At 43.6% G+C, this 121,896-nt stretch overlaps 1 protein-coding gene across 6 annotated transcripts; it reads left to right on the top strand.

Moving 5' to 3' along the window:
- The first annotated feature begins 349 nt into the window (after positions 1-349).
- On the top strand, positions 350-110,050 carry fbxw7 (F-box and WD repeat domain containing 7). Of its 6 annotated transcripts, none has more exons than XM_061770438.1 (13): positions 350-849; positions 32,788-33,036; positions 35,330-35,842; positions 80,561-80,643; positions 84,987-85,128; positions 92,343-92,477; positions 94,917-95,040; positions 95,154-95,290; positions 96,016-96,129; positions 100,757-100,938; positions 103,665-103,890; positions 103,976-104,186; positions 107,340-110,050. In XM_061770438.1, exons 2-13 carry the CDS (start codon positions 32,854-32,856, stop codon positions 107,606-107,608), a joined length of 2,319 nt encoding a protein of 772 aa, XP_061626422.1. In that variant the 5' UTR covers positions 350-849; positions 32,788-32,853; the 3' UTR covers positions 107,609-110,050. The 6 variants fall into 6 exon arrangements, with proteins under 6 accessions (XP_061626422.1, XP_061626421.1, XP_061626420.1 ...); XM_061770437.1 differs by lacking the exon at positions 350-849 and adding an exon at positions 23,878-24,045; XM_061770436.1 differs by lacking the exon at positions 350-849 and adding an exon at positions 26,803-26,982.
- Positions 110,051-121,896: the final 11,846 nt, after the last annotated feature.

The raw sequence follows: 121,896 nt of genomic DNA, 5'->3' as shown, positions 1-121,896 counted from the left end.
AGTCATTAATTTTAATATTATCATTTTAATACTAAAAAGGTTTTTATAGTTGAAATATCATTTTAATATTAAATAATGAAAAATATCATTTTAAAAGTAAAGAAAAAAACCCTCACTTTATCATTTTAACCCACTTTAATAACCAAGAATATTTTGCAATTAAAAGAATAAAAAGTAATTTTAGCAGTTTAAAAAAGCTGTTTTAAAACTTATTTTGGATTTAAAATGTTTCTCATGAGTTCCCTCACGCATTGTGTTGTTGTTGTTGTTTTTTTAATCACTTGTCTAAAAATATATATATATACATAATTTTTCTTAACTTCTTTGCGCCGCCACACCATCGTCCTGCGTCATTTCCGAGCGCCTGGTTAAAACCAAATCAACGTCATATCCGTGCGACGGCCATCAGTCAAGCGAGAGGAGCCGACAGCTAGCGTTAGCCGTACGATATCTACAGCGGGAGCGCGTAGCGACACTCAAAACCAAATTACTCCCGTTTGACAAGCCGTTTGCTCCCGCCAAGACGCGGCCCTTCCCCGTCACAAACACACGCCGTGACGGAGTCGAAGCAACCGTCCGAGCCGCATATTCCTCCCGACTGCTCTGAGCCAAGCGGCGTTTTTTCACCAGCACCCCCGCGCGGACTGATGCTAAGTTAGCCGGTGCCGCTAACGTGGTCGCCCGCTGCCGTACCAGTGGGCTACACACTGGGTAGGGAAGACACGAAAGCAGGACATCGACCCAGCGGAGGCTCCGGCGTTTGCTCCCCGTGGCCCATGAGGATACCTCGCTCCGAATACACCGCCGCGAGGAGTTACCGGAGGGGCCCGCCGTCCTCGCACTTGTGAGGTAAACACAGTTGGGCATTTTCCACACACACGAGCCGGGGAGCGAGGCACCACTTCTCGGGCCTAGCATCTTAGCATTAGCGTGTTAGCCTGCTAACTCGAGTGCGCCTAACGTGATTGTTCTCCCTAAAAGATTCGGCCTTTTATTTGCATTTCTTTCCGCAAAGCTCAACCAACTGGGTTGCGTCCAATGTGTTTACATGGTTGGCGTAGATGCTTATGAGAAGCTGCTAAGGCTTAACTCAAAAGAAGCGAGTTCACTCCTCATTCCAACTCGTTGACAAACTTTGTTCAGAGTCCATTTAAAGAAGTTTAACTTTATCCCCACACTTCCACATATTCTCCGGGCGCTTTGATCCACGACCCTCTCAAGCTTAAAACATTTGTTTCTTATTTCAAGATGGTAAGCTTGCTGAATGATTACAACAGGAGCCAACCAGCGTGCTTTGAAGTCCCAAAATTGACCGATGTAGTAGGTCACACTCCAGTCAACCCTTGGCCACCACTTGATAGTCGACTTGCTTGTCAGCGAACAGCAGCGTGATGCAAGATCCGGCAGAAGTCAGACAAGCAGGCGAGGCTCCTAGGAGACAGCAGCGTGGTAAACCTCTCATGATGATGCAGAGAAAGGTCTGGATCGCTATTAGCAGGGGTCGAAGGTAACAGCTGATCAGCTGCTAACAGCTAGCTGCGCATCGTTAGCAACAGTAAGTCCTAAGTAGATAGTTGTTTACAGTGCCTTAGTGCCTCAACTGAAGAGTTCTTCAAGATACGAGCCGTCGTCTGGCCGACTTTCTAGTGCATAAACCACGAGTGGTGTCTGCTGGCAGTGAACTCACAAAGTAGCACTTTTGCAAATGGTAATTTTTTGGGAAAAAAAAGAAGAGGTTTCAAGCTGTTTATTGCCACTCACAGTTGAAGTTCACTCTCACATGAAACATAAAATGAGAATTACACCTTGTGTATTTACATCGACTAAATAGCTTAGCCGTCCAGTCCGCTCATTAGCATTTATGTTGCAGTGGCATATCCCTTTAATGGGTCAAAGAGAAACAGTGTAGCAATGCATGTGAACAGACAATATAACATTAGTCACTCGTATATTCTTTATCCTCTGCGAAGGACTATATTAGCGCTGTACTGATGAGCTCCCACTTCCATGATATTTTTGCCGAAAACAAATTAGGTGCTGTAAAATGAATTTGAAATGATATCAAAGGTTTTGGGGGTTAACGTGTGGGGACTACTTATGGTATAAAATATGAATATAAGCAATCACTGACATTTTTGGGGGTGCTGCCTACTATTCACAAATTTTTACTTTTGGCTGCGGCTCTTGGTCCGTAACCTTGGCAAATAGCGAGGGTTCACTGTATAAGAGAAGAGGCAGTCACATGTTGACAGATTAGGACACTCGGGTTTAACCTAGTCTAACACACAGCTCAGAGTTCCTCCACTGCTTATAGATCTGTGTCCATTTAAAGGAGACATGCATCATTTTTTCTTTTTTGGTAACCATGCAAACCGTGTTCCGGCAGCAAACCGGACTAGTGGTTAGAATGTCTGTCTCACACGCCTGAGCTTTGGGGTTTAAATCTCACCTCTTGTGTGGAGTTTGCATGTTCACTTTATGCTTGCATACATTTTCACCGGGTACTCCGTCTTCCTCCCGCATTCCAAAAACATGCACGTTAGGTTCATTGAAGACTAAATCGTCCGTTGGTGTTAATGTGAGTGCGAATATTTGTCCATATGTGCTTTGCGATTAGCTGGTGACCGGGTTCAGTCCGAACCAGACCGGTCCCCATCTCTCGCCCAATGTCAGCTGGGATTAGGGATGAGTACATTTCACATTTGATCCGGTGCCCAGGTACTGGGAATTGGTACCGGTACTCAACGATACCAATTATTGGTACTTTTGTGTGTGCGTTTGTAGTAGACCAGCCATCGTCCGCCTATCCTGGTTAGCGTCGCGGGGTGCTGGAGCCTATCCCATCTGACTGTGGGGCGAAAGCCGGACTACACCCTGAACTGGTCGCCAGTCAGTCGCAGGGCACATATAGACACGGACAACCATTCACACTCACATTCACACTGTCACTGAGTGAGAGCTGATCCCAGGGTGCCCGCACCAAATTCAGGCGAGTGTACCACGACACCATCAGTGGTGTTTGTAGTAATAAATGGTAATTTATTTAACAATAAAAAATGTTTTTTAATATATAAACTTTGACAAATATAACATAACATAACAACATAACATTCTAAGTTGAACAAGATGATCACAAGAGGATAGAGTAAAAATAAATAAAGGTGTAATATTGTGCAAATAATAAAGTATAAGTGATACAAAGTATTGCAAAATTGTGTGACACTCATCTGCCTTCTGACGGGGAAAGGCTGCCTCCTTGCCTTTTGGCAGGCCTCGCTTTAATTTTAGGGCGCGTTGACAATGGGTCAGATGGACCCGTAAATTAAAACAATCATTTACATTAATGTTCGAAGTAGGAGGTACCAAGTTTATCATCATTACTAATGCAAGTTTAAAAAGCCATGGTAACTATATTTTAAACATTAGGCTTAATTACCTGGGACTGATGAAGGTACCCCCGTCTTTCGTGTCAGCTAGTTAGCAATCGCCCTAAAACACACAAGGAATTTGTCTACGGTAGTTGCAGCTACTCTAGTACTACAGCGAACAAGCCACTATAACAAAATATACATTTAGGACATAAACACAAAAGTATAGCCAGGTCATTGTTAAGCAAAAAGTATCCAGTAGTGTGGTAATACTGATATAACGACAGTTGTGCAAAAGACATTTTGCAATATAAAGTGTTGATAGTCAACAGTAAAACCTAATGACAAAACCCAAAACGTCTCAACCATGTTTGTTTTTTTACAGAAATGTAAAAAGTTAACAGCCATCAAAGCAATAAAATACGACAAGCTTAACCTGGATAAGTGACAAAATGTATGGTGACACTGTGCATGTCCTCCTATTAACTATCATGATATGGGGATGTTTAATACTTTAAAAAATAATGAAAACATTGTCTACCATTAAAAAATATATAACAAAAATCGAATTTTAGGTGTTGCAAAAAAGCCAAAAGAAATACCACAAACAAGGTTAAAGTTGATTTCATTGGCGTCATAAGTTGGTCAGAAGACACGCGTCTTTGCATTTGTCTTGTAAAAGACATTACAGAGCACGCAGTCATCAGAATTTAATCGAAAAATTCTTTTTTAATTTAAAGCCATAATATTTGTTTTCATTAAAAGCCAAGAATTGCTTTGGTTCCCCATGATCTGCCGGGTCAGGATCAGGATTGATAACTCTTTGAAATATTGCATATAGAGAACAAAAGAGTTTCTGCGTAAATATCTTGTCTTTGGCTGATCAAAGACGCTGTCTGCATCCGTGGAAACGTTTATCAGATGTTCTCCCTGCTCACTTAATCACTGGAGCTTTTGTAGACCAACAACTGGCTCCTGAAAATAACTGTTGGCAGGCATCTTAAAAAGAACTGTAAAATGACAAAACAAGGTCACAATGTTAGCTCACCTTTTAACATTGTCAATAATTAGGCTAGTCCGTTGTTGAAAACAAAAGCAGGTGACGATGGATGCGAGTCTTACTGATTTTGAAATCTGCTTCAGAAGACTTGTGGTTATTTTCTTCTTTTGTCGAGGCTGCGCCTTCTTTTGGAAATAAGTGATATGCTAGTAATAACAACAACAATACAGTGGTGCCTTGACTTACAGATTTAATTTGCTACCTGACCATGTTCATAACTCTAAACATTTGTAGCTTAAATCATCTTTCCCCAAAAGTGAATGGATATGCCATGAATCTGTTCTAGCTTCCCGTAAAACACCAACAAAAAAATTAGAAACTTAAACTAAACAGTTTGATGATTTGATGGTGTATGTTCCGTGATGACTAGGGGGCAGTATAATACCTACCTACATACATACATGAAGACGGAAACAACTGCTCAGTAAGCTGCAGTACTATTAGTCGTTTTTTTGTGTGCAGAGGATAAAGAATATAAGACTGTGGTGTTGTATTGCCTGTCGACACATTTGTCCGTTCAAAGTACCATAACCCTGCGATGCTAGTTTCGTTAGCCTGTGTGCTGATGCCATCTAGCGCGCATATCTCAAATTTTGCTTACAACTCAAGATAAAAAAATTGGCGGAGGGACTGCTCGTATCTTTAAAAAGTCGAGGTAACTCTAAATCTATGATAATAAAAGTAAATATTTTTTGCTTTCCTGATAGTGTTGGTGAAAATCTTTTTTTTTTCCTCTCGAAATGTATCCAAACAGGATCCTTAACATATCCTTTTAAATGTTCAACAATTGAACATAAAATGAATCGTCCAACTGCATAGCTTGGCTGGTCCATATGTAAGCGTAAACTCCCTGGCAAAATATTGGTCACTTGGAAGCACATACCTCGGGTCAAACGTTTCCGATGTGTGTGGATGATTCACTGCTATTGCAACGTATACATGGGCACCATGTCCCTTGCAGTGTTCAACACGATTGACTCAGTGATTGCCTTCCGCTGGGCTTCTTTGTTTTATGCGAAGCAGTTAGAAAATGGTTCGCTTATTAAACTCACTAGTCGCTTTTTTGAAAAATAGTTGCTAGAAGGGTCAGAAAAGATGCTAAGCACAGCGTCCAAATCACTAAGTTGGCAACACTGACTGCTGTTGCGCGAGTGCACGTCAACGGGAAGGCGCTTTCAGCTATGAAAGCCGCTAAAGAAATAATCAATTAAAAAGAATCACCTTGACAAATAGTCGAATTAATCGCTCAGCCCTAGCCTAATGCTGGTATTTTTTATTGTTTAATATATATTGACAGACTAAGTTACTGTACTGTAATGTACTCAATCATGAGTCATAGTGAGTTTTGAAACGTCTTTAAAGCACATATCCCCGAACCACATTTTCAGAATAGCGGACGACTGTGCTTAAAACAGACCCTCAGACCTCTTGACTTGTAAATAAATAAAAAGAGCGTAACTAGTGAGAGTCTCACAGGTGGCGACGCATTCCTGAAGCATGAGAAGCTTCAGTAGTTGGAATGCCTTATCGCCTCTGTGTTTGTCTAAGATTAAAGGCTTGTTTTGCGGGAGCACGGCGATAAGAGAGCAGAGCACGAATAACATCACGTCATGGACATCAGGAGGAAAGGGCGGAAGTGCATCAGGCCTTCAACGTGGTCTTTGGGCAGTGTGAGATTTAGGAAAGAGGAAATTAAAGGGCTTTTCTGTCTTTTCCTGCTAACGCACGTTAGCATGGCTCTGATTCAGCGTGTGCGGCCATCAAGTGCGAGCGCTATTATTTCATGCTTTACCTCGTCATCGTTTGCTTTCATACTTTGGTGCTTAACAACCACTCAACCGATCACCTGTCAATCACAGCACTGACACATGTGGCGTTTACATGAGGCTTTACACAACCAGGGTTTTTGGGGCCTATCACCGATCAGCGAGTTTAAAAAAACGATCACCGATCCCATCACAGGATGGAGCAATGTGTCTATTTCAATGACTTGTTCATCTACTGTATATGCTTGTGTACTGAGTAGCTTCAAAAATATCTTGTCAGATCATGTATTCTAATTAGTCAGCTCAAACCAACATTACGACATGACAGAAATAATGGGTGCTAACTTACTGTAATTAAATTACTTTATTGTAATTAAATTGCTTCACACACACACACACACACACCGAAACTTTAGCGCATGATTAGACATACGTGAACATACCTCAAGCAGTCCTTGAATTAAAGTCCTTTCCCGAGCACCGGTGACCACCAGCACACGTTTTCCCCAATTTTGTTCTTATTATACACACAATGCAATCCATTGTTGTTGTCATCGCCGTGATAACAAGTGTATCCGGTCGCGTTAGAGTTAACAAGATAAAGCCCAGTGATTGTAAAAGACGGGATGCGGTGGTATCGGAATACAAGATTTTATTGCAGTAGTCTGACATAGTGCAATTGTGAAAGACCAAATTTGTCTTGTAGTCTGATCCGGGCATTACGTGTTGTCTGTCCCATACTGCTGACATGTTTTTTTTTTTTTTTAAGATAACTTTTGACTGTCAGATATTTACAGTACTACGTCAAAAGACGCGCGACAAGGCTAAAAATAAACCAGTTTTTGGATTCAAATTTACTGTACACGATGGTGACACGAAGTGAATCTTTGCGGAGTGAACGGATTGACGAATACTACATTAAAGCCAATCAGCCGATCAGCATAAAATGCTAATTATCGGCCGATACCGATCAAGCCGATCAGATCGGTGTAAAGTCTAGTTTACATTTACACCAGGACTATAATTTCGAGTATAATCCAAAGTGGCGTTAGGTCTTTTTAAGAGATGTTAAATGCATGGTTTTGTCTTCCTCAGTGTGCAAAGCGTAGCAAGCAGCATATCATGCACTGAAGGAGCATATTTTTGTGACAACCACATCAAAGTCGATGTCGTCTTTTTTTCAATGAGTTTGGCAAGGGTCGTGAAGAAGCGTTTCATGCACTGTCTTGATATTCTTAGAAATTTTGGTCCAAAAGAACTTCCATTTTTTTCTTTTTTAAATACAAACAAGATGACACGACACAAACATAGTTACGATCATGTGAGTGTAGCAATGCTATTTGTCCAGACTTTTTTCAATCCAATGCCACCTTTTTCCTCTTCCTTTGTTCAGCCATATTTTAGCAATCAGCGTATCGAGTACTAGCTTGACTAATGAACCATGTTTTTGTGACATCATCATCAAAGTATGCCCAGCTGCCTCTATTTGTTCCCAAATTTTCCCAAATCCTTGGTCCGACGTTTTATTCCTTTGTCGAGCGAAGCTCAGGAAAAAGCACATCATGCACTGTCTTGATATTTTTGGACATTTTGGCTCACAATAAAGCCCGTTTTTCTATTTGTTTAAAAAAAAAAATAATAGTAATAATTGGCGCCAATTTTTCTTTCTCTTCCCAAATTCGGTCAGGCTCATCAAGCAGTTTATCATTCATTAGCTTGACTAAAATTTATTGCCCACCTTTATTTTTCTTCAGATTAGCCCAAATCGATGCTTAAATGTTGCCTTTTTTAAGTTTAGTGAGGCTAAGCAACCATCACATCATGCACTGTCTTAACTAAAAAAAACATATCACTCCCACGCCTTGTCCGTGGATTCAGGCAAATTTTCATTTGGATATGGCTCGTTTCTTCTTCCTGAGTGCAGCGGCGCTCAACAGCCAGCATGCCATTACTGTCTTGACTTAAGAAGCTGAGTACTGCCTCTGTTTGGCCACAGTGCAAATATTGACATGGTCTTGATATTTTTGCACATTTCTGCTTGTGTGATTCCAACGTAAAGACACTTTGTCCAGAGATTCACAAAAAAAAAAAATCCTTCTGACGTCGCCCTCTTTTACCCCCGAGTTCAGCGGCGCTCGGAAATCAGCATACCACGCACCCCCCCTCTCCTGACTAAAGTGTGTTATTGTGTTGACATCAAAATACAACCATCCGCCTCCATTTGCCTGAAGATATGCCCAAATTTTCAGCCTGACATCTTTTTCTTAATCCTGAAATCAGAGAGGCTCGACAAACATCATATCATGCACTGCTTTGACTAAAGAAACTTATTTGTCATCTGATATTGGCACACGGCACTGTCTTTTTCCTTCTTCTTGAGTTTGGCAAAGCTTAGCAGCAAGCAGCATATCATGCTGTTTTGACTGAAGATGTTCACTCCCGTGCCTACGACATCAGAGTATGCCTATCCACATGCCAAACAAGGTATACAGAGCTGTGAACTCATGGCACAATTAATGCAGACCATTGTAAAGAACGCCAGCACTCCTTGTATACTTCAACTAGCATGATGCTAAACCTGCAGTGCAGTTCTTCATGATGTGGGCTTAAGGTCTGCTTACTTGGAAATGTATGCAGATGAGCTCTCTGACCCACATTCCTTCTCACTCTGTGGATGAATTATTTACTGTAGATCAAAACTGAGGTAAGACGCATGCTGTTGCTCCTAAATATTGACATCAGTATTGGGATGTCTCTGTGTATTTGTGGGATTTTCTCTGTTCAGGCGGGTTAGAACAGTCTCAAGCCACTTTGTAGTTCACTCCAATGGTGTTTGTGTATGTTGGGGTCTTGGGGTTCACGAGTGAGGGAAGAACGGGACCTGAGATCGACAGGCGGATCGGTGCAGCGTCTGCAGTGATGCGGACTTTACAGTGATGCGGACTTTACCGGTCGATCTACGTTGCTACCCTCACCTGTGGTCACGAGCTGTGGGTCGTCACCGAAAGAACCAGATCCCGGATACAGGCGGCCGAAATGAGTTTCCTCCGCAGGGTGTCCAGGCTCTCCCTTAGAGACAGGGTGAGAAGCTCGGTCATCTGGGAGGGGCTCAAGAGTCGAGCCGCTGCTGCTCCGCATGTAGAGGAGCCAGATGAGGTGGCTCGGGCATCTGTTTAGGATGCCATGGATGTTCATGAAAAAGGTGATTATTCTTCTTCTCCCGGACGCCCCCCTGATGAGGTGTTCCGGGCACGTCCCACCGGGAGGAGACCCTGGGGACGACCCAGGATACGATGGAGAGACTACGTCTCTCGGCTTGCCTGGGAACACCTCGGGATCCCCACGGAAGGGCTGGAGGAAGTGGCTGTGTAGAGGGAAGTCTGGGCTTCCCTACTGAAGCTACTGCCCCCGCGACCCGACCTCGGCTAAGTGGAAGACAATGGATGGGTGTTTGCTTTGTGTACTTAAAACATAAAATGGTCTTCCCCAAAGTGTTTCCAAAAAGTTGGAAGCATCTGCTTATCCAAAATGTCTCGACTAATGCCCCTTTTTGCTACATGTACCCTACTTGCTATTGCTGCTTTTCCATTGGCAAAAGCAGGTTCTACGAGATACTGTAGTACCTAGTCTACTCAAGTCAGGCTGATTCATCGTTGTTCTAACAGGACACATGGCTAGATAACAACCAAAAATAAACATGCGCTAACATGAGCTCCCCCCCAGACGGATTTAGCTCCACAGGCACCACTTTGCTGCTGCCGTACCCTCAGTCTCCTCTCGGACAAAATGAGTCCGTGTGACAGACGCTTGTTCTCCATTGTTGGTGTTTGTCTCCCTCCGACTGACTGTTTTTTGTAGTTATTTCTGCTGTTAAGACTGCACTAAGTGGGAAAACGATTGCCCAAACGGACCCATAAGGGTTCTAGTTCTAACTAGTGAGAAATTTGAAGCTCTCTCTAATCTGGGTGTTAAAATGCATCTAGAATTCTGTAAATCAATCCATATTTTGCACTTGAGGCACTTGTGGTATGTGTGTAGGATGTGTTTCCTGGTTTCTGACCTGGATCGGAAGGCTTCCCTGTGGCAACGCAGACAGCTGGGAGATCAGTTGAAGTGCCTTTAAGTTTATTAAGAGGGGATTATCCCTTTGTACAGTCGAAGTGAACTAAGCGGTGCAGGAAAACAAGTCTGTCACTTTCTTCAGTTTTTGCCATCCGATTATGTCCCTACGCCCCATCCATGTAGAAACGGCAACAAATGGACGTCCATCCCAACCATTTGGTTTCCAAGACACAATGTACACCAGACACTGGCTTTGCAGTTAATAAAAAGGCCCAACACATTTTTTTTGGGTGCCTCTCCCTCTCCCACCAGCCATCCAGACCGGCAGCATTGCAATTTCAAGGTCAGGAAATTACCGCTGCATGCTCCTGCCAGGCCATTTGGCTTATGGGAGTTTCCATGGCAGCAGCATGTTGCAGGCAGCACAGGTCTGCCGCTGCGCTTCCTTTCCCTCGAGGGTGAAAAACCAACCTCCGCCCCTCCGCCCCTCCGCCCTCTCATTTGGCACGTCTTCAAGACAGCATTTGTGGCTAGTCTGGTGATGCAAGACCACCACGCGAGCAGCTTGTCAGTACAGTTATGAAATCCAAACAGCTTGATGAACAGCTTCAGTCTGGACATTTCTCTCTTGTGTGTGTTGTTTGCGTGCATACAAGGAAGTGGAGTCACATGACACACGGTGAAACCCCGTTTATTGTGGGGGGAATGTTCCTGACCCAAGCCATAATAGGTGAAAAAAACGCAAAATTGTGAGATCCTAGTATCCGTCCAACCATCTATCCCCTCCACACCCTCCCTTCCTCCCAGCTGCCGTTGGGCGAGAGGTGGTAAAACCCTGGACTGGTCGCCAGCCATTCAGAGACCATAGTATTGCTAACTAGAAAAGTGCTTATATTTTATTTTGTTTGAAAGGGGAACATTTTTAATAACATTTTAAATTAGACATACTGCTTTTTTTTTTTTTTTTTTATTTGAAAACAATACTTATGTGTCGTAACAGGTCTGTGACAAGCTTTGGTTAAAATACCCCAAAGGGTCAAGAATTAGAGTAAACCTGACTTTACACACCCTGTTTCTTCTCTCTGAAAATAGGTTGTTTGGGGGCAGGGGTATTAATCCTGCCCTATTTACTCCTTACTGGACCAATGGAGAGTACGGCTTTCGTTACAACGATAGGGCAGAGCAAGGGCGTTGGGACTAGGCGAGCAGCTTCTACTTGCGGAAGCAGAGCCTAGAGTGTGGGGAAAAAGTGAGCGCCCGTAAAGACAATAAAAATGTTCCCTTTTGCAGGAAGCACTTTATACCTGATACGTCATACCCAATGAATCTGTGCAGCCGTCAAAACTCACTGTAGAATGCCCTTACACTCAGGTGGCTTTTCCATTCAGTCTAAAAGTAGGTCCTTCACTTTATTGCAAATAAAGTTGAAATACTTCAGATTTCTCATCGCCCTAACCCCCATTTCGCCCTTGTGTCCCACAGTTATCAAGTGTCGCACCACAGCTGGATTGGCTTTATGCACATCTGTTCTTTTCCCAGACCTCGATGTCCAAAATCCACTTTTTGTTGACGTCAACTCTGAAATAGCCTGCGCTCAATACAAAAAGCAACTTTTTTTGGGCTTTGTATTGTTGTCGGACAGCTGCTCCATTCTTCACGTGGAAAAGACTGGCTGAGGAATTGCAATGGAACCTCGAAAAGCGGACCAGACATTGGTGGACTTCCATGCTGTTCAAAATAAATCAATTTTGCCGTCATTAACCCTTTAATTGAGCAGTCAAAGACAAGTTAACCACCGTACTGTAAAGCTAAATAAAACTAAGATACAGTGGGTCCTTGAGATAAGAATGACTAGATATTTTTTTTCTTTTGACTTGCGAGCGAAAACTTGTACGTTTTTTCCCCCCCATAGGATAAAGAATATAACGTTGTTTCACGTGTGTGTTAGCATTAAGCTAGCGGGCTTTCACAAGACGAAATCATTAGGTGATTTGGTTGAATACACACGTAATTCTCTTTATTTTGTTTAGTTTTACAGTCAATGTCACCTGGGAGTGACAATCAACAGCTTGAAGCAAGAACCTGGCCTCTTTTTAAAAAATGGTTCACTATATGCTGGTTGCTGTGAAGTTTGCTGACACCATAGCTAGTGCTGATATTGCAAATGTTTGCTCATAACCCAAAACAAAACCTCGACTGAGCGAGGTCACTGGTAAGTCGAGGCACCACTGTACTGTACTGAAGAAATAGCAACGATGTCGTCAGCAACTAGTCAACATCAACTCTACTTTTATCACATTAGTGTCGACTTGGGAAAAAAATCTGAAGTCCTGCAACCCGTAGCGCTGACACATCTGCGGGGCTGATTCCCTCCAGGTGTTCACCACTTACCCCACGGTCCTTTTCGCTTTTATTTGTAGGATCATCAACAAAACTCTTGCCCGCTCGCCTTTATCCTGTCTCCCTGAGGAGCTTATGCTTCTTCTCTCTTCCTTCCAGGCGGCAACACGGCACCGTGACCTCTCTCTCTCTCTCTCTCTCTCTCTCTCTCTCTCTCTCTCTCTCTCTCTCTCTCTCTCTCTCTCTCCCTGTGTGTTTTCTTCTCGATACAGAAAGAAAAGCCAACAAAAGACAGGATACTAGCTGTAAGAAAGATAAGCAAAATAAATCATATGCATTAAACAATATCACATTTGATTTGAGTGTTGTAACTATTGTACTGTAGTGCTACACTCTGTGAGGGAAGCACGGGACAGGAGGGGGAGCGAGCAGCACGTGTAGTGGACCCTGTTTGTTTATATGTAGAAATATATATACTATATAGGCTTTTGCTAGAAAGCAAAATATCAGGAAAAGCCTACAAGAACATCAGAATTTTATTTCGTGCTAATCAGCGGCAGGTGTGTGTTGACTCCCACATAAAAGTTTCATGTTATCGGTTAATTTTGAGCACAACTCCAACCCAATTTATAAGTCCCCTAACTAATGAAAAATCATTAATGGAGGAAAAAGTTTTGAAATGGTCTTGGTCTTATTTTTTTCATATCACAAAAACCTGGCTTTTTTTATATCCACAGCATATTTTTATTGGTATGCAAGGGCTCCTCTGTTTACGATGGTCCCGACATTTGTGGTACGAACGGTGTACAATGAACAAGTTTGGTGGGCCGTGTGATATGTGATCAAGTGGTACACGGAAACACGCTCAAGTACCGCTGCACATACTGCTTTTTTACTAAATGTTTATATTTATGGCCTGTAGTATATTGTGATATGCAACGCTTGGTCAGTTGTTTCGCAGTCTATAAGGCATTGAGTGCCACCCAAAAAGCCGTGTGTGTGTGTGTCAGAGTGAGCGTTGAATAATTCATCCCAGCATGCACCGCCGGTGTGGAGGTAAAGTGATAGCATCGTCTCGCTGCACATCTTGCCCTTAAAAGGTGTTGATGGCTTACTCCTGGTGGACCAGACAACAGGTATTTGATTATTTCGTTTTAGTTCTATTTCGTTTCATTGTACAGTGGTTAACTTCTGTTTACAACTGTATGAAGTAAATCAAATAAAATGTATCAAATATTTACAAATAAAATAAAATTGAAACAAATTCTAAAGTTATGTATATCAAATGTGAAGTAAATTGAAAACAAATGTACAAATATTTAAATATGTAAAAATTAATGTTTAACAATATGAGGCTATAAAAGTACAAATTAAATATACTAATAAAAAATTCTAAAATGTGAAATGTAAAAAATGAATATATCTAAAATGTAAAAATACAAGTCAAAATCTAAAAATAAAATTGAAACATATCTAAATACGGTGGTGCCTTGAGATATGAGTTTAATTTGTTCCGTGATGACTGACCACACTCGTAACCCAAAACACTTTCCCCACTGAAATGAAAGGAAATGCCATTAGTCCATTGCAGCAGCCCCCAATAAACATTTTTTTAATGGAAAAATAGCACTCTATAATATTGTACTTAAAACAGAGTAATAACATAATAATAACCGAGGAGCTGTATAATAGTCATGCAGACACAATGAAGAAGAATAGTACTTCTATTGTAAGTGACTCAGTAAGATGCCGTAATATTAGTCATTTTTCCTAGAGGATGGAGAATATATGCCTGTGAGTATTGTTTTAGCTGCATTGCGTGTTTGTGTTCCGATATCCGTTGCCTCTGAAACTGCGACTATCGATGCTACCCTGTAGCTGAAGCATCTCAATGCCGTTTTGCATTGGTTGTTAGCATGAAACTAAGCGGACGTTTTCATAAAAGAAGCTGTTTTAAATGCACGTCTAATTCTTTGTTATATGTTTAGTGTGACAGTAAACTTCAACTGAGAGTGGCATTAAAAACAGTGTGAAGCTTCTTTTTTTTTAATTTTTTTAATGCGTTTTCATTATGTGCCAAACTGCTGCAGAGCCGCTTATTAAGAAGTGAGTTGAATTGAGTTCACTTATTTAACGTCACCATATAGTGCTCGTATTTCAAGTTTGCGCTCACAAGTCAAAACGAAAAATTGTCCAAATGATGGCTTGTATTGCGTAAGTCGGGTCACTCGTATCTCACACCACTGCATCATAAATCCGTTTAATAATATAAACAAAAATGGAAAAAAATGCATGATGATGTATATAAAAAAATGATATACAAAAGTAAATGTAGAAAAAGAAGTTACTCATTGTTCAAGTACCTGTCCACGTAGTTGCTACACGCCCACTCATCTCAGGAAAAATGGCGGTCACAAGGCGGCTACGTCATGTGCAAAGCTTTGCGTTTACCTGCCAAACACAGACAATTTGAGGAATAAATGGCCTAATTCATATTCCCAAGTATTTTGGAACCAGAGTTAAGATGTGTTTGGGCCCATTTCGTGGAAGATGGCTTCAGAAACATAAGCTTTCACACACTGCTGGAAGTGTATTGGAATGAGAGAGCCTTCTGGGCAGCCGCCACCAAGCCATGCAAATACAGTATGTAAAACCATACGTCTTGTTTTGCAACAATACTTACAGTTAACAAGATTTATAATGTAATTGTGGATTTAACAGTGAAGCTTGCCTTGAGCCGGCCGGTTATGTTGAAGTGATCGAATGGGACCTGCGCTGCGCCTATGAAAATAGCCCCCTCTCTTTTATTTCACCAATGTCCACTCCTCTGTGGTGTTGTGGGTAGTGGGCCAACAATCCATCGCTTGGTGAATTCTGCTGCACAATGATGTTAAGATGGAATGATCCAAACACAAGGTCGCTATAAACAAGAGTGTGATATATATAGCGAAGCTGTTTTACATATTTACATTGATAAGAACAATCCAATCAGAGCAAACATTATTTACATGTTGCATATTAATGAGAAATCCGCCCGTCTCAACTGCCAGGTGAAAAAGAGCAACTTTGGAAACTTGAAAAAGGACTTCCTTGGCATTTTCAACCCAAATTATCTTGAAAACCTGATAAAAGGACATCAAAGTTTGTTAAAACAAATGTTGGGAGGGCACCTTTAATTGAGTGTCATGAGAAAGTCAAGCACTGTCCAATGAAACTAAAGTAAAACTGCCCACACTTTAAAGACGACTGATGCTGTACTGATATGTCAATATAGTGAATTGTCAAGGACGGTACGTTTCCGTTGTTCTGCTTGACCGTGGGTGAGTCGTGCACTGTCGCAAACTCCAAAGAACTCAGCAGTTATGAATTCCCTCTCTATTTACTCACGGCATTTGTCTCCGCCAACGTGCTGAGAGGTCCAATTTCAAAATAAAAGCGTAATATATTACTGCATTGGACCTCAATGCCATTTTCGGATTTTATTTTGAAGCTGGCACCGGAGCGCAGTGCCGGAGCTTAATGAAGCCTTAACCATAGGTTTGCCCCCTGGTGGCTGGCTGACTAGGTTGCAGGCACTGCTACAAATGAAGCACTTTTCACATGCAGCAGCGCTCACATTTTAAATGTAAAAAATCGCCGACGATCAGGGTCATTTAATCATGGCAACCAAAATCGCGAACTCAATTAAAATGCGATTAACTGTGCAGCTTTGATGTGAAGCAACAGAAAGACATCAGTCCGTGGCTTATTTCTACACGACGACGCGTGTGGACTCAGGCGTTTTGACACTTCGTCACTCGTGCTTTTGGAGACCCTTCCGAAAACAGGAAATCCCCAACAAACACGCTGGGGCAGGAAGCTGCCACTGCAAGATGAGAGAGAGAGGTCAAGTCTGCTTTTGTCGTGAGCCAGGCTCACTGAGCATAACAAATTGAATGAGATGCTGTAGCAAAAATTGTGCCCTTACAAAGTTAATTCATTTTAATGCTCACTTTTGTCAAAGTGGTACTCATTTAACAATGTTTTATTGTGGTGGTACTTGGCAGTAGTGTACTACCCGTGTGTGGCTAAATAAGGTCACCCAAATATTAGAAACGGCAAACCGCATTTTGACTAATTTGCAAAATAGTTTCTCCACCAATGACTTGGAGACAAGGCAGCGCGTATATCTGCCACGACACTGTCTGAAATACTATCATGAAAGCCAAGAATTTTGTCGGATTCACAAATTAGCGTAAAGCAGGGTAGAGTGAACCCCACGTTTTGTGGCGGATAGGGAGGGACCTTGCAAAAACGGAGATGATCGTGACGCACCGATACAATGCATCTAGAATGTACGCAATCATGAGCCCATGTTACATAGATGACTGTATTCTGTAGTTAAATTCTACAACACAAAGCACCTTCACATAAGGCTCACCGATAGTTCAAATAACAAGCTAGCACAAACAGGCAAACAAATAAGCAAAGCAGAAACTTACTTACAAGGACCAACAGAAATATCTCAAACACAGATGAAAAACATTACACCAAGATTAACTAACGTTCTGTTTATGTCACAGAGTTTCTGGCTCCACCGCAGTGTTGACCACACACACACACACACAAATTTGCAAGCGGAAATATTGTTTAACGTTGACGATTATCTGCCCAAACATTTTCTGAGCAGATTGGCGAGTAAAAATCACCCTATATTAACACACTCCACACCACAGGAAAATCACTTAGCAGTGTCTTTGTTTTGCTGACTCTGATTGCTATGGAAAACGCTCAAATTTGGCCCGATTGTGAGTATGTCTACTCCTACAAACCAGCTAATTTCAGCAAGACAAAAAACAGGATGGGGAAGCGAGAGACTTGTTCGTTGAAGATAATAAATAGTCCATAGTTGTAAATGTGAGGGTGCAAAAATATGGCCTTATTCTTGTAAGGGTGACTTTTTTTATACTGACAAAATACTTCTGTGTTCTTGGAAAAAAATTGACTGAGAATGTTCAATTTTTCTTATTGTAACTGACTTTTTTTCTAAAATAGGAAACTTTAAATTCCTATCGCATTTCGGGGTACACATGGTAGGTTTAATTGCAGATGCAATTAGGATTATGAGGGTGTCCGTAAAAAAACTGTAGCTGGTCCTTAAACACAAAATGAATTATCCATAAGTGTGAATGCTTGTCTATGTGTGCGTTTGACTGGTGACCAGTCTTCTTTTTCCAAAATCCTTCTCATGAGAGAACAAGCGCTATAGAAAGTGGATGGATGGATTGAAAACAGAGTGCGTAACGTAGAAGTGCATCCCTCATGAGGTATTTGGGACCTCCTTTAAATGGAAAAACAAAAAAAGTCTCTCTTATGGCATCGGAGACTTTTGGAAGCTCTTATTTTGGTTCTCGGTATACTCTATAACATGTCCTGGCCGCCACAGGTATCTTCTCATGTTGAGCAAATGTGACTTTTTAGTGACAAAGTCATCACGCAGCACGGGGCGTTTTTAACAAGTGCTGACTCTGATGCCACCTGCAGAAACACCAAATTAATGATGGCACTTTACCACCTTTGGCGGGTAGAGTGCAGCCAAGCCAGAGGAGGAAGTAGTCTGCAGTTGATGTCAAATTTCATCACCTGTAATGAGAAATAATTAAGATGATTTGAAAAGATAGGCTTCAATTGTCTGCTGGAGTGAAAACGTTATGATGACTCGTGTTTGCGAGCCTGTTGTCGTGGCCTCTTCGATTCAGTGACCACTCTGCTGTTTTGGATCAATATGCGGAGGCAGCGAGCTGACACTGTGAAAAGCCACATTCATAAATCATGAACCCTCTTTTCCTGTATTTGCTAGGAAAAGACCGTAACGGTAAATAGGATTTTTGCCCCCTTCCCCCACTCGGAGATGACGCTCAAACTGGACTCGTTCAGCTTCGTCTTTAAGACGCGCTGTTATTGTCAAAGCAAAAAAAGAGGCAGTGTGTGGGCAGCTTTTTCGTGTGAGAGTGTGTCCATGCGGCTGACGGTGACATCGGTGCATTGACTATTGTCTTTTGGTCAGCACATACCCGAAAAGACACTTCCCTAGTATCTTCTTACCTTGTTCTGTTTAGCTGAGGTGACAGCCTTTAGTTGGCCCTCTTGAGTCTCCTTTATGACAGTAACACTGCCATTTTTAATAGCTTGTGTTTGTGTACAAATAGTCTCTGCAGTGCCTGCCCCCCCCCATCAAGTGTCAAATTACACAACCACGTAATCTTTTGTGAGCTGCCTGTCATAAAATGTGTCTATGAACAAGCTGTTGAGATTGTGATGTCACTATTGCGCTCCTTTACGTCCTCCCGCCTCCACACCGTTCATCTGCCCATGACTTGGAAGCTGGAATGGGCGAGGGGCTGCCGTTTCTTTGATTGCCAAGATGATACTGCACTAACCTGTCAGAGCCAACAACTAAGCCGCACGCGGTGTTGTTGGATGCTGAGATTACCGTTATCTTCTGATATGGACACGTACCAAGTTCTCGACGGGGGGAAAAAGTGTCCCCTGTATGCAGCACATGAAGAATTGTCAATTTCTTTGAGCCACTGAGAACTAGTGGGCTAATGAATTTGTTTGTCTTTTTGCAGGTATTTATATTTTGGCAATTTTTCATGAAAGTTGAAAAATAATATTCACTCATACTAATATGCAGACGCACTAGCACCCAAGCATGCTTAGTTTGTAACTCTTCCATCAATCTCTGAGCCTCACTTTCTGGGATGTTTTTGCAGGAAGTTTCATGGGTGCCGTCATGTTGGCAATGGAAGTTGTCCCAGTATTGCACCGATGAATCAGGAAAAGTGCTTCGTGCAACCATCGACTGCTCCCTATATGTCAAAGTTGCACAGCATGACCAATTGACCCACGCTTAAGCAAACTGTTACACAAGTAGTGTTCTTTGTTGATGTGTTAATTTATCCATTATTTTATAACGCATGATCAGTTCAGTAGTCAAGGAATAAAAGGCAGTGTACTATTCAAAAGAGTTGTTTGAGTCCCAGTGAACTGGAAATATGTTATTCAGTACAGTACAAAATGCAGTTTTAGAGGTCATTTTGAGAGAGGACAAAAAGTTGCTCTTTTTATGCACAAAACGCATCTTGAAACTGCGCCGAACCGTGGCACCGACCTTACCGTGGGTTACCTGTACCGTGCCACCCTAAGCATCATACAACCACGGGATCCGCGAATACAAAAATAAGCTGCTGGTGGATGAGAATAGCTCTGACTTCTTCTGGTCTTCAAAATATTCACACCAGAGCGACCATGGGACGAGTAGCGAGGAATGAGGGCAGCAGCGTAACGTGCCATTTTGCCGGACATTTTTTTTATGACTAATGATGCGCGGCAAACACTTCATGTCTTCGTATTACCCACCACACTTGTCGCAGTACAGCATATGGTCGTACTATGCTACAAGCATGTGGAAATACTTTACCAAAAATAAGACTGGTACCACAGTCACTTGCAAAATATGCAAGTCTATTCTCGAATACATATGAAAGCCTAAGCCTAAGTTGAATGTTTTTGGAGGCTGGCTGTGATGTGGCGCCTTCCAGCACACTCGCTATGCCATGACACACGAGACGTGACTTAGTCAGCCTCCAATTCTGCAAGTTCTCCCACTGAAGATAAGAGAGGGCCTGTCATTTTCATCATATGTATACCTCACCTATGAGAGACAAGATGAGAAAAGAAATCCAGGAAATTGATGAGCAAATTATGGTGGAAAATAAATATTTGGTCAATAACAAAAGTTCATCTCAATACTTTTTTTATATACCCTTTGTTGGCAATGACAGGGGTCAAACGTTTTCTGTAAGTCTTGACAAGGTTTTCACACACTGTTGCTGGTATTTTGGCCCATTCCTCCATCCAGATCTCCTCTCGAGCAGCGATGTTTTGGGGCTGTCGCTGGGCAACACAGACTTTCAACTCCCTCCAGAGATTTTCTGTGGGCTTGAGATCTTGAGACTGGCTAGGCCACTCCTGGACCCTTACGAAGCCACTCCTTCGTTGCCCGGGCGGTGCGTTTGGGATCATTGTCATGCTGAAAGACCCAGCCACGTTTCACCTTCAATGCCCTTGGTGATGCAGGGAGGTTTTCAATCAAAATCTCCCGATACATGGCCCCGTTCATTCTTTCCTTTCCACGGATCAGTGGTCTTGGTCCCTTTGCATTAAAGACAGCCCCAAAGCATGATGTTGCCACCCCCATGCTTCACAGTAGGTATGGTGTACTTTGGATGCAACTCCGCATTCTTTCTCCTCCAAACACAACAAGTTGAGTTTTATTTTGGTTTCATCTGACCCTAATGACATTGTCCCAATCGTCTTCTGGATCATCCAAACGATCTCTCGCGAACTTCAGACTGGCCTGGACTTGTGCTGGCTTAAGCAGGGGGACACCTCTAGCACTCCCTGGCGGCGTAGGGTGTTACTGCTGGTAGCCTTGGTTACTTCGGTCCCAGCTCTCCGCAGGTCTTTCACTAGGTCCCCCCGTGTGGTTCTGGGATTTTTGCTCACCGTTCTTGTGATCATTTTGACCCCACGAGGTGAGAGCTTGCGTGGAGCCCCAGATCGAGGGAGATTATCAGTGGTCATGCACGTCTTCCATTTTCGAATAATTGATTTCTTCACACCAAGTTGCAGATTCAGTCTACAATTTTGTTTCTGGTGTCCTTTGTGACAGCTCTTTGGTCTTGGCCATAGTGAAGTTTGGAGTGTGACTGTTTGAGGTTGTGGACAGGTGTCTTTTGCACTGATAACGAGTTCAAACAGGTTCCATTAATACGAGGTAGGTAACGAGTGGAGGACAGAGGAGCCTCTTAAAGAAGTTGTTACAGGTCTGTCTTCCTTGTTTGTAGGTGACCAAATACTTACTTTCCACCATAATTCCTGAAAAATCCGACAGGGATTTTCTTAAGGTTTGTTTTTCTTCTCATTTTGTCTCTCCTAGGTGAGGTATCCCTATGTTCAAAATAACAGGCCACTCTCATCTCCAGTGGGACAACTTGCACAATTGGTTGCTGATGAAATACTTTTTGCCCAACTGTATATCAGAGTGGGGAAAAGAAGCCTTTCTGCAAATCACGTTTGTGCTTATAGCTTATGCGCTTTCATTGTTTTAGGGCCCATCAGTATTTAGGTCAAACAGCTTTTGAGTTTATTTTCGAGGACTGCTCTTGCCAGATGTACATTTTAATCAACTTTGCACGCTGTGTAATGTTGGTACTTTCCCCCGGTACACACAATATTTCTACAGATTATCATCATCATTTGGTTCTGTTGACTAAATATGCCAAGCATCACCTTGTCTGACTCGTTGCATTCATTGGTGTGGCGTCTAATCGAAAAACGTAATCTCGTTCTCGTGGGTTGTTTCATTACTTGCCGTGCCTTTCTCCTGACACAATGCCGGCAATAGGGAGGACAGGGAATCGATCAGCGTAATGCCTGAGCTATTAATATCACACTGATGCTGCGCATCCTTTTCATAGAGAGTCAACCTATCTCCCCCGTACCCCACCACCCCAACCTTCAATGGCATCCGGTTACTATCGGGGTCTCGTCATCGGCCGGTGTCGCAAAGGCAGGAGGAAGCGGTATTAATACTTGTCTATTATTGCGTTGCTGCCAAGACAACTTTTAAAAACGGCTATCAAAATGATACAATTTGGCTGACTTTTGAATGTTTGTGTCCGAGTGAGACAATTTAACCACCCGGTTTTGACCAACATTGTCAGTCTGCTCAAAGCATTGCTTAAATTGCCCTTTGTTGCTGTCACTTGGTTTGTTACAACAAAGTGCAGACCATTGACTCTTGTCTTGACCAGAATGTTTCACGCCCCAACATTAAAGTAGGAGTCATACCTCAAACCATTACGTACATTAGCCAAGGCTGTTGTCACTTGGTTTATTAAAAATCAAGTGACAACCATCAATTCTTGCCCTGACTGCGTTTAGTCTTCACTTGTATTCAAAATCAACCGAAAAGGCAAGCGTTGGTCTGAACCAGAACTACATCTCATTTTGTTTTTCTAAAAACACTTTTATGACACTATCCAAGGTGTCGTCACACGGTTTGTTAAAACGAAGTAATTGCAATCAACTTATGTCCTGGCCACCTCGTCATCCAAACAGCGTGAAGGGGGGAGGTTTGATCTGAAGCAAAAGTAGGTCTTATTTCACATTTCTGTTTTAAAAAATATAAATGAAGTGCTGTTTTAGCATATACGTTATCGAATCGCGTCATCATTTGGTTTATTAGAAGACTGATGGTGGTTTGTCTAAGCTCGTCTTCAAAACTAAGTAGTTATTTGGGGAGATTTTGTCTGAAGTGGAAGTATGTGCTCGTCTGTCACACTGTTTTTAACAATATCAATACACTTGTCTTCGGGTGTAGGAGAGCAAAGTGACAACAATCAACCGTTCGCAGGATCTCCTTTTGCCACTGAGAAATGAGATTGAGACGAGTTCCCGAGATCCAACCACTCAATGGGCCTCTTCCCTCCATATTTTGTAGGCTCTCTGTGTGGAATGGCTCAGATAACCTCCAGTGAGCACATTTCTACATTTTCATACAAATAAAAGCGGTCATCTGCTGCATCGTGACAGATAACCAGGGTAATCTCGTGTGCCCCGTTGTCGTCGGCTTCCTAACTACTTTACCCCCCCCCCCACCCGCGCCACCCTCCTCCTCCACAAGCGTACCAGCGCATGCAAAGTGGCTTTGGATTTCTCATATGATTCTGCCAGCCCGCCTGCCCACACTCCCGATTAAAGGAAGCGTCTGGAGCTCAAATGTCATTCGGATGAAAGCACTTTTATCGGCAACTTGGAGGAGCTCAGTCTGAGTGTAGCCGGTTGTGGTGGTGGTAGGGTGCGTGTGCGTACGCGTATGTGTGTGTATACAGTGGTGGACGAGGATCGCGTCCTCAGTGCACGGCGACCGTAGTCGGGAGAGGAGCCAGACATCGTCTTTTGTTGTCTTTGCAACATCAGGTGAAGGTGTTTTGTGGATGAAAGTGGATTCGATGGGGAAACAATCACAAGGGATTTGCAGCAAGAAACTACTTCTAATGTTAGTGTGCGGATATAAGTGGCAATCTGTGGCTGGGGGAGAACCTAATCAATGCCACGGCGTACCCAAGAAACCTGCGCCATGCGGAATACAACGCAGAAAAGGAGTCGGAAGTGAGGACAACTAAAGTGGTTACACAAACGACAGGAAGGGGTGGTCTTTATTTTTACATTTTTTGGAGCTCCCCTAATGAGCAGGTGGATGTGCGGCTGTGGTTGCAGCATCATCTCCTCTCTGATGAAGAGGCTGGGCCGCACGGCGTGCTGCTCGGACCTGCTCTCCTGCAGCCGCACTTCGGAGCAGCTGCAGCAGCTTGCAACCGGTGGCCGGCCCAAATGCAAGGTAACGGCGCTCACATTTGCGTCTTGCCCGTGAGTAGTCAAAAAGTCTTCAGTGGCATACACACATACTTGGGTATATGTTGAACAGATGCATCTCGCCTGTTCGAAGCTAATTTTGCTGAGGTTGTTCGTGGAGGAAGTTGTTACAGTCTTCGCCACTGGTGTATGTTTTTCTCTGCTGAGTGGCTATTCAAATCGAAATTTGAATCACTTAAGATAACCGTTATTAAGTATAATGTTGCAAGATAAGTTTAAAATCATCAATGTAGGCAAGTCTCAATATCTTTTGCGGAGCCTCAATTGCACACTCTTGGTTGGCCACAGTATGGCTCTCGGGCTCTGTCCCTGTACTCCAAATGACACACAACGTTATATCAAAAATTGCAATTCTTCACCCCAAAGCAGATGTCGGTCACGGTACCAAGACTTCCCTCTGGGAGGCAGTGTGGTGCCACGGGGCATCCAGATTCCATAACTTTCGCTAACACCGCCATATTGCTTTGGGCTGTACGTGAATATTTGTGCAGCCCTGGGAAAAAAACACAAACACAACTTTCATTTAAACATCTTTCTTGATTCAAAGGATTTTTAGCTTTACTCACTTTTTTTTTTTTTTTTTTTTTTTGGAACGTACCGCTGTGATTCTGAACACAACTGTCCATGTCATTTGCGATCTTGTATCAGTATGACATGGCGTAGCCCTTCCAGGCCTTGACTTCAAATTGCACAAAGCACAGTGGCCTTGTGCATCTGCTTCGGTGCTTTGAAACAATTCTTCCACTCGAGCAAGTGTTGCATCAGCGAGCAGGACAGTAATTGATTATTTAATGGAAGCGGCAGCCTTGACAACAGTGGGCTAGAACTCAGTCTTTTAAAATGGATTACTTCAGACATCCAGCAGTGATTGCTGCTCCTCCTAAAGTGGGCAAACTAATTCTTTTTCCCCCGAAAGGAACAAGTAACAAAAATTGCACGTTTGCGTAGCTGTGGACGGAGTTTCTTGTATTTCCTCTGTCTGTCCGACAGGTTGGGAGGGTACCCAGAAGCTCATTTCGCGTCAGCCAGATTGCTTCAGGGTAAAGGCCTCTTTCACAATAGAAGTTACAAATTCTCAGAGTTTCGAAGGCAATTTATGCTCTCACAATTAACAATGGAAATGCTCAAAGGAAAATTGGCATACCACGATTGCATTGGTATCTATGTAAATGTGAAGAGAGAACACTATCAATGATTTTGAGGACATCACACTTGTTTTTGAAAGACATTTGCAATTTCTTTTCACAATTTAAAAGCATTCCCATGCGTGACATGAGTTTGTCAAAATACCCCAAGCATCCATAATGTATTACACTTTACACACCCGAGCATTTGTGTGTTTGCTGAAATTAGCCTCTTTTGTTCTCGTTTCATGCAGGCGAGCAACTGTATGCGCCACCCTATGTACTCCTTGGCCAATGGTGTGTCCAGCCTTTGTCACCATGACGACCGAGGGCAGGGCTACGGCATTGACATTTGAGTGGCTTCTACTTGCCAAAGCAAAGTGTGGAGGGGAAAAATAGCAAGCACTTCATGCACTAAACTTTGTGTATGCAGCACATGGACACTTTTTTGGTGCATCCTGTTTTGCCTTTTTTTCCCCCCTATATAAATGTTTCTTAACTTAAAGATGAAATGTCAATGTTTTGAACTTAGTAGTTAAATACAACTGAACTGGACTTGGCCAGAGATACCACTGGAGGGAGCCCGCGTGCCACACTGGTCAAAAGCCTCCTCCCTGTTTATTGAAGTGGTTTGCATTTGGTCAAGTGGCCAGCATCGTTACTGGCTATGAGTACTTGGGTGCCTTTGTGGAAAGTCAATCTTTTCGATTCTCTGAAGGACACACACTTGTGCCATTTCTTGCCTAGCGTCCCACACATTTCATCCATTTCTTGAAGTTTCAACATATAGTTGTTTTTAAGATTATTGTGGCCATTTTCTCACAATAAATTTTGTCAGTAACATCGATGATTTGAAGATTTTGTCTTTTTTTTTTAACCGCACAGATAAACACGTCAAGTATGGTACCCTTTCTATTTTATTTGTCTTCATTTAGAAAACCTGTAAGGGAGGAAAAATGGCACCTGCCGCATTTGCCGTTAGGTTAATTGTGCGGAAAGCGCTAACGTGAGCGCTAATGGTCGCTAGACCGTCTCTAAAAGCCCTGTGATTGAACGTCGACCAGAATTACTTCCAGGTCCTTGATCAAACTCTACAGAATAAATCTTGGTTGGGTGTGCGTCATGATCAAACATTTAGACAAGGACATTGTTCTTTGCTGACTTGAAGGTTCTTTTACTGTTTTTTTTTTTTTTTTGTTTTTTTTAAATGTCTCAATGGCCTTGGGCTTTCCTATCACTCGGAAGCCCTTTTACCATATGAAACCTCACAAGCACTGAGGTCCTCCGATTGTGGCCTTTTAGTCATCCCCGAAAACATGCACTTACGGTGAGCCCGCGTTTCAGTTGGAGAACCTCAGGGCTGCAGTTTTTAGGTACGGGCTCGAGGCCCACCTTTTTAATTTCGCTTTGAACTCCAATGTATTTGCTTGACATACTTTTACTTATCTTGGCGTTCATTTCATCTCCATTCTTTCATCGGTATTTACCGCATCTTAACTGATCCTGCGTTTAGATTTTATTATATACAATTTTAGGTTTCATTCATAGATTTTAGTAATATTGAACTGTTTCCAGTGTTTCCTCACAGGGAGCCCTCTGCACTGGGAGCTGTGATGGGTCGTGGTCCTACCTCTTGGGGTCCCCAGTTGCCACGTGCGCAGGCTCTTGCTTCACGGGTGCACCGGGGGCTCCATCCCGGTGGCCTATGGTCCGGTCCTCGTGTAGACGGCTCCCTGAGATGGTCTTTCCTCAATTGGATGCTTTGTCCTCAGCCTCAGGTTATTAGGTCATTACAGTTTCATGTTTAATCTGTCTGTGTCCCCGTGGTATGATTTATTTTATTTACATTGATGAAAAGCGTTTACAAGTAAAGTTTGTTTGATTTGATTAGGGAGGGTCCTTGTCCAAATCAAGCCAGCATGCTGCCGCCCAAGTGCACCATTATCAGTCTGTGCACAACACCCAAGTCATGGCGTGTGCAACAGCTCTGGCCTGTTGCGTATGTGCAAGTGCTATTCTGGCACAGATAAACTGTATATCAAGACTATCGTCACTTTGCGCCAGGAGTTAGCTCTACAGTAATCCCTCACCTGCTATTCGGATTTTTGGAGGGGGAACCTATTCTCACTTGCAAACTCACGCTCGTGCACTATGCAATTCTATCCTTAAATACAGTCAATCAATGAATCTATATTTTTTCATTTTTCTCATTAGTAGTGTGCTGAAAAATAGCAACGAGGTCATCAACGAATTGACTTTGACACGACTGCAAAGTCTTGTCCTGCAACCAGTAGTACATGTGCAATTCAGGTGCATTTTTTCAAAATTCAATGATCTTTTAGCCATTTGTTTGCAAGGGTAATGTTGTAAGATCAGTTTGAAAGTAAACTGTTTCGGGGTCATACTTTGTGATGTGAAATTGTATTCTCACAACGAACACACTGTGCCTGCGCAGTGCATATTCTCCTTGTGCTTGTGTGGGTTTTCTACATGGACACTCCAGTGTGCGCTTTGCAGTTAGCGTTGGCTTTTTTTAGAGCTCGGAGCTGAAGTAACCATCACCTAGCAGCGCAACCCCTCGACGTTATGGTAACAAGCCATATTTGCCGTTGGCCCCACGGTAGAAGGGGAATGGCTCATTTCCTTGAGGCAGTACTAGAGCTGCAGCTATTGGCTATTTTAGTATTTGATGAGTATCATACTAAAAATATTGAATATCTACTGAATAATTGAGTACCGTATTTTCACGACCATAAGGCGCTCCGTATTAAAAGGCGCAGTCTCAGTTACGGATGGGGGCTATTTCTGTATAAGGCGCACCGCATTATTGGGCGCAGGCATGGTAAAACATATGCTAGCATGCATGCACGCTAAAACAATGTAAAACTGAGTTCGGTTGTACTTTATTGAAGTATTTAACAATGTACTCGTGTTATTTTTGGATCCATCCTCCTCCACAAATCCATCAAAGTCCTCTTCTTCTGTATCCGAAATGAAAAGCTGGGCAAGTTCTCCATCCAACACGCCGGGTTCCCTCTCGTCATTGTCGGAGTCAGTCTCGTTGCCGTGCGGCTCCTCAGAAACGATGCCCGCTTTTTCCGGAAGCTCGAACGACAGTGCGGCCCGAGCATCCGCAATCCATTCGCAAATTGTGGCGTAAAGCTGTGTTCGCCATCTGTCATCCATGGCTCCCACGCCGCTCGCAGCTTCACTTTGAGCGAGCGCCCTGTTTCCACCGATGTCCGGCGGTCGGAGTCTCCCGGAATGACGGCAAAGCTCCGAGTTATTGCACTCAGTGGAACGGTGACTCTAGAGACGCTTCTCCCGGCTGTTCTTTGCTCATGAATCCATTGCTCGGGCCACCTCGCCTTGTTTCCGCCGAAACTCAGCTTCGTCTTCTTGACTTGGCGAAGCTCGTTTTCCTGCTTCCTCCACTTGCGAACCGTGGATTCGTTGATCTTGAATTGTCTCGCGGCTGCTCGATTCCCACGTTCCTCCGCGGAATTTATAGCTTGCAGTTTAAACTGTGCTTTGTAAGCGTATCTCTTCGTAGGTGCAGTTTTTGGGGTTCCTTAGCCAAACCGATGTTGTTTTGCACAATGCACATACTCGATATAGCTCCTGGGGGCGTGCCTTTAGCCTCCTCCTTCACGCGCACCCTTCCCCCTTTAACGTCCGCACGCTGTCCTCAGCCACGTCCGCTTTTCTCTCTATACGAGCAGCGCGTCGGCAGGAAATGCTCCCAGTCAGTCGAGCGGAGCGCTCATCAAAGTCACACAACAACATTTACACATTTTGGAATTATAAGGCGCCCCGGGCGTCCATTTTGGAAAAAATGTACGACTTTTAAGTGCGCCTTATGGTCGTGGAAATACGGTATTTGGATAAACTATATTTATGCTTGGTTAAAGGGCAGTTATGAATACACACACCCAAAAAATCCCCTTCACTCAATAATGGAAGACCAATTGGTTTCCTTTTTTATTTATTAAATACACATTGTTCATAGCAGCACACTGTATTTTCTTGTGGAGAAAATATTTTCAGTTTGGAAATTTCAAACACAAAAATGAATAAAACATCCTTTTTAGTTTAAATTTCGGATTCCTTGTAAGTATAAAAGACATAAGGTATTAATAAAAAAAAAGGCATAACCAGCCTTTACGTTGTGCAGCTTGCATTTTAATATGCGGCGTGTCGGACCTCAAATGGTCAGGACCCCTTGACAGCATCACGATCGTACCCCCTTTTCAACGCCCCTGTTCACCATCGTAATAAACTAGCCGCAAAGTCGGAAGTAGTCATAATTAACAAAGCTACCCGTCGGCAGCGTTAATGTTATCTTGGTAAGGTACATAAAAGTTAATCTCACTGATTTGCACCACGTCAATTTGACCTCGTCTTCCGCAGCAGTTTTATCTTTGGCCAAAATTCTGCAAGATTGACTTGCTTGAGCGACGTTACTATTGTAATATGCAAGGTCTGTGTTACGATTCCGCAGCACCGGTGTTTGCCTTGCTGCTCATTCTGAAATGCTCCCAAACTTACTTCTCACATTGGTCTTCTCCTCCATCATCGCCATCTCCCTGCTCCTTGAATCAAATACTGCAGGTGCCAAGTGCGCTTCTGCCTCCTTCCCTCGTACATCACAATGCAATAAGCAGAGAAAATTCCTCAATCATGTTTTGTACTTGAGGTACTCGTTTCACCCCTAAACAGGACCACCCTCTCATACAGGCTCATTCCGGCAAGACAAAAATGTTCCGACCGTTTTAAAGTGTGAAAATGAAAATGCATGCGATCTCCTTCAAGTTACGGCTTGGCTCTACATTCTTGGCTACTGGTGAGTTGGCAAGTATGTGTCACTTCCTGTGCGCCCCATTTTGTAAGCCACGTGTCCACTGGTAAACAATACGTTGAGTGGCAACGGCAGCAGAAGCAAAAAAGAAAAAATGTCACCGCCAAATTGCATGAACTTAGCAAATTTTAACTATTCCTAGCCCTTCCTCCTCGGTGCTCCCGGTCATGGAACGGGGCTCCCGAGAGGGCCGTGCAATCTGAGATGTATCTGTTTCCCACCGCAGCGCCGAGACCATGTGCGCAAAAAGAGACTGCTGACATTGTCCGCTAAGTCAAAGGAGTGGTCTTTCTAAAGCACATGGAAAAAGGGTGCCAGCTTCCCAGAAATATTTTCTCATCTCTTACGACTTGAGAGCATTTTGGAAGTGTGTCTTCTTTGTCCCCAATGAAAGTGAGCTTAAAGACCCCATGTGGACCTTGAAATGCTTTTTAAAACCTGAATTTCTATTTCTTTTTGTAAACCAACCAGTTCAAGTTCTCTATATGAAAGACTATTTTTGACCTTCTGCAGTGGTTATTTTCCACACCTCGTCTGAACAAACGCATTGGTTTAGTAACCCAAATTTGTTCACTAACTGACACCAATGCACTAGTAAAGTCCTAATTACAGTAAATATTTGGATGAGAGAGAGTTTTTTTCTTTTGTGGCACAACATAAGGGACCGACTCTAAATAGAAAAATCAATGAATAGCTTCTGTGTGGAATTGGAGAGGCCAAGGAAACGAATCCAGATGGACTGTATTCAAGGTATGAATAGAGGAAGACACTTGCATTTCATCCTTTAAAACCATTACAATTGTCTGAAGCAGTGGATCGCAAACCTTTTATACCAAGTACCGCCTGTAAAAAAAAAAAATAAAAAATACTAATCGCTCCAAGTACCACCCTCGTGACCAACATTCAAATTCAGTACTCTAGTAGGCTTAAGTGTTCATCAAAAACGGGTTTATTTTTATAAAGTACATTTAATATACTGTGGTGGTCTGATTTGTTTTACCTTGATTTTACAGTTTGTTTGTGCATTGCAAATGCATTATTATCATTGTAACCCACTGTAACATGCAGTTTTAACATTAACACTAGGCTTAAATAGAAAACAATAAAAAAATCTATACTTAAATAATGATTCAATTCATTTAACAGCCAGCACACTCTCCACTTCTTCTTCTTCTCCTCTTCGCTGATATCAATGTCACTCACCAGGCCAGGCCCCCCCCCTTTTAAAGCCATACACATGCACAGATACTACAGTAGAACATGAGGATGTGACCCCAAGTGGACATCTGGAAGAAGTGCACCTCACATGCACGTTATGTTTAACAGTACAAAATAAAATTTTGGTAGAATGCTCGATTCTTGAAAAAAAAGAAAAAAGTATTCGATAGCTGCGGCCCTGGTAGCAATTCAATGATTTCATAAGTGTGACACACTATAGGCTTATATATATATATATATATATATATATATATATATATATATATATATATATATATATATATATATATTTTACACACACACACACAGAGATCATGCACATTTTAAAACATAGTCCTGTATGCAACTTAATTTTTGTTTTTGTGTGACTACTGTTGTTTTTTTTGTGTGTTTTTTTTTTTTACTGTGGGAAATGGGTCCAAATGGCTCTTGGAGTATTTTTGGTTGCCGACCCCTAGTCTAGAAGAATTCTGGACATGCTTCACGTGATATTTCGAAATATCTTAATCCAACTGTGTGAGCCGCATGTCCAATCAATGGATTTCTTGTAAATGCTTGAAAACACTGTGGAGACTGTGACAGAGACAAATAATGTGCCCTTGTATTTGTATTTATTCATTTAGTTTTTCACAAACTAAATCTCAAGACTGGTTGATTCCTGTTTTTCGGTGTTACTGGATGTTCGAAGCGTGCTGTTGCTCAAGGTGACCCTTTCGCACGCCTCCAATGCTGTGCAAAACCACATGCTGCTGCATGACATTCATTCTTATCTGAATTGTTCTTGTCCCTTTCAAGAGTGTTTATTGGGGGGTGTAATGGTGCACTAAACAAAGTGAGTGTTGGGTACATACATTGGTTTGAAGGTGACAATTTGGTTCTCATTTTCTCAGTAAGGCAAAAAAAAAAATCAATCATTTTGGGAAACTCCAAACCAGTGGTGGTAAATTCATATCAAATATTAAACCTGTCTCAATTATGTTATAAATACACAATCTGAAGAGCCCGGTTGAGGTTATTTAAATGTTGCTAGTTTTCTAACATATCAAACCATCCTTATAACATCATTACGTTTTCTAAATACACATAAACAATAAAAACAAATACAACCCCAATTCCAATGATGTTGGGAAGTTGTGTTAAACATAAATAAATAGAGAATACAATGATTTGAAAATCATGTATTTAATTGAATACACTACAAAGACAATATGTTTAATGTTCACACTGATAAACTTGATTGTTTTTAGCAAATAATCATTAACTTAGAATTTGATGGCTGCAAAAAGTTGTCGACATCCTTGCAAACTTTAATAATCAAATATTGGTTGCCAGCCAAAAGCTGCTTTGATTGTGATCTTATGTGGAGACTGCGTCTTTTGTGGCAATCCTTTTAATTGTGTGCTCCGCAATGTTGTGTCCATGTTTATGTGCCAGGTAGCTACACCATTTATGAGCTTCTCTTATTCGAATTCTGACTTGATTGTCACTTTTCTTTGGTCTCCTGCAGCATGTCAAGACCTTCTCCTCAGACAGCTTAGCGAAGGTGCAGGAGGTAGCAAGCTGGCTTTTGGAAATGAACCAGGATCTGCTGTCGGGGGGCAGCAGCAGCAGGCGGAGTCGAGGGTCGGGGGGTCCGGCGGCGAGAGGTAACGCCTCCTCCTCCGCCGTCCGGACACCCCGGCAGCCGGCCGAGGAGGGTGACGAGGATGAGCACATGAACCGGGTGCTCGAGGACGAGGAGCGGCCACAGCAACAGGTGAGGATGACGACATTTTTACAAACTTATAACAATAACACATAACACACACACACGCCGAACACCTCTACCTTTTGATCAGAGGTGATAAGCATCTGGCAGCTAGCCAGTCGGTGGCTAATTTTTTTTCGAAACCGTGGCGGGCCCCACACACACACACACAAAAAAAAACAAAAAAATCAATCAATCAGTTTAACACTTTTGATCGTACTGTGTGTAATGTGTTTCGATAATCTTAACACAGAACACCAAACACACAAAGATTTAGTTCCGTTGCCGATCTAAATATGATTAGATCAGATGATTACACACGTGGTTTCACAAAATCAAAGACACACTTGTGGATACGTGTGAATCTTTGTCGAGTGTTTCCTAAGGAATCTTGTAAAAGGGCGATGGGTATCCAAGAAAAGCTATTGACTTTGGAAAATACACACTTTTATGCAAAAAAACATTAGCTTTAGCGAAGACGTGCTTGTTTTCAGTTATGGCTGCGGCGTCGTTGCTGAGTAAGCGCAGTTTTATGACATTCCGTTTCACAAGTCGGCTTTCTCCGCAACTAGTTTTGGTCGTAAATATTGAACGTGTTCATTGTTTAAGATTGTCTGCCCCGACTTGTTTCAGAGCCTAACGTCGGGACAAATCCGCTCTTAACACACCTCAGACCTAAGAATAATCTTAGAATAACACATTTCACAATAATAACCTCTTTGTGCATATGGAGTCCAAATGTAAAAAAACGGACAGTTCTGTATGAACACAAAAAAATTAAAAGTGCATGTGAAGTAATACTAAAAGGATTTAACTTTCCTCCTGGAAGTTGTGAAAATAACAAATCTGCCTCGCACAAGAGCTTATTTTGTCTATTTCTTGGGTTCCGGATTTACAAGGGAATCCAAAATTCCCTCAAGCGCTAGTATCACGCTTCTGTTGCTTGCTTTGGTCGCCATATTGTTGTTGTTGGTCAATTGTGGCTTACGTGCATCCTGTGTGCATTCAACGTAAATCGTATGCACGGGGCCCCCCGCTGGCCAGGAGGTCATTGATTCAGAGGATGTGCGGAATGGATATTGAATTGGGGTATATATGGGAACGCTTTAGTTCAAACACTGATAATACGGAATGTATTTTGTTTTGTATTATAAGAATAGATCAATTATTTTGTCAATATAGTCAGCCAAAGCTGCAAGGAATGTTTATCAGTTTATTTTTGAAAGGGGACAATGCAATTTCAATTTCAACACATGAAGTACACATGGTTAAAAAAGCCAGAATTAGCCAGAAGGCTAGTTTTCATCTGTAGTAAAGTTATCAGTCATTTCACCATCGTTCCTGTCATACTCTGTTGCGTCTTTTTGTTTGCACATTTAGGCCCAAAGTCCTGTTTTTGTTTTATTTCCTCTTTTTAAAAGTTTTTCCTCGTGTTTTTGAGATTGCAGGGTGAAAGCTGCAGCTGGCTACTAGTGTGGACTGAAGGCGTGGCAACAATGGGGGAATGAAATGCCACTATTTTGAGGGTAATAAGCCCTGAGAACGCATTGAGAAAATCAAAAAAGAACTTCAAACTAGTTTTTTGTTTTTTTTTTGACTGGTAAATTCAGTTCAATATTTTGAATTATGAACTGAACTATAGTTCATTTTGGAATTATTAATTGAACTTTGATTTAGTTCACGTAGAAAAGGAACTTTCCCAACACTGAACCTGTATTATTTCACATTGCTATATATTTTGAAAAAAATGGCAATGCCATTTATTCAATTCTTTTATTTTTGCACAAAATCGCTCAGCCCTACTACTCTCAATGCTTCTAGCCAAGTGTCACAAAGAGAGAAACTCAAATGTTAGCGGCTAACAAAGGAAAGTCTACATCTTTGCTCGGCGTTCCTTCTTGTCAAACAGATTCAAATGCGAGCAGTTAACGTAGCAGTCTCTAGCTTCACTCTGTGGACCTTCTTGTCAAAAAAGGCTTGAAACCACCTTTTTAGAAATGCCTTTAGTTGGAATTCTTTCTTGTGGAAATCGTTTTTTTTTTTAGCTTTGTTTCTTTTAATGTTGCCCGGCTGCCGTTAGATGTACATCAGTGTTATGTCAATGTTGGACTCTTGCACTTGAGATAGTTTGTTTGATGTAAAGTGTGTTATAAATAAAATGTATGTAGGCTTGTGGCTAACGTAGCAGCCTGCATCTTTATTTGCTCAAACTCTGAGGTGCCACAGTTTTTTTAATTTATTTATTCCCCCCCCCGGCATGTTTAAATATGTAAAAATGTTATTGCTTTGTACGACTGTCCAGCCCGAGGCCTCACATGTGGACGTGGACAGAGGACCACCATGGGCACCTGGCGACCCTGCGCCAAGCAACGGCCCCCGGGGGGACAGTGGGGGAGGCGAGGAGGGTCCCCCCGGCAAGGTGAACCGGGGCGAGAAAGGACCCCGCTGGACGTGGAGGGCCGAGCAGAGGGAGCGGACGCAGGAGGACGACGAGGAGGAGGACGATGAGGAGGAGGAGGAGGAGGAGGAGGAAGAGGAGGAGACCAACAACAACAGCGGCAGTCACCGGGAAGAGGAGGAGGAGAGGACAGAGGGAGGGCAGGAACAGAGGAGGACGAGGGACGAGGAAGAGGGGGATGAGGAGGAGGAGATGGACCAGGACAGCGACGACTTTGAGCACTCGGCGGAGAGCGGGCGCGAAGAGGAAGAGGAGGATGAGGAAGCAGAGGAAGGGTTGATGTCTCCCTCCATCAGGAACAATGTGACGGTCGCCAGCAACAACGTGGGCTCGCACCAAAGCTCCTCCAACAAGAAGGTAAACTTGGCTCTCCTTGCATCTGGGCCAGTTTTCTTCACATAACCCAGCTGCATCTTATTTTCTAAAGCTTTGGCGCCCTCTTTAGACCACAGTGTGTTGCTGCGCCTGTGGCTTTTGATTGGCTCCTTCAAAATGTAATCTAGTTTTTTTGGTTTTTTTTAATAAGACAGATATCACAGTATAGTATTGTACCACATATAAACACTATTCCCTTTTTTCACCACACTTTCCTCCTTTTTCAGCGTTTTCTCCATCTTTTCATGGGCAGAGGTCTGCAGCTTATAAAGGATTTTGCCCTCAAACGGCAGGATAGCCTTTCGACTCCTTTTGCATCAGTATAGTACATATCGTAGAAGTACTACATTCGTACTGTTACGCCAAGTCAACTCCATGCGCACCCCATTCATGTTTTTGTATGATTTCAAGCTTTTATTCAATGGACATCATCCGCTTCTTCTCAGCACGCACTTTCCGAGGACCCAGTGTTAGAAAATAGAAATTTCGCAAAATACCGGCCCAAAAAACATAAAACAAACAAACTGTACACCTCCACTTTCACTGTGAGGTAACCCTGTCAACTAATGCTGGCCTGTAAAGTTTGTTGCCACCATCTACTGGCAGAGTGCCTGAGGCATTTTTGCTAGCAACACAAAGCCAAAAATCGACCGAGCGTCAGCTCGTGAGTCGAAAACGCTCTTAATTTATGGTACTTTGTCATGTTGCCACTGTAATTATTGTGGGGGAGTTTTAGGACTTTGGACTTGCTTGGCTAAAACTTATTAAAGACTCGACATAGACTTGAACTACGTGACATGACAATTCTTGCCTGTTTACATTTCAAAATACGTATTTTCAAGATAATGTGGCATTTGTTTTTTGTTTTTGAAAGAAGTTATTTTTGTGTAGCACGCACCAATCTGGCAACCGAACAGTCTGCAGTGATTCAGAGGGCAAGGGTTAGTTACCTCATGAAGCAAGTATCATGGAGGGAGCGCCCAAGATTATTAAATATGAATTCAAGGCTCGTATTTGATTAAATCAGGAAAATAGAATGACAACGTGCGAGATTTGCAACTCGGACACACGAAAATTAGGATGTCTAACTTCATCTGTTACTATAAAAGCCACAAAGGCAGGTAGCTATGTTAACTGGTCAAACATGAACTAAGCAGCATGTTAGTTATGCATTCAATTGAGAAGTAAAAGTTCTAGACTATACAGAGACTGGTTTGGGACCGTATTTTGAGTATTTAAACCTCCATGGAATGAGTCTCTTAGGTGAACTAAGTATGGAAGGGAAAAAACAACACATCGGTTTTTGTCAAATGACAGAAAAGGGCCCTCGGACAGCTACTTCTGTTTGACCCAGTTTTGTATCAGCTTTGTCCATATTTGGCTAAGACTTCTGATTTGTTGCCTCCGTGTAGAAGACCCACTTGTGAGAGCACACGCATTTATGTTGACAGTGCGAGCTCGGGAGCTGAAACGGAAGGCGGAGAGCTTCCCGAGTAACGTAGATAAGATCGAGAAATTCAAATGACCTGATTTCAGGCCTCTAGGCAGAAAACAGTCTGGAACTCAGGGGTGCGTGTAAGAATTTGATTCATATTTCACGTTTCCCGAGGTACCCTTGCGACAATATTACATCCCAAATACTAGAAAAAGTTGCTTTGGCAAAGCTGTGATTGTGTTAGTCCAGTGGTCCCTCATCATACTGTGGTTCACTTTTCGCAGCATTACTGTATCACAGATTTTTAAATCCTACATATCACATTTGCTATCACGGATTTTTCGCTATGTCGCAGAATCTTGCAGTGGTAATTTTTCAACATGGACTAATAATGCTAAAAGGAGAGACTAAAATAATGTTACTGCAGACTTGCGTAGCAATGAAATCGAACCAGGAGAAAAGAGAATATCCAAAGTTTGGGATCATTTCACACACAGCCACCGGTGCACTTCCAATTGCTTTATTGAACAAGCGGTAACAAAATAAACACGTAACAAGCGCACATTCATACACTTCCAGCACGGCCGAAACTGACGCCCAGGGGCATTCGACGTGTAGACGTGCTAATGGCTAATTAACGACCAACCGATATTCTGAGCCAACAACAGCCGACCCTCCACTCTCATTCGCTGACTACCACATCACTCAACAGGCCGGAACCCCCCCCCCCCCCCTTTTTTTTTTTTTTTTTTTTTGGAAGTATGCAAAATAAATTTTTTTTGCGATTACTTCACTAATCGCTGGAATGGTCGGTAGGATAATGGAATTGCTCGCCCCATCTCTAGCAAACTTACATCAGTTGTTGTTTGTGAATTCATACATTTATTCTTATACTTTTTAAAAAATAATTGAAAAACGTAACAAAAAATGTTGGTCTTTATTTTGTGGCTGAAACATACTGATGGTATTTTAATGGATTTAATTGGGGCATTGATTGATTTGATCAAATGAGTTAGGAGCTTGGTGACGTGGGGGAATATTGATTCGGAATGAATGAATCCCGTAAACCAAGGTGACGCTATTCAGGCTAGAAATCTCTTAATATTGAAAGCTGCATGTCTGGTATGCGAAGTGTGTTTTAAGAGGACTTGCATCTAAACCATGTGGGTACTTATGTAGATGTTTTGCTTCTACTTTACAAATGGCCTAAACGCTGCTCCAACACACATCGAATGAACCAATTGTGAACACTTGCCACTCATCGCTCAAGGTTGAAATTACACGGACGCTCATTACATTTAGGCTCTTGAATAGAGAAATATGCGACGTGCACTGAAATTGTTCCTCAGCAATATTTAATTGTAATGAATATTTTTTTTTCTTTTCCGGCGGGGGGGGGGGGGGGGGGGGGGGGGCAAATGAAAAGTTTGTTGTCGTAGGTGGCAGCTTTTGCGCGTCAGCCTTGTCAGCTACAAAGGAGAAGTGTCGTCATCCTCCGCTCTGATCCAAATCTGTTTTTGTTCTAGTTTGAGTCTCATTTTGCACGCAATCCAGTGGACCATTTCCCAGCACAGCAGCCTTCCTTTCTTAGGTATTATATGGTTTCTCAAGGGTGATTAGTAGAACACCTCAGTGGTGCTCAAACTTGGAGTTCCACCAACATTTTAGAGCGTTTTAAACATTATCACACGTTTATTTTTTTCTCTGGCTTTTTTGGTGTTTGTTTTGGTGACGTCGGCACAAAAACGGTGATGGTACTGTGTAATGATAAGACCAGGAAATGTAACTTTGGAAAGGGCAATTTGAGCAGTACTACAGTGCGCTACCTTGACTTACTAGTGACCTGTCTTACGAGTCGAGATACGAGCCGTCGCTCAGATTGTTTGTTTGTTTTTTGTTTTTGTTTTGGTTTGGTTTGACTTAAGAGCAAAATTGAATGATGCGCGCTAGATGGTGGCGCTGTGTCGGTCCACCGTGTACCTTTACTGACGCTGGGCTGACCAGGCCAATACAAATTTCAGAAATAAATAGGATGAAATCAACACAAATCTGATCACTTGTGTCACAATTAATAATCAAATCACTGGGTTCGATCCTCCATCCTGCGAGTTTTACAGTATTAGTGGCTGGAATGTCAAATGTTACATATGCAATGAGACTGTACACTGCCCGGAAAAACATTTACATGCAAAACAAGTAACCACAGAAATGTTTTCTTAGTTTTAAAGAATACATTATAAATATACTAGGTATGAAATAATGAAACTTATATCATGAATATACGGGACCAGTACCGGTTCTGACAGGGCCAAAATAATTAGGCTCGTGGTGGTCTCATTGGGCCACCACTCAAAAAGTCCTGCCTGACCTTAACAAACTTCACAGCAAGCAACAGCTTGGCGCATAGTGAAATATTCTTCCAAAAGAGGCTTTAAGGTGTTTATTGTCACACCCAGTTGAAGGTCGCTGTCAAACCTTAGCGGCGACCACAATCAGGACACGGGCTATCGATGCAACAAAATGGATGGATGATGTGACTTGCAGAACGCCGCTGCTTTCCAACAGGGGGAGGCATTTATCCAAAAGGCTTCGCTTGAAAGTAACCCACTGCTTTACTACCGCCTCGGTGAGCTGTTACCTGTTTTGGGTCAGCCACATTTCTGCATTTCTATTCTAAGGGTTATGCCTCCGGTGTTTGGCTGGGTTTCCAGCTTCCCTGTTAGCTTCTTTTTCTGTGCAATGCTCATTTGAAGGCCATAAACGAGCGAGCGGGGAGGGAATGGGCAATTTGTTGGTGCAAATGACAAGCCGCGCTCGCAGTAAAGCATCTCTCGCTTTGCGTTATGTTGGCTATTTAGTAGGCATAATATTCTGGACAAGATACACAGCATCATCATCCTTTAGTGTTCTGTAAATTGACTGTCTGTTGTACTAGAGCGGCTCCAACTACCGGAGACAAATTCCTTGTGTGTTTTGGACATACTTGGCAAATAAAGATGATTCTGATTCTGATTCTGAGTTAATAGGGTGAGCCAAGGCTGTTATGTATCTGTTAACGAATTACTGCATACAACAGTATGCTTTACAAAATGCTAGTTAGGGGTAGGGTTGGGCATCGTTTGAATTTGAGCGATTCCGATTCCTCCGATTCTTTTAGTGGGCTGGGTCAAAACAGTTTGCATGGTTTAAATAATGGGTGTCCAAAGTATGAACAACCATTTTCTTAGCAGCATAGACAAAAATGAACATTTGCCTCTGGGTTCTGTATAACCAGTATCACTGTCAAACCTAGGAACTAAAAGGCAGTGTGTGTGGAACTAACCCAATTGACTTGAATGTTTCAGCTAAAAGTTAAATATAGCATTGTTATAATAGAAAAGAATTTCCACACAACGTTCATACTGAAATTCCTCTGAGAGACTTTACGTTCCGGCCTAGGGGCTCCTGTTTTGGTGAGCAACAGATTACGATGATGGGCTCACCGGTTACCTCCTCAATGTCCACATATGAGCAATTTGAACTGTGAGATGACAACATCCACCAATTGTGCTGAACATACTTTTACAAATTGACTGTGGGGGGTTGAGCTGCAGGGGTGTCCAATGGCGCGAGCTAATGCGTCGTGCCTGTATGGTCGGCTCCGATAGATGTTTTGGTGCGCTAATCCTCCTCAAACAATGATGGCTGTGAGAACAGAAGAGAGGTTAGGCCAGCTAATTCTTTCTCTGATCACTGCATGTTAGAGGTTTAAATGCACACAGGGAAAGTCTGTTGATGTTTGACCCCGCCCCAGTTGTTATCGCACAGCCACCATTTGGATGTCATGTACAGGTATATCTCAATTCATAAGAATAGTCTGAAAAACTTAATTTAGTTGGGTAGTTCAATTCAAAAAGTGGAAATCCTTATAGGGATGCATTACACACACTCAGAGAGAGAGTTCATGATTGTTTTCAATTAATATGTATGTACCTATATTACATATTTCATTAGGGCTGCACGCTATTGGAAAAAAATGACATTACAATGTGTTTAACCCTGCGATATAGACAGTGCAAAGTCTCCAACTTTAAAAATTCTTGCAATTTTGCAACTCTATCAACTGTGGGGTTAATCAATTTGTGATAATTATTTTGAAATCTCATGTGTTCTGAGCCAGTTTTGCAATAGTGGAGCACTACATTGGCTGTATCTAAACATCACGTTGTCTTCTTAAGACCGCAAACTCGTTGAGACGACCTGGTTGTGGTGAAGCCACATTTAAAGGGACAATACATTTTCTTGGCATCTTGTCACCAAAAGAACTGCTCAATGGTAGCTTAGGCTCCTTTACAAATTATTACCAAGGTTAAAGCATTTCATTTACTGTTATGTCCTGAATCAGTCAGTCCCCTCATGATCATGTTAACGATTGTTAACGATTGAATTTCCACTACTACAATTTTTGAATCAACGTACCTGTCAAATCGTAAATTGCGCCCGGCATTGGGTCTGCCTTTCAAGTAGTTTACATCATGTAACATCTTTTTGACTGGCACTTCACACATTCAAACTATAGCAGCAGAAAAGCCTCAAATCCTCATTCGAGCCATTTCCCCTTTTTTCTCAATCACTCTGCCGTAGTCAAATGTCAGGTAAGGGATTCTTTACTCTTACTGGTGGTGCCATTGGAGAAATGTCAGCCTTTCCACCCAGAAGAACGCAACATCATAGACCAATGTCCTATGCAAGCAATTAAAAAGCACATTTCAGAAATAAGATGATTCAACAGAATTTTTCCACATCCCTAGTACAACACTAGCCTGTAGGTTGTTTCCTTTTTTTTTTTTTTCAACCGTATTTGTATTATTTCAAATATTAACCTTTGACTACGATGTAATGATGTCCTCGGCCTCTTTGCTGACTCATATGTATTGATATTCCTGGAATGACCGTTGCCGTTAAGTTGTAAGGTCCCCAAGAAGGGGGGCGGGGGCGGGGGTCCGATGAGGATGTTCCTCGGACACGTGTGCTGCGGTGGGACGCATTCCGCAGCCGGAGGGTCACGGGAGCAGATTCCACAGCGCCTCCGGGTGGGCGGGGTCGGCGGAGGCCACGCGTCCGAACGGCAGCTGCTCGGCAGTGACGTCGCAGGCCAGCCACTTTTAAAGGGTGCCCGTCAGCAGGGGCGTTTGGACTCGACCGGTGCGAGGTGTTGGTGCCGCTTCTTCAAGCCATTAGAAGTGCTTGCTGACTTCTTCCTGGAACATGACTTGTTAGTTTCGGTTTCCTCTGCTATTGCAATGCTGCGGCATTGCCCTATCCCCCGTTTCTCTTCCGGCGGAGCCCGGAGAAAGACTGCAAATAATGGCAAAGACAGGACTTCCGCCAAAGCTCCACCGGAAAGCAAAACCCTCGATGTTGCCGACCCCGTACCCCCTCAGAAAATCCTCAGAATATTTAGTATTAACATCATCGCTCAGGGTTTGCCCTTCTGCCGCCGACGGGTGAGTGTTGAATGTTTTATGGTTCTGGCAAATGTTGTACGAGCTCCCAAAAACCCAGTGACAAATGACACATCTCGGACGTTTTGAACAACTCTTTAGCAGCTTTTAGTTTCAACAATTTCTGAGCTCTTTTGGAGCAAAACGATTGAGTTGGTCAGTCCCAATGTTGCCTATGCTGCGACAAATTCCAAAGTTATTTATACAATGACAATCATTGACGATGATACGATAAAGTGGTATTAAGTGAATATTGGCACGGTGTGGCCATTTTTCCGCTGTAGCTCCACCCATAGAAAAGCGACACAACATATGGCCTTAAAAAGTCTGTCGGCGATCAGCCTAATTTTAGGGTTGATGTTAAACTGTTGCAAGAGAAATGATGCGTCATATTTAAAATGGGAATATACAATGTACCACATCTGTCAGAATCATATGCTGTATTTGCACTGGTGTGGATTTATATCAAACCAGTAACAATAATGATCTGAATCAAGCCACAATCAAATAATCCACTTAAAATCTCCCAGTTCAGACAAATTGTATTGAAATGTTTTTTCAAGTAAACATAGTACTTGGCTAATAGTTACGCTGTCATTATATTTTAGTGTGCTCCGGACCAGGCACGGCGTCATAATAATTGGAACTTATAATAGTACCCAGGGCCGGCACTGGGTCGTGAAACGTCTTGGCCGATGTGGCTAAACGGTATAAAAATCTCCTAGCCACACTTGTGCGCCGTTAGCCGCAATGTCGTATGTTTATGTTTCGAAACCTTTTGCCGCACGAAGCCGATAAGCTTTAATGATGTGGGTCCAATGAGTAGAGCTGAACAATATGCGAAAATAATTGTCAGGTTTTGCGTGTGTTTCTTTCCAAACAAATATTGTGATTGTTATTTAGCGTACGATTGTTTGGGAGCAACTTTATCTTCGGCATTATTCACTAATCACAAGAAATAAATGATTTTTATAGTATGACCGACAGAACATCGGATATAGCAAACAAATCAACAACTATTTCCTGTAGGCCAAGCCTACATGTTATGGATATGAAGAAAAAACATCTTATTTTACGATTGAATTGTAAGAAGAAAAACCCTCAATCACAGTCGAGTATTGACTTATTGATTTAACTTCCTGCCTTGTAAAAATGGAATAATACTCTATGATGTTGCTCTCGTCAGTGGCAGTAGCACTTGTGTCAGTGGCAGTCGAGTATAGAGTTCGAGGGGAGAGTGACGCTTTTCATCACGTGCGTATAAAAGCGGTTCCAATGGTAAACTATATTCAATGTTGATTATCAATATAACGGTAAGAGTGTTACATTGATTCACTTATTTGATCTTAAGGAGTTGATAGAATTTCCTCAAATTCAAACTTTTTAGTTAAAGCTAAACGATATTGTAAAACTTTGCTAAATATTCGTAGGCTAAATTGTCAGCTAATTGATTTCAAAAGCAGAACGAAGTGGTCTAAATGACATGGGGGAGGGGAGAGAGGCTGGTTGGCCCCGTTAAACCCTGGTTCGAGCCAGCGCCGCCGACCAAAGTGGGATGAGAGGCTCTCGGATTGAGGATTGATGAAGCAGGCAGCTACTCGCTGTGAGAACTCATGTGCATTGAAGGACAATATGGGCTTCACCACATCCATGGGCGAGGTGGCGAATGGATAGCGGGAACCCTGTGTACAAAGATTAACTAACCATCTTTATGTGGAATTCTTGTTTTATAGTATTCTGGGATTTTTGCTTAGAAAAAAAAAAAGTGTTCCATTTGACAATTTACGTTAAAAATACCATTCCAGGTGATAATATAGCTAAAACCTTATTATCCATTCCTCATAATACCCAACAAAAATATTGAAGTAGTATCACGTGTCGCTTGCTATGACTTGTACTATAATGTATGTGAAATGGATTAAATTACTGTTTAAAAATATATTTTAATGAAAATTAAATTGATTAAAATAAGTCAGTTCATTGAAAAAAAAAAAATCGATCTTTTTTTATCAGCCCTCGTGATGGTCTTTAATTGCAACAAAGGTCATGCCCAAAATAGTCATGTTCTTTGAACTCGCCTTCATTGGTGCGCATTATTAATATCGGAATAATTCACAAAAGCCTCATTAACAATCTGCATGGTGCTCGCGGGATGAATACAACGATTTGCCTTGAATTACCAACAATACAAATCCAATTAGGTTGTAATTCATAACATCATGAATTTTCACTTAGTAATTGGCCTGCATGTTATTTCCCAAATGATCACATCTAATAACACCATTTAATCGGTCTAGATTAAATCGACAAGTCATTTGTTGATTATAGAAATGGAAATTGGAACGGTTGACTTTCATTAAAAAAAAAAAAAGGATTTGAATGACATGATTGAACTCGATGAGGAAAAACAAAAAACATTCTCCTGTTAATTACTCCTCGTCTTCCCTTCGTGATAACGATACTCCTCCGAAGTGTAGCTTATTCGCGGCCATGGAGGCGATGATTAGTGACTTGAAAACGGACGCGAAGCGAACGTTCGCCTCCGTGGCTCGGCATCCTATTTAGCAAGGTTAGCTGTAGCTCGTAGGTAGCCGAGGCGGCGCATAATAGCTTTCAATGAGCACTCGTCAGTAGTACCCGAACAGCAGAAAGCAGCGGCGATGGCCGACTTTTCTTTTCCATTTATTTTCCAATAGTGTACCCGACCACGTGCTGGCTGCAGTTTTTGCTTGTGTCATAACAACGTCCTGTTTCGGCTTTTTTATTTCTGTGACAAAAGTCTTTCAGCCGGAAACCAAAACTGCACTTTTGGGCCATTTTCAGCCAAAACATTTCGGTGGTTGAATTTTGGGGTGCATCAAGTAAAATACACAGATTGAAAATTTTCCAGTGAGAAGTTGACCCGTTCCTTCCAAACAGGAAATCCGGTCGGTCATTCGCCATTTTTCCTTGAAGATGCTGTTTTTCCGAGGGGTTGGCTTTAGGCTTCAGTAACCTTCGTATACAATTTCCACAAAATCTGACGTGTTTTTCATGACAGGACAGGACAGGACGGGGGAAATTCATGAAGAACCTACTCCCTGAAAGGCTTAGCTAGTAGGCTGTCTTGGGTTGAAGCTGCCGTTTTTGGGGGAATTTTTGGTACGAGGTTTCAGTACAGTGAAGCCCTGCATATTTGCGGATTTTGGGGGTGCTGAAATATCACCTATTTGCTGTTTTATGATCAGGCCTAAGCCATGTTTAATGCAGTGTTGCTTTGAGATAAGAGTTGAATTCGTTCCTTGACCGCGCTCGTAACTCGCTTATCTCAAATCACCTTTCCCCATTGAAATGAATGGAAATGCCATTCATCGCAAACAAAATTTGCAATGTTTTGTAATGTGAATAACCACTCTATATTATTAAAAAAAACATTAAGTAATAGCATTGCTTAATAATATTGACTTGATAAGCATTATACAGTTTTTGTTCCACTTCAATACACATTGTGCTGCTCCGACTGCCTTCGCCACCTGGGGGCAGTATAAGACAGACATACGGATACTGTACTGGAAAATCGGCTCCCCTCGACTTCTCAGTACAGCAGTAATATTAGTTATTCGTCGCAGAGGATAAAGAATCAGTCGTCATTTAGTGAGGCCAGGGCCTTGTGTAATCGGCCAAAAAATGCTTTGACGCCCCCTTTTGTCTTCCCCCTCCGACGTGGGTCTTCCTCGTGACAGGACTCAGAAAAATGAACAATCCTACGTTGTGAAACACACAGGCAGTCGGCCATTTTGCTTTGAAGGTGGATTTATTTTTTATTTTTTTCCGGTATTTTACCAGCAGGTACTTTTTTCTGTACTTTAGTGTGAATGAAGACCCAATTAAAAGGTCATCAGAGAGTCCTTCCTTCCCTTTGTACGCACATGATTAGGCATCCAGCTGTAGCAGTAAAAGTATAAATATACCAAATGATCAAGTAATCGGTACTATTACTTTTTCCTCGCCCAGCCCCACGCCTTGAAGTGCTGGCGTGCGCTGTAAGGTGATCTTGATGTTCCCACAGCAGCTATGTCCACGTCAACAACGCCAGGAGTGTGGGCTGAAGTGCTCAGAGTGCTTGGTTTCTGACTAAAGACCCTGTTTTTTAACTTTTTGCTTGGGCTGTGCCATGAATTGTGATTTGAGGGGACCAGTCTGAGAATATCGTCCTCCTTTATTCTGACAAGAATGACAGCAGAATGAATAGGAGAAAGTTGAGCAGCATCCAACACACTGTGGCAGTGGCAGTTAAGAAAGAGCGAGGTTGCTCGAAAGGAGGCAGCTGGTCCCGGCTAACGATGACTGCAAAACCAACCCGGGTTCTACCTTTGGCCACAGTATGGCGAGAGATCCTGCTTAAAGTAAGCCATTTTAAACGAAAAAGAAACACTTTTCCAGAGCTTTCAAATCATCCAATTATTTGTTGTTTCTTTCGGAAAAATAGTACAAGGAGTAATGATCCAATTCTGATTCAGAGGACATTCGTTACTGTCCACACGAATAACGAATCGGGATTTCGAGGGCGAGTCTGAGCCCTAGTTTCTCATTTTATATACCTCTCAGAAATGACCACAAGTCACATGATACCACCTTATCCAAGCCACGATGAAAGTCTTTGGCCACGATTAGATTTCGATTGGCCAGTTCAGACTATTTCTTTCTCTCTTTTGTAGGAAAAAAATGGCTCTTCTTGGCAATAGTAAAGGTAATTCCAATGTAGCCCTGCTTAATGTAATGATCAATGCTTGTATGTGGCCCACCATTTGTTGTAAGCAACCCAAAAATGTAGTTTATACATAAATGCAAATGCATGCATGCAATGTCGTACGTTTCAACTTTCATTTAGCCAACGATGTTATTTGTCATGTAAATATGCACGCTGCAAGCAAAAATGAGGCGGAAATGCATTTCTGTCGAGGTAAGCGAGTAAGGAGAGTGCGGCGGAATACTGCAGGCTTGAATTCTATCGCCCCTGGGCTTCAAATAACACAAGAGGGGACCGTCGGGGGGCATCGGCCATTGGCTATTCTGAGAAGCACACCCCATTCCCGGGCATATGGAGCCGCTCGGTCAGCTAGCCGATGCTTCTCGCCGCGGAGTCGCTCACTTCGTGTTTCCCCCAAATTTAGACACTACGCATGACACTACTGTATTGACTGTTGTTTTTGTATTTTTGGATTTTCTGGTCAAGTCTGAAAAGTAGTTTTTGTGGCGCAAAAATCCTTTCTAACCCAGCCAGTCCCAATGATGTCCTCATTTTTTCCAATTTAGTCCTCGTAAAGCTGTCCTGTATCTCCACATTTTAGGAGTTTTAAAAACTAGGCATAATCCTCCAATGTTTGATTTATTCATTGATTGCTCAGAATTCTGTCACATGGAATTGATTGTTGATCAAACTTCCGTTTTGAACAATTGAAGGGAGTGCAACACTCCGACAGAGTCATAGGTATGAGCCGCACAAATTGCTTTGCCAATGTCCCGGGGAGTATTTAAAAAAGAAAATATATATATATATTATTCTGCCCCCAAAAAAGCCAGTTTCATTTAGCGACATAAAAGTTGGTTCATGTGTCTGTCATGAGTAGACCCACAAAAAAGTCATTGTACAGACTTTTTTGTCTGAAAATACACAGGAAGTCTGTCATTTCAGTTTCAATCGACCATTTTATAGTCATTTTCACCATTTGCAGGGTTATTCGAAGAATTGGAATTGGCCAAGCCACAAGCCAATCTCTCCAATCGTTAGCAAATTTGAACGTTCCTCAGTCGACGGGCAGGCAACTTTGACATTTCACGAACCTCCAGCTTTCATCATTGTGTGTCGGTGTGATGATTCATCGTAAACTCTGAAACTCCACAAGGTCAGAGCTTTACTAAGCATCTTTCCTAGGCGCTACAGTTACTCCAGTCGACGCAATTTCCAGACTTTCCAGGATATGTATCCCTCCATATGGCGCAACCCAGATTGGCTGTGGCTTCGAGGCTTTCTTCATCTTCCTTTAATCAGTTTTGTCAACTTATTCCGCCTTCAGCAATGTTGAAGTTTCATCTTCTGCAAGTTTGGTCTTCTCGCAGCGACCTGACCGCCTCATCCGGTGTCTGTGTCGTTTTCCCATTAATGGCCTTCAGCAAGGTGGTCTTACGCACGCTGTACTCTGGTCATCAGCAAAGATGGCCTCTTAATCTATCTTGAACAGGCTGTTACCAATACAGTTTGCCTGATGGGGTGGCTATGGACCCGGCTGACTGCACTCATGGTGAACTGCACTGCGGTTTGGACATTTGCTGCAGTCCTTGACCTCTCCGGATGTTATTCCGCCCTACCCCTTTTTTCTCCTCTGCTGCGAGATATCTTGTTTAGCATCTTTTCTACAATCAAAAAAGAGCAGCGTGAGGGCTTTCCTCTCTGTTCAAACCGCACATCCTGCGGAGGCTGAAGAAGAAGGAAAAAAAAGCTCGAGCCATGCCTCTTCCCGGTATTCGTACTCAGCCGGTGCAGTATCAAGTGCATCTATATTTAACAGCAGTAAGGGAACGGTGTGTGTGTGTGTGTGTGTGTGTATGTAAATATGCATACCTCAGCGGGTGTGCCAGATGGCGAGGCGGAAATAAAAAAAAAAAAAAGTTTTGTAACAAAAGGATTCTTCCATTTAAAATAAATAAACAAATTGTACTAAATAAATAAGTTAAAAAACCTTAGTTTAGATCGACCTTTCATATAGCGTAATCCCTTGTTTACGCACATTGAATCGTGTGAAACACCAACAGCATTGCTGTAGTGATAAGGAAGAGTTTGGGGGCAAATATTTGTGCATAGTTTAGGCATGTAAACACCGCCATATACCTAAAGATTGGCACGCCCTTTACGCTGTTAATCCATCCTATGCAACGTAAATTAAACGCTAATGTCTCCTACGCTCTACTCCTTGAGACACTAGCATAGAAAGAGGAGTCCAGAACATTCAGAGGTTCACACATCACTCAATGCCAAACCGATATACCCATGCAAAGTAACTATTAGAATTGTATGCAGGCAAGCCAAATTAGCACGTGACTTTGGGAATTTGGACACGTCAGAAATTCATCTGATTGTTGAAGTTGTGTGAATAACAATCTTGCTTTATTTCATATTATATTTCCCCAGATTTTACAGCATGAGGTATAGTTCAAATATGCTGCAGAGTCCATGGAATGAAGGTCTAGAATGATCCTTAAAAATGACCACTGAATCCTTCAATCTGTCCAAAAGGTCTTAATAATGCCACACAAATATTGCTGAATTTTCTTTGGAAATCTTTGTGACTGGAATTAATGAGCATTTTAGCAGAACACATATACCAGAAATATAATTACAATTATAATTTTCCATATCATCCCACTTTCTATTATACCTCTACCGAAGTTTATGACTTGCATTTGCCTACCTCGAACTTGAAAGATAAGTCAATCAAAATCTTGACTAAACACCTCAATGATCCCTCATGACTCAGAATCAGGCTTCATTTGCACACCGTATAGCCTCGCTTTTGGCCTCTTCAATTAAATACTCCCGCAGTCTGGGGGGGTACTTCACTGGAACTTCTACCTTGGATGACATTGATAACAATTACTGCCAAGTGAACAAGTGATGATATTTAGTGTACATGAGATACGTGCCTCTTCATCTGACTCCGGGTTGAAGCATGTACAGTGATGTGAGTCCTTGTGTTTGGTAGGGCACGCAGAAGGTTGCCAAGTTCCTGCCGTCGTCATCTGTATTCTTTACTTGCGCCATTTTATTACTTTGTCAGATTTGAAAAATGTCAGTTTAAAATGGCAACATGCCATCAGTAGACTCCAAAAAGTCTCAAGAACCTCGGTCTTCAAATACACAAGTCTGCCATTTTGCTTTAAAGAGGTCATTTTGCTCATTTCCAGGTGTCCTTCAAAGACTAACTTGTCTTGTAGGTTTTTTCTCTCATTATTACTAAATTTGAACGCGCTAAACAAGACCGATAGACGCCGCTAAAATGCAAAGTGAGTTTTCATCATTGCATGTCATGTCGCTTAATTCAAAGAACTCATTCAGTCAACTCCACAAATTCCGAACTTGTTTTACTCCTTGCCCACAATGGGACCGTTCACCAATAAATGCCTAGAAATGTTTTTACTCTGTGCACAAGTTGACAGTATAAGCAAAATGATGGTACGTGCGTACTGGCCAATTTTCGTTTGTGAGCCCCGCCCTCGAGCTGGAATCTCCATAAACCGCGCCACCGTTTCCCTATAAAAGGGTCTGAAGGTCACAAGAGACGTTAGCATTCTTCGTCTTGATCCTATTTTTAAAAGGTTGGCATCATCGTACGGCTTGTCAAACAGAGAAACCACCAACAACATATAATGATATTCATCATTATATCGAGCACTGGCTGCTAGATGCATTCCACACGTCCACCATCCACACGCAGACGTAATTGTGAAGATTACTCCACGGCGGACTAATATGGGGGCGCATTGGCCCGATGTTCCGCCTGTCGCAGAAGTTGACGAGACCAGAAAAAACACTTCTGTCGCTTCTGCTGTTAAGAAGTCACGGTACTTTTACTCCGTGACAATGATCTAAATGTCACTCGTTACTTTTATTCATCAGCTATTGCTTATCGACCATTTGGTGCGTGAGACGACGACTTCAGTGTGCGCCAATCCAGTTTAAGTGCTAGTGACGTTTAAGTCTAGTTCACCAATCAAACGACACAAGAAAGTCACATGACCTCACCCAAGGTCTTCTATTGGGTCTTCCCGGGCATAGGTATTAACACTAGATTAGCCAATCCGGCTGACTGTGGTGCCAACGTGGCGGCCATGTTGGGAAGGTTGTCGACACCGCGCTACTCTTCTTCGCAACAGCTTTCATGGATTGCAGCATTTGTCTGGCACCGTCTGCCCAAACGGGGATATTTCAGCTGTAGAAAACACCGTGCAGTAGATTTCAGATGTTTTGACACACGCATACATACACACGGCAACAACAGAATTTGCACATTGACATTTTATTTTGTAATATATCTTTTTTTTATGTTAAAAAAAACCCAATCCGAAGTTACTCAGTACTTATTTCACTGTGTACCTTTTACCCTCAAGTAATTTTTTGGAGGACAACTTTTACTTTAGTCACATTATTGCCAAGTAACAGTACTCATACTTGAGTACAAGAGTTGGCTACTCTCCCCACCTCTGGAGTGGACATCCTCGATTGCAATATTTTTGCTCATCAGATCAGGCAGTGGTCTTTTGTATTTTCGTGTTGAGGTGCTGCGGGTCGTGGCCCCTCGTTGCGGTCCCAGCGGAACCGCGAAGCACACGTAACATCGGCGACAAGAGTTGATCCACTAGTACGTTTTGTATTCATTGGGAGACGCGCCTACAGTTATCTAATTAGTTCACGCATGTTAATGTTCAATGTATGAAGCAACAGAGCGATGTTAGGGACGATGTCACAACACAGAATGAACTCACTTCAAATTCAGAAATGGACAAACCAAACTGAAAAATATTGTACTTATTAATATTTTCTTGGAGGATGCATTTGAGATTAGCCTTTGCAGTTGGTAATAGTGAAACAGACAATGATTTGAGTTCATTCTTTTCCAGAATGAGCGTGCTTAAAGAGGCGGATGCTATTCATGTGGCACAGCTCGAAGCAGGTGGAGGTGGAGGTGGAGGTGGAGGTGGAGGTGGAGGTGGAGGTGGGGGTGGAGGTGGAGGTGGAGGTGGAGGTGGGCCTGGCTCAAGTTGGAGGCCAAAACGGAAAATGGACAAAAGAAAGAGGCAAATTGAATTTGAATCTTAAATTTGTACATCAACATGTGCTTGAGCGGTGTAAAGGAGTTTCTCCGCGTGAAGAAGCCTTTTTTGTTTTCATTTTATGTTTTGGCCTTATTGTACTCTTCAGTCTTCCTGATTGCTTAATTTATGTTAATATAAAAAAAAAAAACATTCTCTGCAGGGGCCCGGGGGATTGTGGAAGGGTCTTACCTAGTCCTGCTGTACCACAGGAGGGGGTACCTTGGTTTTGAAGGTCATCGTTAGGTTCGTGCTTGGTACAGTAAGGGAATTGTTTCGTCTTTTTTTTTTTTTTTTCTCCGCCATGATGCCAAAAGCTAGCCAAGGCCTAGCTGCACCGTGTTGGTTTATAGTGTGTGTGGCTAGAGCCTGAGGCATTTACACTTTCCGTGTTCTGTGTGGGAAGTTGGCCCACTTCTGAAAAATGGGGATACATGTACTGTTACACCCCTGCTGCCCAACAAAGTTACCAAACCAAAACCTATGCAATGACAATTTGCGTTTGAGCTCAAAGCAATAAGGCAAGAAAGGACACACAGTTTGCATTTCCTTTCCACCCTATAAAGCAGTTCCTGTGTCTTAGCATAAGGTATGATTTTGTTCTGTCAAAATACGCACAGAATAAAGAATGATAGCACACTTGTCACACTGGCTGGAATCGCTCTTTTATAGGCAAATGCAGAATAAATCTTACTTACTTACTGTGACAACCTGGGGTGTGGCTTGGGCATGCGACAAAGCAAGTCACTACTCACTACTCATTAGCAATGTATTTATTTTTGAGGCGATGTACAACAAATTATTGGATTTGAAGACTCCAAATGAAAGGCGCTCGCCGAACTCTAAGATTGATGACTTTTTCTATGTACAATCCAGGCTTATTTGTCTCAAATCCATCAATCTGTGTTGTTGAGCACCTCCTCCCAAGTGTGGCCTATCAAGACGCTGATGAGACAGCAGGATTATTGCACAGGTGTGCCTTTGGCTGCACAGCCCACAATAAAAGGCCACTCGAAACTGTGCACCGGTCGGTGTTCCCGAAAACAAGCGAGTTTTGGGTGCGATCGCCATTTGCCTCATACAGTGCAACGCATCTCCGCAGTTGATCAGGCTGTTGATTGGCCTCTGTAATGTCGGTCCACTCCCCTTCAAAGGCTTTGTGAACGGGTTGGATATTTGCAGGAGGCGGAACACCCCGTCGGACGGAATACGCCCATCCTGAGCATCCGAGCAAATAACCTTTTGTTTGGGTTGTTGGTTTGAACCTTTCATGAAAAGTGGGAGCAAGAACAAATGGTTGAATGTATAGTGTCTATTCACTTTGTAAGACATGTAGAGGCCACTTGAATATTTTGCATTTGGAACCTCCTAAACCTCGCAGACTAAAATGTCTTTTCAGTTGCACTTCTCTTCTGCTCCTAAAGCCAAAACACTGAAATTGCAGTAAAAGCCCTCAGCGGATACCGATCTCGACCTGAAATGGATTTCTGTGAGCCAAAAGCGAGTTGGCCTCACAAACATCACATCACATCACACGGGCCACAATAAAGACCTTCATTACACCTCTTCTGCCCCACAGTCACACAAAGGTCCTTTAATAGAATCATTAAATCACCCGAGTCGCTCCGTAACGTTGCCCAATCAACAGTTTGGTGTTGTTGGCGCACACATTTTCTCTTTTCTACCTGCAGGCCAGTGAGAGAGTGCTTTTGCGCCATGCGTCAAATTTGATAAGATCGCACTTTTTATTCTGCGCCAATGGTGTGTGTGAAAAGGTAAAAGCTGGAAGAACTGCGCCAATTTGGAGATGGGACCACAAACACTTCAATGCCATTATGACCTCATTTTCCATTTTCCGCCGCCCATCTTGGAAGGCAGGAGTTCATCCCGAATCTCACTTTGATCGAATGCCAAGGGGCTCTGCTGGTGTTGTTTTTTTTGTAATGACAAAGGCATGCGCCGCACCTAACTTTCAACCTTTCGAGCTATTCTACCTTCTCCGATGAGGGAATGCGGTCCATTTTGCAGGCGACTGACGGTTTTTGCTGCAAACCAGACCCAATTCCGAACGACTGACAAAACTGACTCTTGAGTAAACCAGCGCCTCTCCGTATGCCACCGTGTCAGTGTAACACATCATCAAAAGGGGACGAAAAGCCCCTAAGGGAAAATCATACCACCGATTTTTGCAAAAACAACAATTACAGTAATAATCAAAATCCAAATCAACAGTGTTTCGGCTAATATTTTCTGCTCATATTTAGCCAAATGCTTCAGAATTCATTGTTTGGTGCGTCACAGTACAGATGGACAATGACCCGGAGCATACTGCGAAAACACTTTTTAAGGCAAAGAAGCGGAATGCTATGCAACGGCCAAATCCATCACCTGACCTGAAGCCAATTGAGCATTTCACTTGCTGAAGGGAACGAGACAGAAGCAGGCCTGGTGTTATCTCGGCATTCAAGGCTTCATTCAGGCTGTAATTGACTTCAACTTTGTGATTTGCAACCAAGTGTTCAAAAGTAAAGTTTTATTTATGAGTGTTAAATTGTCCCATTACATTTAGTCCCTTTTAAAAAGAAAGTGAATTCTTATATCGGTCGCCAGATTTGGATGTAAATCCCCTCAAAAGAAAGCTTCAAGTCTGCAGCTAAAGGATAGATAGCTTCTTTGTTTCATTGAAAATCCATTGTGGTGGTGTTTAGAGTCAAAAAGATAGACATTGTGTTGATGTATGGACCTGACTGTACATTTGCCAGCTTGACATTGCCGCAAGCCCCTCACTAACAAGAAATCTGTTCCCTTTTCTCCCCGGTTGTCCTGCCACCAACCACCCTTCTGCTGTGAAACCACATGAACACACAGGTAAGCAAAACTTGACTTGTTTCACTGCTTTTTCCCCCCATGTGCATGTATGAAGGGGGAAAAAAGGGTCTTTTGGCATGAAGTTTTGATTTACGATGACAGATTCCACAGGTATTCTAAATGTTTGATTGTCGCCTCCAGGGGGCAGCATGGCCTCAAAATTCGAGTGCTCTGTTCTTGTCCGTCCTGTTTCAAGGGGGGGGGGGGACTCTTCACTGTCAAATGTCGGCTGTGCTTATCGACTTGAATGGTCTTCCCACCTATGTAGCTAATTTGTGAAATTGCAGCCACTTAACACACACTCGTCAGACCAGTCTCCTATTTTTGAGTATGCGTAAGTAACATTTGTGCTGATTAGATGCGCCAAGCAGTCTCCCCCCGCATGCAGATGCTAAAAGCTTGGGTAAATATTCCGCTTGTACTGTGAGTGCACTCGCGGTAGCAACACTGCATTCATAAGTGAGTTTGAAGGAGTCCTTCGCGCGTTAAAATGAAGCTGCCAACAACCTTGGATGACTCATCACAAGGGCGTTGTTGATCAATCAAAGGAAATGGTTGAAAAGTTTGAAAAATATTCTTCACTGATGCTCCGACCAAAACTCGTACTTACCTCATAAAGGTTTTCTGAGAGACATATCTGAAAGCAGTGGCATGTTTTTACAAGTTAACGTCGTCGCTACCAGAAGACAACCTCGTCCACTTCATGACGAGTTTGACTTTTAGCATAATAAGCAAAACAACCAATGAAAACATGTCTTCTAAGGCCGTTATTACAACAAGTACAGTAATATATATTCCTTATTCACTCGTGAATTTTTCTGTGGAACCTTTCCCCAGCTATTTGCTCAATAACTCAACAATTTGTGGCTTTTGTGCTCATTTTGAAACCTCCATAAGATGCTGGCTTTTACAGGCAGTGGACATTGCTGCTGCTACTTTGTTTCAATAACCCAACAGCCTTTGATAATAATGCGTTGAACAGATGAACAAAGGTATCTTTTAGGGTTTGCTTTCACACAGCCACGTGGCGTCCCAGAGTCACATCGTGATATATACGTCAGTCAGATGGCGTCAGTGTCTGGTTGGCGTGTCGGAGAAAATCGGACAGTTGCTTTTGACACACAAAGGGTGGGAGAAAATAGCGCTTGATTACACTCACTCACTTCAGTCCCAATCTGTTGCGTCCTGGCCCAGATGTTCTTAGTGGAATTCCTTTGGTTTTTTTTTTGTTGTTATATTATTTATTTATGTATTTATTGGGGGGGGGGGGAGGGGGGGAATTGTTCCGTTATTAGCTTCGCTTGTGCCAGAGTTTTAGCGGGTTTGCCTTGAGAGTCCGGCAGTGCCTTACTTAGCTGGATGAAGTCGTGTGGGGAATAGTCAAGGAGCTGGCACAAGCTTGTGTCAAAAAGCTTGTTTTCTCCATGCAGCAGTACCTTGACTTAGGAGTGCCCCAATTTACGTCTTTGATTACGAGCGCGCTTCAAATATGCCGATACTCAAGTGAAAAAAAACCGGAGCAATGCCCAGGGATGCACGGTAACTTTGCCACCGATACGATAACCGATAACTTGCTACTTCTCCAACCTGACACCAATAACCCATGTATTTTTTTAATGGTTTTAATGGTTCAGGGGTCTTAAACGATTTCCTGGTAAAGTGATGGAAGACGAGCGTGGGGACCCCTTACCCCTTATGTGTATTGTATTTAATGGGGTTTTATATCAAACCGGTCATAGAATAGAATGCCTTTTTATTCATCCATACATCCCTTTTCCACACTGCTTATTCTCCCTGGGGCGCGCGAGGCTGTGCTGGCACCTATCTCGGCAGACTTTGGGTGGGAGGTGGGGTACGCCCTAAACTGGTCGCCGAGCGCACATGGACAAGCAAGCATTCACATTCCCACCTACGTACAATTGAATCTTCAGTTAGCCTACCATGCATGTTTTTGAAATGTGGGAGGAAAGCGGAGTGCCCGGAGAAAAGCCACGCAGGCACGGGGACAACACGCAAACTCCACACAGGCGGGGCCGGGGATTGAACCCGGGTCCTCAGAACTGTGAGGCGGACGCTCTGACCAGTGGCAGGCGATGATCTTAACCACCAGTGTTATACAGTGAGCTTGAGATGTGACGTATAATTTACTTTATTGTGCAATCAACATAACTTTTTTTTTTTCTTTTCTAACTTGAATAATACACTTGTTCAAACGTTCGAAGGAGGGCTGTTGTGTGTTGTGATATTAGTTCTATTAGTAGATTATCTAATTTAGTGTCCATTCAGCAAACACTGGAGAGGAAGCTGAATAGGAGCGGCGATGTGTGTTGCGTTACATTTGAGCTTAGTTGTTAGTCCGCCCAGACAGCCGCATTGGAACTGATAAAGCCTCCGCTTGCTCCTCTGTCGGCTGATGCTGCTACGCGAGTTCGCTGCTTCGTAGGCCAAAGCCCTTAAATGTGCACGTACAACGAGCAAACTCGGAGTGACCGGATCATCGTCATTTCAGCAAGTGCTGGCGATCATACGCTAATGTACTTATAGTGACTATTTTGGGTTTCATAGGTCCGCCCCGACAACCGCATTTCCACGGCCGATTAAGCCGACTACGCTTGCTCCTCTGTTGGCTTGAGCTGGTACGAGAGTCCGCTGCTTTGTAGGACTCCGGGTCTTGCCGAGCGCTGCGCGCCACCTGGTCGCAAGGGGTGTTGTTACGATCTAAAAAATTTCATTTTTAGCTAGTGCTGGCGTTCATATGCTAAATTACTTTGGATATTGACTACTTTTGGTGTTGTGGGCAAATAATTTGGATGAAAATATTCATGCCTCTCACAAGCTAATGTAACGACAGTTGCTGCCGACTAGCACACCGCTGCATCGTACGTCTTTTATCAGTAGAGTTTTTTCAATATCGGACCAATGAGCGGGACTTCATTCCCCCCGAATATCGGTCCGAATATCGGCAAACTGCCACTTGTTGTCAAGTGAGTTGAGTCACCTGCCACTGTACAGCGGTCGTATCTCAAGTTCGGGCGCGCAAGTCAAAGCATCTTACGATCGACTCTTATCTCAAACAACTCGGAAGGCAGGTCACTCATATCTCAAGGCAACGCTGTAAAAGTGCATTGAGTTAAGAACTTGGTCACGGAAAGAATTAAACACAAGTCAAGGCGCCATTGTATCAGTCGGTCATAAGGCTACGAAAAAGAAGACTCCATTCTACATAGTTCATACTTTTACTATTTTGTCAATGAGAAATAGCAAACGGCTCGTTAGCCCTGTTGTAAATTGTTTTATTATGGCGACGACAGCTTAACAGTCCCGGCTTTTATGATGTTATACTGGGCCTCGTTATTCCTGATGTTTAGTTAGGAAGAAAAAGAAAAAGAAAAAAAAAAAAAAACCTTGTTGGAGAAAGAGGGTGCAAACGGTTAGTCGGTAGTGTGGGGAAAAAAGGGCGGGATGCTCTCTGAATGTCGTCGGTTTCATTCAAGAAGCATCCCTAATCACCTTCCGCTTTGCTGTGTCCATTAGCCTCCAGTGGCAGCCCCCCACCCTGCCAGCTCTTTATCGCTATATTTAGTAGTATGACTCAGGCCAGTTTTCACCTCCTGCTGAATGCACGTATTTGTCCTCAAAGAAATATTGCCTCCTGGGTTTTCCCAGCCTAGAGTAGAATTCACAGAACCCTTATCTTGCTTTGGGCATACCAGCTGGCCAAAGGGGCTCAAAATGTACAGGGTTCCTTAGTCTATCACTAAAAACTATGCTGACGCTGTAGTAGAGTCATAATTACAGGAAATATATCAGTGAAAAACACTTCGAGGGCTGCCCTCGTAATCAGAAATCCCCCACATATTCATGGTTCGGGATTCACAAATTACCCTATTTGCGCATTTTCTCTTGGAATATATCCTCCTTTCTCTCTCTCTCTCTCTCTCTCTCTCTCTCTCTCTCTGAAAAACGTGCCTATTTGCTGTCAATTACTGGAGACAGGGCTCTGTCCCTATCCTTTGTTAATAGAATTGTCTCTTAAAGCTGGGCATGGCATTTTGCAGCATCTCCTTTAGACTTCAGTTTTACTGGTAAGATGATATGATTTATTAGTCAGGAAATGTACTTGAAATACAGCCTTCCCCCCCCCTTCACCGTACACATCTCCCACCCATCTGCAGTTGAGTAAATATATCTCACCAACCAGTGTAAGTAGCCATGCCCGAAAAATGTGGGTGCTTTTTGTGTTCAACTCGCACTTTAAACTCAAAAGAAGAGATGTATTCTATTCTTAGAATTAGGATATCTGCGTTCACTTGATGACTGTCAGTGTCAGTTTTATCACTTGTCTAAAAGTTGACTAAAACCATCTTGCTTTGACAGGATTACCAATGAAAACGAATTATACCAGGTCATCACTTCTGACTCAGCCTTTAGTTTTGTTCATTTGCACTCCACGCAGCTAGTAGAAGTTGCAAATTGATCCAATAGTAGAAAGTGGGGATTCGTTAGCGAACCGTGGCATCCTTAATGCCTCATTAGTGGATACTTTTTTATTTGATTTTAAAGGAGACTTTAAAGTTGGACTTTTTTTAAACCGTCTGTGAATCAGTGAACATGCTTGTGAAATGTCAAGAATCCAGAATTATGGAACAAATTAAACCAGGGCCGGCCGGGCAAACATTTATGCACAAATTGTCCGTTGGTACGAATGTGAGTGCGCATGGTTGTTTGTTTCTATGTGCCCTGCGATTGGCTGGCAACCAGTTCAGGGTGGACCCCGCGGGCCTCCTGCCCGCAGTTGGCTGGGATAGGCTCTAGTGAGGATAAGCGGTGTAGAAAATGGATGGATAATTGAATTTCTATCATTTTGAGTTACATAACTATAGGAAATCATTTTAAAAAATTATGTGCATTTAATTATATTTTACAACATAAAATACCGTAATTACAATTCTAAATTTAACAACAAATATAGATTGTAACCTATTATATATCGTAAACAGTTTGTACAAAAGTCATTTTATATATATATATATATATATATATATATTATTTATATAATGTGAGTGCGAATGGTTGTTTGTTTGTATGTGCGCTGGGATTGGCTGGCAACCGGTTCAGGGTGTGCCCCGCCTCCTGCCCGATGACTGACAGCTGGGATGGGCTCCGGCACGCCCGCGACCCGCGTGAGGAGAAGCGCGACAGAAAATGGATGGATGGATGGATAACCAATCTTTAAGAATGCGTTTGTAATGAATCATAATGGCCGAACCAATTTGTCAAAATATGTATTTTGAAATGTACAGTGGTGCCTTGAGATCTGAGTGACCCAACTCACAAGGTTTTTTGAGAGAGGAGCCGTCATTCGGCTGATTTCTTCTTTTTTTGTTTATTTTTTTTAAATTAATTTGTTTTAACTTGCTAGCGTAAACTATGCTAGCGTTGTATGGTGGCAGTGAGCTCAATTCAACTCTCATCACAATAAGCAGCAGTTTGGCCAATATTGAACAATTCATCAAAAAATAGTCCTCAAGCTCTTGAATGCAACTCCTAGTTGAAGTTTCCTCTAAAAATAAACCCCACAAAAAAAGAAAATTACACTGTATTTTTAAAACACAGCTTCGGCAGTCTGCTTTGCTTAATGCTAACAACCAATGCAAAACACCATTGACATGCTAACGGTTAGCATAGATAGTTGCAGTTTTAAAAGCAACGCATATTTGAACACAGATGGTGGAGAAACACATTTAGACAGATAATTTTACAATACTTACACGGATATAGTCCTCTTTAACCTCTATGAAAAATGACTAATATTACAGTATCTTACAGTCACTTAAGAGTAGTAGTACAAGTCTATTCTTTGTATGTGTCACTCTGCATGACTGTACTGTATTACACTGCCTCCTGGTGGCCAAGGTGGGTAGACAAGAAGCGGCACAATGAATTAAATTGCAGCATTAAATCATGATGCACATACTATTTCATTCTTTAAATTCTATGCAATTGTTATTACCTTTTTTTTTTAAAATAAAGTACAATATAAACAAACATTTTGTATTTGTCGGGATGATGGGACGGATCGATGGTATTCCCATTAATTTGAATGGGGAAAGATGATTTGAGAGGTTTTGAGTTACGAGCATGGTCACAGAATGAGTTCAACTCTTATCTCAAGGCACCACTGTCGTCAGCTGGGCTAGGTAGCGGCCCACTTGTCCTCATGAGGACACGCGCTATAGAAAGTGAATGGATGGTATTTACGCATAATACAATCATCGATACGCGACATGGTGATATGAGCCCTAGTGAGCGTACCAACACAGCTGATAAAGCTTTTTCCAATCGCTTGTTACCAAAGGCCGTGTTGTGTTGCACCGCATAACAATCAAGTAGTTTTGCCGTTTGATTCGCAGGCAGATGCGTTGGCCAATACTCTAAAGACACGCTTGCTGTTTCCTTCAAAGATTGTTTCCACTCTGCCGGGGCATGAAATTTCCACGTGAGATCTTATCTTTGTTCTTTGGAAGGTGGGGATTGGCATCATCCCCATGAAATTGAATCCTTAATCAGCACGATCTGCTGAACGTCTTCACTAAATTGCCAGCCGCGCGCGCCTCGCCATAAACAGCGAGCCGGAGCGTTATCCCCGGACGAGGCCAGCGGCGCTCACTGCAGCCTGGAGGCCAGCATGGAGAGAATCCTGTTGCCAGGCAACAAGTTTACGGATGAAGGGGTAGGGGGGGTATGTGGCTAGTAGCAGAGCAGAGTCCTCCTCTGTTGCCCACGCCCCTGCCTGTCCTCTGTCGTCCGGACGTCGTGATTGGATCTGCAGCTCGCCTGGCCTGTTCATGTATTGATTTGATTTGAGTCTGCTTGGTGCTTCCAGCCAGCGCCTCCTTCCATCCGCAAATGTCTGACATCAGTCAGGCTGACTGCTCTCGGGCTGCCAGAGGGAAATAAAAGCTGCAGCACTCGTCACGTACAAAAAAAATAAAAAAATATTCCAGTTAGGCAAAAACTAACAAGACGCCAGAGAAGAGACTGCAGTGCAACTGAGGTTCTCATGAGGTGAACTGACATCCGGCCCAATACGATGGCATCTCGTGACATGGTGCATGATGGCTTTGCTTCATTTGGAATAAACCTCCTATGAAAAAAAAGAAAGCAAAAGAAAAAGGTCCACTCCAAATTGTTTGATGCCTGCTGAACTGAGCTCTCATGGGGCAGAGTGATGTCTGGCACGATATGCTGACGTCTCAGATCAGGTCACGTATGATACAGGTGCATCTTTTGGAATGGGTGTTGCAAAGAAATGCACTAATCCTCATGTCTCATGAGGTCTGCTGAAGTCAGTTGGGTACGACGTCAGGACGCGATGACTATGCATCTTCTCGTATGAGTGGTGTGACAAAAGTCAAAGACAAATCAAACTCCTGGCACAATATGCTGGCGTCTAGTGAAATCATGCACGACGGCTGGTTATATTTTGGAATAAGAATCGCAAAAAAAGCCCAAGTAAAAGAAAAAACACGGAGCTCATTCTTAAGAACTCACTAAACTGAGCTCTTGTGGGGTGTACCCACATTTGGCACAATATGATGATCTGCTGGCATAATGGTGGTGCATTTTTGTCAAACGAGTGTTGCAATAAAAAAAAATTTTTTAAAAGTGCCCAGCAGACCCTGAGGTACTTTTAGAGTATTCTTCCCTCGCCGGAGTGTCTTCTCGTGAGGTGTTCTGGCCGTCCGGCACGATATGAGGTGTGACGTCGTGCATCTTTTGGAATGGAAGTGTTGCAAAAGTAGACACAAATAGCCAAAGAAAAAGTGAAACGCACACCATCAGCCTTTGATGGTTGCTGAACTGACCTCGAGCGTGGTGAAGCAAAATATACCCAGTCTTTTGACATGCCAGCCCTGCTGACATGACGATTGTACATATTTGGGGATGTGCGTTGCAAAAAAAAAAAAAAGCCAAAGAAAAAGCACCAGCGCGCGTCATTTGACAGTTTCTCTGCCTGGCGACTGCGTCTTTGTGGAGTTCTGCACATCTACGGTGTCTGCTGCCTTTTATTTGTTTCCTGAATGTGTAATCTGCCAAGTCGCCCCGCTGTGAAGGGGGCCCCTTGTTCGTGTCGTCTGCCCGGCAATCCTTTGGCCTCTCGTGCACATTACCATACAGCTGTCCTGCCGGATGTGGTTTGAGACGTAGCCACAGCAGATGGAGCGGCCCAGATTAAAAGCACCATGCGCATGGTCACCTTTTGTCAAAAGCCGCAGGTCATTTATAGTGTCGTGTCTTGGATTGGCGTAAATGGGCCACACCTCCCCTCTGTGCGAATTCAATGGGCAACCCTTAGGCTAACGATCATTTTTGTGCTCGTATAGTCATTTAAAGCAGGGCAAATAAACCCGTTAAATGTCTATTTAGAAGGCTTTCCCCATACTAAAAAAAAAATTGCATTCCTTAGGGGATGAAACCCAAAATTCAGCAGGTATGTCTATCTATCATGAGTCGAGTCTCAAGAACCCAAACAAACTCAAGAAGTCAGCCATTTTGCTTTAAAGTGGCAATCTTCAAAGAGGAACTTGTCTGGAAGCTACCGAATTTGAACCGCGTTCTACAGGACAAATGGGTAACGCTAAATTACGGAAAATGATAGTTTTTGTAGTTGTGACGTCACTCGCCGTAGCGTTAAACATTTTAGTCTGACACAGGAAGTCTGCAATTTTGGTTCAAAGCGGCCATTTTAGGGTGATTTCCAGGGGTCCTTCGGAGGTGAACTGGTTTTTTATCACTGTGTAAACACGCTAAATTCCAGCAATTTCTTGTTTTGGTCAACACGAAAGTCTTAATCTCAAAAAGACCTCCCTGAAAAGACACAGGAAGTCCAGCATTTTGGGTTGAAATAGCCATTTTAGGCTCAGGTCGGCAAGGCTCCTTCAAAGATAAACGCAGTTTATCGCTGTTCATAACCGCATCGAAGGCCGGAGGCTGCCCATCCCTGATTTAAAGGCACAGTGAATGCGTTGTGTCTGCACCGTTCCAATAGAAGGGCATGTTTCCCTTTTTCCGTGCCATCTGCTGCCTCAGTGTTGTAGACACTCCATAAATCCTGCTTAGCTCGCCTCAGCCCAGGGATTCCCAAACTGCGCTTCGCCGAGATTAAGTGTCATGGCGGTCTGGTATAATAACTACACGTTTTGTCCCCCTTTGAGTGTTTTTATTCTGGCCATAACTAAAATAATAGTCGTGAACAAAAGGCCATTAAAAATCAACCCATGCCTGGGAGTTGGTGGTGCATTATTAAACAGTGCATTCATTCTTCTATTGTTTGTGGTCTCCGAGCAAACAATTCAATCAACAGCACCTCCTACAAGCCTTTTTCAAAATGGCCCACAAGACTTTTGACCTCACTTTTGTTTTCTGTACCAGGCAGAGGACGTTGCCTATGTGTACTTTTAGTGTGTAGGCGTACACTACTGTAGGAACACTGTTTGCGTCACACACACAAAACCTATTGAGGATGGAAAGACTGCAGAAAAGCCTGACACAAAGCGCCGCATCCGGCCGTTTCCTCCTTTTTTTTTTTTTTTGCAGTGTAAGCTCCCTCACCGCTATCGCAAATGCAAGCTAAACAATTGGCGTTCATTGATGTAATCCATGTCTGTCCTGTGGTAATATAACATGTTTGTACCCTCGTTTTGACGAGCTTGTTGCACATGCTGTCCGGTGACAAACGTGTGTTACAAAACTGTATTATGAGCAAATATTTCATTTCATTGTCTGTAAACAGTGGTGCCTTGGGATAGTGACCCGACTTTTTAATTGATTTTAATCTCGAGTTTTGGGAGATGTGAACTGTCATTCATGAGCAGCACTTTGGCAAATAATGAACGTTACACCAAAAAAGAGCTTTCAAGCTGTGTAATGCCACTCCCAGTTGACGTTTACTGTCAAAAAAAGATAATTGAAAGATAATTACATGTATATTTAACACAACCAAACTACGTTGCCTTAAGAATGGCCCTCTAGCTTAATGCTAACATCCTTTCCACTCATCCTCACTATGATCGTGACGCCTATCTCAGATGACTTGGGGCGAGAGGCGGAGTACACCCGAAACTGGTCGCCAGCCAATCGCAGGGCACATATAGAGGTTCAGGGTGTACCCCGCCTCTTGCCTGAAGTCAGCTGGGATGGGTGCCGGCATACCCGCGACCCAAGCGAGGATGAGCGGTTCAGAAATGCGAACGTATAATGCTCAATTGCCCTTCCATGCTAACGGTTTAGTATCAATAGTTGCAGTTTTACCACCCTTTAAGAAACTGATATTTGAACACAAATGGTGGAACAACACCCAAACAATACTCACAGGCATATATTCTCAATCATCTATGAAAAATGACTAATTCATTCATTTTCCGTACCGCAAGCACGGAGAAACCATGCAAACTCCACACAGGCGAAGCCGGTTTTGAACCTGGGTCCTCAGAACTGTGATGTGGACGTGCTAACCAGTCGTCCACCGTGCCACCAAAATGACTAATAAAGACATGGAACAAGTCTATTCTTGGTTTGTGTCTGCATGTTAGAATAATACAGGACATGTATGTGGGCAGCGGAACAGTGGTGCGGTGTGACAGGGGAGTTTAAGGTGGAGGTGGGACTGCATCGGGGATCAGCCCTGAGCCCCTTCCTGTTTGCAGTGGTGATGGATAGTTTGACAGATGAGGTCAGACTGGAATCCCCGTGCACCATGATGTTTGCAGATGACATTGTGATCTGCAGTGAAGGCAGGGAGCAGGTAAAGGAACAGTTGGAAAGATGGAGGCCTGCACTGGAAAGGAGAGGAATGAAGATTAGAATGATTTGTGCCTGAATGAGAGGAAGGATGGAGGACTTGAAATACTTGGGGTCAACAGTCCAGAGCAATGGTGAGTGTGGTAAGGAAGTGAAGATACGGGTCCAAGCAGGTTGGAAAGGGTGGAGGAGCGTGTCAGGTGGGTTATGTGACAGAAGAGTCTCTGCTGGGATGAAGGGGAAAGTTTAGAAGACAGTGGCGAGGCCAGCCATGATGGACGGCTTTGAGACGGTGGCACTGAAGAGACAACGGGAAGCAGAGCTGGAGGTGGCGGAAATGAAGATGTTGAGGTTCGCTCCCGGAGTGACCGGGTTGGGTCAAATTAGAAATGAGCTCATCGGAGCAAAGTTAGAGAGAGCAGACTTGGATGGTTTGGACACGTCCAGAGGAGAGAGAGCGAGTTCATTGGTCGAAGGGTGATGAGGATGGAGCCGCCAGGCAAGAGAGCGAGAGGAAGACCAAAGAGAAGGTTGATAGATGTACTGAGGGAAGACATGAGGGCAGTTGGTGTTCGAGAGGAGGATGCGGGAGATTACAGGCTTACATGGAAAACGATGACGAGCGGTGGCGACCCCTCAAGGGACAAACCGAAAGGAAAAGAAATAGTTTGTCTTCTTTCTAGGAAACAAAGCGCAACAGTCTGAATTGTTGTGCTGGTTCGGTTGTTTCAAGTTAAATGAGTTGACCAGTTTGTATTTCCCAAAATGTATTGCTAGCCATGACATCCGCTAGCTCAAGGCCGAGCTGCGCCGTTTGTTCACACACTAGACGTGTGGCTCTAGCGTGAGCCAGTCACACTTCCTGTCTTTTAGTATGTTCAAAATATAGTGGAAATAAGCAGTTTCTCATCAGACAGCCACAATTACCAACACTAAGTGTAATCTCCAAAACGTGTCTGTTGGTCTTGCATCATTCCATTGATCGTCTCTGTGATACTTGCGGCAAGTTACATCATTCTCATTCAAGCCCCAAAAAGATATTCTCGTTTTCCCAAGCTTCATCTTGCTTGAATCACGCTCTACAGTTCGCCTGTGCAGTCTCCGGTGGCCAGATGCTGTCAGGCCCTCTGCTGGTGTGGTGGCCCATCAGAGCTAGCACTACTCTCAAACGGGACACCTTTGCTCTGCAAGCAAATCCGAACGAGATCAAACGCACCCTTCGATGGCTGGAATTGGGGAATGGGGCGCCCGTCCGTCCCCTTCACTCTGATACATTTGTGGCCGCAAATACCTGCTCTTTGCATTTAGCGAAGCTTGCTAAATGTACTATTTCCTGACACACCTTAGTTTCACAAACACAGAGGGCCGTCACCCATAACACCGAGAGGCCCCTTTTTCTCGAAATTTGCTGCTCAAATGCCCAGCCGCTTCAAAACAAAATGAGACTTTCTGATCAATTGTTTGCATGGATTCTTGACTTTTTTGTGCATCCTGTTACGATAGACTTTTGTGTCTACAGGTGAAACGTTTTTTTTTTTTTTTTTTCTTGCTTATCCCTCCAAACCTTCCTGTTAAACTTTGGGCATGGCTCCATGAGACTTTTCCATGTTGTTAGTCACGTCCACCCACTTTTGTAGTGATCGGTGAAACTGTTGTCAGGGGATTTGGATTTCTTTATTTCTTTATTTTTTTCTCCTCGCTTTCTAAGGGGCTTTCCTAGTCTAGTGGGCTTTGGGGTGGTCGTGTTGGGGACCCCTCAAATACATGAAAAGATACACCAGAAAAATGACATCTTCTGTCGTACTTTACAATACATTCCTCTGGCGTTGAGACTCATAACAGGGATAAAGTACCTTTTGTTATCTTAGTTACGTTATCGCCTCACATCAAAGGATACTGGAGGCGTTTCCAAATGTCACTGTAAGGTGCAATAAAAATGATGGCAGTTGTGCGGATGAGATAAGTGAAACTCTTCAAAGCTAGCGAGATGAAGTTGAGGTCAAGGCACGACTGTGTCAGAACATCCCTAAATGGATTTTCTCAAATGTTTTTGGTTCCTCATTTTGAGAGTCAACACCCAGCGGGCGCGACAAAGTGTGTCATTTGTGATGATTCGAGAGGTTTATGCATGCGTGTGTCCAGTACATGTTGATGGCGCAGCCAGGAATCACATTCCCGTAACTCCCCCGCTCTTAAATACCACAATGGGCTACTATGAACCGATCAGACTGTATCCACATGCAAAAGCCTCTCGTCATTACGGGATTAATTCAACTTGGAGGAACATTTATTATTATTTATTTATTTATTTATTATTTTTTTTTTTTTTGAGGACCTGGACTTAAGGGTGCCCCACCAACTTAAGGGTTTTTCGAGTTATGAACCGTCGCTTGGTCGATCTGCTTTTTTTTTTTTTTTTTTTTTGGACTTTGTGTTACTAAAAGCTGTGGAAAACAAAATAGAGAAATGAAAGTACGGTCATGCCCTCACGTGTGGCGCTGGGCGAGGAGAGCCACAGTCACCGATGCGCTTTCGCAGTTTGTTAAACAGGGCATACAAAATGAGAGCACTTGCAAGGAGATGTTGTAAGCCACAACTCACACTAACTGGCCAGGTCGACTCCAGCTCCTGACGTCACTCAATCGGCCACTCCCCTTAAAGGCACACATCCAGCGTGCGAATACGCCGGTGCAGTAATTTAACTTTCTAAAATGAATAATGTAAAGATTGCCCCATGTCTGGGCCTTCTACGACTATGTTGTGTCGTAAACTAATTCTATAATAAACTGTGAATTAATCCTAATTTATATTTGAGGGTGAGGGACAGACGAGTGGTCAACGCTTGAGTTCGGGGGTTTGAATCTCAGCTCCATTCTTCCTGTATGCAGTTAGCATGTTGTCGCTGTGCTTGCATAGGCTTTCTCCCACCTTCCGGAAACATGCACGTTAGGTTGGTTGAAGACTCTAAATTGTCCTCCGGTGTGAGTGTGTTGGGACACTCGCAACCAGTCTGGGTTGTAGCCTGCCTCTCAGAGTCACCGGGGATAGGCTCCAGCTCATCTGTGTCGCTAATGAGGATATTTTAAACAGGAAATACAAATCCTATTCCAGCAATCTTTGGGAAGGTGACATTTTTTTGTCAGACAGGACAAATAAGCGAGTATATTTTCCTTAAAATATATTTAGAGGACCTCTCAAGGTTTTAAGAAAATGTGATTTATTCCAATAACACGAACACTATACTTTTGGGAGTGTCTAATATCAGAGGATTAGCTGCAGGCTGTGTGTATTAAAGCTAAAACGTTAGCATTTGTCATTTCCCTGAAGCCGTCCGGCTGCACTACAGTGTTAATGAAAATAATTTCCTTACTTCCCCCTCCCCCTCCCCAACAAAACCAACTTGCTCTATTTGAGTTTTTGTAGGCGTGACCAGCGCGATTTAGGTTTTGATGAGCAGTAGGTCAGTATCGGGGGTGTGTTGATGGAGGCTTCACAAAAGGGCCAGAAGGAGAGCGACAAAGGAGAGGCCGACCCGTTGAAAGGCCTCTCCCGCATGCCAGGCATTCCAATGCACTGTGTAAAGGTTGGGCGACGAGATGGCCTTTTCGCACCGCGGTCTCGTCAAAGCCGTTCTGCGCGCACCTGAATTGCTCCGACGACACCTAACGACACTTGGCTTCAACTATTTGGGCAGTTTGTGGGTCACTTACCTTGCAAAAAAGTTTCTGAGAAAGAGAGAAATATGGTGTTAGAATACGGCCCAAGATTATACACAATATATGATCATGTGGAACAAGAATCCAGTTAACGCCGTACATGTCCATTTGATGGTTTATTTTTTGCCTACAAATGGTTTGAATGCAAATATTTACTGTATTATATTTGTGACTTAACTATTACGCTAGCGCAGTTTAGTGATAGTATGGCGAATTCCAACTTTGGGTTACGTAGCTGAACTGAAGGATCCATCCGAAGCGGAGACCCCCTGTAAAAGGTGTGACATTTTGCTGCATGCTTTTTACGGGATAGAGTAGCGCTACCTAAATAGGTCTTTTAAATCAGTGGTTCCCAGCCGCTGTGCTGCGGCACATCAGTTTGAAGTCATCATGAGAAGTCATCCCGTTTCACTGGAAAGGATTTAGGACAAATAATGGATCTTCTCTCTCCGCCGGTGACATTTGGTTAAAGACAGAACAATTCAATGCTTTTCCACTAGATGGCAGAAGGTACACGACTCCCATTTGTGAGTACATTAAGAAAAGATCCTAATATTTTAGGATACATATTTATTGTGACATTAGTGTTCGTTTGGTGGTCTGCTGTGAGATTTTTGAAAGGTGCCTTGGCTCAATACAGGTTGGGAAAGGCTGCTTTCACTCCAGTAAGCCCTCACTCTATCACAATTCACCACTATGTTGGAGAGTGTTTGGTTGTTACTGTTTTTGCAATATTTTTGTGTGATCCCTCGCTCTTGCAATATATTGTTAGTATTTTTTTGGGAGTCTTTTGAAAGACCTTAAAGTGCTGTACATGCTATAAAACATACCAAGGGTGTATTAAAAAGCTATTTCTATATCGAGGATTTCACTTATTGCAGGGGTGCTCTTGAATGTAACCCCCACAATGGAGGGGGGGAATACGGTATTCGCATTCGTCCCTAATAATAACAAGTAACAAAATTTGCTGTAGAAATGATACACCCTTTTCTTTTTACGTACACAGTAGTGAGACGCTTACCATTTAAGAAGCAAGGCATTCTGCATGCTTTGAATTGAAAGGAAAAAATAGTCCACAGTATCGTTGTAATATCGTACGTCTTATTCTGTCTGCGGGCTGCGTAAAATCAAATTGAAGAATACTCTTTTAGTTATTTTTTCATATTTATGGCCTTTAAGTGTTTTTCATACAAATATGTAGGATAGTCTTAATCTGTTGTAAACCGCGAACCGCCTGCAAAAGATTTTGCTCAATGCTTTGAATAAGGAGGGGGGGATACTCTTTCACCTCTTGGCGCAGGAAGTGAATGATATTCCGAAACAGCTGTCGAGCAAGAGTCCCAAATCCTGCTGGTGGGAATCCTTCCAAGCTCGGGGAGAAGAATGGGCCTTTCTCCAGCTAATGTTTAATGCCAGGCGGTGAACTTGAGGCCGGAATACCTCTCAGGCAGCGATGCGTCACTAAACGTGGAGTGCATCATTGTGCAATTGTCCTCTTTCGGTATAGAGTTTTGAATAGGTCCCCAATAAAAAAGCTGAAGTGTGAGCCTCATTCCATAGCTTGACCGATGCAAAAGGCGTGGGGGGGGGGGGGGGGGGGGGGGTTGATGGATAAGGAAATGACGAATCATGGCAACGGGCGAAGGATAATGGAGCATCGTATGCGTGGAATCGAATTAACATCTCCTACAGCCACCCACGCGACTGCAACGTTCACGTTTGAAGGGGTTGGGTCAAAAAGTAAATGAAGGCAAGAACCACCGCTATCTCCCGTGTGACATCAGTGCGCTGCGGAGAAAATAAACACGCGTCCAGAGGTCAGCGTTTGCAATTATCGCCGGTCGTTTGGAGGGACAAAAGTCGTACAGCTCGCTACCACTTACCTCAGAACTTGAGCTGCAAAAATTCATCGACTCATCGATTATCAAATGAATCGTCAAGCGTTGTGATAATTGATTCATATTTTAGAGACATTCATTTGAAATTGTCCAAATCTTTGCAATGCCAGCCTGTCAACAGAAACTAATCTCAAATTGATGCAGTCCTCCCTCCATGAAAGCAGATTGCTTTGTGTTTCATCAAAATACGATGTTTTCGAACATCTGCTTTTACTTTGGAAAAGAATGATCAGCATTTTTTTTTTGTTTTTTTCTGACGTTACATACAGACCTAACCGTTACCTTTTCGGCACTGTCAATTTGAAGTAATATCCTGTTTTTGAATAAAGGGATGGGAATTCAAAATGTTTTTTTTTTTTTTTTTTATCGGATTCATTGAGTAATTGAAAAGTAAATGTTAATCAATGATTCAAATAATCATTAGTTGCAGCCCTCGTCAGAACCTATACATATGTAAGAAGACATGTGATTCTGTACGTACTGAGAAATAACAATGCTGGGAAAATTTGGACTATCACAATCATAGTGACCGAAATAATCATAGCAACGTTAAATCAACACCGTAGGAAAGTGAAATTTTGCTGCGTGTTTTGAACAGGGAAATGGTAGCACCATCTTACGAAAGATCTCCTTGAAATACCCGAATGACAAGAAAAATGTCCACATTTCTGTCTGTCTGAGAAAAGGTTGCACCTCAATACTGTTTAAATGGAGATGCTTGGACAGCTTTTAGTAACACAAAGAAAAGATGTTCCATAAATGCACCTTTGTCCACAAGGGTTATATCTATTTGCCTGAAGAAATTTGAGTCTGATTTTGAAAAATAAAATGTCTAAAAAAAAAAACATTCAACCATATAATCCTTAGATTAGGACTTCCCGTCTAAATAATACATTTTAAAATGATTCTTATGTGATTTTATTTTTGTCATATTGCAACATTTTATTTCCAAGTAATCTCAATTCATCTTCATCTCTTTTTAGAGAAATATGACTGTATTCTCCTACCACAACTTTATTCTTGTATGAGTTTGTTTCTTCAGTATGTCCAAAATAATCTATTAAGATAATAATACTTTAAAAAGAATAATAAAAAAAAAATAAAATACTTTGTATAAAAGACGAATTGCTGTAGCAGTCCCGGTATGTCGTCTACCTGAATGCTCGATTCCCCACCATTTCGTTGTCGACGTCTGTCCAGTATGGATGTTTCGGCTCCCCACAGAGGGTAAAGCATATACTGCACGAGTGAGTAGTTATTTGTGGATGTCTACGTGCGTTGCTGCACCGTTTGTGTTCAAATTTCAGTCGCTTAAAGGGCTGTTTGCCATTATGGGATAGCAGACTAAATGCTAGTCTCTGTGGATGTTTGAGGTTTAGTTTAACAGTCATAGAGTGGCCTCTTTTTGGAATAGTAGTTCAGTTTGCCAAAGTGCTGCTTATTGTGCAGTGAGTGGAAATGAAGTCACTCACTCACTTCCACCATACGTCGCTCGTATCTCAAGTTGGCACTCGCAGGTCGAAGCAAAGCATGAACCGAATGACGACTAGCATATTAAAGAAAGTATTCGGGCCGCTCTCTTGTTATTGGTGTCTTCCGAAGTGATCGATTCCCCACCATTTCCTTTCCGATGGAAAGAGCAATGATGGAAGGGAGAATTGGTTTTAGGGCGTGGCGCATTGGTCAAATGTTGTTGCTTGTGCAACAAGTGGCGGTTAGGGTAGGAGTTCGCCTTGCGTGCAAATCCTGGGAGAGGGCGCTGAACGCCGGACTGCACCATTCCTCTCCACTGGGGAGGCTCTAATGCGATCCATGCGGAGGAGTGGTCTTTTTGCAGTGTGCGCAGAGGAAGACTGGGACGCACACTCTGCTCTCTGCTCCTCCTCCGAATGTCACTCCCTGCTCGGCGGTGCACGAGCCTCCAGTTGAACGCCGCATCGCGTCGTTAGCGCGGATACGAGTCTGGCTTCGAGCCGGGCATCGGAGTGCAGCTCATCGTCGCCATCGCTCGGGGTGGTTGGGTGGGGGGGGCGGGTGGGGGTGGGGGGGGGGGGGTCGGTTTGCTTCCACTAAAAGCAACGCGGGTAGAGGGGTGACGTGCCCGAGCATGTTCACACCCGAGGCGGCGTCGGATCTACCTGCGAGTCGGCCGCCGGCCTCACGCCGTCGCAGCCCCGCCACCGCCACACTCCAGTAAGCGTCACTGAGCAGGCAGGCAGGAAGGAAGGAAGCGCTCGCCGGCTCCCAAACAGCTTGCACCATGGGGTTCTACGGAACTTTGAAGATGATTTTCTACAAAGTGAGTCACTGCGTCGCCTTGCTGTTTTCATTTAAAAAAAACAAATTTGGGGGGGGCGCGCGCGCCACTTTCCGGTCAGGTTGCTCGGTCACTGCGGAGGACTTGAAGCGGAGTAGCGCGGCGTAGCGCGGAGGTCCAGCATCCGCGGGAGGCCTCGCTGTGGCGTTCATGTGGATATTCTCCGAGCCGATTTGTCGTGCTCGCCTCGCTAAACGCGCACATTGGTCTCATCCCGCTGACGGTTGGCTGCTTCGACACTGAAGTGGAGGGGTTTTGTTTTTGTTTTTGTTTGTTTTTAAATTGATTGCGAAAATACGCACCGACTTGTTCATTGATTTGACGCCCCGTACTGTAAACTATGATACACTTGATTGATTAGCAACTGGTGGGAGGCGTTCCAAAAGTGCACCCGCTTTGGGGTTGACTTGTGGACAATGATTGATTGAATGTTGGGCTTGGAAAATTATTTGAGATTCAAAAGCATGCACTATATCTGATTCAATACATTACTTTTACATCAAATGCGCACATTTTATAATATGTAATAATAAAATAAGGCAAGCAGAAATGGTTTTGTCCTTTGTTTTTCATTTGAAAAATATTTAAGATTTAACTTTAATATGGGTGCATTTACCCGCTATGTAACAGGTTATTTAGAAATGTATCTTAAATGGAAGAAAAGAAAAAAAGTAAATGTAAAAACTATATTTTGGATGTGTAATATTTCAAGCAGATCAATTTGCCCCACAATATCACAGGTTAAATGTTGCTTAAAAATGTAGCGTGACAAAAAGAAAAGAACAAATGAGGATCACGAGAGTTTTTGTCCCTAAATTTTGTATAGATCTTTTTTAAATTTAGATTTGTAAATTATATAATTGGTCAATCTTTTAAATGTGATTCTTCCAACATAAAAAAAAAAAAAAAGGACACCTAATACAATGACATTGCTCAGTCTTTGGCCATCTTTGTCAAGTGATTTGTATTTGTAATTAGCATTTTAACCTACTGGAGCTCGAAATGAGCCAAACCGCTGACATTGATTTGATTAAATTGAATTTGTTTGATAAGATATAGATTGCCGACTCCTTTTTATGATAATATTTAATGATGGAAAGGTCTAAAATTGAATGAAAATGGCCTGAAAAGGTTTTTCGTGTATATATATATATATATATATATATATATATATATATATAAATATCCTTTCTGCATTACAAAGTTCAGATTGAGCTGAACCGTTGACAACCATTTGGTTCATAAATGTATGGAAAAAATGTCCAAAACATGTTGATCATAATACATAGTCTGTATTGGCCACTCCTTAGTCATGTTTAGTGAAGGAAAGGTCTTAAGTTTGCCTTTTAAAACAAGTCTTAAGCCTCGGCTCCAGTCTCGAAGCCGGGATAACGGCTCGCCGTGTCAGCTTGCGTGAGGTGGAGCATACTCCGAGTACACTGCTGGGCGGGAGCGCTTGGACCATGCACCGCGCATGCCGTATGCACACTTGGGTTGTGATTGTACTATTTCATACTGATACATGCATGATTGCACGACAGTGGTACTGTGACTTAGGAGTTTCATTTGTTTACTTTTCAAAAGTTGGTTTCGATCTCAAATCGACTCTACTTATTGACATGAACGGCTAGGTCGTTAATCCGTTCCAGCCCCCCAAAACATCAACAAATGTTTCTAACATGGTTTCAATAATTAAAACGGCACTATATAGTTTGACACTATGTGAAACGTACAGTAATAAAGTAACTAAATACAATGTAAATAAGCAGTTTTTGCAACATTCCTTGCTTAGTTTAGCCCAATGGACATAGAGTACATGCTATACAATGCATACAAAACACACATTTGATCATGAAACAAATACAATACACGTGTCTGTGTACGTTGATGTTGTGTTCAGTGTTTAAAGGTTTATAGCTACCGTAATATCAGTGCTAGTTTTGTTAGTCTGTCTATGGCGAGGATTCATATTATGGATCAGCATTAAGCTAACAAACTTGAGACAAAGTTATGTGGTTTGCTTAAATACACATGCAATTCTCTGTTTTAGTTTTAGTTTTCCAGTAAACTTCAACTGGGTGTGGCATGAAACATCTTGCAGCAAGCACACTCGGCTTCTTTTTTTGAAAAAATTGTACGATATCTGTCAAAATACTCAGCCAAGGCAGGATAGACATCATGGTTAGAAACAAATCTGACACATAAGTCACATTTTCACCCGTAACATAGAGCAAAAAAATCGACCCGGCAACGCCTCGTAACTCAGAAGTTGTAAAGTCAAGGTACCACTATGTTTTTATTTTATTGTAAGAAAATGCACGACGCGCGAGTTAGCGTCTGAAGCTTTCGGGTGTTTGCGACGCCGCAGGATTTTGCCGGTCTGTCCGAGCACATCAAAATACCGCCAACTTTCCCTCTGCCAGGTACAGTGAAAAAAGGGCGGTAGAAGCGCTCATTAGTTCAAATTCCCTTCACGCACAAGAGGAGGCTTGTTGCATGCTCCACACCTTTATTTTCACGCGCACAACACGCACATCTACTGAACTGCCATTGCAGTGAGATCACTACTTGGTGAGTTGCTTACGGAGCCCTGGTCTTCACCAACACAAATGACCTCTAACCCTTACGCACGCAGATTACGTCTACATCGGTTCTAACTGCTTTCACACCCATTGTTGGCTTTCTCTGCTCCATTTCCTGCCCTCGCCAACCAAAATGCGTCACCCAATACCGAATGACTGCACCCTTTTGCTAATTGATCGCAAGAATGTAAACAGGAAGAAGGTTAGCTGTCCAGAATAGTCCGTGATATGGCTAAAAATGTTTGTCTATTGTGGATAGCTTGCCAAGATGGACAATCTGGCAGGTTACAGATCGCCGGCAAATAGTCGGCATTCAAATAAAACAGGGATTGTATGATTTTTAGAAGCGTTAAGTTTTCAAATTCTAGTTGTAACGGTACGATGATTCAGGTGCACTTCCACTTCCGTCCGGTCGGTGTCTGTAGCACAAGTTTAAACTGTTAAACTTGTTTTGGTCATCTGTGGGCATACAAAAATTGAGCCCCAAAACAACAAATATAGGCATTGTGCACCGCATGCCCAATTTAAGCGGGGTCTTGATCAAATTATTGAAATTGAAATTCGGAAAGTTCAGGTCCCTTTCTTCCACTCAAGCGCTATAGGTGCAGATAGTGTGTCTGAAACAGGCAAATGCGGAATCATGTCGATCCGGAACAGTCGCTAGCGTGCCACCATGAAAACGCTTCGGGGCAGTGTTGAACCAAAGTTCAGCAAAGTCAACGTTTCATCTGTTTTGGCGACCATTTTAGTTTTTAGTCAAATCTGATGAGTTCCTGAGTCAGTCGGATCAAGCACTGATCGCGTTCTCATGAAGACTAAATTGCAGCAGATTTTTTTCAAAGCGATATTTTACTAGAATATCTGTAGTACTATATCTATAGTAGTAGTAGTCGTCGTCGTCGTCGTATATCTATCCGTATTCCTTCAGATCAGGGCCATTTTGAAATGACACTAAAACTCAAAGTGATTGTCAATTGCTCTCGTTGTAACACCAATGGAACACGAGCCTCACCATGGACACAGCTTGGGGTATTTAAGGGCCGCCGTCACGGATCACTGCCCCCCCCTCTACGTTGCCTTCGTTTTCAACATTCTTAATCCCTCCTCAACCGTCGCCATGTTTGTTGTCAAAAGGTTACTCTGAATGAGTAACGTGCAGCTTTTAGAGGCTCTAAAGTGCAAAGTGCCGTTTCGCATGCGAGCGGGAGGAGGAAATCATCAGTTGTGCTTTAGATCACAGTCTTGATGCGCTGAGGGGGAGTTCGGGCGGCTGCGGTGACACATTAGCGTGCTAGTCATGTACACGTGCTTCTCCTTCCGCCAGTCGCTTCAGCACATTGATTCGCTAGTATGTTTATGACTGGGCGCAGTCACTGATAGGCAGCGTTGCTGAAACCGGCCAAATTATAGAGACCGACAAAAGAAATGGCCAATCTGGAGGAGAGACGTCTTATCGAGCCTCTGCAGAGCCGGCCATCAAATATTGCGTTTTTTTTTTTTTTTGTTCAAACAAAAAGCAGAAAAGCCAATGTGGGACAGTCCTGTTTTACTTCAAGCTCACGTTTTGATGACAGGCAAATATAGTGTTTGATGCCCAAAAATGCTCTCATCTTGCTTTCAGTTGTAAGTTTGAACATGCTCCATATGCAGGTGCATCATACTCAATTGGAGCAGGGGTTCTCAAACTCCTTGCATCCGGTGACCCTGACAGGGGCAGATATTTTCCCACATTCTCCCTCATAATTCCAACACTAAACACGACTACCCTATGAAGCCCTGAATGCCACAGCAGTGTTATAGTGTTGACATCAATTCATAATTGTATTGGAACAAGAAGTAATGTTCTTACATTTCAAAGAAAATAAGTTGTAATCTTACAAGAACAGATGTCATTTTTCAGGTTGAAAAGTCATAATCCAAGAATAGTCCTATTTTCCGGAGAAAGTCGTAATGCAGCGGCGCCTTGAGATACAAGTTGAATGTTCCGTGACCACACTGGTCCGGAACTCAAAACGCATCTTTCCCCGTAGAAATGAATGGAAATGCCTTTAATCCGTTCGAGTTTCCCCCACCCCCACAAAGATCTTTGAGGGTAAATTTACAACATATTTTTTTAGTAAGGAAAATAGCACACGATAATATAGTGTGCTTTATTAAACACGGAGAAATCACAATTCAGAATCCGAATCACCTTTATTTGCCAAGGAATTTGTCTGCGGTCGTCGGAGCCGCTCCGGTACGGCAACAGACGGTCAATTGACGGAGAACACACAAAGAATTCAATCGAACGTTAAGAGTGAAACCGTTTGTACATTGTGATTGAATGATTCCATTCATTTTACTGCCTCCCTCGGCCACCATGGGCCAGTATAAGAGTCTTGCAGTCCAAGGAGGAAGAGCCACCGCTCTTCTCCGTCACTCACTAAATGGCGATATAGTGCTTTTTTTCCCACAGAGGAGAAAGAAAGAATATATGCCTATGACTATTGTGATAATTGTCTTTCTGCGTGTTGCTCCCTCTTTTTTGGAAGAAGGGTTCACGAATGCTATCTGCCAAAGTGCTGCTTATTTCGATAGGAGTTGAGTTCCGTGCCACCGTACAGCGCTTGTTCTCGAGTGTGCGCTCAGTTGAAGTCGAAGCGAAAAGTCGGGACGCTCGTGTCTCAAGGCTCCAGTGTATTAGGATCTTCAAATCAAAGTTGAATGAGTCCTATTTGCAAAATACATTTTATTCGCATAGTAGTATGCCTTCTATTTATATATTTTGAATTCAATGTGATGCCTTCTTGGGTGGGGGAGCGCAGGGATGTCATATTTGTGATGTCAAATCGTATCAGAGCTTTTGATCGGGGCAACGTTAAGGTAGATAGGAAGAATTGGTTTACGATGTTTGTTTTATTGGCGTGCTGTGTTAAATGATACAAGATAATTTAGCGAAAATGTAAAATCTTAATCGAATGTTCTACGCACAGTGGAAGATATACCTCAAAAAAAAAAATAGCAATCTTCAAGCGCACACAGCTCTCGTCTAACAAGCAACATTGAGGAACGTGGCCATTCGTCCACCATTCAGGCCAGAGCCGCTCAATGTGCTTTCGAGGCAGTGTTGATGAGAGGGGGATCACTTGCGTGTGTGTGTGGCAGAAATGGAACAGATCATCTTCAAGCACACACGTCTTTGTTTGACTGACTTGAGAATATTATCAACCGCAGACGGCACGGTGTCGTAGTGGCCGAGAGGTTCTGGGTTCGCCTCACGCTCGGGTGGGTTTTCTCTCGGTAATCGGACCCGTGCCCGAGTCCCCGTAGAAAGCCAACGCGGAGATTCCAACCCGCAACCTCTTGACTGTGAGGCAGACAAGCTCACCAGTACACCAACAGGCTTCTGACTCCAAAGGAAGATTTTTGATGCCGCTCTCGCATTGGATCTCATTCGCTTGTATACAGCGCATTGCTTCATGTATTGATCCTCTGTTGTTCGGCTCCCCATTAGCATGAATGTGACGTTAGCAGATTTATAATATGCTGAGTAGCAGACACAATGTTAACAACGTCTGAGGGGGAAAAAAAAAAAAGGGAAGGTAGGGGGGGGGGGGGGGGACACATCACGACCTGCTTTTTACCCGCCTGTAGAACTTTGCTTTGTTGGAGTTGAAAGCAAAGGTATTCATATAAATTGTCTTCCTATCTCTTCCACAAAGGCTTAATTCATGTTAGTGTGCCTAACGGTATCCTTTTGTTTTTATTCTTAGATGAAGAGAAAGTTGGACCATGGTCCAGAGGTCCGATCTTTCCCTTCAGGAAAAAAGCCCTGCAAAGGTCCCGAGTATCCGAGGTGAGCTTCATCCACACAAAAAAAGCCCCAAAAAGGAATTTGATGCAAGTTACTTGGTAAGGTTTCGTCTGGAGTAAGTGTCGCAAAAAAGAGAAAATGGGTCATTTGACTAAGGTCTCATTTGCAATCAGTGTTTCGTAAAAGCAAAACACGGCACTTTGACGCTGCAACGAATGGTCGAATGTCGAACAAATATTTGAAGCGAGTTGGGGCTATGGTCCGATTGGAATCAGTGCAGCAGAATAGCCAAAGGAAAATGGAAAGGAGCCAGTTAGTGTTGCAAAAAGCCAAGAAAAAGTCAGAAATGCTACTTCAACCTTGGCTGTGATGAATAGTCAAGCCTCTTAAAATAAGTGTCACACAAAAAGCAAAAGACACAGTCGTGAAAGGTTTGTTTGGAATAAGTGTCATTCAAAAAAAACAAAAAAATAGCCCAAGACAGAAAAGTAATTTTGGCTAAAGTCTCGAAGTATCCGAGGCAAGCTTCATCCACTTGGTTCCAACTAGGCATTACACGATCAGGATTTTTGGGTGAGTTTAAAAAAAAAAAAACAACAACCGATCACAAGATGGAGGAATGTCGATTTAAATGACCTGTTCATTTATACTTGAGTACTTAATTGCTCCAAACATGACTGTATGTTCACGACCGTAGGGCGCACCGCATTAAAAGGCGCGGTCTCCGTTACGGATGGGGTCCATTTCTGTATAAGGCGCACCGTATTATTGGGCGCAGGCCTGGTAAAACGTACGCTAAAGCAATGTGTTGAAAAAGGCCGCGGTAGTCCTTGCCAGGATGGATAGATGGCGCCGTTTCATAAAACGAAAGACGACCTTGAAAATGTTGGATTTGAATTTCTTCTGCAAGCGTTGTTGCCCTCGGTCGAACGGTGAGTGTAGAGACGCTTCTCCCGGCTGTTCTTTGCTCATGAATCCCTTGCCCACCAACTCGGGCCACCTCGCCTTGTTTCCGCGTAGCTCGTTTTCCTGCTTCCTCCACTGGCGAACCGTGGATTCGTTGATCTTGAATTCTCTCACGTCTGCTCAATTCCCACGTTCCTCCGCGTAACTGACAGCTTGCAGTTTCAACTGTGCTTCGTAAGCGTGTCTCTTTGTAGGTGCAGTCAGTCATTTACTGGGGTCCTTAGCCAAAGCGAGTGTGCATTGTTTTGCCCAGGCGCTGTATACCTACTGGGCGCCTGCCTTTAGCGTCCTTCACACGCACCCTTCTCCCTTTACGTCCGCATGCTGTCAGTCACGTCCGCCTTTTCTCTCTATACGAGCAGCGTGTCGGCAGGAAATGCTCCCAGTCAGTCGAGCGGAGGGAGGGGAGGGCTCATCACACAACAACATTTATAGATTTTGGAACTCGGTGCACACATAAGGCGGCGGCGCCGCATTATAAGGCGCCCCGTCCATTTTGGAGAAGATTTAAGACCAAGAGTGTCTTATGGTCGTGAAAAAAACGGTATATTTACAATCCATAATGTATCTTTGTTCCTCTATTTATGCCAGTGAGGCATAGTGACGGACAGAACAAATGAATTGGCTTCTATTACAAGCCCAATTCCAATGAAATTGGGACAGAAATCAAAACAGAATACAATGATTTGCAAATCAGGTTCGACCTAGATTTGTAATTGAATACACGACAAAGACAAGATATTTCATGTTCAAACTGATCAACTTGATTGTTTTGAGCAAATAAGCATGAACTTAGAATTTGACGGCTGCAACACGTTCCCAAAAAGCTGGGACAGGCTCACGTTTACCACTGTGTTACTTCACCTTTTCTTTGAACAACATTCAATCAACCTTTGGGAACTGAGGACACTCATTGTTGAAGCTTTGGAGGTGGAATTCTTTCCCATTCTTGCATTGTAGAGTTTCAAGTTGCACTTCCGGATGGAGCGCCGAACTTTTCTGAAGTGTTCCTGAGCCCACGCGGTGATATCCTTGACACACCGATGTCGGTTTTTGATGCAGTGCCTGCCGCCTGAGGGATCCAAGGTCACGGGCATTCAATGTGGGTTTTGGGCCTCGCCGCTTCCATGCAGTGATTTCTCCCGATTCTCGGAACCTTTTGATGATATTATGGACCGTAGATGATGAAATCCCTACATTCCTTGCAATTGTACATTGAGGAACCTTAAACTGTTGGACTATGTTCTCACGCACTCGCTCACAAAGAGTTGAACCTCACCCCATCTTTGCTTGTGAATGACTGAGCAATTCTGGGAAGCCATCCCGGCCCCCACCTGTTCCCGATGAGCCTGTTCACCTGTGGGATGTTTCAAACAGATGTTTGATGAGCTTTCCTCAACTTTTTTGCCACCTGTCCCAGCTTTTTTGGAACGTGTTGCCGAAATAAAACTCTTAAGGTGATGATTATTTGCGAAAAACAATCAAGTTTTTGTTTGAACATGAAGTATCTTGTCTTTGTAGTGTGTTCAATGAAATATAGGTTGAACCTGATTTGCAAATCATTGTATTCTGTTTTGATTTCTGTCGAACACAACGTCCCAACTTCATTGGAATTGGGCTTGTAGATGGCAAGAAGTAACTGCAGTCATGAATGCAGCCACTTTTTGTGACATTTTTGTTTGTTGACGTGCTGTGAGATTTTCCAATTGTAAAATATGTTCCTTACCTCCATAAGGTTGGAAATCACTGCTCTAGTCAGATCATGTTTTCTAATCAGTCAGGTCAAACCAACATTACAACTTGACAGAAATAATGGGTGCTAACTTACTGTCATCAAATGAAATGACTTCACCCACACCGAATTCGACAGAACGGCGGCATGTTTACGTCCAACCGCTAGCTTGCTAGTCTACATAACTTTTATTGCCTGCTTGCGAGCCGTATCGCATTAAAACTACGTGAACACACCTCAAGCGAGCCTTAAACCAACCTCCTCACCTCTCCTGTCCTGAGCACCGGTGACGACCAGCACACGTTTTCCCCCATTTTGTTCTTATAATACAAAGTCGGCGCACTCCACTCTTGTTGTCGTCGCCACGGTAACGAGTCTATCCGGTCGCATTTGAGTTCATAAGATAAAGCCCAATGATCGTAAAAAACGGGATGCGGTAGTATTGGAATACAATATTTGATTGCAGTCGTCTGACATAGTGGAATCGTGAAAGAGCAAATTGGTCTTGTAGTCTGATCCAGGCATTACATGTTGTCTGTCTCGGACGTTTTTTTATAAATAACTTCATTGGCCGTCAGATATTTACAGTACGACGTCAAAAGACACGCGACAAGGCTATAAATAAACTAGCCTTTGGATTAAAATATACTGTGAACGCGGCGACGCGCAGTTAATGTCTTTTGCGGCGTCATCGATCGGATCGGCGAATTATGACATTAAAGCCGATCAGCATAAAATGGTAAATATCGGTGATAATTGTAAAAATCGGTGTCGAGTCGAATTCCAACATTGTCACATGCCTTTCACGCCATCCAACATCAAAAGAAATTCAATATTTATCAGGCGCTAGTTTTAGCCGCAACGCGTATTCAAGGCTGTGAAAGGCAAGCAAATCTGAGATGTTCAAATGGAATGACGCTTTCCCGCCAGCCGTCCCAGCCGTTTCCCATGAATACTTGATGTGAGTGTTGCCACATTACAAATGCACACACAACAGGCACTTAAATGTGAACGTGACCATGTAACCAGCAATGTATCGGCATCCTGGCCCATTAAATATGAATGAATGAATGAAATAGACCCTGGGCTTCCCCCCTCCGCTGCACTCTGTTTCCAGCGCACAGAGGTTTCCTTCTGCATCGATGTTCTCACAATAGGCTGTAAAAAGACTGTACCAAAGGACATGGAACAAAAATACACTTTGGGGGATATATTGTACATTCATGTGACATGTCAATTCAACCATTTCTGCTTTTACGCTGAGAAATGTTTTCAAAGTCAAATTGTACATTTAAAGCAGGCAATGGAAATAGGCAGTAAGTCATTTGACTCAGGTCTTGTTTTTGAATATCGCTCACCAAAAAAAGCCAAAGAAAAAGCAAACACACTAGTCACACCACACCTTTGACTCTTTGAATACGTGTAGGAAAAGCCTTCAAACAATCAAAACAGGCACCTGGAATGAATCCTTCTGACGCTCGTGTGGTGAAATAAATACCATAAAAAGTGAGCGATTGGGTCCCATTCAGGCGTCCCTAATATTGTGCGTTTTGTGCCATTTCATATCATACGCCACTAACTCAGGATACCAGGGAATCTCGGAATAACAATCAAGAAAGCTATTTACATTGGCGGTGGTGACCTTTTCCGGAATAATTGCTCTCATGAATATTGTATATCGTTCCAGCCCGACGGGAATGGTGCCGTGCCCGGCCACGCCCACCACATTTGGACACATCCGGGCAGCCAACGGTCAGGGCCAGCAGAGGCGCCGTATCACCTCCATCCAGCCGCCGTCGGGGCTCCAGGAATGGCTGCGGACGTTTCAGGTAGGCGGTGTTTTTCCAGGCTTACATTTAGGCACAGTTTGTATCTTGATGATCATTTGCACCCAGGCCCACTTACCGGCTCCCACATATTGTTATCCAATTTTCACGAGTTGAATTGAATTCAAAGTGAGCGTCGGCTCCATGCTCTCTCTTTGCGAGTGTTCGCGTTTTGTATTTGCGTGTTTGACTTTTTTTCTTAAATCATATATAGTGGGATCTTGCCTTTTGAGGGCCCCGTCGTACCAGTCGTCGGGGGATACATTTTTCTGCTTTGTGTTGCGAGATAAAATTGGAGTAGTTTGGTATCCCCTCGCATCGTGGCAAGGAGAGCCAAATAAGTCAACGCACTTTCGTTTGTTTTTGAACGCAGCAAAATAAGAACCCTCGCGAGGAGCTGCTGCAGTAAGCCACACCTAACCCTAACCACACACTGACACGGAAGTAACCTCCTCCAGATCCTGCTGTCACTCACTAGGCCCCACCCCTTAAGGGTACGCATCCAACACACAATACTACAGTATTTTCACAAAAGCACTTCTCAACATTCTCTTTTGTTTTTATACATGACAGTACTATTTTCTTTATTAAAAACGTGCAGTGGATCTGCATCCTTGCAGTTCGGCACAATTCCATTTTTATTTCAATTGGTTGGTTTTTTTCCCAACCAATTTTCTTTCTATCTTTTGTAGGGGGAACCAACCCCCAAAACACTTATTGGCAGTTTGTCCCTGCTAAGTCCATTTTTTTCAGTGCAATTCTAATTGGCGTCAGTTATCCGCGGTTGTTCGCTGTTCGTGCGAGATAGGGACCGTGCCGCACCGCGATTGGGGGTTCAAAAGTTCAGGGACCCCGTTAAATGCTCAATTGAATCTAACACACACAACTTTGACGATATAATGTAAGTGTGTATACTTAACCCCTTAGGAGTTTAAGTGCTGTTTTTGAGCTTGAAACGGTGGCGTTAAGTTGAAATTCTTGAAAAGATTGAATGTGAAACCCAGGAAGTTGAAATTGAAAAACGCCATGTTAGCCCGAGATTGTTGGCTAAAAGTAGGCAAAAAAGGCAAGACATAGAAAAAGAAACAAGTATCCGCACTGGAAGAGTCCTCATCTTTTTTGGGGGGTGACACTGCTTCTTCTTCTATTTTTATTTATTTATTTATTTATTTATTTATTTTTTACTTTAAACTTAATGGCAGTGTTTTTGCGTGTCGGGGAGAGGCGAGGTTTTTTTTTTTTTTTTGTTTTTTGTTTTTTTTTTTGGCTTCAACATATTGCCATTAAGTTGAAAGTCAAGACATTTGAATGAGGAAGTTGATATTGAAAACCAGCCCTGGGGAAAAAAAGCTCACATTCTTCTTCTTTTAGACAGCAAAGGACTCCACTGACTCAACAGCACCTCTGTTAGTTGCAGCCAACGATTGAATCGGTTTCCTAGCAATCGGTTGATTGTTTTGCCCAGGGGCTTTTCAATAACTACTTGGAAGCGTAGAATGCTTTTAATAGACTCCCCTCGAAACTAAGATGTAACTGCAAACATGTTGATCTCCGAGAGTTGAAGCTGCTCATTACGGCTGACTCACAGTGTTTTTTCTGACACGAGTCCTCGGGCCAGATTTGAGTTTCTTGGTTGTACATACAGGCGGCTCAAAGCCAAATGTACATTCCGTGCATTCCCGGTCCCATCTCGGCCTGTTGCGCTTTGCGGGAAAAGAGAAAGCGACGACGTCGTCACACAAGTAGCACGGCGCAGGCCTCTGCCAAAGTTGAGCAGCTCGCAAAAGAGAGCGAGAAGTTTGTTTGCACCAACACGTTGTGGCGTGCCGCGTCCGTCCGTGCTAACTGGAACGAAGCAGTGGATGACAATGAATGAATGGCCTCAGCGTTGACTGACCAAGTTGTCTCCTGTTTCAAAATAAGCACTGGTTGTAGTTGAGGATAAACATCCTACAGATCTAACATTTGATCCGTTATTTCCACACACTCCGTACGACCTCATAGTATGAGTGACACAACTTCAAATTCTTGTTAGACATAACCTTTTGGCAGTTTGACTTTGCACTGCTGCCGAGGCTCGGCGCCATGCTCTATCACAACCATCTTACTTTTGTACTTTCGGACCTGCGCAGACGTATGATCACCATGTCACGTTGTTGATCGGACATTTTGTAATTTGGACCGTGCCAAAAAGACGTGATTAGTAATTAGTGGACTCCAAGCTTTGAAACGTCAGCGCAGAGTCGTAAAGACGACTAATTGCTTCAGCCCTTGGTCAGTAAGACGAATCGTCACATCCGTTGCCCAGTAGGATAACCCATCACTGATGGAGGAATGTGTCTATTTCAATGACCTGTTCATTTACGGTATATACTTGTGTACTCAATTGCTCCCAAAATATTTGTTCCTCTATTTATGCCAGTGAGGCATGGTGACAGACAGACAAACAGACACAGAATGGTCTTCTATTAGATAGCAGGAAGTAAATGCAGTCATGAATGTATCCACGTTTTGTGACACTTTTGTTTGTTGGTGTGCGGTGAGATTTTTCAATTGTAAAATATGTTCCTTGGCTCCATAAAGGATGGGAATCGCTGCTCGAGTCAGATCGTGGATTCTAATCTGTCAGGTCAAACCAACATGACAACATGACAGAAATGATAGGTGCTAACTTACTGCCATTAAATGACTTTATGGTAATTGAATAACTTCACCCAAACCGAAACTTTAGAGCATGACAGAACGGCGGCATGTTTACGTACAACCGTCAGTGCTAGCAGTAGCTTCCTAACGGCTACATAACGTTTTGTTGCCTGCTTGCGAGCCGTATCGTATTAAAAGCACGCGAACGTACCTCAAGCAAGCCTTAAACGAACATCCTCTCCTTTCCGGAGCACCGGTGACCACCGACACACGTTTTCCCCCATTTTGTCCTTATAATAGTCGGCGCGATCCACTCTTGTAGTCGTCGCCATGGTAACAAGTGTATCCGGTCGCATTTGAGTTAAGATAAAGCCCAATGATCGTTAAAAAAAAAAAAAAAAAAAAGGGATGCGGTGGTATCAGAATGCGAGCTTTGATTGCAGTAGTCTGACAAATTTTCTTGTAGTCTGAGCCGCCATTACTGTCTCAGACGTGTTGTCTGTCCCACACCACCGATGTTTTTATTATTATTATTATTTTTTTTTTTTTAAATAACTTCATTGGCCGTCAGATATTTACAGTACTCCGTCAAAAGACATGCGACAAGGCTAAAAATCAACTAGCTTTTGGATTCAAATATGATTGTGACGTGGAATAAATGTCTTTTGTGGAGCCAATCAATGACTTCATTGATCGGATCGGCAAATGATGACATTAAAGCCGATCGGCAAAAAATGCTAATTATCGGCCGATACCGATCGGGTCGATAAAATCGGTGTAAAGTCTAGTGACGTCAGACTGTTTTTCTGGATGCCTGTAGTGGAAGAGGAGGAAGGAGGGGCACTGTGGCGAGAGCAAATGGCAGGAGGCTGATAAAACACTCATCTCGGCATCATATGCCAGGCAGGGAATTCTGCGAGCCTCAGACACCGTGGCGGCGCTTGTTGGAACGAGGCCGACGAGGGTGCAAAAAAGCCTACCGGGACCGCAATGGGAGCATGAATGCGCAATTCTCCTCACTGAGTGAACTACAAAAGTCAAGTCCAAAGTCAATGGTGGACCACCTCAGTGCATTTACGGAAACACAAGGGAAAATAGATTTGAAAAAACAAATACCAAAAATATCAGAAGTAGATATAGAAAATGCCAGGGAAAAATCTGATTCATTCGGAAAAAATACCCAACAAAATATTCTTTGAAAAATATACAAATAGGAGAAAAATTACAAAATATGAGACTAAATGAGCTAAGATATTAGGGGGCAAATACCACATTTTGGGGCCAATTTACAAACATTTAGAAAACAAAGTATTAGACAAATGTTAAAGATCCACAAATCCAAAAAATCCATAACCGATGAGAAATGGGGTGGAAAGAAAGTAGTGGAAAAATACAAAAGGATCTGACAAATAGATGACTATTGGGAAAACCAAAATATCAGTAAACAAAAGAATGTCACAAAAAAATAGACGAATACAAAAAGATTAGTGTAAAAATAAAAAATCCCAAATCCTAAAATATTTGACAAACCTATTAGGAAGAAAAAGTTTGTTATATGGACATGACAAAAACCAGCTGGATTGCTTTGTGTTTTAGCGTTAGTGCTAATTCTCGACACTTGTCCGCAGGAGGCTTATTAGAAGGTAAATAAATGCAAGAAGGTAGATAGAATATAGATAGACTCTTTTTACAATCACTCTCCTACCAGGCAGTTTCCTTATTCCGCATGTAAATGTTCTTGGCGGGGATTCGTGTGCGTTCATCTCGGAATCATAGGAATGATTCCGAAAACATCATCCGTCCATTTTCTGAGCCGCTTCTCCTCACGCGGGTCGCGGGTGTGCTGGAGCCCATCCCAGCTATCTTACACCCTGAACTGGTCGCCAGTGATTGGGAAAACAATACAATACAATATATTTAAAAAAAAAAAAAAAAGATAATAAATTGATGAAAAATACTGTGTGATTTTATTTCTTTCATGTTTATTAGAGGAATCTGCTTGCCGTCTTTCCAATTTGAGGTCAATCTGGATGGAGCATTTCCCTTGCTCCAGATTGATGTCCTACTTGTTTTTTTACACTATTCTCTATCCGCACACAAACCAAAGTACTGGTTGCCGGCGTGAGCCAGCCACAATTTCCATCCGGCCGCTCGTATGTAATCATTGTCAGTGATGTGTGCTTTTCCACTTCATGAGTATGCATACTGATGTTCCACTTTGCGTGTTTGCAGCCTGAAATAGGCGGGTTGCCTGCAGCAGCCGCCGCTTCGTAGGGCACGTCGAGAGTGGTTTAGTCTCGTAGACGCCAAAGTCTTGTAGGCGGCACATCCGCAAGGTGCCCGAACGACAGGCTTACATAAGCACCCAAATAACTCCCGCACGGCCCGTCATTTCTTTTGTGGGTTCGCATGGCACCTTACAACTGCATTGGGTGGTACGGATGGTGTTTAACTCGTGCAATGCCTTGGTGACGCGTGTACAATTTCACCAGAGACAAAGAATTTGTGATAAAAAAATATCTGAAAATACCCCCAAAAAAGATCACGCCTCAATATTCAAATATTGGAATGAATGCGAACCTTTTGGGGCAAAGCATTCATTCATTCATTCATTCATTTATTCATTCATCTTCCGTACCGCTTATCTTCACGCGGGTCGCGGGCGTGCGGGGGCCTGTCCTCTCGCTGTCTCTGGGCGAGAGGCGGGGTACACCCTGAACTGCTCGCCAGCCAATCGCAGGGCACATAGAAACAAACAACCATTCTGCACTCACATTCACACCTCCGGGCAATTTAGAGTCTTCAATCAACCTACCGTGCACGTTTTTGGGGATGTGGGAGGAAAGCCACGCAGGCACGGGGAGAACACGCAAACTCCACACAGGCGATGCCGGGGATCGAACCCGGGTCCTCAGAACTGGGAGGCAAATGTGCTCATCAGTCGGTCACCGCGCCACGCCGCCCATTAAGAAACAAAAATACAAAATGATTATATGGGGGGAAAATATATTATGGTTAATAACAGAAAAAAATTGCACATCTGTAAACACTAATTACAAAACCGCTAGGGGAAAAAAAAAAATGTGACAAAAATGTAAATTGTATGACCAAAAAACAATTTTGAAAACAATTAGACAAAAAAGACAAAATATTAGAAATACTAGAATTTTTTGGTTAGTTTTTAAACGCTACATAACAATCAAATGACAAAGACAAATATTGTTAATTTGTTTTTCATATTTGGGGGAGATGTGATACAAAAAACGCATTAGTTAAATACAATTAAATGTCAACTATAATGCAAAAGCAAGGAAAATGTACAAACATATGAGACAAAAATTACAGAAATATTGTTATGCTCTAAAATTGAAATTGGGAGATGATAAACAACTAATAGAAAAAAATATACATCTGTTAAAAAAGATGAAAAAATTTAGGAAAACATGGAAAGATTTTAGAAAATGCTCAATTATGACAAACAAAATCATAAACAAAAATATGGTACAAATATTAGAAAAACTGGCATTTGTTTTTTAAATACACAAATATTAGATAAGATTTTGGTGAAAAAGAAGACATACTAAGACAGAAATATGTAAATAGAAAGAATGTAAGAAAACAAATGTGATGACGATTACAAAATGATTCTTTGAAAATGCAAGAAACAAAGGAGGGAAAAAATACAAAACTAAGAAAAATAACATCTCTACGAAACTAAATCCAACTATGAGGACCAAATGGAAAAATCTTACAAAAAATGCTAAATTATGACCAAAATACAAATTCACATATATGACACAAATATTAGAAAATGGATTTCATATTTTAAATACAAACCTATTAGACAAACAATGTAAGTATTACAAAAAATTGAGAAATACAAATACATGAATAATAATACAATTTAATCAAATATTACCAAAATATTTTTTTACAAATACAAACGTAAAAAGTAAAATAACACATAATAAAACCGAACAAATGTATCAGGACGAAATAGCTAATACTAACTAGCAAATAGTCTGTCGTCGTACTCGAGCGGCTCCGACTACCGGAGACAAATTCCTTGTGCGTTTTTTGGACATACTTGGCAAATCAAGATGATCCTGATAGTAAACAGTAAATGTAACAATATTAGGCAGGGGGAAAAAATGATTAGGGACAAATAGTAGCCAAAACAAATACGACTATTAAATGAGAATCCAATGCGTCTGTGTTGGTCGCGACCTCGCCTACGGTTTGCATCTTTCTGTTTGCTGTTCCTTTTGCACATAGGATGGGAGAAACCAAAACGCTATTACTACTCAGTGACGCTAAATACTGGAGTAGCGATAATTGCAATTTGACACGGTAATGCTAAGTCGGCACAGGGATAAATTTGACATGCTGCATTGGCACAAGAGATGAAGCGAAGGCAACTGAAACAGTTCCAAAGTCACTCATTTTAAGTAGCTGATTGTTCAAAGCAGGTCCCTCCCATGGACACCATCTCTAAGCTTCTTTTCAATGCAGGAATGTGTTGGAGTATCTTTAAATATATCATATATATATATGTGAATGTTTTTTTTTGGCAGAGCTGGACTGGCCCTGAGAAGCTGCTCGCGCTGGACGAGTTGATTGACATCTGCGAGCCCACGCAGGTGAAGCATATGATGCAGGTCATCGAGCCGCAGTTTCAGCGCGACTTCATCTCCCTGCTGCCCAAAGAGGTGAAGAAAAAATACCCCTCCATTTCAATTCACCACATTTCTCGCCTTGAATGGAAACACCTGACATGTTGCTAGCGCTAATCCGACTGCGGGGCTTGCATCATTCACGGTGACTCAGAGAAACTAGAGATGCTTGTTAAACAACGGATTCCATTGTATATTTGCTCTCTCTGATCAAGGACGTATAAAGCCCACTTCAAGCCGAGTTCAATTCCGATATCGTGGGCTTTTTTGTCTTTTTTTTCCTTCCAGGTTTTCCAGATCCCAAAATATACGACACGGAAAGATCTGCTTTTCAATAGCACTCCCTTGGGGTGCTGAAAATGTTTCATTTTGTAATTGGGATGCGAATCAGTCAGCTTTTGGCGAAATTCGCCGTTTTGAACTAAAAATAGGAAATTTACGTGAATCGTACAGATCCGGTGAGTTTTTCCTGGGGGGGGGGGGGGGTCGCCGTCGTCGTCGTCATACTAGGCTGTTTCGTACTCCTCGAACGCTGGCAGCCAGATCCATTCCACACATCCACACACAGATGTCATTTCTGAATATTACTGCGCGGTGGACTAATATGCGAGCGCATTGGCCTGAGCTTTGGGGCCTGCTTTCGATAAGTCACAGGAATTGACGAGACCAGAAATAACATTTCCGCCGCTTCTGCTGTTAAGAAGTAATGGTACTTTTACTTCATTACAATTATCTAAATGTCGCTCACTACTTTTATTTATCAGTTATTGCTTTGCTCATTTATCAACTGTTTCCTGCGGGAGACTACGATTTCGACTTCCGCATAGGGCGCTGTTTGCTCCAATCCAATTTCAGTGTAGTTCACCAATCAAAGAAAGTCACATCGCCTCACACGCCGTCTTCTGTTGGGCTTCCCGGGCATGGGTATTAACAGGAGATAAGCCAGCCTGGCTGATCGTCGTGCCTACGTGGCGGCCATGTTGGGAAGGTCGTTGTTACCATGAAGGCAACGGCGCGTTACTCGTGCTTACATTTAGACGAACAAAAACAACGGCTTTCATGTATTGTAGTGTTTGTCGGGCACCGTCTGCCCAAACGGGGATATTTCAGCCCGCTTACCACCGTGCAGTAAATTGCAGATGCTTTGTTGTAGTTCTGGCTGTGCATGCGCACACACACACACACAGCAACATCAGAATTTGCACATTCACCTGTTTTTGTTTTGTTTTGCTTTAATTGATGTTCATGCTGTGGCTAAAGAAATCAGAAGTTACTCTTTACTCAATACTTGAGTAATTATTTCACTGTGTACTTTTTTCTCGTAAGTAATTTTTTGGAGGGCTGCTTTTTACTTGAGTCACATTATTGCCCAGTAACAGTACTCTTGCTTGGCTACTCTAGCGACCTCTGGAGCGGACATCCTCTATTGCTACTCTTATGTTTAAGCAACATTTTTGCTCATCACATCAGCCAGTATCGTATTTGTTGCACCGGTCTTTTGTATTTTGGCGTTGTGGGCCTGCGGGTCACGGCCCTGGTTGTGGTCCCAGCGGAACCGCGATCACACGTAACTTCGGCAACATGAGCTGAACCGCAAGTACGTCTTGTATTAATTAGGGAACGCGCCTACAATTATCTTAGTTTACGGATGTTAATGTTAAATGTGTTAAGCGCCGGAGCGATGTTAGGGATTGTCACAATACAATGAACTAACTTCAAATTCAGAAATGGCCAATAAAACCAGGAAAATGCTGTACTTAACCTTTTCCTGAGGATGCATTTGGGATTAGCCTTTGAAGTTGGTAATAGTGAAACAGACCATGATTTGAGTCAATTCTTTTCCAGAATGAGAGTGTTTAAAGAGGAGGATGCTATTCATGTGGCACAGCTCGGAGCAGGCGTCAGGTGCAGGTGGAGATGGAGATGGAGATGGGCCTGGCTCAAGTTGGAGGCCAAAACAAAAAAGCAAAGAAATGAGGAAAATTACATTTGAACATTTTTAAATTGGTACATCCACATGTACTTGAGCAGTACATGTACTCAATGTTTTTCTGTGTGAAGAAAATTATCTTATTTTGCCTTATTCTACTCTTCATTGCTTAATTTGTGAAAATAAAAGATTTCTCTCCCGGGGCCCAGGTGATTTCCCCCATCCCAACCTCCCTTGTTTCTTTTTTTATTTTTTTTATTTTTTTTGTTTGGGGGGGGGGGATCAACAGCCTCGGGATCTGTCGACCACATTCTGAATTTGTCACGCGATGGTCTCAGTGCTTTCCAATAGGTCCCGTGATGAAGCCATTATTCTTTGACTCTACACGACTGATCAAGCTGAGCCGGTCTGCATTTAAGGGAAAAGAAGAAAAGGAAAAAAAAATAATAATAATTGTTGACTTAGTTTGTACACCACATTCTTCGCTTCAGGTGCTTTTTGTTCCCCGATTGTGCCTTTCTCACATCTCTTCGCCCTTCCCACAGCTGGCTCTGTACGTGCTCTCATTCCTGGAGCCCAAAGACCTCCTCCAAGCGGCCCAGACGTGTCGCTACTGGCGCATTCTGGCAGAGGACAACTTGCTGTGGAGAGAGAAATGCAGAGAAGAAGGTGCGTTCCTAATCCTCTGCAGTAGCAGCAACATGTTGCTGTAAAGTCTTTTTGAATGACCTCGAAAAAGTCGTCTTTGTCGTCGTCATTCCCTCTCGCCTCACCGCCGCCAGGTATCGATGAGCCTTTGCCCCTCAAGAAGAGGAAAATTGTCAAGCCCGGCTTCATTCACAGCCCCTGGAAGAGTGCCTACATCAGGCAGCACAGAATAGACACCAACTGGAGGAGAGGGGACCTCAAATCACCCAAGGTAGCTTTTTCCTTCTTATTGATAACAGGAAATCTTCGAGGAAACGAATGGCCCTCGATCATTTCTATGGTTAACTCTACTGTGAGTGCCTCGATCTGACCGCACAGGGTAAAGACTGACTAACTCAAATTTCACCAAAGGTAGCGTTTTCCTTCAAATTGATCCGATTGAATCCTAAATGTACGGACCTCATACGTGTCGCCAATGCAATCCACTGGCCGTGACAGCAACATTAGCGCCTCAAATCCCTTGAGATAGCATTTGTCTTCAAATAGAATAGAATATTTCAGAAAATGAAAACTTCCAACAATTCCCCGCTGAACTCCACTGTTCAGTGCCTCGAGTGATCTCAAATCCCCCATGGTGGTATCCTTTTCCTGCAAATTGCTAAAGTCAAATCTTTGACAAAATGAATGGCTCTCATTTACTGGATGAACTCCACAACGAGTGCCTTCCATCCGGCAGCACAGGATAGACAAATTATAGGAGAGTTGAGCTCAGATCACAGACAGCAGCATTTTCCTCATAAACTATAATACATTCTTTGAGAAGATGAACGAACCCAGATCAATTCGCTGATGATCACCACTGTGACCGACCTGTCGACTTCCAACGACAGCCAGTCACAGCGTGCGGCGCTGGCTACCGCACCTGCAGCACTTGCTGACATTTTACGCTGTTTCTTTGATGCTGAAAAAGGGATTGGTCTTTCTCGCTCTGCTCAGGTGCTGAAAGGTCACGATGACCACGTGATCACCTGCCTTCAATTCTGCGGCAACCGCATTGTCAGCGGATCTGATGACAACACGCTCAAAGTCTGGTCCGCTATCACGGGAAAGGTAAGTCTTCAGACCCGGTGTCCAAAATCACTTTCTGCACAAAAAGACTGGCAGACCACAATGGCATTCAGGAAGTGTGCAAACCTTTTGCACCTGACTACCATACATACAGTACAGCGTTGATTTGAGCAAAAAGGAAGAATACAGCATGGACCGGTCGCCAGTTCCTCACATTGATTGCGAATTGATCCCAGTCGGTGTGGCACGATACACTTTGATGTATTTCTTACCACCCCAACTGTATGAAGGTCAGCTATCTGAAACACTACACTTCTACGTCTACGTATTTTCAGGGCGATTGTGAATTGATCCCATGCACAAAACTTGGCGTTTTCTGTAGCACCGGTTCAGGGTCAACACTGGCCAAAGGCAGACCGGTCACCAGATGATCACAAAATGTATCCCGATAAGAAAAATGATACATCCGTCGGTTTTTCCTGTTCTGGGTCACGGCACCCAGCCTAACCCGTGTCTGACCTGGACTGGTCGCCATTCAATCATAGGGCGATTGTGAACAGTGAAATGCTGCACAAGCCAGCGAGGTGGGCACTGCGCGGTAGACCTTCACCCGTTTTCTGTACTGCTTATCCTGTTCAGGATCCTGACAAGAAAGGCTTAAGTACACCTTCAACTCGTTGCCAGTCATTCACTGCGTGACTGTGAAGAGGACACAATATGTGAACCGTTACATTTGGAATGACTACTAGACTCATGCTTTGATTGAAAAGCCAGGATGTGTTCGGCCACACTGTGCCACTCCAGTCCTGTAGAGTGGGGCTGTAGTAATGCAGACTGCAAAATGGATGCCGACGACAAGCTTTATTTCATCACAGCTCTGTCTGATCATGTAGGACATCTGCAAGCACTATTGGTATTCCAAGCTGTCGCCAGTGCGGCTGTGTAGGTCTCGTGGTGCGGCATTGTGTGGTGTTGATAAAAGACAAAGGACTGTGGAATGTGAGGAATTTGTTGTAAATCACTGTAGCGCCACTGTTGTTACAGAGCTTGAAATAACAATCCTGTGTTCTCTTTGTTATTGTTGACTTAGCGGAATTAGATGCAGTTTGAATGACGAGCTGCAAATTTCCCCACTGCTGCAAAGGTAGCTCACGTCCGGCCGGCTTCAGCAGGAAAGAGAGAGGGAGTGGAATTAAAACCAGTCGACCATTTTGGCGCAAATTGCATGTCCGTGCCAATAAAAGTGCGGCGTAAAAGATACATTAGGATTACCGCCATCTGCGTGTAGTAAGTTCCACACGGTCAGCATTCCTTCACAGTCTGTCACGGGGTGTTTAAGTGGTCGGCCGCACCATTTCACACACTTGAACCAATATATCGGGACATCTGGCCAGTCGAAATGGTAGGAAGTGTAACGGAAAAATACACGTCACACCACGACCACGGCCGCTGCTCTGGGAAGAAGAATCTGTACAAGATTTCGGGGTGTCTGTTAAGCCGGAGAGAGAGAGAAAATTGACCTTGAACACTGCCGTGCGGAACACCTCTCAAGGAGAATCGGTAGAAGAAGAATTGTATCTGTTCTAGAAAAATGAATGATCCTCTAAACACTACCCTGAGGAACTCCACTCAAAGTTGTATCGGATCTTATTGAAAATGAATGAGAAACTCGGCTCAACATTGTATCTGATTTTATAGAAAATAAATGGACTGCAAACATTTCTGTGTGGAACTCTGCTCAAAATTGTACCTGACTGATTGTTCTTACAAAAAAGGGAAGCGCATGAGCAGCACTCTACAATATATGGACCAAAGTATTGAGACACCTGTTTTTTGTTTAGTTTTTCCAACTACAGTAAGTGGGGAAATGATGACAATGTGGGGTTGTTCACCCAGCTTCCACTCCTCCCTGGGAAGAATTTGGGGTGTGTTTTCTCGAAAACAAATGGACTGGGAACCTCCCTGAGGAACTCCGCTCATAATTGGATCCGACTGATTGGTGTTACTTTGGCTGCGTCGTCGTGATCCATAAACCTTTGCAACACGATAATTAACAATCATGATTGTGCCATTAGTTCTTCTATAGATGTAGGATACTTGTTCCATCAGCCGTGTGAGAAATAAACCCGGTTGCTGAAAGCAGCCTCACAATCAGTACACAATGAGATTGCTCCTTGCCAATTGTCGAGACCGAGTGCACCTGTGGCAGTGAAGGCAATGATGGTTTTCGGTTTTGATTTTGGCCCTTCCAGTTGCAATTTACTGTAAAACTGACCCATAAGCCAAAAGAGAATTAAACATTGTATATTTAATCATGAAAATCTTCCACTAGACCTTATCATTTCATCTGCTACCTTAATGCCAATATAACACAAAATGCCATAGACGGAAATGTGCCCAGATTTTATGGTAATTACAACCCTTAGAACAACTCAAATCATCTCTCCCCATTGAAATGAATGCATTTCGCCTCACAAAAAAGGGTTGCTTTTTTTTCCACTTGAGATATGAGTCCCGTTGAGTCACTTGTATCTCAAGGCACCACTGTGTCTATTTAGAGCGAGGCTGTAAACAACGGCCGTGTCGTACAATCGGCACCAGAGTGTTTCTCCCCTTTCGTTCGCCAACATTACAGTGCGGATGATGCCGACAAAAGAAGCGCTTTCTTATGAGCTTCGCCCAAATCAGAGAATATTTTAGCGCCTCGGAGAGATTCGTTGCACACGCTGGACTCTTACCAGAGAATGCAAAACACGACAATGGATGGGCGTCTTCTCGCTGTCAAGTCAGTCCAAAAGAATGTCATAGCCCTAATTTCTTGCTCTGTAAACCTTAAAAATGATCCTTTGGTGCAATAACCCCACCCGACCGATCCTATCGGTGTGCAACAATACAATGCTCTAGTCTCATTTACACCGAGATCCCACAAAATCTTCCCAGAACAGAACAGAACAGAACAGAACACCCAGCCTTTATCCACTTTTGCCGTTTACAGAGAATACAGTGACGCGGGATTTTGCTGCAATTCCAGTTTTTACAGGCGATTAGATTTAGGGGGGGGGGGAATTCCCATAGGGGATAATAGAAGTGAAGTTACCAGTTTTGCTCTCATAAAACATCTTGAACTGTACAATGCAAAGTTTAAGTAACACTTAAACTGTGTTAAAAAAAAAAAAAAAAAAAAAAAAATCAAACTCAATTAAGGTGTACTGTAAACAAACTTTTCCACTTGGAAGGAGAGTCTCATCAGCGTGTACTGTAAAAACTAAAACCAGATATGTTTAGGGTTAGGGTCCTGGACCACAAAAAGGCCAAGTTTGGTTGGTGGGTTACTTCTCTAGTTAGTTTATTCATTAGGAAGTTGCTTGGTTAGTTATTTAGCTGTACTAAACTTTTCATTGACTTTAGGTGACTGATAAAAGATGTTGGTTGGTTGGGTTGCTTGGTTAGTTTGTTAATTTGGGTTTTAATTAGTTGGGTGGTCAGTTAGTAAGTTATGTTAGTTTATTAGCAGGAATACATTTCCTACATTTTGGTGACTGAATAAAGGTGTCGGTTGGTTGGTCTGTTAATTAGTTGGCTAGTTGGTTTAGCCATTTGGTAGGTAGGTAGTGACCACTGTTAATAATTAAAATGTAAGCATAATAAAAGTTGACTGCATGGTAGGCGAGTCTCATCAGGTAGAAACAAAAAAGTGCTCACTTTTCAGTGTCTATCACAGCCGTCCGTCCTCTGTGCCATCTCTGGTAGGTACCCTTGGAAGAAGCCATCAAACGGAAAGCAGAAGATACTTCCTTTATCCATGAACACGATCCTTTATATTCTCACTGAGCTGAAGTCGAGTGCAGTTATGCGCTGCAGCACTTTAGGACAGAGGCTTCGTACAGGTCGCACAGTCATCTTCCTACCACGCTCCGTGCAGTAAATCCTCTCCGCCTGTGACAAAGCCGGTACGTTCCCATGTTGTATATCCGGCAGCCTCCGCCCACACACTTTTAATTGAATGCATTGAAGATCCTGTAATGGAGGCACATAATGCACAAATCCAATTGATCGGAAAGGATTTCCCGTAAGCACGCTAATCAATTGCTAATCTAGCGCGCCGAATGAGGATGAATGAGGGTGTCGTCTTGATTAGACATTTGTCAACCTAATGGGAAAAAGATGCGTTTTTTGGGTATTAACGTTCACACTCAGGCCCTTCAAAAACAGGGGTTCTCTACCGTTTTGGGTCTCGGGGACTCCTTGCACTGGTGCAGCAATAGAGCTAACGCAATACCCCGCAGATGAAAAATGGCAGTCGACATCTTTATACCGTACAACAATATATATCGTACGGCTCTAAGCCCAACTCAATTTAGCGTGATCAATTTCCTCTCCGTAGCATTTTCAACTTCCTGACTTGCTGTTATTCGCGGGGTTGAAATCCCCTAACTATTTCAAAGCACGAAGAGCAGGTTCATACCGATCTGTTAGCGTGACATGTCTACGAGTAGCACGCTGCTTCTGATTGAGCTCGGCAGGACGGTAGGGACACAGCAGACCCCCAAGTTACGACTTGTGGAACCTCTGAGGTCCAGGGACACCGGTTCGAGAACCACTGCTTTAAGATAGCTCAAATTGAATGTGGTGCATCCCTTTTCCCTCATAAAACGACTTGTTTCCCCAGTGTCTGCGGACGTTGGTGGGCCACACCGGCGGTGTGTGGTCATCGCAGATGCGCGACAACATCATTATCAGCGGCTCCACCGATCGCACACTCAAGGTCTGGAATGCAGAGACGGGAGAATGTATCCACACCCTCTACGGGCATACCTCAACAGTGCGCTGTATGCATCTGCACGAGAAAAGGTGAGGCCACTTGCTGTAAAACAACAGAAACACTATTGGCACTTCTGGGATAGGGTCGGTGTCGAGGGCCAGAAATGTGGGGCTATTTAAAATGGGGGTCCTGGATCAGCCAACGAAACAATACAGCTCGCCCTTGAGTTTTTGCTCTTCGGAAGGGCGGAAATTGCCTGTTCTGCACCTCTGATCCTTTATGCAAATGTGTGGAATTCGTTCTTGGCCCGCTTTTTGCCCTTCTGCAAAGTTTGTAGGCATATCAATTAGTTGTTGGACTCATCCTGCTGACGAACCAGTAAACAAATGGCAATTGATGTAAGAAGTAATGAGTTTTTGGCATAATAGCAGCTGTAACCTGACAGGCCCAAAGAGCACCTGTGTCTACGTGAAAGTGACCATTAACCGTAGTGGCCATTAAACAGGCCCTCTTCAGTGGAGCCCCCGCTCGCTCATTCGCTCCACAATTGCACCGGGGATGCTGCAAAGCGCGCTTTGCGCCGCAGGGCCCGCCGAGGTTTTGTGTAGCTTTTGAGGACTGGCTCGGTGGGATGGCTGCGAGCTGTAAAGCAGATGGTGAGTGCTACGGTGGGCCTTCCTCTCCGTGGGCTTTTCTCATTATACAGCAGGTTTTTCCCTACGAGGCCTGCGAACGGAGTGATGCAACTCAGCATGTTATCAAGGAATGTGTATCATCGACCTGAGACCAGGCGTAAACAAATAGACGATGATGTCAACAAATCCACCCTATGAATAGAAAAGAATTGAGACTCGAGCTTTATCGTCACTGTCACAGGAACGATGAAAATCCGTCAAGGCATCTCACAATTTGGAGCATTGAGCTCCAAAAGAAAAGTAGATGCACGGACACTATCAAAAAGACATTTAAAGAACAGAGAAGTGTTCGCATTTGGGAGACTCACCATATTGCGATATGGCATTCGGTTATTGCACAGATTGTGATCAGACAATATTGCACTTATATGTGAAGCGGGTGTGGTGTTAGTCATAAGCTCTTGCTGTAGGTTTTAGGGGGCAGATGCATTTTAGTGCTTGGTATTAGTCTCTTTTTAAGCCTCGTGGTTCTAGACTTTGTCCTCTGGAAGGGGGGAGAAAAGTGAGTGTCCGGGGTCAGAGGGGTCCCTTTATTATTCCACTGGCTTTTCACATCAGTCCGCCAGTGTCGGCGTCCTTGAGGGTGGGTAGTGTGCCTCCGATCACCCACTCCGCTGCAGGTCCTTTCCCGTTCAGCAGCAGATCAGGAGGCTCTCCGTGGTAGATCTCGAAAGGTTGATCAGCACGTGTCGAGGGCGCTGCGCTTGGTGTAGTTTCCTGAGGAAGTAGTCTTTTGGCGTGCTTTCCTCACCTGATGGGAGATGTTGGTTGACTCGGTGATATCTGCCAAGATTTGGACTCTGAGGCACTTGAAGCTTTCCACCCTCTCTACCTCTTTCCCATCAGTGAGGAGCGCGGTGTGCTCAGTTCTTTTGGATTTCCTGAAGTCCATGATTATCTCCTTTGTCTTGGCTGTTTTCAGATCCGGGTTGTTGATTTCACACCATCGCTCCCTCTCGACTGACTCGTCATTGTCCTCGATCACTTCTACAAGCGTGTTTTGACGACGACGTCGTTGTCGGGGTGAACGGTAGAGCAGTCATATGTAAAGAGGAAGTCGAGGAAAGCGACCCCGAGTTGTCGTCTTGTTCAGGATGAAAGCGGAGGAGGTGGTGGTGGTGTCCATCCTGACATTCTTGGAACTGTTGCTGAGGAAGTGGTGTATCCAGGTGCACAGTGAGCTGCCGATACCCAGCAGTTTGTGCGTACGACTATTATATGGAGAGCTGAAATCCACGAGCAGCATCCTTACGTAGGTGTTAATATTGTCGAGGTGCGTGAGGTGAGGGCTATGTGAAGTGCTGTGTTAACAGCGCTTTATCTTCCGCAGCCTCTAAAAATGGGTCTCCGTTCTGTGTGCTCGAGGGTCTTGTGTGTGTGCAGCCTTTAGTAGTTTTTGTACACTCAAGTGCAAAGCTTGGTAGAGAGGAAGCTCTAAGTTTCAGGTTGTCGAATGAGTGAAAAAGAATTGTAGCACTGGCTATTACTTTTCAAAACAGAATTCCCGAAGTCTTTACAGACACCGATTGGTCGGGTGGTTAGTAAGGTGAAATGCGGTTGGGCTCCTGGATCACAAATAGGGTTCAGGGTTCGGGGTTGGGTTATTAGTTTGGGTTAGGCTGAGTTGGTCGGTCGGTTTGTCGTTTAGTTGATAGACTGGATGGTCGGTCCGAAGGTCGGTCAGTTGGACCGACATTTTTGGACGGGTGATGCACCTACTCAAGGCAGCCGTGGCCCAATGGTTAAGATCATCGCCTGCCACCGTGGGGGACCTAGGTTCAAAACCCTCCGGACTCACGGCTGTGGTGTCCTTGAGCAAGACGCCGATACCCCGAAATGCTCCCCGGGCGCTTCAGCTGCCCCCTGCTCCAGTGTGTTCCACTAACATGTGTATGTGTTCGCTGTGATGGGTTCAATGCAGAGAACAAATTTCGTGTGCGTGCATGCATGCATGTTCATGACAATAAAAGATGATTCTTCTTCTTCTGATTCTTCTTCTATATTGAAGTGGGGAGTTTTCACTTTTTAGCCTCACATCACAAACATGCACACACACACTTTGACTCTCTGAGCAATTCTGGAGAGCGTGCCGTTTTTTTGTTTTTTTTGTGTGTCGCCAGGGTGGTGAGTGGCTCTCGGGACGCCACGCTGCGCGTATGGGACATCGAGACGGGCCAGTGTTTACATGTCCTCATGGGCCACGTGGCGGCAGTGCGCTGCGTCCAGTACGACGGGCGGCGGGTGGTCAGCGGTGCCTACGACTTCATGGTCAAAGTGTGGGACCCGGAGACGGAGACGTGCCTCCACACGCTCCAGGGCCACACCAACCGGGTGTACTCGTTACAAGTGAGCCACCGACCCGACACGACGCCATCGTCGTGACGTGACAAAATGGCCACCGTCTGAAGCGAATCTGTTTATTTTCGTTCAGTTCGACGGAGTCCACGTGGTGAGCGGCTCGCTGGACACGTCCATCCGAGTGTGGGACGTGGAAACGGGGAACTGCATCCACACGCTGACGGGCCACCAGTCCCTCACCAGTGGCATGGAGCTCAAAGACAACATCCTGGTGTCTGGGAACGCCGACTCCACCGTCAAGATCTGGGACATCAAGACGGGCCAGTGTCTGCAAACGCTGCAAGGTTGGTTTCGAGTGATACGTCAGGGGCGCTCCGTGGCATCGTTCGGTCCTCATTCACTTTCACTGCGTTTATACGTAGGTGAGACTTCGAAATCAATCTTAGGGGTTTTTTCGTGACATCGCAGCTGGTAAGGGTTAGCACTTTTTTTTCAAATGAAGAATGTATGAGTTAGGAGGTGATCCCTGGAGCGTTCACACTTGAAGTGAAGCGCGCCGCGCCGGAGTTCAGTTGAAAAAGGACTCGGATCCACCTTCAAGTGCTTGTTACTTACTTACTGCTTGTTTTAGTCAAACGGTAGTTCACACTTGGCCATACAAGGTTCAAAGAAATGACAATAAATTTGAAGCAAATTTGTACACGGCCGGTGCATTCACACTGGCACCTTTAGCCAAAAGACGAAATTGTCATTTCGCAACGCTTTCTGCCGGGATTTGGACGCCAGTCCTTGTCTTTAGTCCGTGTAGCGTTCACACTTGAGCCGAAGCCAACTGAGCCGCATCGGAGTTCGTTTGAGTGATCTGCTTGTTGGTTGGCTCCGACGGTTGCGCTCAGACTTGACCAATCAAAAGTGGCGTTCACGCTTGAGCCGCAGTTGAGCCAAATGCACCAGCGTTCACATGCAAAATGACTAAAAACATCTCTTCAAGTGGTCTCCTTGTTGATTGCTTCAGATTACAGAGTTGGCACTCAACAAACTTAACTTAGCAACTCCATTTTATTTCTAGGGCACTTCAACAACTACTGCAGTTGTAACAAAGTGCTGTACATATAGTAATTAAAACCATAAAAATACATTTGTATTGTCTAAGTCATACAAGAGCTCCCTTTGCATTGACATTCAGCATACAGGAGGTGCAGAGTTTCCTTCCCCTCATTGCCGTGTGAACCAATTAGTAGATGGCAGAGAGGAAGGAGCAAGACCAGTATGAGAGCGCTCGGCTCATCGATGTCTACGGAATTGGAATCTCGAGATCACGGCGTGCGCCGCGTCGCTCGCGTTTGCATGTCAACGAACGACCGCGGTTTTTCTAACAATTGACAGTTTGTCCGCTTGTGAGTAACCCGCATACAGAAGGAGGGTTGCGCCTTGAGAATCCACAACCGATTGGAACCGGGACTAACGTTCCAGTTTTCCCGGAATCATTCAAATTTAAAAATGTTATTTCACAGTTTCGAGTAAGAAAGTGTCTTAAGTTTGTTCAAATGGCCTCAGTGCAACACTTGGAATACGATGAGATTGTGCGAAGGAGGCGTCGTAGACGAGCGAGCCTCAGCCTCCACCGCGCGGAGCTTCAGTCAACCGGGTGAGTGAAACCATAAAATGCGTCTTCGCCGACATTCGGACGGTCGGTCGCGCTTTTGCACTGATGGCTTTTAGCATTTACTTTAGTCTTCAAACCAACGTAAGAGCCGATGAAAAGCTTAACATTGAGCCCAAACTTTACCGGAGCAACTTGGCATCACAATGAATCGGGACAAAAAAAGTATCGCAAACACTAACTCTCTCCGTATCTCCTCCGAGCACGCTGAGGCGAAGCTCTTCGTGATTGGATCGCCGCGGACGAACGGCGACAGTCCAATCGCGCCGATATTCTCCGCTCAATCAAATACCACAGTAATGGCGGAGCGCAACGCAAAAAGCGTAGAAAGTGTCAAATAAGGGAGAAGATAACGGAGTTTTTGTAAACAGACATGCGCCTAAATCTTCCATTGTATTGCATCATCAAAGAAATGCCACGAGATTTGGGTTGAACGGAACCAAACCTGCCAAGTGTGAAAACTTCTCAAGGAAACGAGGGCCAACTACGTGATTGAAAAGGCAATGTGTATTTGTTTTTGCTTGTTTGTTGTTGTTTTTTCCCCCGACTTCCATTTGGAGCAGAGAGCCAGAACCCCACTGACTCATTGTAATTTGGAGACCTCGAAGCAACCAAGTTTGAAGGCAACTTTAGAGATGACCTCCTCGGTTAGTGGTGGCTACGTTTCCAATCCCATTTAGTCCCCTTTCCTTGAACATTCTGAGCAAATTCTCGAGATTTGCGTTGATTGCATTTCCTAACCCATAATTATCTCGTTTGTGTAATGATGTGCCAAATCCTGAACTAGGCCAGTCCAAACCAGACACATGGAGCTTGTTTCTTTTGTGTTTGCGTGAACTCCATTAGCATCCATGGTGGCTCACAGGAAGTTGCTGGAAAGGCGACCCCTAAATTCCCTCAAAAGGAGTTGCGCCATGGCGTGATGGTGAAAAGGCAGGCGAGGGCGAAGGCGAGGGCGAGGCTTCGGCGGATGTTTGGCCGAGATGGGGGGGCGGGGTCTTTGTCGGCGCTATAATTAGGTCGGTGAACAATGTGTCAGACATTGTCACCTTCGATGAATGACGCAATAGGCGGACGAAGCACATCGGCTGAGTGTCGACGAGCATGCTAACGGCGGTCTTCGAACGGAGCCCATGCTGCCGTGGTAACAGCGGCTGTGGCATCAAACGGATTTCATTAAGATACCGCTTTCAAAAGTTTTTGTGACAGCGGCACGCAGGCGGAAGCCTCACCGTGTCACCGCCTCCCTTTTTGGGGGAATCGCTCGGAATGGGGACCCATCGGTCAACTCCGTGTCTTGCCATAGTCAAATAAATATACAGCGCAGCATTTGATGTATTTCTCTTTCCTATCGTCCGTCTATGCTCGCACCCGTTCTCTCGCTGTGTCCGTCCGTCTCTGTCTGGACCGTCTGTCCGTCCGTGTCTAGCTTCCATAAGCAGCCATAGTTAATTTCTTCGTGAGCAAATTCAGCAGGGGATTGTATAAAAGCACCAATGTGCTCTTTGTCTGTGTCGATTGTCAGTCATCCCAGTAGGAAAGCAGGTTCTGGGCAATGCACAGCTCAACAGTGTTAGGGAATCCACGATAGCTTCGAATGCTGTCCATTTTTCAGAAGACAATGCTTATGGTATGGTTTGCGTTGGGGGGGGGGGGTCGCTCTTTAAGACTCGAGACTATGAATACACAGCTGCCCTATTACGAAAACCAGAAACGGATAAACCGTATTATCTGCAACGGATATGTCACGCGTGGCATTACATGCGAGAGCTCTTTCTGCTATTTGGCTAACATCATCTCATTTGTCTAACGCGTGGCCCTCGGTCTTTCCCAGGTCCGCACAAGCACCAGAGCGCCGTCACGTGCCTGCAGTTCAACAAGAACTTTGTGATCACCAGCTCGGACGACGGCACGGTCAAGCTGTGGGACCTGAAGACAGGCGAGTTCATCCGCAACCTGGTGACCCTAGAGAGCGGCGGCAGCGGCGGCGTGGTGTGGCGCATACGGGCCTCCAACACCAAGCTGGTGTGCGCCGTGGGCAGCCGCAACGGCACCGAGGAGACCAAGCTGCTCGTGCTCGACTTTGACGTTGACATGAAGTGAACGCGGGGCGGCTGCGCAGTTGTTACGGGGAGGAGGAGCTGGGGGGGGGGGGGGGAACAGGAGGTCTCTAAATGCTACAGCAACCGACGCCGATCGCAAGGGGGCCCGCCACACTGAACAGGGCCGATTGTTGGCATGTACAGAGAACCACCTCGTGAGGAAGGAGATCTCAGTTTGAATTTCACTTTGTTGTCGTTCCTGCTCCATTTGCTTGTTCCCGTTTTGATCCACGACGTGATCGACTGTGAATTTCAAAATCATTTTTCCCCCGCCTTCCTGTTGCTAACGGCAACAAATCCCAGTATTAGAACCCGCCTTCCCCCCTCATTGTTTGTTGGGGGGGGAAAACAGGAACAGGATCACTATCAATGCTGTTGAAGTGTTTCGCTCAAGTTTGTGTTCCAGCCTTTCGAGGCCTTGAATTGTGCTGCCAACTGACCTCCCACCATGTATTACAGAGGGAGGGGAGGGGAGGGGGGGGATAGGAACCTAAATGCGGTCCAGTTTTTCCCTCCAGTTGTTCCACAGCGAAGAATTCTCATACCACTCAGCTCATCTTACAGTGGAAGAAAACACGAACATCAATGCTGTCCAGTTCTTCAGTTGAGCTCGGTGGTGTGTTCCTGCCTTCTGAGAACAGGAATTCTGATGCACCACAACCCCTAAACAGGAGCAGAAACGTAAATGTTGTCCAGAGTTTTGCTCAAGCTCGGTGGACTGTTCCAGCCTTCTGAGATGTTGAATTCTGCTGCCCACCAAGTCTCCACAAATAAAAACAGCAACAGGAACGGCAGTGCTGTCCAAAGTTTTCCAGTCGAGCTTGGGGCGTTCCAGTTAACCTCGCGCCACATTTCTACAAGGGGGGAACAGGAACGCCATTGCTGTCCAGAGTTTTTCAGCCCAGCCGGTGCAGTAATACAACAGAAGCGAAGAATTCTGCTGCCCTCCTTCCTCAACTACCGACCTCCGACAACACCGCTACATGAAAAAGGAACAGGAACATCAATAGCTGGGTGTGTGTGTTCCAGCCTCACAACAATTTTACAAGGGCGGAAAATCAGTATCAGGAACGCCCATTCTGTTCAGTCCGGCATGGTGGTATAGTCCAACCTTCCGAGGTTAGGAGTTCTGCTTCCAAGGACAGGAACACCAATGCTGTCCAGAGTTGTTGCGCGCCGGCCTTCTATGGTGAGGTATTCAACTGCCCACTAATCTCTCCAGGAACAGGAACATCACTGCTGTTTCTTCAGTCTAGTTGGTGGTGTGTTATATGCTTCCGATCTCCCACAACAACAAAAAAAACAGGAGCGTCAATGCTGTCCAGATGGTGCTACGTTGAATCCACCATGTCGCCACTGGGAAGAAAAAAAAAAAAAAATCTCATGACATCAAAGCTGTCCGCAGTTTTTCAGTCCAGTATTCCAAGCTTCCGAGGCCAGCGCGCAGCCAGCCGGCCCTCCACGCTCCTCGTCCTCGTCCTCGTCCTCGACCCACTCCCACCTCCCAGCCCGTGGCCAAACTCGACGAATGCTGCTAGATGAACTGGGGGGACGAAAATAGTCAGAACTTTTGACTTTTTCGCTGTGACGTTTTAGTCCCAGGCGAAATTCCAAATTGAACTTTGTTTTCTAGCGGGGTTGAAAGAAGATATCAAAAAAAAAAAAAAAAATCCGACTTTTTTTTTTGTTGTTGTTTTTTTTTTTTTGCCACTGAAACTTGAGCCAAACGTGCCTCTACGAGGCGGAGAGGACTGGATCGCCTGCATGAGTGTGTTAGCGTGCTAGCAGACTTGTTCCGCATTCCTCGGGACAACCAGCAGGATGATAGCAATGCTGCGTGGACAACACAACTGATAAAAAACACTTTACGGGACTTTAAAGGAAAAAGAATGAACAAAAACGTCCTGGCGTGCGATTGGTTGTTGTCCGTGTAGGGCCCGCCTACCCGTTGGTTATTAGTGGGGGGGTAGTTCAAGTGTTATACACGATGGGCAAAAATAAAGGTGAACCTTGTAGCCAAAACGTCTCTCCAAAAGTCACAAGCTGAACTGTGAAAGTGGTTGTAACACTGTATATTAAACAAAAAAGAAACAACAACAAAACAATCTTGCTCTTTCTCCTCGTTTTTCTCCCGCTGTTTTAATTTATGGTCTGGTTCGACAAAACAGATTTATTTTAAAAAACATTTTTTGTTTGTTTCCGTTCATGTAAAACTGCCTGGTAAAAAAAAGGCTAGACAGATAGATGGAAAGAAAAAAAAAAGGGATTTTTTTTTTGTGTGTATTTGTTTCATTGACTTAGAATTTTATTTTCTTAACTTAAAGTGCAATAAATTGTGGGTTTATTTTACTTTTTTTTTCATTTCAAGCGAAAATCCGTTGTCTGTTTTGTTACCTTGTGTGAAGGAATCTTCTATGTTGAATAAAGCAAATTATTTGGGTAATTGTGTCGTAACAGGAGTAATTTGAATTGCTGTTTGTGTTTTGGGTCAATTTGATTGGACGAGATAAAACGCCGCTTCCCACTCATTGGTCGAAAATATTTGTCATTTTGTTTGACTATACATGGTTAGAAACTATCAAAACTAAACTTGGCTTCAGCCGTTGCTGCTCTAAATGCTGCAATATATACTCCACCATTGCCACTTTGCTGCATTGGCGCCCTCAGTCTCCTGTCGGATAAAATTGCCATCTCGTTCTAACGTTTGAGGATTCTCTGCTAGAAATGACCAAAATAAACATACGCTAGCGTTAGCTTAACCTGTTGCTGTGTCTTAGCTCTGGAAGCTGTGCTATTATACTCCGCAGTCTCCCTTTTGCGCCATTAGCTGCCCCTCTAATAAAATTGCTAGAAATAACCCCAAAAAAAACCAACACACACTTTAACATTAGTGTACCGTTGCTGTGCCTACGTCTGGACACTTGCATTACACTCCACAGTCTCCACTTTGCTGGATCGTTGCCCTCATTCCCCTCGAATAAAATTGCTGTCTTTGTAACATTTTAGAAATGACCAAAATAAACACACAGGCTAACTGTTTTTAGCTTACTCTTTTGCCGTGCTTTGGATGCTGCAGTATTTGACTCCACAGTCTCCACTTTCTTACAGTGGTGCCCTCAGTCTCTCACGGCTAGAATCCGAATCATCTTTATTTGCCAGGTATGTCCAAAAAACACACCAGGAAGTATGATACTCCATAGGCCCCCTTTGCTGCAGCTACATCCTCATTGTGAAATGAGGAACTGTATTTTTTTTTTTTAAACATTCTTAGTTGTGACTCTTCAGGCTCCATCTTTTTCCATTTTTCTTTTTGTGAAGATGATGAATGGTCTAATTTCTCGAGGTTATCGGCCATTTATCCAGCTCTCACTTTTTTGAGCGCCGCCTTCACGCTTGATGAACGAGCGGCCGTCGCGCCGCCACCACATTCTCTGTTTCCCGAGGCTGCTCGAGATTTTGCCATATCAACAGCAAAAACATCTGCAACTTACTGCACGGTGTTTTCCCAAGTTAGAAGTAGGTGGAAATATCCAAGTTTGGCCAGTCACAATTTAAGAGCCGCATGACAAAACTGTTGTTTTTTTGGAGTCTATAAAGTAAACACGCTCGCGCTGCTGGGTTGTTGGTTTTTTTCCTCCCCAAAATGAGTCATTTTGATTGCCTCGCGAAGGCTACGTGCCTGGTCTTGTGTCGTCTGATGGTGAATTGGAGTCAAATGACTAACGATTGGCGCAACGGGCGCCCTATGCGGAAGTCGAAGATGGAATCTAGAAATAGACGCGCACGCAAGAATGCGTAAATAAAAGTTGCGAACGGCATGTCATCATTGTAACAGAGTAAAAGGTACCGTGCATTAGTGGTCCGACAAGTACAGTTTCTAGAAAATGGGGTTAATGTAGCGCGGTACTACCCACCACTGGCTACGCTTAATCCCTTTGTCAACCTGTGTTGCCTCAAGAAATGTGTTCGAGTGAGCTGACATGTTGTCTTGGAAGTTTGGTTGGTCTTTTTTGAACGAAGCCCCAAAAGCCAGTTGAACTGGGCAACATGAAATGTAATAGCCGTCCGTGTCTGTCGTGATCAGATGCACAAAAAATTCTCCAGAAGCCATTCCCTAAAAAACACAGGAAGTCCGCCATTTTGGTTTGAAGTGGCCAGTTTGGCTTGATAGCGCCCTGTCAATTGTTAAGATTTCGGCCCCTAAAGCCACTTTGACTTAGCGGCATGAAATTTGGTAGGCGTGTCCGTCATGAGTAGACTCATAAAAAAGTCTTAAGAAACCATGTCCGAAAGGACACTGGTAGTCTGCCGTTTTGTTTTGAAACAACCATTTCATGGACAAGTTGGCCAATGGACTTGTCCAAATTTGAGCCACGTACACTAAACGGGTGCATGACACTAAATTGCAAATAATTAGTGTTTTCGTCCATGGGTGTAGTCTAGTTCTGGCAGAAAAGATTTGCTGACTGTCAACTAAAAGGTCTAAATTTAAACCTAACTACAAGCCCAATTCCAATGAAGTTGGGATGTTGTGTTAAACAGAAATAAAAACAGAATACAATGATTTGCAAATCATGTTCAACCTATAGTTCATTGAATACACTATAAAGACAAGATATTTCATGTTCAAACTGATCAACTTTAATATTTTAGCAAATAATCATTAACTTGGAATTTGATGGCTGCAACACGTTCCAAAAAAGCTGGGAGAGGCTCACGTTTACCACTGAGTTACTTCACCTTTTCTTTGAACAAAATTCAATAAACGTTTGGGAACTGAGGACACTCATTGTTAAAGCTTTGGAGGTGGAATTCTTTCCCATTCTTGCTGAAAGAAGCAGGGGCGTCCATGAAAAAGACGTTGCTTGGATGGCAGCATATGTTTCTCCAAAACCTGTATGTACATTTCAGCATGAATGGTGCCTTCACAGATGTGTAAGTTACCCATGCCATTGGGACTAACACAACCCCATATTATCACAGATGCTGGCTTTTGCGTCCAGAACAGTCCGGATGGTTCTTTTCCTTTTTGGCCCGGAGGACACGACGTCCACTATTTCCCAAAACAATTTGAAATGTGGAGTCGTCGGGCCACAGAACACTTTTCCACTTTGCATCAGTCCATCTAAGATGAGCTCGGGCCCATCGGGCGTTTCTGGGTGTTGTTGAGAAATGGCTTTTGCTTTGCATAGTCGAGTTTCAAGTTGCACTTCCGGATGTGGCGCCCAACTGTATTGACTGACATTGGTTTTCTGAAGTGTTCCTGAGCCCACGCGGTGATATCCTTGACACACCGATGTCGGTTTTTGATGCAGTGCCGCCTCCTGAGGGATCCAAGGTCACGGGCATTCAATGTTGGTTTTGGGCCTCGCCGCTTCCATGCAGTGATTTCTCCCGATTCTCGGAACCTTTTGATGATGATTATTATTATGGACCGTAGATGATGAAATCCCTCCATTCCTTGCCATTGTACGTTGAGGAACATTGTCCTTCAACTGTTGGACTATTTTCTCCCCCACTCGTTCACAAAGAGGTGAACCTCACCCCATCTTTGCTTGTGAATGACTGAGCAATTCAGGGAAGCAATCCCGGCCCCCACCTGTTCCCGATGAGCCCGTTCACCTGCGGGATGTTCCGAACACGTGTTTGATGAGCATTCCTCAACTTTTTGGCCGCCTCTGCCAGCTTTTTTGGAACGTGTTGCAGCCATCAAATTCCAAGTTAATGATTATTTGCTAAACACAATCAAGTTGATCAGTTTGAACATGAAATATCTTGTCTTTGTCGTGTATTCAATGAAATCTAGGTTGAACCTGATTTGCAAATCATTGTTTTCTGTTTTGATTTCTGTTTAACACAACTTCATTGGAACTGGGGTTGTAGATCAGCATCTCTTTCACGAGGGTGACCTGGCTAAGAGAGTATCAGCATGTCATAAGAACAGTAACGAGCAAGCGACAATATGGAAGAAAACATAGGCTGCAATGTTTGAGATGCAAGATGTTTTTAAAAATAACATCCATCCATCCCTTTTCTTCAGCGCTTCTCCTCACTGGGGTCGCGGGCTGCCGGAGCGTATCCCAGCTATCTTCGGGCTGGAGGCGGGGTACACCCTGAATCGGTCGCCAGCCAATCAAACGACCCAAAACTATTTCCCATTTAAAACACAGGGACTGTTCGGTGGTCTCAAGCTGGAAGTCCCTCGGCATAGAACACAAAACTCCAAGCGGAATGAGTTGCACGAGGAATACAGAAGCTCTCGGCTTGCAGACGAAGAAGCTTTAATGAGCAACGGCAACTCCACCGTTGGTAAGCCGCAAGGTAACTACGAGGTCCCGCTGAAAATTCGAAGAGCGTGAAGCTTGGAAATGCTCATGTTGCTGTCACGGGTAGACCCACAAAAGAAGTATCAGGAAGCCGCACAGGTATTCTGGCCACTTTCGTTTGAAGCTGATATTTTAGGGTCGTTTTTGGCCACTTCCGGGCCTCCTCCAGAGATTTGGTCTGACCGCTACCTACCGTCAACCTCATATACTCGACACAAGCGACACTCAACTAAAAGATAAAGAGTTTTTGTCGTTGCGTGTAGATGGGTTAGGGTCAGCGAAGTTGAATGCATCACCTTAAAACAAACGAAGAACTACGGTTCACAACAACAATGAAAATTCAGTCCCCGAAAACCGTGAATAACCACGTCTGCCGAGAGTAGAGCCGCACAAAAAAAAAAGTCTCAAGGAGCACGCCCCAAAAGACACAATCAGTCCACTATTTTGGTTGAAACCTTCGAGGTATTTTGTTGTTTCATTTCCTGGTAGAAAGTAGAAAGAATCCACATTAAAGCACTTCCTTCTATTTAAGAGCCGTCCCTAAAAAAAAACAAAATCTAATCACTTTTAGTGATTGAATGTTCCGCTTGATTCATCTCTGAAAGAGTGCATTAAAGCCACTCATGATGCTGGATGCATGAGGTGGTCTTAGAAATTCGAATTCTTTTTAGTGGTCGATTTTTATGCGTGATTATTGTCTGATTTTGAAAGGATCTGCATTACAGCACTCCATACTGCTGGGAGTTTTCATGAAGGTGAAAGAGTCCGCATTTAAGCAGATTACGATGCTGGATGCTCCTTTCTCGTTTTCATGAAGTTGAAAGAAACCGTCCCACATTGTTGGATGCTCTCTTATGACAGCAGGCCTTGTAATATTGGGATTTGGGGAATTGGCAAGAATACGCATTCAAGCGCGACATGATTCTGAATGTTCTCTTCTAGTTTTCACGACAGAAGGCATTATACATTTCAACGAGTTTTAGTGAAGGTTTTGCTTCCTTGCTAACCCTAACCCAGAAAGAATACACATCGCAGCACTTCATGATGCTGGGTGCTCGTTTTTATGACCGCTAGCCTAAACTACAACATATACAGTACATTCGAGTCCTTTGAGTGATATAACTTGTGTAATCATCATTGAGCTCCATTGTTCTTCCTCCTTTTACTGCCGTTAATTGCTAAAAATCCGTGAGAACTCGAATCTCCGGCATCTTAACGAGCTCTGCGGTGGGAACGTCCCGGTTCACGTCCTTTATTTTTATTTTTTTTCCCTCTTCTCTTCCCCCTCCTGAGATCTCAATTAATTAGGGCAAACCCTGCACATGAAAAGTCTCGCCAAACTGGAAGCGAAGGCAATTAGTTGCTAAGAAGAAGAGCACTTGCATTCATTCCGTCATCATGGCCATGCTCTCTGGTCCCGGGGCGGGCGACACCCCCTGCCGCCCGCGGGTGACACGAGACGCTCAGCCGGGTGCGGCGACCGTTTCGCTCGCACGGGTCGACGAAGGCCTCGATCGGAACGGCGGCGGCGGTGGACACGACCCGCTTGATGATCAAGAAACCAAATCCTATCAAAGGCCATCAAGATGAAACGGGAAGGTTTCGACACTTTGACATGAAAGCACACGAGAGACTGCAAGAAAATGACATCGCTTGCATCATATCCCATAAACGGAGCAAATATTGGGTACAGCTTACTTGAAGCCCCGATTGCAACTCCACTGCATTGAAATATTTTGACCCACTCCTAAACTCAGCCAAATACAGTGGTGCCTTGAGATATGAGGGACGCCCGACTTACGAGTTTTTTTGCTTTGACTTGCGAGTGTAAACTCGAGGTACAAGGGCTGTATGGCGGCAGGTGACTCAGCAACGGGGAGCTCCCCCCCCCCATGCCTCTTAACATTGATTTTGACTTTTCATCACGTTTTGATCCCTTTATTCCTGTTTTAACATAGTTTTGTTTGGGTTTTTTCCCCCATCTGAAATTTGGCACCAAATTACCGATTACACATATTACCGATCATGCAAATGCTTGGTGGGCCTGATTAAAGATTCTTATTTTGCTACCTGAGAGGGTCAAAATCTAAGGAATGATGCAGTCCACGCTCACGCACGATGGAAGTAACACAAATCCAGACAGAATGGATAGTTTTCCGCAGTGGTCAGTGACCCGCTGGTGAAGACATTGGAGGCAAACGGAAACCTTTTATTTTCCATTAAATCAGCAGCCTGACATTAAAAACGGATAAACTGGTATTTTCTGACCGGATGTATGAAGCACCGTCTTCCTGAATCGAGTCCGCACATACACAATAAGAAGATTGAATAGCCCATTGCAAGAAAAGGCAGGGGGACTAGTTGAATCCATCATGATGGAATAAGCGTTTTCATGTGCTTTTAAGTGCATTAATAAAGACTAAAACAACAATTGCTTTAAGTTGAGGAGAACTTGATCAGTTTTAATGTGACAGGGAAACCGGCAATAGCTTGTGTTTACCTAATGGTAAGTCTGCCTTTTTGAGGCAGAACACCGTCTGCCTCACCCAGTGTTTTGTTTTTATCTGCAGGTTTTATGCGATCAGCAAAACTAAACATGTAACACACACAGATCAAATACATTAACCTGACAATGACAAATTAGAGGGCATATTAAAAGTGTGTGAAAACGTATTGGACAGAGACACAGGCACTTGCGAATCGCAAGCCTCCTCAACCCAATTAGAAAGGGATTGCGCAATCAGAGGTGAAGCAGACGGCTTTGACAGCAAATATGCAAATTCAGCAGCTGTGAAAATGAAATCGCGGACATTACTGGATTCGAAGCACTGGATTATAAAGCACAAACCATAGAACTATATTTTAGAATAGGTTTTTTTTTTTTTCTTGATAGAGGTAAAGCGCTGTGTTCACTGACTGCATGTTTCTGGCAGTCGTCGTCCCCTTCAATCGGTTTTTTTCTTGGTTGAGGCGTTCTAATAAGGGCCAGCAAAGCTCCACGTGGAGAAAAGAAGGTGGAAATGCTGCACGCAAACATCTTCAGGAAACAACAAGAAATCAAGCTTCATGTGAAGTGACGTGAAGTTTTCGGTTTGAAATGAAAACTGCCACTCTTTTCCTTTTTTGCTGGAGATTCTCTCTGTGTGTGTGTGTGTGTGTGTGTGTGTGGTGGGGCAGTGAAAGGATGAGTGTGGTGCAGCGCATCCATATTGCATGAGGGAGCATCCTCATTAATCAAAGAGCCACAAAAGAAACGTGTTATGCTAATTGGAGGCTTGTTTTTGAATGAAACACTTTTGCTTTTCTGATAGTCTCAAGTGTACGCGTGGCTGTGTAAGAATGGATCTTGTGATCATCTGTTTTTGTTTCTAATCATCGATCGTCCGTTCAATGCTTTGAATGTATTTATCATGTTTTGTAATCATGTATTCAATATGCATTAGCTACTGCTTTTATAATGCATGAAATAATTGTTTTGTCATGCGTTCGTCATGCTTTTAAGCATGTTTTAATCCTCGTTTTGGTCGTTTTCATCCTGTTTTTATGCCTGGCCTCGATCATCTTTTGAATCGTGTCCATCGGTTTCTTTTGTGTCATCAGTTAATCCTCTTTTAGTCAAGTGTTCATGTTTTTATCATTGTTTTCTTTCATCATGGGTCCATCAATGTATTAGTATTGTTTTCTCATGCGTTCATCCTTTTTAAAAAAAAAAACACTGATACAAGATTAATTTCTTCCGTTACTACGCTCATAACTCAAACCACTTGTATCTCAAATCCACTTTCCTTCCCTGCTGAAATGAATGGAAATGCCATCCGTGAACAAATGGCGTCACCACTTCTTCTCGCATGAGGCATCAGTCGTCTTTTGATTGATTTTCCCTCCAGACACTCGTCCCCGCCGCGCCGCCCCTGTGACATCACCACCGAGGGTGGCGCGGGGGAGTCGAAGAGCAGGCACTTGTGCGGGTGTGGGGCGGCGGGACTTTCGTCCCTCTCAGACTGATGGACAGATGTTAGGGTTATGGCTGGCTTGACGTAACTCTCCAAGGAGGGTTAGGGCTAGACCCGGTTTTGGTCATTTCGTGGACCGCTGCAGTCGACCCTACTTTTGTTCAATAATCTTTTCAGTTTTCTGCCCCGAACGACTGGAACATGATAAAATGCACCTTATTCCTCCCGATATCAAATTGTGAAAGGTGTGAATGGTCGTCTGTTTCTATGTGCCCTGCGATTGGCCGGCGACCAGTTCAGGGCGCACCCCGCCTCTCGCCCGAAGATAGCTGGGATAGGCTCCGGCACGCCCGCGACTCTTACAGAAAATGGATGCATGGACATACATTATTATTCGACATAGGATGTAACGTAATGTCTATGCAAACATAGAACCGTATTCAATTGTATGAATATGCAACTCTAGCGCATTGTGCGGTTTGCTTCTATTTTGCTTTGTTTACTTTGCTGTCTGCAGTCAGGAATTGAGAGCTGAGAATCTGTTCTCGATTGCCTTTATTTGGTCATACGTCAAATCAGTATTCGACACAAAATCTTCGAAATCAAACAAAGGCCAAAAGATGTTGACTGAAGCCAATGCCGACATTGTCTAGCATTTTAACGTAATGTCAGTGTGACGATAGGGTGAGAAACAAATCCCCCCAAAAAGTAGCCATGTTACTATTAGTTTAAATCAATCAATAAATTATGATGAAATACGTGAAACACCCTCGGGGGTGGGGGGGGGGAACCTCATTTTTAAAGGCTTGTGGTCATGTCCAGCCTCCATGCCGACACTTCACTCGTGCTATCGTCTCTGTTTATCGCTCTTCGCTCGCTCGCTCGCTCTCCTCCAGTCAAGCGATTGAAATGCAGCGAGTGTGCTGCTGCTGGCTGGCAGGAGGAAGGAGATGCAGATGAAAAAGGGGCACCGCCAGCCGACATCCCGCCCGTGTTTGTCTCGTCACGGATGCTTCTGTCCACCTTTCCTTCCATTCTCGCTCCACGTCCTAGTTTTTGATTGCTCGTTTTGACGGCGTGACAGTCAGGCCCTCTCCACGCAACCAATGGTACTTTTGACTAGAGTCGATTTGTAAATGCATTTTGTGTTTAAAGTCTCCAAAAGGATTCCCGTCATGTTTTCACATCTGCAGGTAACAACACCGGACGTCAGTGGTTTTCGCTTTTTATACCAAGTAACTCCTAAAAGATACTTAGCTCTCCATGTACCATCATCATGACCAACATGAAAAGTAGGCTTAAATGTTCATCAATAATTTCCTTCTTGAAAAAGTATACAGTGGTCTCTTGAGATACGAGTGACCCGACGAAGGAGTTTTTCAAGACACGAGCGTGTGTGTGTTGTCATAGTGGATAAATTGTCGTGCGGTATTGTAGCGTAGCTGGATTTATTCGCTCATGTTTCACTTCACGGAGACAAAAGCGAGCAGAGCGGCGAACACAAACAACACGTGGCCCGAAGCCCCCGTCGACAACATCAAAACATGTCCGCTGTGAATAAATCATCCGTTTGGTTCATCGGCTTTCGATAGGGGCCGATTCATTACGCGATTCGTCAGTGACGTAGGGCACGGCCGATGGAGCCCGCGTGCGTGCATAAAGATGAAACAACCGGGATCATCGTCAAATCTTTCAAAACTCGACAGGCCGGGTTTGAAGTCACTTTTGTAAAGAGAATTTCATCCATGTAAAATTGAACTCAAATCAGATGAACAAACAAGCACCAAAAATTGGGTTCTTTCGTGGCTCCGACACGAATAATTGGTGGCTTTTTGTCTTTAATCCAACATCAAAAATAGAACTTTTTCCAATTAGATTGTTTCTTTGATCCAGACACAGACAGGAACAAGAGCCAAGGATCGGTCTCGGCAGGCAATGGCCGTCCTGTGCTTTTTATACTACTTCATCTGTACTAAACATATGCAAAGACTTCTCACAATATAGTGCTGAATTGGTGAGACATATCTTAAGCACCTTTTTCACTGTTTGAATTTTCCTGATTTTGTGGACGGGGCTAAACCCCCGTATACTTTCTAGCGCGAGCTTCCTCCCCCACGATAAAAGTACAAAGTGACGTCATTTCGTTTGGCTGCTCAGTTGTGAGTTAGCTGTGGTCGGCTTCCGTAACAAGGCCCATTTACCACTCCAGCGTGTAATTAGCAAGCTAACGAAGGCTACGCCCCGAAAATGCGTCTTCACCGGATGGATGCCTCGATTTACAGAATAGCTCGGTGACGTTTTTTTGGAGAAACTAAAAAAGCGATGGACTCACTTTTGAAAGACGCACGCAGATGGCGAGCTGAACATCAACACCAGCAACCGACTGCGCAGTGCGCATTTTCCGACGGATCGTTTTCTAAACAACATGGCTTCGTGGGTAACTTGAAACATGTGAACGGGGCAGTGCCCACCGTCCAGCTACCTGGGCTTCCTCCTCCCGTGCCGCTGTTGTCAGGTTCGCCTGTGACATTGTGTCACCAACAACGAGGGTAAGTCGACTTATGTGCTTATTTTTATGATTATAGTCCACAATAACTATTCAAATTTGAAGCCGAGCCCCCGAACGTGATTTGACATGATATGAGCCATCGCCACCTCGGTACGTTTGATTCCATTGGGCGCATCCGTTCGACACGCCCACAGCGTCTGAGAGCCGAGAGGCGGCCCTAATTATTCAAGTTTGGAAACGGGATTTCATATACACAGCGATGCCATTTTTTGGGACCTGCTTAGTGCCACTTTAGAGAAAGACTGGCAGTAATTAACCAAGTCAGGACAGGCCCAAAACATGTGAGTCAGCTTTCCAGGGAGCCCGGAAGCACTTACTACCGTGTTCATTGATTGAATGCGGTAATATTCTATAGGGTTTGTTTGTGTTGACTGTAATGGAGCGTGTGGAGCGCCCTAAATCGAATAAGAGACCGTCTAGCAGAGCTCGAGGAAGAGTTCATAGCACCTCAAAGCGCTTTCCCCAGAAATCCCGAGTAAGGTCGCTTTGCATGTTCTGATGTCCCAATCGAACAGCTTTGATCTTCTTGACCGCTGACTCGTTTCTTGCGAACGAGAGGTCAGGTGATGTTTTTCATGTTGCATTTGCAGACGTCAAATGTCCGCTACGACGCTAATGATCTCCCGCCGCTGTTTTCCAGGTGTCGTCGCGCATGTTTACAGTTTAAGGAATCGGTGGGCAGCTCCTCCTCCCGCACACGAAGCCTCGCCGATCGCCCGTAGCTTTGGCTAACGTTCCCATTGGCAGGCAGGTGAGACGAATGACTTTCCCCCGCAACGAGGCTCCCGTTGACGCGGGGCCTTAAATCGATGGCGGCTGGCAGGCGTGGAAGCAAAGCGCCTGCCAGCCGGCGTGCCTTGGAGGCGTATTCACCGCACCGCATGCTTTAATATTTTATCAGCAACTCTTTGCTGAGAAAATGTTGACGCTCCGTGTAGAAGTGAAGCACACAGTTACTGTTGGCCCCTATGAACAGTCAACTGTGTGTTACTGAGACTCTATGTATTCATATTTGCTTTTATGACTTTTAATTCAGGTGCTAACGTTTTCCGAACAGTCGGCGCTTCCTCGCTTAAGCATATTTGTCACCCTAACCGTAATGTATCCCCTCGTCTAACCGTGAGGGGAGCAAACAATCGCAATCCTGAGACACGTCGTAGCGAATGATGCAACGTGGAAGTGAGTGATGAGAAGGAATTACTTCTTTTTTTTTTCTCGTCTTACCGGCCACAATAGAAAGTAAGTTGACAATCCAGGCAAACGACACGGGCCGTGTCGGTTCTTAATTCGAGCATACGCCGCGGGCCACTAAAAAACGTATGGCCGGCCGCAAATGGCTCCCGGGCTGTAGTTTGGGGACCCCGACTCGAAAGGCCCTTTCACACTTCACTGTCAATCACTCCATGCGCAAGCAAGGGTTCGGGGCTGTCACAATAAGGTC

Source organism: Phyllopteryx taeniolatus, chromosome 4 (assembly GCF_024500385.1).
Source record: "Phyllopteryx taeniolatus isolate TA_2022b chromosome 4, UOR_Ptae_1.2, whole genome shotgun sequence".
Classification (NCBI taxonomy): domain Eukaryota; kingdom Metazoa; phylum Chordata; class Actinopteri; order Syngnathiformes; family Syngnathidae; genus Phyllopteryx; species Phyllopteryx taeniolatus.
Note: the sequence above shows the minus strand (reverse complement) of the source record. Positions and strands in the feature narration are given on the sequence as shown.

What these genes read in the sequence shown, in the direction of transcription:
- fbxw7 (XM_061770436.1), top strand. Translation starts at nt 26,818, where the DNA reads ATGGGTCGTGGTCCTACCTCTTGGGGTCCCCAGTTGCCACGTGCGCAG. An exon ending in AGAGAAATGCAGAGAAGAAG is followed by an intron (nt 95,041 to 95,153) that starts GTGCGTTCCTAA and finishes CACCGCCGCCAG; the next exon opens with GTATCGATGAGCCTTTGCCC. An exon ending in ACCGGGTGTACTCGTTACAA is followed by an intron (nt 103,891 to 103,975) that starts GTGAGCCACCGA and finishes ATTTTCGTTCAG; the next exon opens with TTCGACGGAGTCCACGTGGT.